The sequence below is a fragment of the Rutilus rutilus genome (genome assembly GCF_951802725.1).
Source record: "Rutilus rutilus genome assembly, chromosome: 10".
Lineage (NCBI taxonomy): Eukaryota > Metazoa > Chordata > Actinopteri > Cypriniformes > Leuciscidae > Rutilus > Rutilus rutilus.
In genome coordinates this window covers 39,390,577-39,525,255 of record NC_140215.1, presented here as the reverse complement: position 1 = coordinate 39,525,255, position 134,679 = coordinate 39,390,577, and the positions used below count along the sequence as shown (strand labels likewise).

General features: G+C 43.1%; 15 protein-coding genes and 1 long non-coding RNA gene across 59 annotated transcripts in view; 15 read left to right on the top strand and 1 right to left on the bottom strand.

Moving 5' to 3' along the window:
• actr5 (actin related protein 5) overlaps window positions 1-14,727 on the bottom strand; it is a 15,884-nt gene extending 1,157 nt beyond the window's left edge. Inside the window, exons 1-9 of the mRNA XM_084421940.1 lie at window positions 14,249-14,727; window positions 10,793-11,025; window positions 9,710-9,879; window positions 7,937-8,154; window positions 7,405-7,542; window positions 6,457-6,555; window positions 5,593-5,732; window positions 4,558-4,690; window positions 1-1,430 (exon numbers count right to left, since the gene is read on the bottom strand). The exon at window positions 1-1,430 is cut by the window's left edge and continues 1,157 nt beyond it. Of these exons, the coding sequence (XP_084278066.1) occupies window positions 1,149-1,430; window positions 4,558-4,690; window positions 5,593-5,732; window positions 6,457-6,555; window positions 7,405-7,542; window positions 7,937-8,154; window positions 9,710-9,879; window positions 10,793-11,025; window positions 14,249-14,620 (1,785 nt within the window). The 5' untranslated portion in view covers window positions 14,621-14,727 and the 3' untranslated portion in view covers window positions 1-1,148. The remainder of the gene's footprint in view (window positions 1,431-4,557; window positions 4,691-5,592; window positions 5,733-6,456; window positions 6,556-7,404; window positions 7,543-7,936; window positions 8,155-9,709; window positions 9,880-10,792; window positions 11,026-14,248) is intronic.
• LOC311298744 lies at window positions 14,414-18,980 on the top strand. Its single transcript, XR_014628989.1, has 3 exons — window positions 14,414-14,756; window positions 17,575-17,631; window positions 18,123-18,980. It is a non-coding gene; the product is annotated as an uncharacterized lncRNA (long non-coding RNA).
• Window positions 18,981-31,000: 12,020 nt separating this feature from the next.
• Window positions 31,001-33,766, top strand: LOC311298743 (uncharacterized protein). Of its 2 annotated transcripts, none has more exons than XM_084421941.1 (4): window positions 31,001-31,389; window positions 32,185-32,316; window positions 32,585-32,722; window positions 32,979-33,766. In XM_084421941.1, exons 1-4 carry the CDS (start codon window positions 31,305-31,307, stop codon window positions 33,668-33,670), a joined length of 1,047 nt encoding a protein of 348 aa, XP_084278067.1. In that variant the 5' UTR covers window positions 31,001-31,304; the 3' UTR covers window positions 33,671-33,766. The 2 variants fall into 2 exon arrangements, with proteins under 2 accessions (XP_084278067.1, XP_084278068.1); XM_084421942.1 differs by having other exon boundaries at window positions 31,090-31,389; window positions 33,045-33,766.
• Window positions 33,767-37,308: 3,542 nt separating this feature from the next.
• Window positions 37,309-40,064, top strand: LOC311298741 (uncharacterized protein). Its single transcript, XM_084421939.1, has 4 exons — window positions 37,309-37,676; window positions 38,485-38,616; window positions 38,886-39,023; window positions 39,280-40,064. Exons 1-4 carry the CDS (start codon window positions 37,592-37,594, stop codon window positions 39,966-39,968), a joined length of 1,044 nt encoding a protein of 347 aa, XP_084278065.1. The 5' UTR covers window positions 37,309-37,591; the 3' UTR covers window positions 39,969-40,064.
• Window positions 40,065-43,617: 3,553 nt separating this feature from the next.
• LOC311298740 (uncharacterized protein) lies at window positions 43,618-46,513 on the top strand. 3 transcript variants are annotated; one of them, XM_084421938.1, is made up of 5 exons: window positions 43,686-43,985; window positions 44,791-44,922; window positions 44,994-45,089; window positions 45,191-45,328; window positions 45,585-46,513. In XM_084421938.1, the coding sequence occupies exons 4-5, from the start codon at window positions 45,232-45,234 to the stop codon at window positions 46,415-46,417; spliced, it is 930 nt and encodes a 309-aa protein (XP_084278064.1). In that variant the 5' UTR covers window positions 43,686-43,985; window positions 44,791-44,922; window positions 44,994-45,089; window positions 45,191-45,231; the 3' UTR covers window positions 46,418-46,513. The 3 variants fall into 3 exon arrangements, with proteins under 3 accessions (XP_084278062.1, XP_084278063.1, XP_084278064.1); XM_084421936.1 differs by lacking the exon at window positions 44,994-45,089 and having other exon boundaries at window positions 43,618-43,985; XM_084421937.1 differs by lacking the exon at window positions 44,994-45,089 and having other exon boundaries at window positions 43,637-43,985; window positions 45,618-46,513.
• A 3,573-nt stretch (window positions 46,514-50,086) lies between these two features.
• LOC311298737 (uncharacterized protein) lies at window positions 50,087-52,866 on the top strand. 2 transcript variants are annotated; one of them, XM_084421933.1, is made up of 5 exons: window positions 50,136-50,435; window positions 51,240-51,371; window positions 51,443-51,538; window positions 51,641-51,778; window positions 52,037-52,866. In XM_084421933.1, the coding sequence occupies exons 4-5, from the start codon at window positions 51,682-51,684 to the stop codon at window positions 52,768-52,770; spliced, it is 831 nt and encodes a 276-aa protein (XP_084278059.1). In that variant the 5' UTR covers window positions 50,136-50,435; window positions 51,240-51,371; window positions 51,443-51,538; window positions 51,641-51,681; the 3' UTR covers window positions 52,771-52,866. The 2 variants fall into 2 exon arrangements, with proteins under 2 accessions (XP_084278058.1, XP_084278059.1); XM_084421932.1 differs by lacking the exon at window positions 51,443-51,538 and having other exon boundaries at window positions 50,087-50,435.
• Window positions 52,867-56,421: 3,555 nt separating this feature from the next.
• On the top strand, window positions 56,422-59,273 carry LOC311298736 (uncharacterized protein). Of its 8 annotated transcripts, XM_084421931.1 has the most exons (5): window positions 56,489-56,789; window positions 57,596-57,727; window positions 57,799-57,894; window positions 57,996-58,133; window positions 58,390-59,273. In XM_084421931.1, the coding sequence occupies exons 4-5, from the start codon at window positions 58,037-58,039 to the stop codon at window positions 59,175-59,177; spliced, it is 885 nt and encodes a 294-aa protein (XP_084278057.1). In that variant the 5' UTR covers window positions 56,489-56,789; window positions 57,596-57,727; window positions 57,799-57,894; window positions 57,996-58,036; the 3' UTR covers window positions 59,178-59,273. The 8 variants fall into 8 exon arrangements, with proteins under 8 accessions (XP_084278050.1, XP_084278055.1, XP_084278057.1 ...); XM_084421924.1 differs by lacking the exon at window positions 57,799-57,894 and having other exon boundaries at window positions 56,422-56,789; XM_084421929.1 differs by lacking the exon at window positions 57,799-57,894 and having other exon boundaries at window positions 56,488-56,789; window positions 58,555-59,273.
• A 3,554-nt stretch (window positions 59,274-62,827) lies between these two features.
• LOC311298735 (uncharacterized protein) lies at window positions 62,828-65,691 on the top strand. Of its 4 annotated transcripts, XM_084421923.1 has the most exons (5): window positions 62,882-63,195; window positions 64,002-64,133; window positions 64,205-64,300; window positions 64,402-64,539; window positions 64,796-65,691. In XM_084421923.1, exons 4-5 carry the CDS (start codon window positions 64,443-64,445, stop codon window positions 65,593-65,595), a joined length of 897 nt encoding a protein of 298 aa, XP_084278049.1. In that variant the 5' UTR covers window positions 62,882-63,195; window positions 64,002-64,133; window positions 64,205-64,300; window positions 64,402-64,442; the 3' UTR covers window positions 65,596-65,691. The 4 variants fall into 4 exon arrangements, with proteins under 4 accessions (XP_084278046.1, XP_084278049.1, XP_084278048.1 ...); XM_084421920.1 differs by lacking the exon at window positions 64,205-64,300 and having other exon boundaries at window positions 62,828-63,195; XM_084421922.1 differs by lacking the exon at window positions 64,205-64,300 and having other exon boundaries at window positions 64,994-65,691.
• Window positions 65,692-69,247: 3,556 nt separating this feature from the next.
• Window positions 69,248-72,123, top strand: LOC311298732 (uncharacterized protein). 7 transcript variants are annotated; one of them, XM_084421909.1, is made up of 5 exons: window positions 69,300-69,613; window positions 70,420-70,551; window positions 70,820-70,957; window positions 71,216-71,742; window positions 71,975-72,123. In XM_084421909.1, the coding sequence occupies exons 1-5, from the start codon at window positions 69,529-69,531 to the stop codon at window positions 72,101-72,103; spliced, it is 1,011 nt and encodes a 336-aa protein (XP_084278035.1). In that variant the 5' UTR covers window positions 69,300-69,528; the 3' UTR covers window positions 72,104-72,123. The 7 variants fall into 7 exon arrangements, with proteins under 7 accessions (XP_084278033.1, XP_084278035.1, XP_084278038.1 ...); XM_084421912.1 differs by having other exon boundaries at window positions 71,216-71,808; window positions 71,942-72,123; XM_084421911.1 differs by having other exon boundaries at window positions 71,216-71,808; window positions 71,909-72,123.
• A 3,573-nt stretch (window positions 72,124-75,696) lies between these two features.
• Window positions 75,697-78,465, top strand: LOC311298733 (uncharacterized protein). Of its 5 annotated transcripts, XM_084421918.1 has the most exons (5): window positions 75,732-76,045; window positions 76,851-76,982; window positions 77,054-77,149; window positions 77,251-77,388; window positions 77,645-78,465. In XM_084421918.1, exons 4-5 carry the CDS (start codon window positions 77,292-77,294, stop codon window positions 78,367-78,369), a joined length of 822 nt encoding a protein of 273 aa, XP_084278044.1. In that variant the 5' UTR covers window positions 75,732-76,045; window positions 76,851-76,982; window positions 77,054-77,149; window positions 77,251-77,291; the 3' UTR covers window positions 78,370-78,465. The 5 variants fall into 5 exon arrangements, with proteins under 5 accessions (XP_084278040.1, XP_084278044.1, XP_084278043.1 ...); XM_084421914.1 differs by lacking the exon at window positions 77,054-77,149 and having other exon boundaries at window positions 75,697-76,045; XM_084421917.1 differs by lacking the exon at window positions 77,054-77,149 and having other exon boundaries at window positions 75,746-76,045; window positions 77,744-78,465.
• Window positions 78,466-82,019: 3,554 nt separating this feature from the next.
• LOC311298730 (uncharacterized protein) lies at window positions 82,020-99,534 on the top strand. 7 transcript variants are annotated; one of them, XR_014628988.1, is made up of 6 exons: window positions 82,074-82,387; window positions 83,194-83,325; window positions 83,595-83,732; window positions 83,989-84,689; window positions 98,726-98,783; window positions 99,379-99,534. XR_014628988.1 is itself a non-coding variant. In XM_084421905.1 (6 exons), exons 1-5 carry the CDS (start codon window positions 82,303-82,305, stop codon window positions 98,726-98,728), a joined length of 1,026 nt encoding a protein of 341 aa, XP_084278031.1. In that variant the 5' UTR covers window positions 82,074-82,302; the 3' UTR covers window positions 98,729-98,769; window positions 99,386-99,534. The 7 variants fall into 7 exon arrangements, 6 of the variants coding, with proteins under 6 accessions (XP_084278027.1, XP_084278031.1, XP_084278030.1 ...); XM_084421905.1 differs by having other exon boundaries at window positions 84,022-84,689; window positions 98,726-98,769; window positions 99,386-99,534; XM_084421904.1 differs by having other exon boundaries at window positions 98,726-98,769; window positions 99,386-99,534.
• A 3,554-nt stretch (window positions 99,535-103,088) lies between these two features.
• On the top strand, window positions 103,089-105,949 carry LOC311298729 (uncharacterized protein). 3 transcript variants are annotated; one of them, XM_084421899.1, is made up of 5 exons: window positions 103,143-103,456; window positions 104,260-104,391; window positions 104,660-104,797; window positions 105,054-105,726; window positions 105,782-105,949. In XM_084421899.1, the coding sequence occupies exons 1-5, from the start codon at window positions 103,372-103,374 to the stop codon at window positions 105,789-105,791; spliced, it is 1,038 nt and encodes a 345-aa protein (XP_084278025.1). In that variant the 5' UTR covers window positions 103,143-103,371; the 3' UTR covers window positions 105,792-105,949. The 3 variants fall into 3 exon arrangements, with proteins under 3 accessions (XP_084278024.1, XP_084278025.1, XP_084278026.1); XM_084421900.1 differs by adding an exon at window positions 104,463-104,558 and having other exon boundaries at window positions 105,054-105,949; XM_084421898.1 differs by having other exon boundaries at window positions 103,089-103,456; window positions 105,054-105,949.
• A 3,554-nt stretch (window positions 105,950-109,503) lies between these two features.
• Window positions 109,504-112,246, top strand: LOC311298728 (uncharacterized protein). Of its 2 annotated transcripts, XM_084421897.1 has the most exons (5): window positions 109,504-109,871; window positions 110,677-110,808; window positions 110,880-110,975; window positions 111,077-111,214; window positions 111,471-112,246. In XM_084421897.1, the coding sequence occupies exons 4-5, from the start codon at window positions 111,118-111,120 to the stop codon at window positions 112,148-112,150; spliced, it is 777 nt and encodes a 258-aa protein (XP_084278023.1). In that variant the 5' UTR covers window positions 109,504-109,871; window positions 110,677-110,808; window positions 110,880-110,975; window positions 111,077-111,117; the 3' UTR covers window positions 112,151-112,246. The 2 variants fall into 2 exon arrangements, with proteins under 2 accessions (XP_084278023.1, XP_084278022.1); XM_084421896.1 differs by lacking the exon at window positions 110,880-110,975.
• Window positions 112,247-115,800: 3,554 nt separating this feature from the next.
• Window positions 115,801-118,597, top strand: LOC311298726 (uncharacterized protein). 5 transcript variants are annotated; one of them, XM_084421894.1, is made up of 5 exons: window positions 115,869-116,168; window positions 116,974-117,105; window positions 117,177-117,272; window positions 117,374-117,511; window positions 117,768-118,597. In XM_084421894.1, the coding sequence occupies exons 4-5, from the start codon at window positions 117,415-117,417 to the stop codon at window positions 118,499-118,501; spliced, it is 831 nt and encodes a 276-aa protein (XP_084278020.1). In that variant the 5' UTR covers window positions 115,869-116,168; window positions 116,974-117,105; window positions 117,177-117,272; window positions 117,374-117,414; the 3' UTR covers window positions 118,502-118,597. The 5 variants fall into 5 exon arrangements, with proteins under 5 accessions (XP_084278016.1, XP_084278020.1, XP_084278019.1 ...); XM_084421890.1 differs by lacking the exon at window positions 117,177-117,272 and having other exon boundaries at window positions 115,801-116,168; XM_084421893.1 differs by lacking the exon at window positions 117,177-117,272 and having other exon boundaries at window positions 117,954-118,597.
• Window positions 118,598-122,151: 3,554 nt separating this feature from the next.
• Window positions 122,152-124,960, top strand: LOC311298725 (uncharacterized protein). Of its 5 annotated transcripts, none has more exons than XM_084421885.1 (4): window positions 122,152-122,519; window positions 123,325-123,456; window positions 123,725-123,862; window positions 124,119-124,960. In XM_084421885.1, exons 1-4 carry the CDS (start codon window positions 122,435-122,437, stop codon window positions 124,862-124,864), a joined length of 1,101 nt encoding a protein of 366 aa, XP_084278011.1. In that variant the 5' UTR covers window positions 122,152-122,434; the 3' UTR covers window positions 124,865-124,960. The 5 variants fall into 5 exon arrangements, with proteins under 5 accessions (XP_084278011.1, XP_084278014.1, XP_084278013.1 ...); XM_084421888.1 differs by having other exon boundaries at window positions 122,217-122,519; window positions 124,284-124,960; XM_084421887.1 differs by having other exon boundaries at window positions 122,217-122,519; window positions 124,251-124,960.
• A 3,554-nt stretch (window positions 124,961-128,514) lies between these two features.
• LOC311298724 (uncharacterized protein) lies at window positions 128,515-131,354 on the top strand. 3 transcript variants are annotated; one of them, XM_084421882.1, is made up of 4 exons: window positions 128,515-128,882; window positions 129,686-129,817; window positions 130,086-130,223; window positions 130,480-131,354. In XM_084421882.1, exons 1-4 carry the CDS (start codon window positions 128,798-128,800, stop codon window positions 131,256-131,258), a joined length of 1,134 nt encoding a protein of 377 aa, XP_084278008.1. In that variant the 5' UTR covers window positions 128,515-128,797; the 3' UTR covers window positions 131,259-131,354. The 3 variants fall into 3 exon arrangements, with proteins under 3 accessions (XP_084278008.1, XP_084278010.1, XP_084278009.1); XM_084421884.1 differs by having other exon boundaries at window positions 128,569-128,882; window positions 130,645-131,354; XM_084421883.1 differs by having other exon boundaries at window positions 128,569-128,882; window positions 130,546-131,354.
• Window positions 131,355-134,679: the final 3,325 nt, after the last annotated feature.

Sequence of the window (134,679 nt, the reverse complement as noted above, 5' to 3'; positions counted from 1 at the left end):
GTGTGTGTTGTGCTGCTGAAGCCCGTCTGCTTCAATGCTGGACTTGCTGTGTGTTCAGAGACGCTCTTCTGCACCTCGGTTGTAACGAGTGCTTATTTGAGTTTCTCTTGCATTTCTATCAGCTGAACCAGTCAGACCATTCTCCCCTGACATCAACAAGACATTTACACCCTCATTGGATATTTTCTCTTTTTCAGACCTTTCTCTGTAAACCCTGGAGTTGTTTACAGTACATCAGCAGTTTCTGAAACACTCAGACCAGCCCGTCTGGCACCATCAACCATGCCACATTCAAAGTCACTAAAATCAGCTTTCTTCCCCATTCTGATGCTCAGTTTGAGCTTCAGCAGATCATCTTGATCATGCCTACATGATAAACACAGTGAGTTGCTGCCCTGTGATTGGCTGATTACACATTTGCATTAAAGAGCAGTTGAACAGCTGCACCTAATAAAGTGGCTGGTGAGTGTGTATTTGTCTGTGTGAAGAACATACACATCAACAACAGGATTTCACATTTTCTCTTAAGCCAGGTTCACACGGTATGATTTATAACAGTCCTTTACGACTGTTGCTTTTTGTACGAACATGATCATCATTGCCGTAAGCCACGTCACACTGTAATGGTGTGTTCACACCAAACGCGAAGTGTATATTCGCATCGCGTTTCTTGCTCTAGATTACTTGCGGGATGCTACTTGTTTTTCGCATCACTCGGAGTGAAAGGAGTGTCTTCACGCACATCATCAACAACAACAAAATTTCTAAGCGTCAAGCGAATTTGACGCGATTGAGGCGAATATCAAGCGTTTGCGGAGAAGCCACACTGCAGGACTGAGAGTCAAATCTTCGGACATTGGCAGAATTTAATCTGAGAAGAAATGTGATGATCATAAATCTGCTGTCGGTGAACGTCAAACTACATGATCAAAGACTGTTCTGGAATCAGAGGAATCTTTTAGGATTCCCAACATTTCTCTCAGACAGCCAAAATCATACAATGTGAGCCAGGCTTTAATGTGTACACTAATTAAAACACTCAACAAACAAACAAATTTGGTCACTAATAGTATTTTGTCAAATATACATGTCAACTGTACAAACAGGCCTCAAACTGATGTGTGGAAATGCCAGCCCTCCACGCGTCACTAGGACAGGGAGATGTCATTGTCGGGGTCATTGCTGATGGTGTCCGGGAGGCTTGTGTCCGTCGCCAGTTTCCCAATGAGTGTGTGTTTAGCGGCTGGTGTGGGTTTGTTGAGTTTCATGGGTATGAAGGTGTTTGAAGCACAGTGTTCTCTCAGATATTCCCCTCCGTTCTCCTCGTAATCCTGACGGCTGATCCAGCCCTGATCTTCAGCAGGGCTCCTGAGGGCCCATTCCCGAGCCCCGAACCAAGCGTCCAGAGCCGGCCGACTCGCCAGAGACACCTGCCACACAAATACATAAAAGTAAATTATGTTACGTAAAATATTAAAATTGTTAAACAATTAAAGTGTTAATGCTTGGGGGAAAGTGTGCCAGATGCTTTTACATTAGTCACACCGAAAGTATTTATGGAACTTTTGAAAAAACATTTTATTGCATTGAAACATTATACATATTAAACCTCAAGGTTGGTTAATGGACAGCTTTAAGAATTGTGAATAAAGGTTATTTTACACCAAACGCAATGCATAAAGAAAAAAACAGACGATGGCCCGCTCTTGATGAATGTGGATATGAGTGGAGAGTTGCATCAAGAACAGAGAGAACCCATTAAGCGATGACATTGTCCACAGTGGATCCCGACAGACGTGTCCCACCTCTGACACACTCTAAGCTCTTCTGCTACTCATGACAGAGCTCATGCTTCGGCTCAGACTTCAGGAGGACCCCAGCATTAGAACGAGGGAGTGGAATATTTATTTTATGACGTCCTGGGTCTAAAACCACAGGCACAATGTAATGCAGACTGCAAATAAACTATTTCAAACTTATTACAAAACTTTCATAATTTTTATGTTTATGCAGCAACACGCTAATCACAGATGTGGAACATTTTTATTAATCAGAATATAAATTAATCAATATTCAATATCAATATTCACATTGATTATACTCATTTTATGTCTTGATCAGAGTCGGGTTGCACCAGCCGTTCGTACGTTCTTTCTTAAATTGGAACGTGAAGTCCACACTAGAGGCTTAGTGACTACTAGCTAGTTTGTAACTAACTCTGTACTTTATTCCGCTGCACCATTTGTTCGTAAGGCAGAACGCATACATAAGCCTCGATGATCCAATAGCAGCCTTCAAATACGTGAGCAGAAGTTGTGTTGAAATGCTGTGAATTTCAATTTATCCTTCATTCTAACTACTTCTACCTCACTAAACTAACAGTAAAAATACGTTTCCATTAAATACGACACTTAATCATGAATGACAAGTGTTTTTATATGTAACTAACATTCAGAAACTGTATTTGAAACGAATTAATAAGGAAAAATAATTAAGCAATGATACAAAAAACATAAGAAATAAGATTTATTGATTATGACTGATTGTATTTGACATGCACATCACGGGCCGGTGGGCAGATGCACACGGCGGCGCTGTAGGACGGGTGTGTGTTGATGAGCCGCTAGCAAAGCAATCTATTCAAATAATGTTCTGTTCTCTCTCTTAAAATGTAAGCGAGTTTAAATGTCAGCATTATCATATGTCTGAAGAACTGAAGTCTGTCAGGTAAAAGAAGAGCTTATTGATGCAGTTCAGTCTGTCCGCTGTTTATTAACCGTTACTCCTGATCGGAGGCTGACGCAAATATTTAGTTTATACATAGAGTTACGCTTCAACTAAGTTTAATGGTGCAAAATATTTAGTAGTGCGTGAGTTGTATCTTAGTGCACATTTATGTCAAAACTAGGCTAAGTTGTAACTTCCGCACAGCTAGTGCAGCCGGCCCCTGGGCTTTACGTAGATCATGTGTACCGTAAAACTTATGTCCCAAATAGACGTCTGTCTCTTTTACACGCCTGATGTGGCTACAGGTTTGGATTAATAAAGGCCGGTCTCTAATAGAAGCCTGGTCTGTTTTTTAGTTTCGGGTTGTATTTAATCTTCTAAAACCCGTCAGATCGTCTGTTTAAGCCAGTTCTATGGAGCAGACTGCGCACGCAAGAGAGCCCTGCGCATCTGGGAGGGAGCTGTTAGCGCAAGCAAGGCAGGCAGAGTTAGCGGAGGCCGGAGAGGGAGAAGAGGAGGAGAGCGACGAGGAGGAGGAATTCGCCAATTAACTTGTAGTTGAGGATCGCGGTGATGATGATAGTGATGAATAGGGTCCCTTTGTATCACATGACTTCAGTTGTTTTACAGGGTAGCCTTCATTCTTTCTTGTTGATGTGTTTCGGACAACTAGTTCATAGGCTCGATGGATATTACCGGTAACTTGTATTGTTCAGCCCATGGCTGGCACATCGTTTCATTTTTTTATGCTGCCAATAATGTAAAGGCGGTCGCACACCGTACGAGAAGCAGCGCCGCGTCTATGACAACTCGAGGTATCGCACACCGGATGCGCACTCTGTCAGTTTATGGCCAGCAATATTGTTATGTTTAAGGATATTATGGAATTAAGATAATGTCTGTACTATGTTATGATTGTACTGTACAATTAAATAGAATCGTTGCTGCAGTCTGAACACTTTACCTCAGAGCGTCCGTTAACTGAATGAATTGAGAATATCACCTGAAAATCCGATAACATCAGCAATTTTCATTCAAGCAGCTGATTTCTGTAAATGAATGTAAAACTGAATGTATATTGCAGCACAGAGTGAAGTCAGTATATACATTAAAGACGATTTGAGACAATGTACACTCCTAGAGAATAACGTGTTCGAATTTTAAAGATGCGGCGCTTCTCGTCTGGTGTGCGACCCCCTTTAGACATTCAGAAATATAGTAGGCTAATTCTGACATTAACTGATCTGTTAAACACAAACACAGATATGATAACCTCCTACTGTCATGCTCATCTCAACACTAAATTAAAGGCCTGTCTCATATACAAGCTGGTGCATTTCAGCGATTTGGGAAAATAAAAGCCCGGCCTATTATTTGAAGTTTTACGGTATATAAGCAGATGCAAAGTCAGACTCTATAGTTGCTCTGCTCTTTGTATCTCTGATAATAAAGTCTCTTCTGTGGCATCAAAACCCAAGACTTCGAGAGTGATTTTCCACACAGCCACGACACAGGTTGTGTCTGTAGTTTAAAGCGTTCATGAACACATCTTCACTATTTACAGTGATGTTTGTTCTTCGAAGCCCTTTTCAGTGCATTAGTTTCATCAAACGCTCCGATATGTGAATCTGCATCCACTGTTTCTATTCAGTCGTTATTCATGATAAACGCTGTCCCAAAATATCCAACTTGGTGGGAAAGGGCCTTAATGTGCCACAAAATATTCCATAATGACTTAATTTACCTCATATTCCCATGACCCCATGTTATAAACACTTTTTGGGATCATGTGTGGAATGATTCAAGCAGTTGAGACTGTGATATTCAGACCTTAAAGTGTGACTGGAAGGGTCTGATGGCGAGCAGGTCTCTCTGCACTCGTTCTTTCAGTCCAGGATACTGCAGGTTTCCTCCAGTCAAAAACACATTCTTCACCAGCGCCTCCTGCTGTTCCGGAGAGTACCTACACACACACACACACACCTTTTTAATGATTCCCCCAAACAACGATGAACTTGAATTACGCAGCTCACAACTGACAACATCACTGAACTTTACATTTGTCAGTCATATCCGGTTCAAACTGAACTGGCAACCTTTACTGTGATATATTTAGGTTCGAGAGACTTGCAATGTTTACTGACCCACTGTTCATGACAATGTGTAATTAAAGACACATTCACAACCAAGATTTATTATTCTAATTCATTAATATGTAAATATGTGCTGCACACTTTCCTCTCAATAACAAAAACACTCAACAACAATAACAGCGGTGAGAAAACAGCCGTTCAGAAAGCATCTGATCACAGTGATGTGGATATGTGTGTGTGTTCATGTTTGCACTCGCGCCTGATCTCGACGGACTAACCAGAGTAAACGAACTGGAAAAGATGTCCCCTATTACATCATCGCCAAAGCCCAATGGCAGTTCGAAGGAGTTTACCAGCCGGAGACAACTTTTCCAGAAACAAACTCCGAACAAGCATTGTTTGGCCGGATTCTGCTTGAAATGACGTCACATTCTTCAGCTTCACTTGTAGTATATCGAGGTCTTAATGCTGACGAGTGCATATAGTGTGTGAATAATAGATGTGTTTTAATCAGTTTTGCTGAGACACATTTATCAGCTCAAGTCGAAATACACTGATATATCATTTCAGGGGTTTGTTAGTTACACTTTATTTGAAGCTGTCCTTGTTACAGTGTAATTATACATTTAAGTACTGAGTAATGTTAATTAACAACATGTGCTTACTGGTTAGAATTAGTTACATGTAAATATGTAGAATTTACAGTTATTACAACAGAAAGCACATGTAACATGCGTAACAGACACTGCTGGCTGTTTATGAGATCACTCACTGCTCCAGGACGAACTGCAGCGTCTCCATCAGGCCCATCTGCTCCTCTCCGATCAGCGACGGCTGGAACAAGATCTCCGGCACGCGCAGCCGCTCCGTGCCCACGAACAGCTGATGATACTCCGCCATGTTGAACATCGGCTTGAAGAACAGAATCAAGAGAGTAAAATCAACACCAGAGGATACGAGAACACAAGTGCAATGAGCAAATCTCGCTGTGATCATGAATAGTGACAGTAGACTGTAAAAGACGTCGATTACACTTTATTTTAAGGTGTCACACTACAAAAAATGCTTTTCTTTCTTAGTATTTTTGTCTTGTTTCCAGTCCAAATATCAACATTCTTAAATCAAGATGTATTTACTAAGATATTTAAGATATTATGTCTTTTTTTCTGGGGAAATTAATCCAAATTAAGTGAGTTGATGCTTTAAAAAAGCTAAATTATCTGCCAATTGGTGATCATTTAGATTTTTTTAAGCATCAACTCACTTAATTTGGATTCATTTCCCCAGAAAACAAGACAAAATATCTTATGTAATTTTACTCATCTAGTAAATACATCTTGATTTAAGAATGTTGGTTGATATTTGGACTGGAAACAAGACAAAAATACTAAGAAAAGCATTTTTTCCAGTGCATTGTTACAGTGTAATTCTATATTTAAGTACTGAGTAATATTAATTAACTACATGTACTTACTATAGGGTTAGGGTAGGATTAGGGTTTGGTTGAGGGTTAGTTGCATGTAATTATGGATCATTTACTGTTATTACTATGGTAAGTACATGTAACACATGTATGACAAGGACACTGTAAAATAAAGTGTTACCGGGACATGCATTGGTTTTACTCCGAGATCACCTGGTTGGCACTGGTGGTTTTGCTGGGCTCCTCGTTCTCCTCGTTCAGATCCGTCTCCGTCTCATTGCCTTCATCTGCGGGCGGCTCCACCTCTGCCGTCTGATTCAGTAACAGAAGACCAGTTTCATCGTTACAGGGGTCATGGCGTGCCTTTTTAATTCCTTACACATTTTATTTGATGCTACTGTATAATGTTAAATTTTTTTGCAGAAAAAACAAGCATATTTTGCAAAACATGATTATTTTCCACCCTCATTCTGCCAGAAACACTGGTTTTAGTGCTAGATTAAAAATAAAGTGATTCCTCATGTCACGACCGCTTTAACCAGCGCATGAAACAGTTTTCTGAATGATCCCAATAGTTCCTGTCGCACCGAAGTCAAAAGAAAGCAATACGAAATGTCTCTTATTATACTTATTACAGACAATTAAGGAGCATTCAAAAATAAATTAAAATACAGCATTTACACATCATGACAGTACATCTAATACTGCCTGTAATGTTTTGTTGACATCTCATTATTTTTTTCTTTATTTTTTTCTTTGCAGTCCAAAAACAAATGGCGTATTGGCAGAATGCAAATGTTTCTATGCACTAAATATATAAACCTTCAATGTGAATGTCTTAAAGCTGAAGCATGTTTAACTGTACAAAAGAGATCACTGAAATCATGTTTTATTAATTATAGTCAGGTAACACTTTATTTTAGGGTCCACTTCTCACTATTAACTAGTTGCTTATCAGCATGCATATTACTAGGATATTTGCTGATTATTAGTTCTTATAAAGCACATACCTATACACATATACACACTACCTTACTAACTATTAATAAGCAGTAATTAGGAGTTTGAGGTAAAAGTCATAGTTAATAGTGAATGTGTTCCCCATACTGAAGTGTTGCCTGTATTCACACACTCATGAAGTGTGAGATTAGATGACCTGACCTCGGGCTTCATGAGCCGGTGCTGCTCCACACTCATGCTGAGCTTCTGGATGTAGGACTGAAGCTCCTCGGCCGAGTCCATGTTGAGCTCCACCAGACTCCTGTGAAACAGCTCCAGAGAGCCGTCCTCCAGCAGCTCCTGAGGGAACAGCACAGTCAGAGTGTGTGTGTGTGTGTGTGTGTGTGGCTCCAGAGAGCTGTCCTCCAGCAGCTCCTGAGGGAACAGCACAGTCAGAGTGTGTGTGTGTGTGTGTGTGTGTGTGTGTGTGTGTGTGTGTGTGTGTGTGTGTGTGCAGCTCCAGAGAGCCGTCCTCCAGCAGCTCCTGAGGGAACAGCACAGTCAGAGTGTGTGTGTGTGTGTGTGTGTGTGTGTGTGTGCAGCTCCAGAGAGCTGTCCTCCAGCAGCTCCTGAGGGAACAGCACAGTCAGAGTGTGTGTGTGTGTGTGTGTGTGTGTGTGTGCAGCTCCAGAGAGCTGTCCTCCAGCAGCTCCTGAGGGAACAGCACAGTCAGTGTGTGTGTGTGTGTGTGTACCTGCACCGACAGCAGTGTCTCCAGCCGCTTCTGGTCCTCCTGCAGCTTCTCTTCTCTGCGACGGCTGTTGATCTCCTGCAGTCGCCGGAGCTGTTGAGCTCTCCTCTCGCTCCTCTCCTCAGCGCTCACACACACACCCGCCGCACGCCCTGAAAACGGCAGCTGCACGCGGTGGACCTCCCTCTCGTAAAACACAGGACTGCGCCAGTTCTCCAGCTCTGCCACACAGTTTATGAGAGCATGAATGCAGTTCAGACAAACTCGAGGTTGACTCAAGCCCAAAATAGTGATTCAACGAAATAGAGCTGCACGATTACTCGTTAAAAGATCTCGATTAAACACACACTCATTCCCATTACAGCAATAAGCCCCGCGAAGCCGTGATTTATAGTCAATTTAGTGTTAGGCACGACGCAGAGTTCAGTTTAATATTTATTCCTCCGCCAAACAATGTAGTTCCAAAGAGTAACACTAATGTAGCGCGGTCACAGGTGTGTGTGTTTGTTGAGTAATTTACAACAGCTTTGAACGCGGCTCAACCAGTGGTATAGTCTAGTTTTTTGTAGTGAGTATACTGTGATAATTTCTTTGAGTTATACCGAACCTTTATTTTGGTGGGCTGAAGACATTTGAGTTTCTGTGTGTTTTAATAAACTATTATCATCATTAGGCCTACCTGAAGTATACTCTACTGAGCAATAGTCATATATTTATGTTATAATTTCTCAAGTTATACCCAACTTTTATTTTGACAGGTTGTCATAGCAGCTCTGCAATGAAGTGCTCATGTAGCCTACATCATGTCTCAATACAGTGAAACGCTGAAAACACCACGAGCATCATGCGTGCTTCAGTCTGTGTGTGTGTGTGTGTACACACATTGAGCGCTCATTCCCAGAGACGCGTAGTACAATTGCAGTCTCTTTTAACTTTAATATTCAGACACTAGTCCATATCGAGATTTGATTCACTGTACATTCATCATCCTACTACTTTTGATTTATTCATTCAAAAATGGCCAAATTCCGTGACGTTCTGCTTTATACAGCAAGTTCCATTTGTGACTGGATTCCGCGATTCGATCTGTGTCGAAACAGATATTCTTATCATCAAAGAAGTACTGGGATAAAAGTTTATATTTAAACCATAGACTGTAAAAAAATCTGGACGTAGTGTCCGTGACGTCACCCATAGGTTTCTGAAGACCGTTTTAAAGTGGGCGTGGCCGACCGTCGCCATCTTGGCAGCGCATCACTCCCGAATTGATTTATTTTTACAGTCATGAGCTGAGGTAACGTGACGGCTAACAGCCAGCAGAAATCGTGCAGCTCTACAACAAAATCATTTAGTTTATTGATAATCAACTAATCAAATTCATTTAACAATCAGTGTGTATACAAACACTTAAATTGCAGTTTTTATATCAACTATGATATTATGTGTCTACTTCAATTTATTATTGAAATGTTAACATTTAAACGGTGGCTGTAACTGTTGAAAAACTGTTGAAAAAATGATCTTCTAATGAACGTCAAAATCTGTGAGCTGTGCCTCGATTCTGTCCTGTGACACAATAACGTGTGTGTGTGTGTGTGTGTGCTGTTAGTCCGGAGCGATGTAGCTGTGCTGTAACGTGTGTGTGTGTGTGTGTGTGTGTGTGTGTGTGTGTGTGTGCGCGCGCTCACCCTGCTGGTAGTCCGCAGCGATGTTGCTGTGCTGTAACGTGTGTGTATGTGTGTATGTGTGTGTGTGTGTGTGCGTGCGCGCGCTCACCCTGCTGGTAGTCCGGAGCGATGTAGCTGTGCCGGTGCAGGAGCTCCTCCATGCGGCTCAGTGTGAGCGAGGGCTGGTTCGCAGGGTATTTCAGCTGCAGGAGTCTCTGGAGATACGAGGCGGCCTGACCTCCACCAAGATTCACACGCTTGCAGTTCACAGAGTCCAGCCTGCGATTCAACACACACACACACACACACACTCCTGATATCCATCTCACATTCACGGCTCGGGTTAAAGCTAAACTCTGCCGGACAGGACTGAAGTTGCCCATCGCTATTAGTTGGTACATGACTATAATATTAAAATTACTAGTGATGCACGATATATCAGACACCATATCGGTATCAGCCGATATATATGTTCATCGTTATTGTTATCGGCCTGATAAGAAATTTTTGGCCGTTATATTAAAGCCGATAAATAATGTATTATTTCCTTCAGCTGAGACACTTCAGATGATGGTTTTGATTAGATTGGAATCACTTCAAAACAGAAAATACAGTTCAGTGCAACATGTGCAGCGCAAATCGGCTACATAAAATCATAATGAGAACATTATATATAATTGATTTAATGATGAGACCATTGTTTTTGTATTAAGGCTCTCAAAACATACATAAATTTGGATTTAGATTTATCAGCCAATATATCGGTTATCGGCTTTCAAATATAAATAAAATTATCGGTTATCGGTATCGGCCAAAATGTTCATATTGGTGCATCCCTAAAAATGACAAAAATGAAACTATTAAATTCAAGTGCTATTAACTTAAATATAACACTCAAAACATTTCAACTGCATACAAACGTTATACGAGACATGATACATTTCAGTAAACTGTACTTTCAAGTGCTTTCCAATGATTATTTCATGCTATAACTAGTCGTAAAGATGATCGGTTCACGCGCCACTCGAACTGAGGAGCTAGCGATCCGTCACGCCACATTATAGAGCGCCAAAACCACATTTATTATTAGAATTTTGATATGAAACTGACACAGTTTGAAAGCTGAGACTGTTTCTTATCAAAAGAAACAGAAGTACTTTAACTCGGGAGAGACAGTGGTGTGTTGCGATACCTGCCGTTGATGACGGGCAGCACGTGCGAGCAGTGATACCCTGAGGACACCACCAGGCCTGTAGGGGGCAGAGCTGCTCCATCACTGTTACAGTAGAAGCTGAAGAGGCTGTCCACGCCGTACGCCACCCGCGGGACGCCGTAGCCCTCGAACAGCAGCTCGGACATCATCTGTCTGCAGTGCAGCGGGTTACAGACCGGCTCCGTCACCACCACTGGGTGATCCACGTGACCCTGAGCGCACAGGGGAAGCTGGCGTTACTACTCAAACAAGCTCTCAGCAGCAGGACACTCATACAGCAATCCTTCATGTGGGTGGAGTGGAAAAACATTTATGTAAAATCAGGGTCGTTCCTCACCATTAATGCTTGGAAGACACACATACATCTCCTTTGATTAATAATAATGGCCAGTGCAGTGGCTGGGATATAGTACATAAACCTACCAACGTCCGTTGCCATTGTTTTTGGAATTATTTTACTTATCGTGAGATGAAAAAATGAAGTTTTAGTCACATAACATCGGTTAATGGAAACGCCGTCATTCCACAAAAGTTTTTTAATCGACATTTTGACGAAAAAATAAATAAAAAAACGCAAAAGTTTTGCGCAAATCTGTAATGGAAACATGACACGTTTTAACCACTCTATATATTTTGATGAGTATATGTATATTAGAGTTTTAATAGGTTTACATGCTGTCTTAGTCAGTTTAGTCCATTCTATTCCTCTCATCTATTTTAATGTGTCTATGTCTTTAATCCATACTGGGTCTGGCTGTCATGTGACTGATCACATGACAGGAAACAGCCAGCATAAAGGAAGCAGCATGGCAAACAAACATGTGCTGCGTCCCAATTCGCATACTATCCGTCCTAAATAGTATTCGAGAATAGAATTAGTACATCCCAAATCGTAGTATGTTGAAATGAGTCTTCCAAAGAGACCCGGATGGTCTCCTACTTCCGGTCAGAATCCGAAGTGCAGATCGATGCGGCTAACGGCTAATATTGCCCACAACCCATCGCGTGTTGGACGAGGATTCGATTAGAACTAAAAACACGAGTGAAAAGTGTTAAAAACTACAGACATGGAGTCCGGCGGTTATGCAGAGAGGTTTAGATAAAGGGATTTGAGTGATTAATTATCAGTGTCTAAACTGACGAAAATGTATTTATTCAATGTTGTCTACATTATATTACATCTGCAGCAGCATTGTGAACTTTTGTAAAGATACGTTTAGCCATTAACTTTTAAATGCATCATTATATTCAAATGCAAACACATGAGGAGAGTCTCCACATGAAAGACCCACGACTGCTTACTGACATGCGTTTTAACCACTCTATATATTATGATGATTATACATATATTAGACTTTTAATAGGTTTACATGTTGTCTTAGTCATTTTATTCCTCTTATCTGTTTTAATGTGTGTATGTCTTTAATCCATACTGGGTCTGCAGGAAATAGCCAGCATAAAGGAAGCAGCATGGCAAACAAACGAGGTCTCTGTCACGACGACCAAAGCTGGATCGAGGAGTTTCTTTTAAGGACTTTCCATTCCTGCAAACCCCATCACTTTTCACTGGATTATCACTACAGTTGGACTGTATAAATACTGTACACCGGTGGACACTTACACATTGGGACTTGCAGCACACGATGACTCTTAAGGACTGTTTTATGGTATGGGACCAATGGACTTCTTTTAACAGCCTAAGGCTTCTAGTTGTATTGTGTCGTTTTTAAGTTCCTTGTAGAAATTGTAAATACACTTCATTTATTAACTATATTTCTGTTGTCGTCCCATCTTTTATAACACTTCCCAACCTCACAGTTTAATATGACCCCGATTTTACTCTTGTAACTCTACCGACTAGGCCGATTGTTACACCATCTCAGCATCAAAAGAGAAAAGTCCACCCGCTATATGGACACACTCGTCCCCTGTGCTTGATCAAGTGAAAACCCACCATCCATCAGTAAGTTTAGTTCATTTTTTTAGTGATGGACCGTGCACCCAATACCGTCAGAAGGGCAACTTCTACACGTTTAGCACAGAGTTGTTCAAGATGGGCTTCAAGAAAGACACGGAAAGGGAGCGCCAGATGGGAGTGGGCAGAGTTTAGAAAGAGCAGCGGATGGACCGCTCAGTGAAGGAAAGCACATTCAAAATGCCAAGCAATTGTATGATTGTCTACTGAATGTCCAGACCTCTATACAGCTGTTCTACATGAGGACGCTGAGAGGAAAGCTGTACAGAAGATGCCAAAACGACTCCCGGTGGTTCCTTCAACGATGAGCCTCCATCAGATGATCACTCCCACACCAGGACAGATCATCTACAGAGATGTCAGCCGTCTCTGCTCTATCAAGCAGATTCTTGAGTGTGCATGTCACAACACACAAAATGTGACAAAAAAAAGGCTGTTTATTATTTCGGCCCGTAAAAAATATGCTTGGCTGGTGGATTTTTTCATCTACCAGTCCCCGTGAGCCAAAAAGTTAATTTCGGACCCTGATCCCACAACTAATCGCGGTGACGGGATGCCATGCAGAAATAAACAAAGACATATGGGCAGAAATTGCCGATAACTGATTTGCATGCCCAGCGTGTGAAGGGACAGCTATGGCATTTTACTTTCCATATCAGTAATGCATGAGACACAGTTCATTTTAAAGTTCATTAAAGATCTGTAAATCAGATGTATTTGATCGGATTAAATAGTTGTTTTGACATTTAAAATGGTTTCAAAAGTTTCAGAGTCTGGCCGTCACGTTTGCTATGGTTTTTGTTTCATGCCTTAATGTTTGAAATGTATATTTTATATTATATATTTATATGGAATTTTTACATTTGCATTGTTCTTGCATTCCATGTAAAAAGTCTGGAGAGTAAAATAAAAACTGCTAGCCAATGGCGACTCGAGCCCGTCAATGTTCATGCAGGAAAACATGGAAAAATGCATCCCCAAAAATGCAGATCACGGAGATATCATTTCTAATCTGATAGAGAGACTTTGAAAAAGTTAGGAAACCAAAAGCATCTTCCTCTTGTATTATTGTATATGCATGTATTGTTTATCACATTATATTATATTATATGTATTTTTTCCCATCTCCATTGTCTGCTTCAATGATTTGCATTGCTCTGTTTGGGACTTGCATGAAGAATCATCATCTTCAGCACAGTAATACTGGTGGAATAATGCAAGAGGAAGATGCTGGTGGTAATACTGTGCTGAACATGCTTCCTCATGCAAGTCCCAAAACCTGAGCACTGCAAATCTTTCCATAATCATATAAACATATGCATACATACATACGCATATACATATGGATATGACATACATGTGAAATAGTAAATAGTTTGCCTTGTCAAAAGCTTCTATTCTCCAAATAATGTGTGGACAGAGACTGACTGAAAACTTTTCCCACCGATAAACATCATTACCTGTGTGTTTATTCCGAGGTGCATGAAGATGTAATCGAAGATGAGCTCCTGTATGTCGAAGTTCACCACCGCGTCGCGGTCAAACGCGCTCTTGAGGCTCCAGCGCAGCGGCTCGACGCTCGCGATGTCGTTCCCCACGTGCGCGTCACTGCGCGCGGCCCCTCTGCTGCGCGCCGCCGCCGACCTGAACACGAGCCGCGGCCGATCACACTGCGCAGCCCCGCTCGCCCAGCCCGCGCGGCACTGGAACGAGCCGTTATCCACCACTATCGGCGCCGGACAGGGCTCGAGGCACTCCCTCTCCACCGCGAACACGGGGTCCGGCGTGCATTTATAATCCTCAAAAGTGTAAACATTGCGGTTATTATTCATGGTGTTGAACAGCACACACGGGCAGTTAACTCTGTCTTCTTCGTCCCCATTGATGGTTGTTTGTGTTGTGTTCGCTGCTCACTACCGCCACCTGTCGTTCGCGGACAGTTCGACTTATCTTGTGTCACTTAGAGAGGTAATTATTTAATATCACATTTTAAAACAACATTTACAGTAAGTAACACCAAAGTGAAACGCTGGGCTGGGGGAAATAATTAATTGCAGGTTTAATGTAGCCTATGTTACTAGTTTAATGTCATCTTACTGCCCGAAGAAGAACATGTAGGCTACTTGTGTTGTGATCATGGGCGTCAGTTTGGTTTGAAATGTGCTGGGGACAGAGACGCATTCTTTTTTTTTTCTCTTTCGCGCAGGTCATGTTTTGAAAGACGATGTCCTGTATCTTACTAATGTAAATAAAACTATTCTGCTTCATAAGTACCATGTTGACAATATGATATGAAGTGGTTTAAAGGCACACCGTGTAACTTTTCAACCTTCATAATATATTTCCAAGACCCTTGTGATGGTACATCGACTTACAATAGGTTGAATGACACGTCTGCCATAGCCTGACGGGGTCTGTATCGCTTTTACTGGCACTATGTAACTTCGGGGTTCGGGTAGTAACCCGAGCACAAAAAGAACTACAAAATTCTACTGCTTTACGGCATACGTCACTTCGCCCACCACTTCCTCAAATCTGGACGTGAGAGGCCAACCAGCGTTTGTTTTCGGCTTTCGTGCGTATGTTTTTGTCATGGGGGCTGTTTACACCTGGCCACTTCATGCGTTTTCTCAGATCGGATAGCTATCCGATCGTGAAAAGACCAGGTGTAAATGCCCTCCGAAACGCATTCGAGACGGATTTGAATCCGATCGCTCAAACCACTTCAGGAGGAGGTCTGTGCCGCATTCCAGACGAAACTGGACAAGAGTAAATGCATCTGGTTGTTGAAACCACATATGTAAATTGTACTCCTCCCAAAAATGCTAAAAAATAAATAATAAATAATAATAAACGTGTGAAAGCGTGTTATAGGCTATGTATTGTAATAGCCAGATATGACGACGCTACTGGAACACGCATCACCGCAGAGATGAGAAGCTGAGCATCTATTCATCAAGCCAACGTGCAAACTATCGCAAATCAAAGTGAAAGTAAGTCGCAGACGCTTAACACACAATCATCATCATCATTAAAAGTAAAGAAATGAAATAATCTTACCAGGGCTGTTACTGCTCTCTCTTATTGCAGTCTTTGGAGGGGTATTTACGACAGTGCAAGTATTCCACAGCGACTCTAGGGGTCGCTGTTTGACAAAAACACAATTTCTACACAGTGTGCCTTTAATGTATCGAAACAATGATTAACAAATTTCTCTCTCATATTGCTCCTCATAACCACTGAAAACGGTCACAAAAAAAAAAAATCAAACCAAAAGTCAAATTATTATGGACGTTATCTGACATTAAGCATTTCTGCTTCACATTTTCAGCAGGGCAGCGGAGCGGCTGTGGGTTGACTCCCCACGGTTCTCATGGGCTTTATATAAGTCCTTAAAGTGAAAAAGCTTAAGCAGGGGTCCCCAGCCCCCGGGCCGCGGACCGCACAGAAATGGTACATAACACCGTATTTTCCGGACTATAAGTCACTCCGGAGTTGCCTAGGCTATAAGTCGCATCAGTCAAAAAATGCGTCATGAAGAAGAAAAAACATATAGCCTAAGTCGCACTGGACTATAAGTCGCATTTATTTAGAAATTTATTTCACACACACACACACACAAAAAATAAATAAATTACAGACGGGACAGTTCTCCGTTACGGACGTGAGCGCTCTGAAAGCGGCACTAAAAGACTGCTTTAAAACTTTCACAGAGACCTCAAGCAGAAAGCACAAAGCCGGTCTTTAAATTTAATTTTGTTTTATATTAATTGTATCTTAATTTTAATCAATGTTTCGTCAACCATTTGCCTGGATTTAATAAATAAGAAGTAAATATATTAGAAAATAGATCATCACGACACGGAGGCGCCGGCACGTGACTGAGACATATATAGAAAGCTTGAAATGTCTACTTTTAAACAAAACAATTCAAAACGAAAGAAAACAGACTGCTCTCTGCTGATGTAATCCGTATGAAATGTGCATTTTTCTCTGGCGCGTTCACCACTGCGAAGATCGTGAGTCAGCATCGTCAACTTCATCTTTGCAGCTGACACAGAAAACACTTGTTTATTAGTAAACAATTAAAATGTCTCCTTGCTATATTTTACATATTCATAATCATTCATTTTGCCGGTTCGTTCTGACAGCTTTTAGGTGCTTTATTGGCAGCGCCACCCTTACATGTTACATGAACGCATCAGCACCGAAAACATGGAGATTTTTATGATGGTACTAGTACCACGGTATTTTTGATAGTACCATGGTACATGGTATTCTCCATTTGACAAAAGCTCTTGCAGCATAGAGATGACAGAACAAGATTAATTGCACTCCACTGATTAGAAATTGATGGTAAAGGGAGGATTTCTTTTCTAATAGTTAGTGGGGTCTGTAGTCCCCCTTTCTAAAAAATCTCTTTTAAAAATGTTATAGTCTATTGTGATTTTTTTTTTTTTCCACATCTGCTTTGCTGCTGTGTGTTTTTGACATTGTCTTGTGTTTTTCTAAATTGTTGTGGTGGTCTATGACATCAGCACTATGTAAGTCTGTGCCTATACCTTGCCCTTTTTTATGCTAACCATGTTCTTGATGACATGGTAGGGTCAAAATATTACCTGCTCAGTTAAATTAAAAATTCTGCAACTACAATTCAGTATTTGGCTACTTGCTGCATTTTTCTCCACCGAAAATGCAACGCAAGTGCTCTTTTGCACCTGGCCTTAATATAGGACTGGATATGGTCATAACTAACTTTCTGTATTTTGCAACTTCTGTATTATAGCACGAAGAACAGACTAACTCAGTTCCATCTGACGACGATACTTCAGAAGGTCCAACGGTGTGTTTTGTTTTCGTTTTACCATATAGCCTAATGTGCTTATTTTGTGTAAATATTGAAAGTAACAATTTATTTTTCCATCATGTGAAGGGCTCATTGCATGGATAAAATCTGCTCTCAAAATACAAATTCAAGTCTCCTTCAAAAACCATCCAAGGCTCCAACTGTAGGTCATATGTTGGTCGCAGTGCGTTGGTCACTTTAAATACATATTGCCATGTAAAACAAAGGCATTTTCAATGGGGGATTTCAGTATTACCTGGACCCTGTATTCCCATGCATTTGAGTTTAGGTTACTAATGGGATTTTTACCATGGTTTATCATTAAACCGGTAATCATTTCATCCCTATACACCTGAAGTATTCAAAGAGCACCTGTATGTGATCCAGCAGCAATTCTAGTCCATTGTCTTAATTATTTATTTAGTTTGGTATTGATATATTATGATTGGATTGTAATACATATCTTTTCCTTTGTAATCCTTTATTAGGAGCATGTTTTTGACCCTAACTTCAATGATGAAAAGAAAATTCACGCTGGTTCTTCAGTTACAATGGGGGCTCTCCTTCTTCTTCTCTTGGCATTCATCCTGAAGCATGGCCTGTCAAAAGCAGCGACCAAAGACCTCCTGGAGCTCCTAAACTTTGTGGTGCCTGGATGTGTGCCAAAGTCAGTTTGGTTTTTAAAGAAACACTTTCTTGATTACAATGACAAGACAGAGCTTCATTTTTACTGTCCTAGCTGTTGTAAGGAATATGACTTAGCTCAAATGATTATAGGGAATCAAAATTATGAATCGGGTTGATTCATCTATATTCTTACAATATTAATAAATTATTGAAGCTGAAATTTAGACCCATTCGTATACATCAATATTCAATTACAATGAATTATAATTTAATCATTAATATACCAAAAGGTCCATCTTTCAGATCAATTAATCAGAATAATTTTTAAGGGAAATTAATGTATTAATTAAACAGTTGTTTGTCCCGCAAACTGGTCGTAAAATTAATTCCATCAACTTCTCAACAAAATTATCTCTTTCTTATAATTCAAAGAAAGCTATTTTCTGGCCATGAAAACAACTCTCCTGTTCTTATAAAATTAGGTTACTTAAAAGTAACAAATCAGCTCTGTAGCTTAAGATCAACAAATCATTGACTTCGTAAATGAGCATTGAGACAATCAGGAATATATGGAATTTAATAATTGAACTAATGAATACATAACTACGATTCACACAGAGTAAATAGGTATGTATATACAGAACACGTAAACAAATACAAGACTAAACGAATAACGAAAATGAGAGAGAGAGAGAGAGAGAGATCGGACAATGAGAGAGATGAGAGAAAGTGAAACTAACATGTGCGATCAAAGATCGATCACAGTTAAGCAAAGTCACAGGCAGGGTAACCTTGAGAGACAACAAGGAATCAGATTACATTAAAAGTTCAATAAACTTATCTTGCAAAATGGTTCTCTTTGTTGCTGAAGAACGCCGAGTTTGTGCGTGTGCCCTAAGAGCAGCGTACGTGTTTCTTTAAGAAAGCAGGGCTTGCTTCGGTGTGCGCGGCCGCAGGATTTTCAAAAGAGTCTTTTTCTTTGAGTTGACGTTGCTTGCTGCGTTTGCTTCGCTGAGTCCGAATACGAAAATAAAGAAAAGACTTAAAGAAAATAAAAGAGAGAACGGAGAATGCTCCCTTAAAAGGGAGCCATATTGACCTCGCTGGTGAAGAGGGTTCGTAAAAGTGCTCTCTTAAGAACTCTCTGAGTTGGTCTTTTATGGAAAAAGATGGGTTCACGCCTCTGTGCATACGCCGACCAATAACCTTCAGAGATTTCAGAGCAGGAAAATTTATTTTGTCTCGTAAGCCACGCCTACTCGAATGAGTAATGAGGGATATCAAATTTGAGACGATTTGCTCAAGACATATGCAATGTATAAAACAATGTACATTACTGCATTCTGCTATTGAAATTCGACTCTGTTAGATTGAGAGAATTACAGAGATATGAAACTTGTCATAGAAAGATTGTAGGGACACCAAGTTACATAAGATATGCATAATTACAAACATTTTAAAGTTTTGATTAATACACGATAACATTGCAGATATACAAATTTGATATGGGAAAATCAAATCCTTGTTTATACATTTCTTAAGTGGTTATACATAAATGTAGGATTAACACTTTATTCCTACTCCTCTCCTGGAATCTCAGTTTGCTTGACATTCCGTTAGGGCAATAAAAACAAAGTGGGGGGGGGGAGCCAATTGCCAGAGAATGTTAGTGAACATTCTCTAATTAAAACACTATTGATTAAAGAATACATTTCGAAACCACACCTCTATTATAAAGCAAACTAATCACACATACATTTCGGAAGGTATACATTCAAGAGCCATATTTCTATATGAAGTTGCACCCAAAGGATGTTTGGTGTGTGTGTGTATGTCACATAGAATGTTTCATTATCTTGAAACATTCCAGGGGTTTGGAATGCAGAACTTTGCAAAGTTAAGGGAAGGTGTTGCCTGGTTATCCTCCAAGGTGCAATAAAGTGTCGCGAAAGACCATTTGTTGCCAACTAGCTGGAGCCAAAGCATGATTTGCACTCACGAGTTCAAAGTGCACCAGCTTTTGTATTCAAAAAGAAATGTTTTTTGCAACACAGAGTATTTGAATGTGTTAATTCAAACCAACGACGAATGATTCAATAGCCAATGTTGTTACACTGTTCAAACTACCTTGGTGTTGAACCCGGTAATAAGTGTGGAGTGTGCCAGCAGAGCTTCAACAAAAAAAGGTCTACTTGAGAAGGCATACTATTTCCTTGTCATGCCACTTAAGGTTCAGCTAAGAAATACCCTGGCCCATGTACAATCAAAGCTACGGAAACATTTCACAAGAGATGCCTGTGTTTCTGATATCAACACTGGAACAGAATACAGACGCGAGACACAGGGAGAACACACTGACAGTATTATGCTAACTTTCAACTGTGATGGCTCCCCTGTGTTCAACTCATCAAAGACTTCAATTTGGCCCATTCTGTGTACTATCAATGAACTTCCATTTGTGGATCGATGTAAAAATGTTCTATTGCATCCGTTATGGTTCGGCAAAGGAAAACCCCAGGTTCAAAGTTTCTTCACCCCATTCATCCGTGAACTTCAAAAACTAGGGGACACAGGATTCTGTTGGAAAGATGAAACTGGGTCAGAACATCACACCAAAGTAACAGCTAAAATATATTTGTGATGCAGTTGCAAGGGCAATGGTGCAGAACTTTAAACAGTTCAATGGAGAATTTGGATGTGGTTTTTGCTACCACAAAGGGGAGATGGTACAAAAAGGCAGAGGTTTTACTAGAGTTTATCCGGTACAGATAGTTGGGTGCGACCTGAGACATATGGCTGAAACAGTGACACTTGCTGAGTTTGTGATGGAAAATGGTAATGACCAATCTCAAAGGGGTGTTAAAGGTCCAAGTCCACTGTTGCCATCATTTGACATTATCAAGGGGTTTATTCCAGATTACATGCATTGTTTTTGTCTTGGTGTAATCCGTCAATTTGTCAATCTTTGGTTTGACCCTCATTATGCTAACAAGAACTTCCACTTGACTCCTCGCCAGTTGAATGACCTAGACAAAGGTTTGTGTAAAATTCAGCCACCAAATGAAATGAGAAGAAATCCTAGTGCTTAAGTGAGAGAATATATTGGAAAGCTTTTGAGTGTACCATGGTACCATGGTAATATCTGAGGTACTGCAGAATGTACCATGGTTATATCTGAGGTATCATACTATGTACCATAGTAACATCTACAGTACCATGCAATGTACCATGGTACCATGGTAATATCTGAGGTACTATATAGTATGTACCATGGTAAGGTACTACTATGGTATACCATGGTATGTACTATAGTTTATCATGGTAAACTTTTTTATGGGTCCCAACACGACGCCTCACGCTTCAGTTAACAGTCATACAGCACGAGATAAGGTGCAGGTTTTATGATAGAAGTTTTAAACGGCCGACAGAAATAATCACTTTGCAATGACTGTATCGATCAAAGCTCAGCTTTGGGAAGGAGATATTTACTTACAGGTCACAATAAAGAGACTGAGAGAAGAAGAAAGAAGTGAGATGAGAGAGGAAGAGCAGGTAGACTATTGCATACTGTGCCCAGAATGAGAATAACTTTATTACAATGGATTCATTTAACACAGATATATATTCTTTGCCAAAAACTGTGAAAACTATAAGCTCAATTTCACAACACAAGCACATTAAATATATTGCCATTATTATTGTATAAATATTTATATTTGTATACCACGAATGTGTTTAAATAGTTCACCAGTATCAGCACTGGGACTTTTCACTGTTTATTACTCCGCTTGTCTGTGTTTGTGTAACTTGCATCATTAAGCCAGTAGGTGGCGACAAGTGAGCAATTGAACCATTAACAGATTAGTCCAAACACATTGATTAATTTAGGAAAGAAAAAGTAGGCTATCTGAAACTTATCTTTGATGCTCATACTCATACTAATTGCTCGTATTGACACATCACCACAGGTACTCACAAATCAGGCAACCAACTGGACCTGGTTTACACACGCAACTGCACCACAGACAACATTTTGGTGAGACCTCTCCATGTTTCAGATCATTTCCTCATTACTTTCAGTCTACAACTCGCTAACCCGGCACCACCAACCCCACCACCAGTCACCATCAGGCAAAACCTGCGCTCACTTTCCCCCTCCCATCTTTCCTCTGCCGTGTCATCTTCTCTTCCCCCACCCTCACAATTCTCATCTCTGGATGTGAATACTGCAACGGATACCTTATGCTCCATTCTAACCTCTTCTCTAGACAATATCTGCCCTCTCTCCTCCAGGCCAGCACGCGCTACTCCTTCTAACCCCTGGTTATCTGAGGTTCTTCGTGAACACCGGACCGAACTCAGGGCAGCAGAGAGGAAATGGCGCAAATCAAAAGACCCATCTGACCTGAGTATATATAAATCTCTCCTCTTGTCCTTTTCTGCTGATGTTCATGCTGCAAAATCTTCATACTTCCACAACAAGATCAACAGCTCCCCCAACACACGATTACTCTTCAAGACATTCAACTCTCTCCTCTGTCCACCTCCACCACCACCCACCACCTCTTTAACTGCCGACGATTTTGCTAACTTCTTCACCAACAAAACAACAACCATCAGCAGTCAATTCTCAGCTCCACACACACAGGAACCCAGACTGACCCCTTCCACAGCCAATAACCCTCTGTCCTCCTTTTCTCCACTAACCGAGGAAGAAGTATCTACACTTCTCCTCTCCAGTCATCCTACCTCCTGTCCTCTAGACCCCATCCCCTCACACCTTCTACAAACCATCTCGCCCACACTTCTACCAGCACTCACACACATCATCAACTCATCCTTCCATACTGGCACCTTCCCTACAGCATTCAAGCAGGCTCGGGTTACTCCACTGCTTAAAAAACCAACACTAAACACATCATTTGTAGAGAACTACAGACCTATCTCTCTCCTACCATTCATTGCGAAAACACTTGAAAGAGCTGTTTTCAACCAAGTAACATCCTTCTTGTCTCTAAACAACCAGCTGGATGTCAACCAATCTGGCTTCAAGAAAGGGCATTCAACTGAGACCGCATTACTGTCGGTCACAGAAGCCCTACGGATTGCAAAAGCTGCTTCCAAATCTTCACTCCTCATTCTCCTGGATCTGTCTGCTGCCTTCGACACTGTAAACCATCAGATCCTTATGTCCAGCCTCTCATCACTGGGCATCACAGGAACTTCACTGGACTGGTTTGAGTCCTATCTCACAGGTAGGTCCTTCAAGGTCGCATGGAGAGGCGAGGTATCCAGAGCACATCAACTGACCACAGGGGTTCCCCAGGGTTCAGTTCTTGGTCCCCTCCTCTTCTCCATCTACACTACATCACTGGGACACATCATACAGGCACACGGTTTTTCCTACCACTGCTATGCTGATGACACACAGCTCTTCCTCTTATTTCAACCAGATGATCCCACAGTAGCTGCACGGGTCTCAAGCTGTCTGGCAGACATCTCCACATGGATGAAGGAACATCACCTGCAGCTCAACCTGGCAAAGACTGAGCTTCTCGTCCTCCCTGCCAATCCATCTCTACAGCACGACTTCACCATCCAGCTAGATTCATCATCGATCCCCCCATCAAGGTCGGTCAGAAATCTGGGAGTAACGTTTGATGACCAGCTGACCTTCACAGATCACATTTCAAAGACAGCTCGATCATGCAGGTTTGCGCTGCACATCAGGAAGATCAGGCCTTTCCTAACTGAGCACGCAACACAACTCCTCGTCCAGGCCCTGGTCATTTCTAGGCTTGACTACTGCAATGCTCTTCTGGCCGGACTTCCAACATGTGCAACCAAACCTCTACAGATGATCCAGAATGCTGCAGCTCGTCTTGTCTTCAACGAGCCCAAGAGGGCCCACGTCACTCCTCTGTTCATCTCTCTGCACTGGCTACCTATCGCTGCTCGCATCAAGTTCAAGGCATTGACGCTTGCTTACAGATCTATCACAGGCTCAGCTCCCTCCTGCTTTCACTCACTCCTACGAGCCTACATCCCTACCAGACACCTACGATCGATCAACGAGCGACGTCTCGTGGTTCCATCACAGAAAGCCACAAAATCACTTTCCAGAACATTCTCATTCACAGTTCCATGCTGGTGGAACACTCTCCCCACCCTCATCCGGAATGCAGAATCCCTGACAACATTCAAAAAACAGCTGAAAACCCATCTCTTCCGTGAGCACTTAACCTCATAAAAAAAAAAATCCCTTTAAAACCTCACTTACCGTGCTTATGCTACTCTGAATAATGCCTGAACCTTGTATTCTGAGCACTTCTTGCGTTGTTGTTGTTTTTTGCCTCTTCTTGATGACTCGCTTAATTTTAGTCCTAATTTGTAAGTCGCTTTGGATAAAAGCGTCTGCTAAATGACTAAATGTAAATGTAAATGTAAATGTATGCCTCTGGACACAGAAGGATTGCATTGACGTTTGATTGAAATGTAACATCTATGCAAAACAATCCTTGAACCATTTCTTAATTAAGGCCATTCCCGTTTCGAATATGTGATTGTGTATTGTCAACAATACGCATAAACATTCTGCATTTCCATTTTGTAGTGGATCATTCATTGTGACATTTAAACTGATTCTCATGTTTAAGAATCTGTTATCTGCCTCACAAATAATTTATGCAACTGCCCACTGACATGCTTATGCTACTGTCGTCCATTTTCGTGGCCTTCAAACACCTTAAAATGCTCAGGGGCCTGTTTCAATAAGGAGGTTCAACCAACTCTGAGTTAAAACTTGAACTCTGAGTTGACTTACCCTGAGATGGGAAACTCTGAGTTTTCGGTTTCAGAACAGCTGAAATTAGTTAGTTCAATCAACTCTGAGTTGACTGACTCTGAGTTAAGCGCGTGCACCACAACTATAAAAAAGCCATTATCAATGGAGCACAGATATTATGAGTCACCATGGCAACAGCGCCAGACAAAAAGAGGTCTGCATATTTCTTCACATTTTAATTACTGTTATACAGTGGTGGGTGTAATGAATTACCAAGTAATCTAAATACTGTAATTTAATTAAAGGGATTACTCTTAATTCTTCTGTAATTTAAAGTTAAATCTGATGTAATTGTATTAGACTATAGAACAATTCTGTATATTTAACATACATTTTTAATTGTAACCTTCTCCCTCTACACACTTTGGTCAAATTCAAGAATAATTCATGCAGATGTATATTGTTTATTTGAAAGCATTAAAAGTGCTGTTTCTTGTCTCTCCTTGTATTGTTAAAGTGTTTAAGGTTGACATGGGATTTAGTAATTAGTAATAAGTAGACCAATAATTTCTAAAGATAGTCATTATAACATTAATCTAATTACACTGTTGAAGATGTCATTTGTAGTTAGTAATACAAGTAACTTACCCAACTGTTATAATATCTGAGGTGAAACTGGAAGAACAGTATGTTTTTCAACCTAATTTTAATTTTCATGTAGGTGCAATCCTGCAGGCATTAGAAGAACATGGCAGCAGCTGAAAATTAAATATAAAAACATAATTCAGTCAAGTAAGGCTTGAGCATATCATGGGTGAAGGCTACCTGACTTTACAAACATGTGACATATTAAATAACTAAATAGCATCCAGTGTCTAGCAGTGCAGCAGCATTTTTGGCTGAGAGAATTCCTGGAGGGACTTCAGAGCCAGTCCCAAAGATCCAAGGGCCTTCATAAAATGTAAGAGGTTTACATATGTGTTATTTTTCATATAGGCTATTTTTGATATTTCCATTTATTTTACTTTGGGTTAGGATTTTTGTTGGTCCCAACAGATTCTGATGCTAATATCTGTCTTTTGGAGCCTCCTGTCCCAACTGAACCCCAGGCAGTCTTAAGTCGCCTACTCAATACACCAGAAATTATGACAAATAGTTTTATAAAGTGTACTCAACCAAATGCTCATCACAAGGGGATAAAGAGTTTCTGCTGCCACAGAGAGGCCTACAGAGGTAATGTTAACATTATGTGTCTACACATCAAACAATCTACACATTCAGATTTTTTCACATTTTTATGTCACATTATGCCTTCAGAATCTAAGTTTAAATCTAAGTATAAACGGGTATTCTTATCTCTCCCTCCCTCAGAGTGTGGAAGAACAGCTGGAGGACGGTCCATCACCTTCTGTTGCACAGATGAACAGTTCAGTGATTTCCAGTAAATGCCACAGTTTAATTAAGTAGAAATTGTTCAGAACTACATTATGTAACTCTAATCTACTACTGTATTTTCAGTTGCCAGTTAAGGAGTCATAGACTTCATCTTATATATATAAAAAAAAAAAAAAATAGCAGTAAAAATAGCAATATTTTATTTATTAATAAAAGATACATTTTATTAATAAAAAATGTACTGAAAGAATGAATGAGGTGTTTAAACACCACTTCCTCTTTAAAAAAGGGGAGGAGACCGAAATAAACTCTGGGTTTACTGAAGAAAACCTGCTCCCGACCAGGTTAGGTTCACAGAGTAAGTTACCATGGTAACTGACTCTGAGTATAAGTTACCTCTCTTTCTGAAACAGGCTTGACTTACTCTGCTTTCTCAGGTTTGACATACCTCCCATTCTGAAACAGAAAACTCAGAGTTTCCCTCATTTCAGGGTTAACATACTCAGAGTTTTCACTTAACCTCCTTTCTGAAACAGGCCCCAGGAAAATCTAAAATCTAAAAACAACAAGACCACCATACTCTGTGCCTAGTGTTGCTTTCGTCAACGAAAATTATGACTAAATATCGTTGTCAACAAACCTTTATCACGTAACGAAAACGAGACGCAACGTAAATTCTGGTCATGTAACGATAACTATAATTAAATGTATAATGCAATATTGTTGACGAATAAAAACGAGACTAAATGTGGTTTACAAAATAAAAACTATGCTAAAATGTCTCTTCATTTTCGTTGACCAAAACGAGACGAGACGAAATGTTATGACGTTATTTCGTCTCGTTTAGTCGCATTATTATTATTTTGCAGTATTTCTGTTTCCCGTGTCTCACTTCAGGGGGTGCATCAGGTCGCACTGCGCAGACACAGGCGACGTCACTTCCTCAAGCCCCACTCGCTGTATTGTTTAGATTCTGGGGTAACGTTCAGTTGCTGCTGTGTGCACTGCACGATGCATGACTTGACAAAAGAAAGAATCACTGACAACTGTCTGGTGTGCAAACGAGAAGTGAGAAGTGGCAGGAGTGGTCGTGGCCGAGAGGTTAAGGCGATGGCCTCGAAAACCATTGGGGTCTCCCCGTGCAGGTTCGAACCCTGCTGACTATGTGACTCCTTGTCACTTTGTCTGATTGTGACATCCAGGATCTTTGTATGATCTGCTTTTTTTTTTCGAACACGGACATTGGGCTCTTTTCAAGCCTGAAGTGGGCATCGTTTCAAAAGGCCCAGGGGTCTCATTTATAAAGCGTGCGTACGCACAAAACGGGGCTGGAAACGTACGTACGCCAGTTCCCACGCAAAGGTTGTGATCTATAAAAAACAAACTTGACGGGAGAATGTGCGCACCTTTAAGCAAACTTTGAGCCGTGCGTACGCACATTCTGGAGACAAAGGGAATTGGCGACATCGATGGTGAGCTGGAGTTAAGTGTCTTTTTGGTCACTTTTAGACAGAAAATCTCAAGAAAATGTAACATATACAGAAAGATAATACAAATATAATTTCACTCACCAAGCCTGCCACTTGAAGCAAATATCCATCCCTTCTTAAATGTCCGCGCCAGCGAGCGCGTTGGGCCGTTTAGTGAAACTGACGCAAATAACAGTTTAAATAAATAAAATAATGATTTAAACTAATGGAGCTAAGCACTTAAACATGAAATCATTACTGAGAAGTTACAACATTTTTATATTCAAATTCAGTCAATAGAAATATTTGTTGTTAATGCGGTGTTTTTGAACACTTTTCCTCTGGCATGCTTTGTTTTAATGTTTTAACCACAGAGATAACTGCTTATCATGATAATACCAGATTGTCTGAGAAAATAGTTTCGTGCAAATAATGCCCAAGGACTATCTGTTTCCATTAAAAGTATCAATTAAAAATACAATTCGGCCAGTGGAAAAGATTGAGAAAAAATTTCTCTGAAATGTATTTTACACTATTTGATTTATGTATTCAAAAACAAGGCAAGGATAGGCAACTACTTGATTTTTATTAATGTAATGTGTCTTGTACCATTAAACGTTATCACGTGGATGAATAATCATATGCAAATGATATGCAGATGAGGATCTGCATAGTAAAACTAGGCGTTGTAAGCTCCATATATGGTTATTTCGGGGAGGAGACGCATGTGTGCACAATCTTCCGCTGAGTGGGATTTATAAAGTGAATTCTGCGCAGGTTCTGGCGTACGAACGGTTTTATAAATCCGAATATTATTTTGCGTACGCCATTTTTGGCTTTCGGGCGCACGTACACTTTTAGTAAGGTTCCTACGCACAGTTTTATAAATGAGACCCCAGATCATATGTGATTTTGGCCATTCTATTCAGGCTGTCGGAGCAATGGCTTTGGCATCCCCCGACAACTTCACGGCCTTCATGTTGTGCAGCTCAAGAGTCGCCGCATTATATTTTATGGAGAATCTTGGATATTAGTGTTTTGAAATGTTGCATTCGTTCTCTCTTAGAAAAGTCAAACAGAAACCTACTCATTATGTCCCAGTTGCTCTTTTGTCGAAACCACCTTAGAGTTAGCAACATGCCACGAAAAAAAAACTCCACTCTTTCAATGTCAGTGTTCCTAGCTTTGGAAGGAGCAGCCTATCTCTCTCGTCCCTTTATAAATTGTGGTCTTCATCCTTTAATACCACAAACTTTAAGCTGACAAAGCATGAACACTTTAAGGGGAAAGTGCTGTTATATCCCTAGGGTGGCTGTTCCCTGGCAAAAGCCCGGCTAGCTCAAATGGTAGCGCCTTGGACTTTTAATCTGAAGGTCCAGGGTTCAAGTCCCTGTTTGGGCGAAGGTTTGTTGCAGACCTCCCCTGATCTCTTGCTGTGCTCTTCCCAGCCTTTGAGAGAGGTGGTCTTCCTCTTCAAGATTAAGATGTGGCGGGGTTATTTCCCAGCATTTGGTGTTGTTTTGCCTGCTGTAATGCTTGGTTCCTAGGGACTTTAAGCAACAGCTGCTGATGGAACGGCAAAGAGCTAAAGAGCGCAAAAATCACTAAGCAACAGTAAAGAGGATGGCGTAGGGGTAATTTAATCATCAGACAAAATACAAAAAAAGGAAGTGATTTTAAAAAGGAAAAGAAGGGTTGCTTTTGGCATTTAATGATATACAGAAACGATTACAAGGCCACATAACCTAAAACATAACATTAATATTCTTAATCTGTCACGTAGTAACGACTACGGCAAATCAGCTGTTCTCCCGTAGTAGACGGTTACAGTAGAACGTCGCGAGGTAGCAGTTAATGTCGCGCGTGCGCAATAGAACGACAGAATGCCGTTCCACCAGAGGCTGTTGCTCAAAGACCCTACTGTCTAGGCAAGCGGTGGTGGGGGACTTTGAGAGAACTGAGCTGAAGCTTGCCGTTGACTCTGTATGTGCAGGCCCGGGGCAAGTGGAAAGATTGCTTTCTCGCCATAGCATTTAGTACTCTGCGTTGTGCCCGCAGCATCCCCAGTCCAAATCCGGATCATGGCATCTTTTCGTGTAGGTGAAGACGTTGTTGAACTCCTTTTTGCCAACACAATATTTTCGCCATGCACATTGATAGTTGGCCCCAGGTGTTCTCTGAGCATGTGACTCACTGGCGGGAGTAGTCGTGGCCGAGAGGTTAAGGCGATGGACTTGAAATCCATTGGGGTCTCCCCGCGCAGGTTCGAACCCTGCCGACTACGTGGCTCCCCGTCACTTTGTCTGTTTGCGACAGGAATTGTGACATCCAGGAGCTGCTTTTTTCTCTAAAACGGAAAATTGGGCAACCCACATCTCTTTTCAAGCCTGAAGTGAGCAGGGTTTTGTGTAGGTGAAGACGTCGTTAGTTTATAAATAAGTGTTTTGGCACACCTGTCCGAGTGACGCTACAAATTCTTCTAAAATCGGATTTTATTTCGGGCATGTTAAATTAGCGTTCGACAAACGCGAACAACCTTTTATTTATATACACTCACAATAACAATTAAATGTTGTGCTTTTGTAAAATAAAGAAAACAAACAGGGTGCGCTTTCTGCCGTCTCGGTCTCCGTCACAGAAATTAACCAAAATTCTATAGGCTACTTGCCTCAGTCACGATAAGAAATATGTCTATAGAAAGCTTGAGTGAACAAATATGATCTGATTATGCAAATATGCAAATCCATATGAAACCATCCAATATTAAATTGGCTATGATATAACCATGGCTGTGTATTCCCCTATATTCACTACAGTGGCTGGAAACATTGTTTTCATTCATAATTACTTGCATGGATTCACATCGCAAATCAATCAGCAATTGAAAAATTCAGATTCAAATTCTAGACATGCCCCTTTGTCTCTTGATGTCAGTCTCCAGTAGAGATCCATTTCCTGGAGAGTTTAGGTGTAGGAGTTTAGTCATAATTACAACTTGTAACTTGTGGTAGAACTCCGACTTGTACCACGTGATCGCTGTACCACCTGACCACTGCAGATTCAATCATCTCGTAATTACGGTAATTATTACGACGTCCAACCCTAATCAAACACACCTGAACAAGCTAATCAAGGTCTTCAAGATTAGGCTATATTAGAAAGCTGCAGGCAAGTGATATTCATTAGGGTTGGAGTTACCCAGACCCCCAATTGGATCTTCAAAAAGTGTTTTAAACTCTTCTGATAGCGTTTGTTGTGGGACTCAGCTGATATTTTGATGCAGCAACAGGGGTCTTTCTTTGTAGTTTTGTGGTCCTTGCTGTCCGCCCCCCTCCTGACTCACTAACTCAGTGCATCTTCCAGCAGAGTTGATTTTGAGATTGCAGGTCGAGAGGATGACAGCTCAAGTGTATTGCTCATTTAGTGCTGTTTTATTGTGTCTGTCTGCTTGTTTAAGCACAACAGACGCTGGAGTCCTAGGTGAGAAGTTGTTTTAGCTTCATTACGCAGCCTGCAGAAGTGCATAAATAAAGTGCCTTACAAAATTTGATTTCAGACACATTTGCTTACAAAAATACAGTACAGACGTCAAGTGGAAGTTCATCTTTGTGTGTTGGTTTAGTTTTAATAATAAGCAACGTATAAATATGCAAACTGTCGTAACTTTATGCTTTTTTCATTGTACAAGTAAAACCCATATAATCACTAATAGGCATTTTTGTTTACTGTTAAACACGAACATTAGTGTTATAATATGGCTGCAAAATTGTTACCGGACTGTATCAATCCTGAGTTTAAACTTTTGCCTAAAGTTTTGTTTTTTTTGTTTTAAGAAATGCATAAGCCTACAATATAACGTGGGGAGCTAATTATAACCGATAACTCTGCGTTTTACATATATAGTGGGTTTCTATGTTTGTTTTGTTTTCTGTTGAGTAGCTTATTAAAATGCTAAAAAGGAAATGAGGGTGGTCATGGGGATGGCATCATTTTTGAAGATGTACACCAGTAAATTTGTATACAACATATTAACTGATTTCTATCAGCATTGCACTATTACTCACTCTACTACAGTGGGGTAGGTTGTAACTTCACGCTCAGTCTTTGAAACCGATTGATGCAGTTTAGTGAAAAATGGTAGACTTCTAAGCTACTTGACTTGAAGCAGATAAATGTGTGAATATTATAAAGTTTGACACTCATTGCAAAACCCCTGACTTGCAAATGCTGAAGCAAACTTTTACAGTACTCTCCCCTAATGATCCTCTTCTGTAGTGTCTGGTCAGTGTCCGGCGATGCTGACGGTCGTGCCCTCCCGACGAGTATGCACTTCTGATAGAGACTGCTCTGGAGGACACAAATGCTGTCAATTTCCCTGTGGGGCTGCGTGTGTGCCGCCTGTTTTCAGTGAGTTTTAATTATTGATGCATGCTATACATCTTCCAGAAAAAAACCCCTGAACAAATGTTTTCACTCAGGAATTGCTAGTAAGTTTCACAAATAATTGCAAAGAAACTGCAAGTAACACATTGACCTAAACGTGAAACTATGAAGTAGATGGACTGAATATTCCGGTAAATCCTCCTACGATCATCTCTTCTTCTTTTTTTCATACAGTGTATGAGACATTCAGTATTCAGTGATGTGGTTTCTCTGTCATGTGTCTCTATAACAGCAAAGGCAGGGGAGTGTCCAAGCACAAAGTCTGGAACAGGAATGTGTGCAGAGTTGTGTTACTATGACAGTGACTGTCCGAACAATGAGAAATGCTGCAGCAATGGATGTGGACATCAGTGTATGGATCCATTTGCAGGTATTTGTTATTATATTAGTGTTTGGGTCAGCTTCCTCATTTCAGTTTGTCTTGTTTTATAATTAATCGTTCTCAATGTAAAAAGTATTCAGCCAATAGCACAGGATGGCTTTACAAAATTAATTCATGTGATTAATTAATACGATCATGATTAATAATTAAAAGGTGTAAAACTTGGTATTTGGGTTTTGTGCTGTATCTGAGACTGAATGCCTCTAAACGGACTGACTGAAGTTGACTATCTGTATCCATCCAGTGAAGCCTGCAGCCGAACCGCCGAAGCCTCCAGGAAAGCCTGCAGCTGAACCTCCAAAGCCTCCAGGGAAGCCTGCAGCCGAACCTCCGAAGCCTCCAGGGAAGCCTGCAGCCGAACCTCCAAAGCCTCCAGTGAAGCCTGCAGCTGAACCGCCGAAGCCTCCAGGGAAGCCTGCAGCCGAACCGCCGAAGCCTCCAGGGAAGCCTGCAGCCGAACCTCCAAAGCCTCCAGTGAAGCCTGCAGCTGAACCTCCGAAGCCTCCAGTAAAGCTTCCAGTGGAGCCTTCTACCGAAGAGCCGGAGCCTTCTGCCGAACTGCCGGAGCCTTCTGCCGAACTGCCGGAGCCTTCTGCCGAACTGCCGGAGCCTTCTGCTGAACTGCCGGAGCCTTCTACCGAACCTCCGGAGCCATCAGACGAACTGCCAGTGATGCCTCCAGTGAAGCCTGCAGCCAAGCCTCCAATGAAGCCTGCGGCCGAACCCCCGAAGCCTCCAATGAAGCCTGCAGCTGAACCCCCGAAGCCTCCTGTGAAGCCTGCAGCCGAACCGCCCAAGCCTCCAATGAAGCCTGCAGCCGAACCCCCGAAGCCTCCTGTGAAGCCTGCAGCCGGACCGCCCAAGCCTCCAATGAAGCCTGCAGCCGAACCTCCAAAGCCAACTGACCCTTATGGCAAATGTCCTGGCCATAAGTAATGTGGCTATGCATGCAGTTAACTGTGCTGATTTAACCATTGGATGTATGGTGTTTTCCCTGTTTATCACCAAATAAATCTCACACTTGTAAGACCATTTCCTCTCTTTTTTTCTTTTCTTTTTTTAAGTGGGAAAACAAGGAATTAGATTTTTGTGTTCCAGTGTTAGTTTGGCTGTTCTCTCACATAATGGCTCATTGGAATCAATGCGTGAGATCCCACTCTCCAAAGCCGTGCCTCCTTCAAACGCTTGAAAACACACAGCAGAGTCTGTAAAGTGTCAAAGGCCGAAAGACTGCACTAAATTGCCTCATGTCTAAAATGCATAACATTATAGTGATAATGAACGTAAACAACTTGCAGTGCTCTAGTTGTACCACCTGACTGATGCAGATTCAGTTTGGCGTTGATAGTGTTGACATGGAAACTTCTGAATCCAAATGCAATGTTTGGACGAACAATTCTGTGAAGTTTCAACCAGTATTGTCTATTGACCAATAGTCTTCTGCATTCTGAAGCATTTTAGTGAAATTGTGTCTTCTAGTGGTCGTTTTATTTTAGGAAGTTGCAACTTCAAGCCTATTAACAGATGATCCCTTTAGTTACCTGCGACCAAATGAGTTCTGAATGCCTGTAACGCCGCGTTCACACTGCACAATTTTCAAAGTAGTCGAGTCACTGTTCTTTTCACACTGCACGACTATCTGGGTTAACGTTCAGTTGCTGCTGTGTGCACGATGCACCGATGACAGTTTCACACTGCATGACTATACAAAAGAAAGAATCGCTGACAACTGTCTGGTCTGCAAACTGCGTTTCACAACCAAACCCACGCAAGAAGTGGCAGGAGTAGTCGTGGCCGAGAGGTTAAGGCGATGGACTTGAAATCCATTGGGGTCTCCCCGCGCAGGTTCGAACCCTCTTCGTCTGTTTGCGACAGGAATTGTGACATCCAGGAGCTTTGTACGAGCTGCATTTTTTTTTTTTCTCTAACACAGAAAACTGGGCAACCCACATCTCTTTTCAAGCCTGAAGTGAGCAGGTTTTTGTGTAGGTGAAGACGTCATTGAACTCCTTTTTGCCAACACAATATGTTAGCTGAGTGCATCCTCTGCTGCTCACATCCACATTGATGGTTGGCCCGGGTGTCCTCTGCTGCTCACTTCCAGAAAGGAAAATAGCATGTGACTCACTACCACTATCACTGACTCACTTTCAAGAGCAGTCGTGACCGAGAGGTTAAGGCGATGGCCTCGAAAACCATTGGGGTCTCCCCACGCAGGTTCGAACCCTGCTGACTATGTGACTCCTTGTCACTTTGTCTGATTGTGACATCCAGGATCTGCTTTTTTTTTCCGAACACGGACATTGGGCTCTTTTCAAGCCTGAAGTGGGCATCGTTTCAAAAGGCCCAGATCATATGTGATTTTGGCCATTCTATTCAGGCTGTCGGAGCAATGGCTTTGGCATCCCCCGACAACTTCACGGCCTTCATGTTGTGCAGCTCAAGAGTCGCCGCATTATATTTTATGGAGAATCTTGGATATTAGTGTTTTGAAATGTTGCATTCGTTCTCTCTTAGAAAAGTCAAACAGAAACCTACTCATTATGTCCCAGTTGCTCTTTTGTCGAAACCACCTTAGAGTTAGCAACATGCCACGAAAAAAAAACTCCACTCTTTCAATGTCAGTGTTCCTAGCTTTGGAAGGAGCAGCCTATCTCTCTCGTCCCTTTATAAATTGTGGTCTTCATCCTTTAATACCACAAACTTTAAGCTGACAAAGCATGAACACTTTAGGGGGAAAGTGCTGTTATATCCCTAGGGTGGCTGTTCCCTGGCGAAAGCCCGGCTAGCTCAAATGGTAGCGCCTTGGACTTTTAATCTGAAGGTCCAGGGTTCAAGTCCCTGTTCGGGCGAAGGTTTGTTGCAGACCTCCCCTAATCTCTTGCTGTGCTCTTCCCAGCCTTTGAGAGAGGTGGTCTTCCTCTTCAAGATTAAGATGTGGCGGGGTTATTTCCCAGCATTTGGTGTTGTTTTGCCTGCTGTAATGCTTGGTTACTAGGGACTTTAAGCAACAGCTGCTGATGGAACGGCAAAGAGCTAAAGAGCGCAAAAATCACTAAGCAACAGTAAAGAGGATGGCGTAGGGGTAATTTAATCATCAGACAAAATACAAAAAAAGGAAGTGATTTTAAAAAGGAAGAGAAGGGTTGCTTTTGGCATTTAATGATATACAGAAACGATTACAATGCCACATAACCTAAAACATAACATTAATATTCTTAATCTGTCACGTAGTAACGACTACGGCAAATCAGCTGTTCTCCCGTAGTAGACGGTTACAGTAGAACGTCGCGAGGTAGCAGTTAATGTCGCGCGTGCGCAATAGAACGACAGAATGCTGTTCCACCAGAGGCTGTTGCTCAAAGACCCTACTGTCTAGGCAAGCGGTGGTGGGGGACTTTGAGAGAACTGAGCTGAAGCTTGCCGTTGACTCTGTATGTGCAGGCCCGGGGCAAGTGGAAAGATTGCTTTCTCGCCATAGCATTTAGTACTCTGCGTTGTGCCCGCAGCATCCCCAGTCCAAATCCGGATCATGGCATCTTTTCGTGTAGGTGAAGACGTTGTTGAACTCCTTTTTGCCAACACAATATTTTCGCCATCCACATTGATAGTTGGCCCCAGGTGTTCTCTGAGCATGTGACTCACTGGCGGGAGTAGTCGTGGCCGAGAGGTTAAGGCGATGGACTTGAAATCCATTGGGGTCTCCCCGCGCAGGTTCGAACCCTGCCGACTACGTGGCTCCCCGTCACTTTGTCTGTTTGCGACAGGAATTGTGACATCCAGGAGCTTTGTACGAGCTGCTTTTTTCTCTAAAACGGAAAATTGGGCAACCCACATCTCTTTTCAAGCCTGAAGTGAGCAGGGTTTTGTGTAGGTGAAGACGTCGTTAGTTTATAAATAAGTGTTTTGGCACACCTGTCCGAGTGACGCTACAAATTCTTCTAAAATCGGATTTTATTTCGGGCATGTTAAATTAGCGTTCGACAAACGCGAACAACCTTTTATTTATATACACTCACAATAACAATTAAATGTTGTGCTTTTGTAAAATAAAGAAAACAAACAGGGTGCGCTTTCTGCCGTCTCGGTCTCCGTCACAGAAATTAACCAAAATTCTATAGGCTACTTGCCTCGGTCACGATAAGAAATATGTCTATAGAAAGCTTGAGTGAACAAATATGATCTGATTATGCAAATATGCAAATCCATATGAAACCATCCAATATTAAATTGGCTATGATATAACCATGGCTGTGTATTCCCCTATATTCACTACAGTGGCTGGAAACATTGTTTTCATTCATAATTACTTGCATGGATTCACATCGCAAATCAATCAGCAATTGAAAAATTCAGATTCAAATTCTAGACATGCCCCTTTGTCTCTTGATGTCAGTCTCCAGTAGAGATCCATTTCCTGGAGAGTTTAGGTGTAGGAGTTTAGTCATAATTACAACTTGTAACTTGTGGTAGAACTCCGACTTGTACCACGTGATCGCTGTACCACCTGACCACTGCAGATTCAATCATCTCGTAATTACGGTAATTATTACGACGTCCAACCCTAATCAAACACACCTGAACAAGCTAATCAAGGTCTTCAAGATTAGGCTATATTAGAAAGCTGCAGGCAAGTGATATTCATTAGGGTTGGAGTTACCCAGACCCCCAATTGGATCTTCAAAAAGTGTTTTAAACTCTTCTGATAGCGTTTGTTGTGGGACTCAGCTGATATTTTGATGCAGCAACAGGGGTCTTTCTTTGTAGTTTTGTGGTCCTTGCTGTCCGCCCCCCTCCTGACTCACTAATTCAGTGCATCTTCCAGCAGAGTTGATTTTGAGATTGCAGGTCGAGAGGATGACAGCTCAAGTGTATTGCTCATTTAGTGCTGTTTTATTGTGTCTGTCTGCTTGTTTAAGCACAACAGACGCTGGAGTCCTAGGTGAGAAGTTGTTTTAGCTTCATTACGCAGCCTGCAGAAGTGCATAAATAAAGTGCCTTACAAAATTTGATTTCAGACACATCTGCTTACAAAAATACAGTACAGACGTCAAGTGGAAGTTCATCTTTGTGTGTTGGTTTAGTTTTAATAATAAGCAACGTATAAATATGCAAACTGTCGTAACTTTATGCATTTTTCATTGTACAAGTAAAACCCATATAATCACTAATAGGCATTTTTGTTTACTGTTAAACACGAACATTAGTGTTATAATATGGCTGCAAAATTGTGACCGGACTGTATCAATCCTGAGTTTAAACTTTTGCCTAAAGTTTTTTTTTTTTTTTTTTTTTTTTAACAAATGCATAAGCCTACAATATAACGTGGGGAGCTAATTATAACCGATAACTCTGCGTTTTACATATATAGTGGGTTTCTATGTTTGTTTTGTTTTCTGTTGAGTAGCTTATTAAAATGCTAAAAAGGAAATGAGGGTGGTCATGGGGATGGCATCATTTTTGAAGATGTACACCAGTAAATTTGTATACAACATATTAACTGATTTCTATCAGCATTGCACTATTACTCACTCTACTACAGTGGGGTAGGTTGTAACTTCACGCTCAGTCTTTGAAACCGATTGATGCAGTTTAGTGAAAAATGGTAGACTTCTAAGCTACTTGACTTGAAGCAGATAAATGTGTGAATATTATAAAGTTTGAGACTCATTGCAAAACCCCTGACTTGCAAATGCTGAAGCAAACTTTTACAGTACTTCCTGGTCTCCCCTAATGATCCTCTTCTGTAGTGTCTGGTCAGTGTCCGGCGATGCTGACGGTCGTGCCCTCCCGACGAGGATGCACTTCTGATAGAGACTGCTCTGGAGGACACAAATGCTGTCAATTTCCCTGTGGGGCTGCGTGTGTGCCGCCTGTTTTCAGTGAGTTTTAATTATTGATGCATGCTATACGTCTTCCAGAAAAAAAAACCCTGAACAAATGTTTTCACTCAGGAATTGCTAGTAAGTTTCACAAATAATTGCAAAGAAACTGCAAGTAACACATTGACCTAAACGTGAAACTATGAAGTAGATGGACTGAATATTCCGGTAAATCCTCCTACGATCATCTCTTCTTTTTTTTTTCATACAGTGTACGAGACATTCAGTATTCAGTGATGTGGTTTCTCTGTCATGTGTCTCTATAACAGCAAAGGCAGGGGAGTGTCCAAGCACAAAGTCTGGAACAGGAATGTGTGCAGAGTTGTGTTACTATGACAGTGACTGTCCGAACAATGAGAAATGCTGCAGCAATGGATGTGGACATCAGTGTATGGATCCATTTGCAGGTATTTGTTATTATATTAGTGTTTGGGTCAGCTTCCTCATTTCAGTTTGTCTTGTTTTATAATTAATCGTTCTCAATGTAAAAAGTATTCAGCCAATAGCACAGGATGGCTTTACAAAATTAATTCATGTGATTAATTAATACGATCATGATTAATAATTAAGAGGTGTAAAACTTGGTATTTGGGTTTTGTGCTGTATCTGAGACTGAATGCCTCTAAACGGACTGACTGAAGTTGACTATCTGTATCCATCCAGTGAAGCCTGCAGCCGAACCGCCGAAGCCTCCAGGAAAGCCTGCAGCTGAACCTCCAAAGCCTCCAGGGAAGCCTGCAGCCGAACCTCCGAAGCCTCCAGGGAAGCCTGCAGCCGAACCTCCAAAGCCTCCAGTGAAGCCTGCAGCTGAACCTCCGAAGCCTCCAGGGAAGCCTGCAGCCGAACCGCCGAAGCCTCCAGGGAAGCCTGCAGCCGAACCTCCAAAGCCTCCAGTGAAGCCTGCAGCTGAACCTCCGAAGCCTCCAGTAAAGCTTCCAGTGGAGCCTTCTACCGAAGAGCCGGAGCCTTCTGCCGAACTGCCGGAGCCTTCTGCCGAACTGCCGGAGCCTTCTACCGAACTGCCGGAGCCTTCTGCTGAACTGCCGGAGCCTTCTACCGAACCTCCGGAGCCATCAGACGAACTGCCAGTGATGCCTCCAGTGGAACCCCCGAAGCCTCCAATGAAGCCTGCGGCCGAACCCCCGAAGCCTCCAATGAAGCCTGCAGCTGAACCCCCGAAGCCTCCTGTGAAGCCTGCAGCCGAACCGCCCAAGCCTCCAATGAAGCCTGCAGCCGAACCCCCGAAGCCTCCTGTGAAGCCTGCAGCCGGACCGCCCAAGCCTCCAATGAAGCCTGCAGCCGAACCTCCAAAGCCAACTGACCCTTATGGCAAATGTCCTGGCCATAAGTAATGTGGCTATGCATGCAGTTAACTGTGCTGATTTAACCATTGGATGTATGGTGTTTTCCCTGTTTATCACCAAATAAATCTCACACTTGTAAGACCATTTCCTCTCTTTTTTTCTTTTCTTTTTTTAAGTGGGAAAACAAGGAATTAGATTTTTGTGTTCCAGTGTTAGTTTGGCTGTTCTCTCACATAATGGCTCATTGGAATCAATGCGTGAGATCCCACTCTCCAAAGCCGTGCCTCCTTCAAACGCTTGAAAACACACAGCAGAGTCTGTAAAGTGTCAAAGGTCGAAAGACTGCACTAAATTGCCTCATGTCTAAAATGCATAACATTATAGTGATAATGAACGTAAACAACTTGCAGTGCTCTAGTTGTACCACCTGACTGATGCAGATTCAGTTTGGCGTTGATAGTGTTGACATGGAAACTTCTGAATCCAAATGCAATGTTTGGACGAACAATTCTGTGAAGTTTCAACCAGTATTGTCTATTGACCAATAGTCTTCTGCATTCTGAAGCATTTTAGTGAAATTGTGTCTTCTAGTGGTCGTTTTATTTTAGGAAGTTGCAACTTCAAGCCTATTAACAGATGATCCCTTTAGTTACCTGCGACCAAATGAGTTCTGAATGCCTGTAACGCCGCGTTCACACTGCACAATTTTCAAAGTAGTCGAGTCACTGTTCTTTTCACACTGCACGACTATCTGGGTTAACGTTCAGTTGCTGCTGTGTGCACGATGCACCGATGACAGTTTCACACTGCATGACTATACAAAAGAAAGAATCGCTGACAACTGTCTGGTCTGCAAACTGCGTTTCACAACCAAACCCACGCAAGAAGTGGCAGGAGTAGTCGTGGCCGAGAGGTTAAGGCGATGGACTTGAAATCCATTGGGGTCTCCCCGCGCAGGTTCGAACCCTCTTCGTCTGTTTGCGACAGGAATTGTGACATCCAGGAGCTTTGTACGAGCTGCATTTTTTTTTTTTCTCTAACACAGAAAACTGGGCAACCCACATCTCTTTTCAAGCCTGAAGTGAGCAGGTTTTTGTGTAGGTGAAGACGTCGTTGAACTCCTTTTTGCCAACACAATATGTTAGCTGAGTGCATCCTCTGCTGCTCACATCCACATTGATGGTTGGCCCGGGTGTCCTCTGCTGCTCACTTCCAGAAAGGAAAATAGCATGTGACTCACTACCACTATCACTGACTCACTTTCAAGAGCAGTCGTGACCGAGAGGTTAAGGCGATGGCCTCGAAAACCATTGGGGTCTCCCCACGCAGGTTCGAACCCTGCTGACTATGTGACTCCTTGTCACTTTGTCTGATTGTGACATCCAGGATCTTTGTACGATCTGCTTTTTTTTTCCGAACACGGACATTGGGCTCTTTTCAAGCCTGAAGTGGGCATCGTTTCAAAAGGCCCAGATCATATGTGATTTTGGCCATTCTATTCAGGCTGTCGGAGCAATGGCTTTGGCATCCCCCGACAACTTCACGGCCTTCATGTTGTGCAGCTCAAGAGTCGCCGCATTATATTTTATGGAGAATCTTGGATATTAGTGTTTTGAAATGTTGCATTCGTTCTCTCTTAGAAAAGTCAAACAGAAACCTACTCATTATGTCCCAGTTGCTCTTTTGTCGAAACCACCTTAGAGTTAGCAACATGCCACGAAAAAAAAACTCCACTCTTTCAATGTCAGTGTTCCTAGCTTTGGAAGGAGCAGCCTATCTCTCTCGTCCCTTTATAAATTGTGGTCTTCATCCTTTAATACCACAAACTTTAAGCTGACAAAGCATGAACACTTTAGGGGGAAAGTGCTGTTATATCCCTAGGGTGGCTGTTCCCTGGCGAAAGCCCGGCTAGCTCAAATGGTAGCGCCTTGGACTTTTAATCTGAAGGTCCAGGGTTCAAGTCCCTGTTCGGGCGAAGGTTTGTTGCAGACCTCCCCTAATCTCTTGCTGTGCTCTTCCCAGCCTTTGAGAGAGGTGGTCTTCCTCTTCAAGATTAAGATGTGGCGGGGTTATTTCCCAGCATTTGGTGTTGTTTTGCCTGCTGTAATGCTTGGTTACTAGGGACTTTAAGCAACAGCTGCTGATGGAACGGCAAAGAGCTAAAGAGCGCAAAAATCACTAAGCAACAGTAAAGAGGATGGCGTAGGGGTAATTTAATCATCAGACAAAATACAAAAAAAGGAAGTGATTTTAAAAAGGAAGAGAAGGGTTGCTTTTGGCATTTAATGATATACAGAAACGATTACAATGCCACATAACCTAAAACATAACATTAATATTCTTAATCTGTCACGTAGTAACGACTACGGCAAATCAGCTGTTCTCCCGTAGTAGACGGTTACAGTAGAACGTTGCGAGGTAGCAGTTAATGTCGCGCGTGCGCAATAGAACGACAGAATGCCGTTCCACCAGAGGCTGTTGCTCAAAGACCCTACTGTCTAGGCAAGCGGTGGTGGGGGACTTTGAGAGAACTGAGCTGAAGCTTGCCGTTGACTCTGTATGTGCAGGCCCGGGGCAAGTGGAAAGATTGCTTTCTCGCCATAGCATTTAGTACTCTGCGTTGTGCCCGCAGCATCCCCAGTCCAAATCCGGATCATGGCATCTTTTCGTGTAGGTGAAGACGTTGTTGAACTCCTTTTTGCCAACACAATATTTTCGCCATCCACATTGATAGTTGGCCCCAGGTGTTCTCTGAGCATGTGACTCACTGGCGGGAGTAGTCGTGGCCGAGAGGTTAAGGCGATGGACTTGAAATCCATTGGGGTCTCCCCGCGCAGGTTCGAACCCTGCCGACTACGTGGCTCCCCGTCACTTTGTCTGTTTGCGACAGGAATTGTGACATCCAGGAGCTTTGTACGAGCTGCTTTTTTCTCTAAAACGGAAAATTGGGCAACCCACATCTCTTTTCAAGCCTGAAGTGAGCAGGGTTTTGTGTAGGTGAAGACGTCGTTAGTTTATAAATAAGTGTTTTGGCACACCTGTCCGAGTGACGCTACAAATTCTTCTAAAATCGGATTTTATTTCGGGCATGTTAAATTAGCGTTCGACAAACGCGAACAACCTTTTATTTATATACACTCACAATAACAATTAAATGTTGTGCTTTTGTAAAATAAAGAAAACAAACAGGGTGCGCTTTCTGCCGTCTCGGTCTCCGTCACAGAAATTAACCAAAATTCTATAGGCTACTTGCCTCGGTCACGATAAGAAATATGTCTATAGAAAGCTTGAGTGAACAAATATTATCTGATTATGCAAATATGCAAATCCATATGAAACCATCCAATATTAAATTGGCTATGATATAACCATGGCTGTGTATTCCCCTATATTCACTACAGTGGCTGGAAACATTGTTTTCATTCATAATTACTTGCATGGATTCACATCGCAAATCAATCAGCAATTGAAAAATTCAGATTCAAATTCTAGACATGCCCCTTTGTCTCTTGATGTCAGTCTCCAGTAGAGATCCATTTCCTGGAGAGTTTAGGTGTAGGAGTTTAGTCATAATTACAACTTGTAACTTGTGGTAGAACTCCGACTTGTACCACGTGATCGCTGTACCACCTGACCACTGCAGATTCAATCATCTCGTAATTACGGTAATTATTACGACGTCCAACCCTAATCAAACACACCTGAACAAGCTAATCAAGGTCTTCAAGATTAGGCTATATTAGAAAGCTGCAGGCAAGTGATATTCATTAGGGTTGGAGTTACCCAGACCCCCAATTGGATCTTCAAAAAGTGTTTTAAACTCTTCTGATAGCGTTTGTTGTGGGACTCAGCTGATATTTTGATGCAGCAACAGGGGTCTTTCTTTGTAGTTTTGTGGTCCTTGCTGTCCGCCCCCCTCCTGACTCACTAATTCAGTGCATCTTCCAGCAGAGTTGATTTTGAGATTGCAGGTCGAGAGGATGACAGCTCAAGTGTATTGCTCATTTAGTGCTATTTTATTGTGTCTGTCTGCTTGTTTAAGCACAACAGACGCTGGAGTCCTAGGTGAGAAGTTGTTTTAGCTTCATTACGCAGCCTGCAGAAGTGCATAAATAAAGTGCCTTACAAAATTTGATTTCAGACACATCTGCTTACAAAAATACAGTACAGACGTCAAGTGGAAGTTCATCTTTGTGTGTTGGTTTAGTTTTAATAATAAGCAACGTATAAATATGCAAACTGTCGTAACTTTATGCATTTTTCATTGTACAAGTAAAACCCATATAATCACTAATAGGCATTTTTGTTTACTGTTAAACACGAACATTAGTGTTATAATATGGCTGCAAAATTGTTACCGGACTGTATCAATCCTGAGTTTAAACTTTTGCCTAAAGTTTTTTTGTTTGTTTTGTTTTAACAAATGCATAAGCCTACAATATAACGTGGGGAGCTAATTATAACCGATAACTCTGCGTTTTACATATATAGTGGGTTTCTATGTTTGTTTTGTTTTCTGTTGAGTAGCTTATTAAAATGCTAAAAAGGAAATGAGGGTGGTCATGGGGATGGCATCATTTTTGAAGATGTACACCAGTAAATTTGTATACAACATATTAACTGATTTCTATCAGCATTGCACTATTACTCACTCTACTACAGTGGGGTAGGTTGTAACTTCACGCTCAGTCTTTGAAACCGATTGATGCAGTTTAGTGAAAAATGGTAGACTTCTAAGCTACTTGACTTGAAGCAGATAAATGTGTGAATATTATAAAGTTTGAGACTCATTGCAAAACCCCTGACTTGCAAATGCTGAAGCAAACTTTTACAGTACTTCCTGGTCTCCCCTAATGATCCTCTTCTGTAGTGTCTGGTCAGTGTCCGGCGATGCTGACGGTCGTGCCCTCCCGACGAGGATGCACTTCTGATAGAGACTGCTCTGGAGGACACAAATGCTGTCAATTTCCCTGTGGGGCTGCGTGTGTGCCGCCTGTTTTCAGTGAGTTTTAATTATTGATGCATGCTATACGTCTTCCAGAAAAAAACCCCTGAACAAATGTTTTCACTCAGGAATTGCTAGTAAGTTTCACAAATAATTGCAAAGAAACTGCAAGTAACACATTGACCTAAACGTGAAACTATGAAGTAGATGGACTGAATATTCCGGTAAATCCTCCTACGATCATCTCTTCTTTTTTTTTTCATACAGTGTACGAGACATTCAGTATTCAGTGATGTGGTTTCTCTGTCATGTGTCCCTATAACAGCAAAGGCAGGGGAGTGTCCAAGCACAAAGTCTGGAACAGGAATGTGTGCAGAGTTGTGTTACTATGACAGTGACTGTCCGAACAATGAGAAATGCTGCAGCAATGGATGTGGACATCAGTGTATGGATCCATTTGCAGGTATTTGTTATTATATTAGTGTTTGGGTCAGCTTCCTCATTTCAGTTTGTCTTGTTTTATAATTAATCGTTCTCAATGTAAAAAGTATTCAGCCAATAGCACAGGATGGCTTTACAAAATTAATTCATGTGATTAATTAATACGATCATGATTAATAATTAAGAGGTGTAAAACTTGGTATTTGGGTTTTGTGCTGTATCTGAGACTGAATGCCTCTAAACGGACTGACTGAAGTTGACTATCTGTATCCATCCAGTGAAGCCTGCAGCCGAACCGCCGAAGCCTCCAGGAAAGCCTGCAGCTGAACCTCCAAAGCCTCCAGGGAAGCCTGCAGCCGAACCTCCGAAGCCTCCAGGGAAGCCTGCAGCCGAACCTCCAAAGCCTCCAGTGAAGCCTGCAGCTGAACCGCCGAAGCCTCCAGGGAAGCCTGCAGCCGAACCGCCGAAGCCTCCAGGGAAGCCTGCAGCCGAACCGCCGAAGCCTCCAGGGAAGCCTGCAGCCGAACCTCCAAAGCCTCCAGTGAAGCCTGCAGCTGAACCTCCGAAGCCTCCAGTAAAGCTTCCAGTGGAGCCTTCTACCGAAGAGCCGGAGCCTTCTGCCGAACTGCCGGAGCCTTCTGCCGAACTGCCGGAGCCTTCTACCGAACTGCCGGAGCCTTCTGCCGAACTGCCGGAGCCTTCTGCTGAACTGCCGGAGCCTTCTACCGAACCTCCGGAGCCATCAGACGAACTGCCAGTGATGCCTCCAGTGGAACCCCCGAAGCCTCCAGTGAAGCCTGCAGCCAAGCCTCCAATGAAGCCTGCAGCCGAACCCCCGAAGCCTCCAATGAAGCCTGCGGCCGACCCCCCGAAGCCTCCAATGAAGCCTGCGGCCGACCCCCCGAAGCCTCCAATGAAGCCTGCAGCTGAACCCCCGAAGCCTCCTGTGAAGCCTGCAGCCGAACCGCCCAAGCCTCCAATGAAGCCTGCAGCCGAACCCCCGAAGCCTCCTGTGAAGCCTGCAGCCGGACCGCCCAAGCCTCCAATGAAGCCTGCAGCCGAACCTCCAAAGCCAACTGACCCTTATGGCAAATGTCCTGGCCATAAGTAATGTGGCTATGCATGCAGTTAACTGTGCTGATTTAACCATTGGATGTATGGTGTTTTCCCTGTTTATCACCAAATAAATCTCACACTTGTAAGACCATTTCCTCTCTTTTTTTCTTTTTTTTTTTTTAAGTGGGAAAACAAGGAATTAGATTTTTGTGTTCCAGTGTTAGTTTGGCTGTTCTCTCACATAATGGCTCATTGGAATCAATGCGTGAGATCCCACTCTCCAAAGCCGTGCCTCCTTCAAAACGCTTGAAAACACACAGCAGAGTCTGTAAAGTGTCAAAGGTCGAAAGACTGCACTAAATTGCCTCATGTCTAAAATGCATAACATTATAGTGATAATGAACGTAAACAACTTGCAGTGCTCTAGTTGTACCACCTGACTGATGCAGATTCAGTTTGGCATTGATAGTGTTGACATGGAAACTTCTGAATCCAAATGCAATGTTTGGACGAACAATTCTGTGAAGTTTCAACCAGTATTGTCTATTGACCAATAGTCTTCTGCATTCTGAAGCATTTTAGTGAAATTGTGTCTTCTAGTGGTCGTTTTATTTTAGGAAGTTGCAACTTCAAGCCTATTAACAGATGATCCCTTTAGTTACCTGCGACCAAATGAGTTCTGAATGCCTGTAACGCCGCGTTCACACTGCACAATTTTCAAAGTAGTCGAGTCACTGTTCTTTTCACACTGCACGACTATCTGGGTTAACGTTCAGTTGCTGCTGTGTGCACGATGCACCGATGACAGTTTCACACTGCATGACTATACAAAAGAAAGAATCGCTGACAACTGTCTGGTCTGCAAACTGCGTTTCACAACCAAACCCACGCAAGAAGTGGCAGGAGTAGTCGTGGCCGAGAGGTTAAGGCGATGGACTTGAAATCCATTGGGGTCTCCCCGCGCAGGTTCGAACCCTCTTCGTCTGTTTGCGACAGGAATTGTGACATCCAGGAGCTTTGTACGAGCTGCATTTTTTTTTTTCTCTAACACAGAAAACTGGGCAACCCACATCTCTTTTCAAGCCTGAAGTGAGCAGGTTTTTGTGTAGGTGAAGACGTCGTTGAACTCCTTTTTGCCAACACAATATGTTAGCTGAGTGCATCCTCTGCTGCTCACATCCACATTGATGGTTGGCCCGGGTGTCCTCTGCTGCTCACTTCCAGAAAGGAAAATAGCATGTGACTCACTACCACTATCACTGACTCACTTTCAAGAGCAGTCGTGACCGAGAGGTTAAGGCGATGGCCTCGAAAACCATTGGGGTCTCCCCACGCAGGTTCGAACCCTGCTGACTATGTGACTCCTTGTCACTTTGTCTGATTGTGACATCCAGGATCTTTGTACGATCTGCTTTTTTTTTCCGAACACGGACATTGGGCTCTTTTCAAGCCTGAAGTGGGCATCGTTTCAAAAGGCCCAGATCATATGTGATTTTGGCCATTCTATTCAGGCTGTCGGAGCAATGGCTTTGGCATCCCCCGACAACTTCACGGCCTTCATGTTGTGCAGCTCAAGAGTCGCCGCATTATATTTTATGGAGAATCTTGGATATTAGTGTTTTGAAATGTTGCATTCGTTCTCTCTTAGAAAAGTCAAACAGAAACCTACTCATTATGTCCCAGTTGCTCTTTTGTCGAAACCACCTTAGAGTTAGCAACATGCCACGAAAAAAAAACTCCACTCTTTCAATGTCAGTGTTCCTAGCTTTGGAAGGAGCAGCCTATCTCTCTCGTCCCTTTATAAATTGTGGTCTTCATCCTTTAATACCACAAACTTTAAGCTGACAAAGCATGAACACTTTAGGGGGAAAGTGCTGTTATATCCCTAGGGTGGCTGTTCCCTGGCGAAAGCCCGGCTAGCTCAAATGGTAGCGCCTTGGACTTTTAATCTGAAGGTCCAGGGTTCAAGTCCCTGTTCGGGCGAAGGTTTGTTGCAGACCTCCCCTAATCTCTTGCTGTGCTCTTCCCAGCCTTTGAGAGAGGTGGTCTTCCTCTTCAAGATTAAGATGTGGCGGGGTTATTTCCCAGCATTTGGTGTTGTTTTGCCTGCTGTAATGCTTGGTTACTAGGGACTTTAAGCAACAGCTGCTGATGGAACGGCAAAGAGCTAAAGAGCGCAAAAATCACTAAGCAACAGTAAAGAGGATGGCGTAGGGGTAATTTAATCATCAGACAAAATACAAAAAAAGGAAGTGATTTTAAAAAGGAAGAGAAGGGTTGCTGTTGGCATTTAATGATATACAGAAACGATTACAATGCCACATAACCTAAAACATAACATTAATATTCTTAATCTGTCACGTAGTAACGACTACGGCAAATCAGCTGTTCTCCCGTAGTAGACGGTTACAGTAGAACGTCGCGAGGTAGCAGTTAATGTCGCGCGTGCGCAATAGAACGACAGAATGCCGTTCCACCAGAGGCTGTTGCTCAAAGACCCTACTGTCTAGGCAAGCGGTGGTGGGGGACTTTGAGAGAACTGAGCTGAAGCTTGCCGTTGACTCTGTATGTGCAGGCCCGGGGCAAGTGGAAAGATTGCTTTCTCGCCATAGCATTTAGTACTCTGCGTTGTGCCCGCAGCATCCCCAGTCCAAATCCGGATCATGGCATCTTTTCGTGTAGGTGAAGACGTTGTTGAACTCCTTTTTGCCAACACAATATTTTCGCCATCCACATTGATAGTTGGCCCCAGGTGTTCTCTGAGCATGTGACTCACTGGCGGGAGTAGTCGTGGCCAAGAGGTTAAGGCGATGGACTTGAAATCCATTGGGGTCTCCCCGCGCAGGTTCGAACCCTGCCGACTACGTGGCTCCCCGTCACTTTGTCTGTTTGCGACAGGAATTGTGACATCCAGGAGCTTTGTACGAGCTGCTTTTTTCTCTAAAACGGAAAATTGGGCAACCCACATCTCTTTTCAAGCCTGAAGTGAGCAGGGTTTTGTGTAGGTGAAGACGTCGTTAGTTTATAAATAAGTGTTTTGGCACACCTGTCCGAGTGACGCTACAAATTCTTCTAAAATCGGATTTTATTTCGGGCATGTTAAATTAGCGTTCGACAAACGCGAACAACCTTTTATTTATATACACTCACAATAACAATTAAATGTTGTGCTTTTGTAAAATAAAGAAAACAAACAGGGTGCGCTTTCTGCCGTCTCGGTCTCCGTCACAGAAATTAACCAAAATTCTATAGGCTACTTGCCTCGGTCACGATAAGAAATATGTCTATAGAAAGCTTGAGTGAACAAATATTATCTGATTATGCAAATATGCAAATCCATATGAAACCATCCAATATTAAATTGGCTATGATATAACCATGGCTGTGTATTCCCCTATATTCACTACAGTGGCTGGAAACATTGTTTTCATTCATAATTACTTGCATGGATTCACATCGCAAATCAATCAGCAATTGAAAAATTCAGATTCAAATTCTAGACATGCCCCTTTGTCTCTTGATGTCAGTCTCCAGTAGAGATCCATTTCCTGGAGAGTTTAGGTGTAGGAGTTTAGTCATAATTACAACTTGTAACTTGTGGTAGAGCTCCGACTTGTACCACGTGATCGCTGTACCACCTGACCACTGCAGATTCAATCATCTCGTAATTACGGTAATTATTACGACGTCCAACCCTAATCAAACACACCTGAACAAGCTAATCAAGGTCTTCAAGATTAGGCTATATTAGAAAGCTGCAGGCAAGTGATATTCATTAGGGTTGGAGTTACCCAGACCCCCAATTGGATCTTCAAAAAGTGTTTTAAACTCTTCTGATAGCGTTTGTTGTGGGACTCAGCTGATATTTTGATGCAGCAACAGGGGTCTTTCTTTGTAGTTTTGTGGTCCTTGCTGTCCGCCCCCCTCCTGACTCACTAATTCAGTGCATCTTCCAGCAGAGTTGATTTTGAGATTGCAGGTCGAGAGGATGACAGCTCAAGTGTATTGCTCATTTAGTGCTGTTTTATTGTGTCTGTCTGCTTGTTTAAGCACAACAGACGCTGGAGTCCTAGGTGAGAAGTTGTTTTAGCTTCATTACGCAGCCTGCAGAAGTGCATAAATAAAGTGCCTTACAAAATTTGATTTCAGACACATCTGCTTACAAAAATACAGTACAGACGTCAAGCGGAAGTTCATCTTTGTGTGTTGGTTTAGTTTTAATAATAAGCAACGTATAAATATGCAAACTGTCGTAACTTTATGCATTTTTCATTGTACAAGTAAAACCCATATAATCACTAATAGGCATTTTTGTTTACTGTTAAACACGAACATTAGTGTTATAATATGGCTGCAAAATTGTGACCGGACTGTATCAATCCTGAGTTTAAACTTTTGCCTAAAGTTTTTTTTTTGTTTTGTTTTAACAAATGCATAAGCCTACAATATAACGTGGGGAGCTAATTATAACCGATAACTCTGCGTTTTACATATATAGTGGGTTTCTATGTTTGTTTTGTTTTCTGTTGAGTAGCTTATTAAAATGCTAAAAAGGAAATGAGGGTGGTCATGGGGATGGCATCATTTTTGAAGATGTACACCAGTAAATTTGTATACAACATATTAACTGATTTCTATCAGCATTGCACTATTACTCACTCTACTACAGTGGGGTATGTTGTAACTTCACGCTCAGTCTTTGAAACCGATTGATGCAGTTTAGTGAAAAATGGTAGACTTCTAAGCTACTTGACTTGAAGCAGATAAATGTGTGAATATTATAAAGTTTGAGACTCATTGCAAAACCCCTGACTTGCAAATGCTGAAGCAAACTTTTACAGTACTTCCTGGTCTCCCCTAATGATCCTCTTCTGTAGTGTCTGGTCAGTGTCCGGCGATGCTGACGGTCGTGCCCTCCCGACGAGGATGCACTTCTGATAGAGACTGCTCTGGAGGACACAAATGCTGTCAATTTCCCTGTGGGGCTGCGTGTGTGCCGCCTGTTTTCAGTGAGTTTTAATTATTGATGCATGCTATACGTCTTCCAGAAAAAAACCCCTGAACAAATGTTTTCACTCAGGAATTGCTAGTAAGTTTCACAAATAATTGCAAAGAAACTGCAAGTAACACATTGACCTAAACGTGAAACTATGAAGTAGATGGACTGAATATTCCGGTAAATCCTCCTACGATCATCTCTTCTTTTTTTTTTTCATACAGTGTACGAGACATTCAGTATTCAGTGATGTGGTTTCTCTGTCATGTGTCTCTATAACAGCAAAGGCAGGGGAGTGTCCAAGCACAAAGTCTGGAACAGGAATGTGTGCAGAGTTGTGTTACTATGACAGTGACTGTCCGAACAATGAGAAATGCTGCAGCAATGGATGTGGACATCAGTGTATGGATCCATTTGCAGGTATTTATGTTATTATATTAGTGTTTGGGTCAGCTTCCTCATTTCAGTTTGTCTTGTTTTATAATTAATCGTTCTCAATGTAAAAAGTATTCAGCCAATAGCACAGGATGGCTTTACAAAATTAATTCATGTGATTAATTAATACGATCATGATTAATAATTAAGAGGTGTAAAACTTGGTATTTGGGTTTTGTGCTGTATCTGAGACTGAATGCCTCTAAACGGACTGACTGAAGTTGACTATCTGTATCCATCCAGTGAAGCCTGCAGCCGAACCGCCGAAGCCTCCAGGAAAGCCTGCAGCTGAACCTCCAAAGCCTCCAGGGAAGCCTGCAGCCGAACCTCCGAAGCCTCCAGGGAAGCCTGCAGCCGAACCTCCAAAGCCTCCAGTGAAGCCTGCAGCTGAACCTCCGAAGCCTCCAGGGAAGCCTGCAGCCGAACCGCCGAAGCCTGCAGCCGAACCTCCAAAGCCTCCAGTGAAGCCTGCAGCTGAACCTCCGAAGCCTCCAGTAAAGCTTCCAGTGGAGCCTTCTACCGAAGAGCCGGAGCCTTCTGCCGAACTGCCGGAGCCTTCTACCGAACTGCCGGAGCCTTCTGCCGAACTGCCGGAGCCTTCTGCTGAACTGCCGGAGCCTTCTACCGAACCTCCGGAGCCATCAGACGAACTGCCAGTGATGCCTCCAGTGGAACCCCCGAAGCCTCCAGTGAAGCCTGCAGCCAAGCCTCCAATGAAGCCTGCAGCCGAACACCCGAAGCCTCCAATGAAGCCTGCGGCCGAACCCCCGAAGCCTCCAATGAAGCCTGCAGCTGAACCCCCGAAGCCTCCTGTGAAGCCTGCAGCCGAACCGCCCAAGCCTCCAATGAAGCCTGCAGCCGAACCCCCGAAGCCTCCTGTGAAGCCTGCAGCCGGACCGCCCAAGCCTCCAATGAAGCCTGCAGCCGAACCTCCAAAGCCAACTGACCCTTATGGCAAATGTCCTGGCCATAAGTAATGTGGCTATGCATGCAGTTAACTGTGCTGATTTAACCATTGGATGTATGGTGTTTTCCCTGTTTATCACCAAATAAATCTCACACTTGTAAGACCATTTCCTCTCTTTTTTTCTTTTTTTTTTTTTAAGTGGGAAAACAAGGAATTAGATTTTTGTGTTCCAGTGTTAGTTTGGCTGTTCTCTCACATAATGGCTCATTGGAATCAATGCGTGAGATCCCACTCTCCAAAGCCGTGCCTCCTTCAAAACGCTTGAAAACACACAGCAGAGTCTGTAAAGTGTCAAAGGTCGAAAGACTGCACTAAATTGCCTCATGTCTAAAATGCATAACATTATAGTGATAATGAACGTAAACAACTTGCAGTGCTCTAGTTGTACCACCTGACTGATGCAGATTCAGTTTGGCGTTGATAGTGTTGACATGGAAACTTCTGAATCCAAATGCAATGTTTGGACGAACAATTCTGTGAAGTTTCAACCAGTATTGTCTATTGACCAATAGTCTTCTGCATTCTGAAGCATTTTAGTGAAATTGTGTCTTCTAGTGGTCGTTTTATTTTAGGAAGTTGCAACTTCAAGCCTATTAACAGATGATCCCTTTAGTTACCTGCGACCAAATGAGTTCTGAATGCCTGTAACGCCGCGTTCACACTGCACAATTTTCAAAGTAGTCGAGTCACTGTTCTTTTCACACTGCACGACTATCTGGGTTAACGTTCAGTTGCTGCTGTGTGCACGATGCACCGATGACAGTTTCACACTGCATGACTATACAAAAGAAAGAATCGCTGACAACTGTCTGGTCTGCAAACTGTGTTTCACAACCAAACCCACGCAAGAAGTGGCAGGAGTAGTCGTGGCCGAGAGGTTAAGGCGATGGACTTGAAATCCATTGGGGTCTCCCCGCGCAGGTTCGAACCCTCTTCGTCTGTTTGCGACAGGAATTGTGACATCCAGGAGCTTTGTACGAGCTGCATTTTTTTTTTTTCTCTAACACAGAAAACTGGGCAACCCACATCTCTTTTCAAGCCTGAAGTGAGCAGGTTTTTGTGTAGGTGAAGACGTCGTTGAACTCCTTTTTGCCAACACAATATGTTAGCTGAGTGCATCCTCTGCTGCTCACATCCACATTGATGGTTGGCCCGGGTGTCCTCTGCTGCTCACTTCCAGAAAGGAAAATAGCATGTGACTCACTACCACTATCACTGACTCACTTTCAAGAGCAGTCGTGACCGAGAGGTTAAGGCGATGGCCTCGAAAACCATTGGGGTCTCCCCACGCAGGTTCGAACCCTGCTGACTATGTGACTCCTTGTCACTTTGTTTGATTGTGACATCCAGGATCTTTGTACGATCTGCTTTTTTTTTCCGAACACGGACATTGGGCTCTTTTCAAGCCTGAAGTGGGCATCGTTTCAAAAGGCCCAGATCATATGTGATTTTGGCCATTCTATTCAGGCTGTCGGAGCAATGGCTTTGGCATCCCCCGACAACTTCACGGCCTTCATGTTGTGCAGCTCAAGAGTCGCCGCATTATATTTTATGGAGAATCTTGGATATTAGTGTTTTGAAATGTTGCATTCGTTCTCTCTTAGAAAAGTCAAACAGAAACCTACTCATTATGTCCCAGTTGCTCTTTTGTCGAAACCACCTTAGAGTTAGCAACATGCCACGAAAAAAAAACTCCACTCTTTCAATGTCAGTGTTCCTAGCTTTGGAAGGAGCAGCCTATCTCTCTCGTCCCTTTATAAATTGTGGTCTTCATCCTTTAATACCACAAACTTTAAGCTGACAAAGCATGAACACTTTAGGGGGAAAGTGCTGTTATATCCCTAGGGTGGCTGTTCCCTGGCGAAAGCCCGGCTAGCTCAAATGGTAGCGCCTTGGACTTTTAATCTGAAGGTCCAGGGTTCAAGTCCCTGTTCGGGCGAAGGTTTGTTGCAGACCTCCCCTAATCTCTTGCTGTGCTCTTCCCAGCCTTTGAGAGAGGTGGTCTTCCTCTTCAAGATTAAGATGTGGCGGGGTTATTTCCCAGCATTTGGTGTTGTTTTGCCTGCTGTAATGCTTGGTTACTAGGGACTTTAAGCAACAGCTGCTGATGGAACGGCAAAGAGCTAAAGAGCGCAAAAATCACTAAGCAACAGTAAAGAGGATGGCGTAGGGGTAATTTAATCATCAGACAAAATACAAAAAAAGGAAGTGATTTTAAAAAGGAAGAGAAGGGTTGCTTTTGGCATTTAATGATATACAGAAACGATTACAATGCCACATAACCTAAAACATAACATTAATATTCTTAATCTGTCACGTAGTAACGACTACGGCAAATCAGCTGTTCTCCCGTAGTAGACGGTTACAGTAGAACGTCGCGAGGTAGCAGTTAATGTCGCGCGTGCGCAATAGAACGACAGAATGCCGTTCCACCAGAGGCTGTTGCTCAAAGACCCTACTGTCTAGGCAAGCGGTGGTGGGGGACTTTGAGAGAACTGAGCTGAAGCTTGCCGTTGACTCTGTATGTGCAGGCCCGGGGCAAGTGGAAAGATTGCTTTCTCGCCATAGCATTTAGTACTCTGCGTTGTGCCCGCAGCATCCCCAGTCCAAATCCGGATCATGGCATCTTTTCGTGTAGGTGAAGACGTTGTTGAACTCCTTTTTGCCAACACAATATTTTCGCCATCCACATTGATAGTTGGCCCCAGGTGTTCTCTGAGCATGTGACTCACTGGCGGGAGTAGTCGTGGCCAAGAGGTTAAGGCGATGGACTTGAAATCCATTGGGGTCTCCCCGCGCAGGTTCGAACCCTGCCGACTACGTGGCTCCCCGTCACTTTGTCTGTTTGCGACAGGAATTGTGACATCCAGGAGCTTTGTACGAGCTGCTTTTTTCTCTAAAACGGAAAATTGGGCAACCCACATCTCTTTTCAAGCCTGAAGTGAGCAGGGTTTTGTGTAGGTGAAGACGTCGTTAGTTTATAAATAAGTGTTTTGGCACACCTGTCCGAGTGACGCTACAAATTCTTCTAAAATCGGATTTTATTTCGGGCATGTTAAATTAGCGTTCGACAAACGCGAACAACCTTTTATTTATATACACTCACAATAACAATTAAATGTTGTGCTTTTGTAAAATAAAGAAAACAAACAGGGTGCGCTTTCTGCCGTCTCGGTCTCCGTCACAGAAATTAACCAAAATTCTATAGGCTACTTGCCTCGGTCACGATAAGAAATATGTCCATAGAAAGCTTGAGTGAACAAATATTATCTGATTATGCAAATATGCAAATCCATATGAAACCATCCAATATTAAATTGGCTATGATATAACCATGGCTGTGTATTCCCCTATATTCACTACAGTGGCTGGAAACATTGTTTTCATTCATAATTACTTGCATGGATTCACATCGCAAATCAATCAGCAATTGAAAAATTCAGATTCAAATTCTAGACATGCCCCTTTGTCTCTTGATGTCAGTCTCCAGTAGAGATCCATTTCCTGGAGAGTTTAGGTGTAGGAGTTTAGTCATAATTACAACTTGTAACTTGTGGTAGAACTCCGACTTGTACCACGTGATCGCTGTACCACCTGACCACTGCAGATTCAATCATCTCGTAATTACGGTAATTATTACGACGTCCAACCCTAATCAAACACACCTGAACAAGCTAATCAAGGTCTTCAAGATTAGGCTATATTAGAAAGCTGCAGGCAAGTGATATTCATTAGGGTTGGAGTTACCCAGACCCCCAATTGGATCTTCAAAAAGTGTTTTAAACTCTTCTGATAGCGTTTGTTGTGGGACTCAGCTGATATTTTGATGCAGCAACAGGGGTCTTTCTTTGTAGTTTTGTGGTCCTTGCTGTCCGCCCCCCTCCTGACTCACTAATTCAGTGCATCTTCCAGCAGAGTTGATTTTGAGATTGCAGGTCGAGAGGATGACAGCTCAAGTGTATTGCTCATTTAGTGCTGTTTTATTGTGTCTGTCTGCTTGTTTAAGCACAACAGACGCTGGAGTCCTAGGTGAGAAGTTGTTTTAGCTTCATTACGCAGCCTGCAGAAGTGCATAAATAAAGTGCCTTACAAAATTTGATTTCAGACACATCTGCTTACAAAAATACAGTACAGACGTCAAGTGGAAGTTCATCTTTGTGTGTTGGTTTAGTTTTAATAATAAGCAACGTATAAATATGCAAACTGTCGTAACTTTATGCATTTTTCATTGTACAAGTAAAACCCATATAATCACTAATAGGCATTTTTGTTTACTGTTAAACACGAACATTAGTGTTATAATATGGCTGCAAAATTGTTACCGGACTGTATCAATCCTGAGTTTAAACTTTTGCCTAAAGTTTTTTTTGTTTGTTTTGTTTTAACAAATGCATAAGCCTACAATATAACGTGGGGAGCTAATTATAACCGATAACTCTGCGTTTTACATATATAGTGGGTTTCTATGTTTGTTTTGTTTTCTGTTGAGTAGCTTATTAAAATGCTAAAAAGGAAATGAGGGTGGTCATGGGGATGGCATCATTTTTGAAGATGTACACCAGTAAATTTGTATACAACATATTAACTGATTTCTATCAGCATTGCACTATTACTCACTCTACTACAGTGGGGTAGGTTGTAACTTCACGCTCAGTCTTTGAAACCGATTGATGCAGTTTAGTGAAAAATGGTAGACTTCTAAGCTACTTGACTTGAAGCAGATAAATGTGTGAATATTATAAAGTTTGAGACTCATTGCAAAACCCCTGACTTGCAAATGCTGAAGCAAACTTTTACAGTACTTCCTGGTCTCCCCTAATGATCCTCTTCTGTAGTGTCTGGTCAGTGTCCGGCGATGCTGACGGTCGTGCCCTCCCGACGAGGATGCACTTCTGATAGAGACTGCTCTGGAGGACACAAATGCTGTCAATTTCCCTGTGGGGCTGCGTGTGTGCCGCCTGTTTTCAGTGAGTTTTAATTATTGATGCATGCTATACGTCTTCCAGAAAAAAACCCCTGAACAAATGTTTTCACTCAGGAATTGCTAGTAAGTTTCACAAATAATTGCAAAGAAACTGCAAGTAACACATTGACCTAAACGTGAAACTATGAAGTAGATGGACTGAATATTCCGGTAAATCCTCCTACGATCATCTCTTCTTTTTTTTTTCATACAGTGTACGAGACATTCAGTATTCAGTGATGTGGTTTCTCTGTCATGTGTCCCTATAACAGCAAAGGCAGGGGAGTGTCCAAGCACAAAGTCTGGAACAGGAATGTGTGCAGAGTTGTGTTACTATGACAGTGACTGTCCGAACAATGAGAAATGCTGCAGCAATGGATGTGGACATCAGTGTATGGATCCATTTGCAGGTATTTGTTATTATATTAGTGTTTGGGTCAGCTTCCTCATTTCAGTTTGTCTTGTTTTATAATTAATCGTTCTCAATGTAAAAAGTATTCAGCCAATAGCACAGGATGGCTTTACAAAATTAATTCATGTGATTAATTAATACGATCATGATTAATAATTAAGAGGTGTAAAACTTGGTATTTGGGTTTTGTGCTGTATCTGAGACTGAATGCCTCTAAACGGACTGACTGAAGTTGACTATCTGTATCCATCCAGTGAAGCCTGCAGCCGAACCGCCGAAGCCTCCAGGAAAGCCTGCAGCTGAACCTCCAAAGCCTCCAGGGAAGCCTGCAGCCGAACCTCCGAAGCCTCCAGGGAAGCCTGCAGCCGAACCTCCAAAGCCTCCAGTGAAGCCTGCAGCTGAACCGCCGAAGCCTCCAGGGAAGCCTGCAGCCGAACCGCCGAAGCCTCCAGGGAAGCCTGCAGCCGAACCGCCGAAGCCTCCAGGGAAGCCTGCAGCCGAACCTCCAAAGCCTCCAGTGAAGCCTGCAGCTGAACCTCCGAAGCCTCCAGTAAAGCTTCCAGTGGAGCCTTCTACCGAAGAGCCGGAGCCTTCTGCCGAACTGCCGGAGCCTTCTGCCGAACTGCCGGAGCCTTCTACCGAACTGCCGGAGCCTTCTGCCGAACTGCCGGAGCCTTCTGCTGAACTGCCGGAGCCTTCTACCGAACCTCCGGAGCCATCAGACGAACTGCCAGTGATGCCTCCAGTGGAACCCCCGAAGCCTGCAGCCAAGCCTCCAATGAAGCCTGCAGCCGAACCCCCGAAGCCTCCAATGAAGCCTGCGGCCGAACCCCCGAAGCCTCCAATGAAGCCTGCAGCTGAACCCCCGAAGCCTCCTGTGAAGCCTGCAGCCGAACCGCCCAAGCCTCCAATGAAGCCTGCAGCCGAACCCCCGAAGCCTCCTGTGAAGCCTGCAGCCGGACCGCCCAAGCCTCCAATGAAGCCTGCAGCCGAACCTCCAAAGCCAACTGACCCTTATGGCAAATGTCCTGGCCATAAGTAATGTGGCTATGCATGCAGTTAACTGTGCTGATTTAACCATTGGATGTATGGTGTTTTCCCTGTTTATCACCAAATAAATCTCACACTTGTAAGACCATTTCCTCTCTTTTTTTCTTTTCTTTTTTTAAGTGGGAAAACAAGGAATTAGATTTTTGTGTTCCAGTGTTAGTTTGGCTGTTCTCTCACATAATGGCTCATTGGAATCAATGCGTGAGATCCCACTCTCCAAAGCCGTGCCTCCTTCAAAACGCTTGAAAACACACAGCAGAGTCTGTAAAGTGTCAAAGGTCGAAAGACTGCACTAAATTGCCTCATGTCTAAAATGCATAACATTATAGTGATAATGAACGTAAACAACTTGCAGTGCTCTAGTTGTACCACCTGACTGATGCAGATTCAGTTTGGCGTTGATAGTGTTGACATGGAAACTTCTGAATCCAAATGCAATGTTTGGACGAACAATTCTGTGAAGTTTCAACCAGTATTGTCTATTGACCAATAGTCTTCTGCATTCTGAAGCATTTTAGTGAAATTGTGTCTTCTAGTGGTCGTTTTATTTTAGGAAGTTGCAACTTCAAGCCTATTAACAGATGATCCCTTTAGTTACCTGCGACCAAATGAGTTCTGAATGCCTGTAACGCCGCGTTCACACTGCACAATTTTCAAAGTAGTCGAGTCACTGTTCTTTTCACACTGCACGACTATCTGGGTTAACGTTCAGTTGCTGCTGTGTGCACGATGCACCGATGACAGTTTCACACTGCATGACTATACAAAAGAAAGAATCGCTGACAACTGTCTGGTCTGCAAACTGCGTTTCACAACCAAACCCACGCAAGAAGTGGCAGGAGAAGTCGTGGCCGAGAGGTTAAGGCGATGGACTTGAAATCCATTGGGGTCTCCCCGCGCAGGTTCGAACCCTCTTCGTCTGTTTGCGACAGGAATTGTGACATCCAGGAGCTTTGTACGAGCTGCATTTTTTTTTTTTCTCTAACACAGAAAACTGGGCAACCCACATCTCTTTTCAAGCCTGAAGTGAGCAGGTTTTTGTGTAGGTGAAGACGTCGTTGAACTCCTTTTTGCCAACACAATATGTTAGCTGAGTGCATCCTCTGCTGCTCACATCCACATTGATGGTTGGCCCGGGTGTCCTCTGCTGCTCACTTCCAGAAAGGAAAATAGCATGTGACTCACTACCACTATCACTGACTCACTTTCAAGAGCAGTCGTGACCGAGAGGTTAAGGCGATGGCCTCGAAAACCATTGGGGTCTCCCCACGCAGGTTCGAACCCTGCTGACTATGTGACTCCTTGTCACTTTGTCTGATTGTGACATCCAGGATCTTTGTACGATCTGCTTTTTTTTTCCGAACACGGACATTGGGCTCTTTTCAAGCCTGAAGTGGGCATCGTTTCAAAAGGCCCAGATCATATGTGATTTTGGCCATTCTATTCAGGCTGTCGGAGCAATGGCTTTGGCATCCCCCGACAACTTCACGGCCTTCATGTTGTGCAGCTCAAGAGTCGCCGCATTATATTTTATGGAGAATCTTGGATATTAGTGTTTTGAAATGTTGCATTCGTTCTCTCTTAGAAAAGTCAAACAGAAACCTACTCATTATGTCCCAGTTGCTCTTTTGTCGAAACCACCTTAGAGTTAGCAACATGCCACGAAAAAAAAACTCCACTCTTTCAATGTCAGTGTTCCTAGCTTTGGAAGGAGCAGCCTATCTCTCTCGTCCCTTTATAAATTGTGGTCTTCATCCTTTAATACCACAAACTTTAAGCTGACAAAGCATGAACACTTTAGGGGGAAAGTGCTGTTATATCCCTAGGGTGGCTGTTCCCTGGCGAAAGCCCGGCTAGCTCAAATGGTAGCGCCTTGGACTTTTAATCTGAAGGTCCAGGGTTCAAGTCCCTGTTCGGGCGAAGGTTTGTTGCAGACCTCCCCTAATCTCTTGCTGTGCTCTTCCCAGCCTTTGAGAGAGGTGGTCTTCCTCTTCAAGATTAAGATGTGGCGGGGTTATTTCCCAGCATTTGGTGTTGTTTTGCCTGCTGTAATGCTTGGTTACTAGGGACTTTAAGCAACAGCTGCTGATGGAACGGCAAAGAGCTAAAGAGCGCAAAAATCACTAAGCAACAGTAAAGAGGATGGCGTAGGGGTAATTTAATCATCAGACAAAATACAAAAAAAGGAAGTGATTTTAAAAAGGAAGAGAAGGGTTGCTTTTGGCATTTAATGATATACAGAAGCGATTACAATGCCACATAACCTAAAACATAACATTAATATTCTTAATCTGTCACGTAGTAACGACTACGGCAAATCAGCTGTTCTCCCGTAGTAGACGGTTACAGTAGAACGTCGCGAGGTAGCAGTTAATGTCGCGCGTGCGCAATAGAACGACAGAATGCCGTTCCACCAGAGGCTGTTGCTCAAAGACCCTACTGTCTAGGCAAGCGGTGGTGGGGGACTTTGAGAGAACTGAGCTGAAGCTTGCCGTTGACTCTGTATGTGCAGGCCCGGGGCAAGTGGAAAGATTGCTTTCTCGCCATAGCATTTAGTACTCTGCGTTGTGCCCGCAGCATCCCCAGTCCAAATCCGGATCATGGCATCTTTTCGTGTAGGTGAAGACGTTGTTGAACTCCTTTTTGCCAACACAATATTTTCGCCATCCACATTGATAGTTGGCCCCAGGTGTTCTCTGAGCATGTGACTCACTGGCAGGAGTAGTCGTGGCCGAGAGGTTAAGGCGATGGACTTGAAATCCATTGGGGTCTCCCCGCGCAGGTTCGAACCCTGCCGACTACGTGGCTCCCCGTCACTTTGTCTGTTTGCGACAGGAATTGTGACATCCAGGAGCTTTGTACGAGCTGCTTTTTTCTCTAAAACGGAAAATTGGGCAACCCACATCTCTTTTCAAGCCTGAAGTGAGCAGGGTTTTGTGTAGGTGAAGACGTCGTTAGTTTATAAATAAGTGTTTTGGCACACCTGTCCGAGTGACGCTACAAATTCTTCTAAAATCGGATTTTATTTCGGGCATGTTAAATTAGCGTTCGACAAACGCGAACAACCTTTTATTTATATACACTCACAATAACAATTAAATGTTGTGCTTTTGTAAAATAAAGAAAACAAACAGGGTGCGCTTTCTGCCGTCTCGGTCTCCGTCACAGAAATTAACCAAAATTCTATAGGCTACTTGCCTCGGTCACGATAAGAAATATGTCTATAGAAAGCTTGAGTGAACAAATATTATCTGATTATGCAAATATGCAAATCCATATGAAACCATCCAATATTAAATTGGCTATGATATAACCATGGCTGTGTATTCCCCTATATTCACTACAGTGGCTGGAAACATTGTTTTCATTCATAATTACTTGCATGGATTCACATCGCAAATCAATCAGCAATTGAAAAATTCAGATTCAAATTCTAGACATGCCCCTTTGTCTCTTGATGTCAGTCTCCAGTAGAGATCCATTTCCTGGAGAGTTTAGGTGTAGGAGTTTAGTCATAATTACAACTTGTAACTTGTGGTAGAACTCCGACTTGTACCACGTGATCGCTGTACCACCTGACCACTGCAGATTCAATCATCTCGTAATTACGGTAATTATTACGACGTCCAACCCTAATCAAACACACCTGAACAAGCTAATCAAGGTCTTCAAGATTAGGCTATATTAGAAAGCTGCAGGCAAGTGATATTCATTAGGGTTGGAGTTACCCAGACCCCCAATTGGATCTTCAAAAAGTGTTTTAAACTCTTCTGATAGCGTTTGTTGTGGGACTCAGCTGATATTTTGATGCAGCAACAGGGGTCTTTCTTTGTAGTTTTGTGGTCCTTGCTGTCCGCCCCCCTCCTGACTCACTAATTCAGTGCATCTTCCAGCAGAGTTGATTTTGAGATTGCAGGTCGAGAGGATGACAGCTCAAGTGTATTGCTCATTTAGTGCTGTTTTATTGTGTCTGTCTGCTTGTTTAAGCACAACAGACGCTGGAGTCCTAGGTGAGAAGTTGTTTTAGCTTCATTACGCAGCCTGCAGAAGTGCATAAATAAAGTGCCTTACAAAATTTGATTTCAGACACATCTGCTTACAAAAATACAGTACAGACGTCAAGTGGAAGTTCATCTTTGTGTGTTGGTTTAGTTTTAATAATAAGCAACGTATAAATATGCAAACTGTCGTAACTTTATGCATTTTTCATTGTACAAGTAAAACCCATATAATCACTAATAGGCATTTTTGTTTACTGTTAAACACGAACATTAGTGTTATAATATGGCTGCAAAATTGTTACCGGACTGTATCAATCCTGAGTTTAAACTTTTGCCTAAAGTTTTTTTTGTTTGTTTTGTTTTAACAAATGCATAAGCCTACAATATAACGTGGGGAGCTAATTATAACCGATAACTCTGCGTTTTACATATATAGTGGGTTTCTATGTTTGTTTTGTTTTCTGTTGAGTAGCTTATTAAAATGCTAAAAAGGAAATGAGGGTGGTCATGGGGATGGCATCATTTTTGAAGATGTACACCAGTAAATTTGTATACAACATATTAACTGATTTCTATCAGCATTGCACTATTACTCACTCTACTACAGTGGGGTAGGTTGTAACTTCACGCTCAGTCTTTGAAACCGATTGATGCAGTTTAGTGAAAAATGGTAGACTTCTAAGCTACTTGACTTGAAGCAGATAAATGTGTGAATATTATAAAGTTTGAGACTCATTGCAAAACCCCTGACTTGCAAATGCTGAAGCAAACTTTTACAGTACTTCCTGGTCTCCCCTAATGATCCTCTTCTGTAGTGTCTGGTCAGTGTCCGGCGATGCTGACGGTCGTGCCCTCCCGACGAGGATGCACTTCTGATAGAGACTGCTCTGGAGGACACAAATGCTGTCAATTTCCCTGTGGGGCTGCGTGTGTGCCGCCTGTTTTCAGTGAGTTTTAATTATTGATGCATGCTATACGTCTTCCAGAAAAAAACCCCTGAACAAATGTTTTCACTCAGGAATTGCTAGTAAGTTTCACAAATAATTGCAAAGAAACTGCAAGTAACACATTGACCTAAACGTGAAACTATGAAGTAGATGGACTGAATATTCCGGTAAATCCTCCTACGATCATCTCTTCTTTTTTTTTTCATACAGTGTACGAGACATTCAGTATTCAGTGATGTGGTTTCTCTGTCATGTGTCCCTATAACAGCAAAGGCAGGGGAGTGTCCAAGCACAAAGTCTGGAACAGGAATGTGTGCAGAGTTGTGTTACTATGACAGTGACTGTCCGAACAATGAGAAATGCTGCAGCAATGGATGTGGACATCAGTGTATGGATCCATTTGCAGGTATTTGTTATTATATTAGTGTTTGGGTCAGCTTCCTCATTTCAGTTTGTCTTGTTTTATAATTAATCGTTCTCAATGTAAAAAGTATTCAGCCAATAGCACAGGATGGCTTTACAAAATTAATTCATGTGATTAATTAATACGATCATGATTAATAATTAAGAGGTGTAAAACTTGGTATTTGGGTTTTGTGCTGTATCTGAGACTGAATGCCTCTAAACGGACTGACTGAAGTTGACTATCTGTATCCATCCAGTGAAGCCTGCAGCCGAACCGCCGAAGCCTCCAGGAAAGCCTGCAGCTGAACCTCCAAAGCCTCCAGGGAAGCCTGCAGCCGAACCTCCGAAGCCTCCAGGGAAGCCTGCAGCCGAACCTCCAAAGCCTCCAGTGAAGCCTGCAGCTGAACCTCCGAAGCCTCCAGGGAAGCCTGCAGCCGAACCGCCGAAGCCTCCAGGGAAGCCTGCAGCCGAACCGCCGAAGCCTCCAGGGAAGCCTGCAGCCGAACCTCCAAAGCCTCCAGTGAAGCCTGCAGCTGAACCTCCGAAGCCTCCAGTAAAGCTTCCAGTGGAGCCTTCTACCGAAGAGCCGGAGCCTTCTGCCGAACTGCCGGAGCCTTCTGCCGAACTGCCGGAGCCTTCTACCGAACTGCCGGAGCCTTCTGCCGAACTGCCGGAGCCTTCTGCTGAACTGCCGGAGCCTTCTACCGAACCTCCGGAGCCATCAGACGAACTGCCAGTGATGCCTCCAGTGGAACCCCCGAAGCCTCCAGTGAAGCCTGCAGCCAAGCCTCCAATGAAGCCTGCAGCCGAACCCCCGAAGCCTCCAATGAAGCCTGCGGCCGAACCCCCGAAGCCTCCAATGAAGCCTGCAGCTGAACCCCCGAAGCCTCCTGTGAAGCCTGCAGCCGAACCGCCCAAGCCTCCAATGAAGCCTGCAGCCGAACCCCCGAAGCCTCCTGTGAAGCCTGCAGCCGGACCGCCCAAGCCTCCAATGAAGCCTGCAGCCGAACCTCCAAAGCCAACTGACCCTTATGGCAAATGTCCTGGCCATAAGTAATGTGGCTATGCATGCAGTTAACTGTGCTGATTTAACCATTGGATGTATGGTGTTTTCCCTGTTTATCACCAAATAAATCTCACACTTGTAAGACCATTTCCTCTCTTTTTTTCTTTTCTTTTTTTAAGTGGGAAAACAAGGAATTAGATTTTTGTGTTCCAGTGTTAGTTTGGCTGTTCTCTCACATAATGGCTCATTGGAATCAATGCGTGAGATCCCACTCTCCAAAGCCGTGCCTCCTTCAAAACGCTTGAAAACACACAGCAGAGTCTGTAAAGTGTCAAAGGTCGAAAGACTGCACTAAATTGCCTCATGTCTAAAATGCATAACATTATAGTGATAATGAACGTAAACAACTTGCAGTGCTCTAGTTGTACCACCTGACTGATGCAGATTCAGTTTGGCGTTGATAGTGTTGACATGGAAACTTCTGAATCCAAATGCAATGTTTGGACGAACAATTCTGTGAAGTTTCAACCAGTATTGTCTATTGACCAATAGTCTTCTGCATTCTGAAGCATTTTAGTGAAATTGTGTCTTCTAGTGGTCGTTTTATTTTAGGAAGTTGCAACTTCAAGCCTATTAACAGATGATCCCTTTAGTTACCTGCGACCAAATGAGTTCTGAATGCCTGTAACGCCGCGTTCACACTGCACAATTTTCAAAGTAGTCGAGTCACTGTTCTTTTCACACTGCACGACTATCTGGGTTAACGTTCAGTTGCTGCTGTGTGCACGATGCACCGATGACAGTTTCACACTGCATGACTATACAAAAGAAAGAATCGCTGACAACTGTCTGGTCTGCAAACTGCGTTTCACAACCAAACCCACGCAAGAAGTGGCAGGAGTAGTCGTGGCCGAGAGGTTAAGGCGATGGACTTGAAATCCATTGGGGTCTCCCCGCGCAGGTTCGAACCCTCTTCGTCTGTTTGCGACAGGAATTGTGACATCCAGGAGCTTTGTACGAGCTGCATTTTTTTTTTTTCTCTAACACAGAAAACTGGGCAACCCACATCTCTTTTCAAGCCTGAAGTGAGCTGGTTTTTGTGTAGGTGAAGACGTCGTTGAACTCCTTTTTGCCAACACAATATGTTAGCTGAGTGCATCCTCTGCTGCTCACATCCACATTGATGGTTGGCCCGGGTGTCCTCTGCTGCTCACTTCCAGAAAGGAAAATAGCATGTGACTCACTACCACTATCACTGACTCACTTTCAAGAGCAGTCGTGACCGAGAGGTTAAGGCGATGGCCTCGAAAACCATTGGGGTCTCCCCACGCAGGTTCGAACCCTGCTGACTATGTGACTCCTTGTCACTTTGTCTGATTGTGACATCCAGGATCTTTGTACGATCTGCTTTTTTTTTCCGAACACGGACATTGGGCTCTTTTCAAGCCTGAAGTGGGCATCGTTTCAAAAGGCCCAGATCATATGTGATTTTGGCCATTCTATTCAGGCTGTCGGAGCAATGGCTTTGGCATCCCCCGACAACTTCACGGCCTTCATGTTGTGCAGCTCAAGAGTCGCCGCATTATATTTTATGGAGAATCTTGGATATTAGTGTTTTGAAATGTTGCATTCGTTCTCTCTTAGAAAAGTCAAACAGAAACCTACTCATTATGTCCCAGTTGCTCTTTTGTCGAAACCACCTTAGAGTTAGCAACATGCCACGAAAAAAAAACTCCACTCTTTCAATGTCAGTGTTCCTAGCTTTGGAAGGAGCAGCCTATCTCTCTCGTCCCTTTATAAATTGTGGTCTTCATCCTTTAATACCACAAACTTTAAGCTGACAAAGCATGAACACTTTAGGGGGAAAGTGCTGTTATATCCCTAGGGTGGCTGTTCTCTGGCGAAAGCCCGGCTAGCTCAAATGGTAGCGCCTTGGACTTTTAATCTGAAGGTCCAGGGTTCAAGTCCCTGTTCGGGCGAAGGTTTGTTGCAGACCTCCCCTAATCTCTTGCTGTGCTCTTCCCAGCCTTTGAGAGAGGTGGTCTTCCTCTTCAAGATTAAGATGTGGCGGGGTTATTTCCCAGCATTTGGTGTTGTTTTGCCTGCTGTAATGCTTGGTTACTAGGGACTTTAAGCAACAGCTGCTGATGGAACGGCAAAGAGCTAAAGAGCGCAAAAATCACTAAGCAACATTAAAGAGGATGGCGTAGGGGTAATTTAATCATCAGACAAAATACAAAAAAAGGAAGTGATTTTAAAAAGGAAGAGAAGGGTTGCTTTTGGCATTTAATGATATACAGAAACGATTACAATGCCACATAACCTAAAACATAACATTAATATTCTTAATCTGTCACGTAGTAACGACTACGGCAAATCAGCTGTTCTCCCGTAGTAGACGGTTACAGTAGAACGTCGCGAGGTAGCAGTTAATGTCGCGCGTGCGCAATAGAACGACAGAATGCCGTTCCACCAGAGGCTGTTGCTCAAAGACCCTACTGTCTAGGCAAGCGGTGGTGGGGGACTTTGAGAGAACTGAGCTGAAGCTTGCCGTTGACTCTGTATGTGCAGGCCCGGGGCAAGTGGAAAGATTGCTTTCTCGCCATAGCATTTAGTACTCTGCGTTGTGCCCGCAGCATCCCCAGTCCAAATCCGGATCATGGCATCTTTTCGTGTAGGTGAAGACGTTGTTGAACTCCTTTTTGCCAACACAATATTTTCGCCATCCACATTGATAGTTGGCCCCAGGTGTTCTCTGAGCATGTGACTCACTGGCGGGAGTAGTCGTGGCCGAGAGGTTAAGGCGATGGACTTGAAATCCATTGGGGTCTCCCCGCGCAGGTTCGAACCCTGCCGACTACGTGGCTCCCCGTCACTTTGTCTGTTTGCGACAGGAATTGTGACATCCAGGAGCTTTGTACGAGCTGCTTTTTTCTCTAAAACGGAAAATTGGGCAACCCACATCTCTTTTCAAGCCTGAAGTGAGCAGGGTTTTGTGTAGGTGAAGACGTCGTTAGTTTATAAATAAGTGTTTTGGCACACCTGTCCGAGTGACGCTACAAATTCTTCTAAAATCGGATTTTATTTCGGGCATGTTAAATTAGCGTTCGACAAACGCGAACAACCTTTTATTTATATACACTCACAATAACAATTAAATGTTGTGCTTTTGTAAAATAAAGAAAACAAACAGGGTGCGCTTTCTGCCGTCTCGGTCTCCGTCACAGAAATTAACCAAAATTCTATAGGCTACTTGCCTCGGTCACGATAAGAAATATGTCTATAGAAAGCTTGAGTGAACAAATATTATCTGATTATGCAAATATGCAAATCCATATGAAACCATCCAATATTAAATTGGCTATGATATAACCATGGCTGTGTATTCCCCTATATTCACTACAGTGGCTGGAAACATTGTTTTCATTCATAATTACTTGCATGGATTCACATCGCAAATCAATCAGCAATTGAAAAATTCAGATTCAAATTCTAGACATGCCCCTTTGTCTCTTGATGTCAGTCTCCAGTAGAGATCCATTTCCTGGAGAGTTTAGGTGTAGGAGTTTAGTCATAATTACAACTTGTAACTTGTGGTAGAACTCCGACTTGTACCACGTGATCGCTGTACCACCTGACCACTGCAGATTCAATCATCTCGTAATTACGGTAATTATTACGACGTCCAACCCTAATCAAACACACCTGAACAAGCTAATCAAGGTCTTCAAGATTAGGCTATATTAGAAAGCTGCAGGCAAGTGATATTCATTAGGGTTGGAGTTACCCAGACCCCCAATTGGATCTTCAAAAAGTGTTTTAAACTCTTCTGATAGCGTTTGTTGTGGGACTCAGCTGATATTTTGATGCAGCAACAGGGGTCTTTCTTTGTAGTTTTGTGGTCCTTGCTGTCCGCCCCCCTCCTGACTCACTAATTCAGTGCATCTTCCAGCAGAGTTGATTTTGAGATTGCAGGTCGAGAGGATGACAGCTCAAGTGTATTGCTCATTTAGTGCTGTTTTATTGTGTCTGTCTGCTTGTTTAAGCACAACAGACGCTGGAGTCCTAGGTGAGAAGTTGTTTTAGCTTCATTACGCAGCCTGCAGAAGTGCATAAATAAAGTGCCTTACAAAATTTGATTTCAGACACATCTGCTTACAAAAATACAGTACAGACGTCAAGTGGAAGTTCATCTTTGTGTGTTGGTTTAGTTTTAATAATAAGCAACGTATAAATATGCAAACTGTCGTAACTTTATGCATTTTTCATTGTACAAGTAAAACCCATATAATCACTAATAGGCATTTTTGTTTACTGTTAAACACGAACATTAGTGTTATAATATGGCTGCAAAATTGTTACCGGACTGTATCAATCCTGAGTTTAAACTTTTGCCTAAAGTTTTTTTTGTTTGTTTTGTTTTAACAAATGCATAAGCCTACAATATAACGTGGGGAGCTAATTATAACCGATAACTCTGCGTTTTACATATATAGTGGGTTTCTATGTTTGTTTTGTTTTCTGTTGAGTAGCTTATTAAAATGCTAAAAAGGAAATGAGGGTGGTCATGGGGATGGCATCATTTTTGAAGATGTACACCAGTAAATTTGTATACAACATATTAACTGATTTCTATCAGCATTGCACTATTACTCACTCTACTACAGTGGGGTAGGTTGTAACTTCACGCTCAGTCTTTGAAACCGATTGATGCAGTTTAGTGAAAAATGGTAGACTTCTAAGCTACTTGACTTGAAGCAGATAAATGTGTGAATATTATAAAGTTTGAGACTCATTGCAAAACCCCTGACTTGCAAATGCTGAAGCAAACTTTTACAGTACTTCCTGGTCTCCCCTAATGATCCTCTTCTGTAGTGTCTGGTCAGTGTCCGGCGATGCTGACGGTCGTGCCCTCCCGACGAGGATGCACTTCTGATAGAGACTGCTCTGGAGGACACAAATGCTGTCAATTTCCCTGTGGGGCTGCGTGTGTGCCGCCTGTTTTCAGTGAGTTTTAATTATTGATGCATGCTATACGTCTTCCAGAAAAAAACCCCTGAACAAATGTTTTCACTCAGGAATTGCTAGTAAGTTTCACAAATAATTGCAAAGAAACTGCAAGTAACACATTGACCTAAACGTGAAACTATGAAGTAGATGGACTGAATATTCCGGTAAATCCTCCTACGATCATCTCTTCTTTTTTTTTTCATACAGTGTACGAGACATTCAGTATTCAGTGATGTGGTTTCTCTGTCATGTGTCCCTATAACAGCAAAGGCAGGGGAGTGTCCAAGCACAAAGTCTGGAACAGGAATGTGTGCAGAGTTGTGTTACTATGACAGTGACTGTCCGAACAATGAGAAATGCTGCAGCAATGGATGTGGACATCAGTGTATGGATCCATTTGCAGGTATTTATGTTATTATATTAGTGTTTGGGTCAGCTTCCTCATTTCAGTTTGTCTTGTTTTATAATTAATCGTTCTCAATGTAAAAAGTATTCAGCCAATAGCACAGGATGGCTTTACAAAATTAATTCATGTGATTAATTAATACGATCATGATTAATAATTAAGAGGTGTAAAACTTGGTATTTGGGTTTTGTGCTGTATCTGAGACTGAATGCCTCTAAACGGACTGACTGAAGTTGACTATCTGTATCCATCCAGTGAAGCCTGCAGCCGAACCGCCGAAGCCTCCAGGAAAGCCTGCAGCTGAACCTCCAAAGCCTCCAGGGAAGCCTGCAGCCGAACCTCCGAAGCCTCCAGGGAAGCCTGCAGCCGAACCTCCAAAGCCTCCAGTGAAGCCTGCAGCTGAACCTCCGAAGCCTCCAGGGAAGCCTGCAGCCGAACCGCCGAAGCCTCCAGGGAAGCCTGCAGCCGAACCGCCGAAGCCTCCAGGGAAGCCTGCAGCCGAACCTCCAAAGCCTCCAGTGAAGCCTGCAGCTGAACCTCCGAAGCCTCCAGTAAAGCTTCCAGTGGAGCCTTCTACCGAAGAGCCGGAGCCTTCTGCCGAACTGCCGGAGCCTTCTACCGAACTGCCGGAGCCTTCTGCCGAACTGCCGGAGCCTTCTGCTGAACTGCCGGAGCCTTCTACCGAACCTCCGGAGCCATCAGACGAACTGCCAGTGATGCCTCCAGTGGAACCCCCGAAGCCTCCAGTGAAGCCTGCAGCCAAGCCTCCAATGAAGCCTGCAGCCGAACCCCCGAAGCCTCCAATGAAGCCTGCGGCCGAACCCCCGAAGCCTCCAATGAAGCCTGCGGCCGAACCCCCGAAGCCTCCAATGAAGCCTGCAGCTGAACCCCCGAAGCCTCCTGTGAAGCCTGCAGCCGAACCGCCCAAGCCTCCAATGAAGCCTGCAGCCGAACCCCCGAAGCCTCCTGTGAAGCCTGCAGCCGGACCGCCCAAGCCTCCAATGAAGCCTGCAGCCGAACCTCCAAAGCCAACTGACCCTTATGGCAAATGTCCTGGCCATAAGTAATGTGGCTATGCATGCAGTTAACTGTGCTGATTTAACCATTGGATGTATGGTGTTTTCCCTGTTTATCACCAAATAAATCTCACACTTGTAAGACCATTTCCTCTCTTTTTTTCTTTTCTTTTTTTAAGTGGGAAAACAAGGAATTAGATTTTTGTGTTCCAGTGTTAGTTTGGCTGTTCTCTCACATAATGGCTCATTGGAATCAATGCGTGAGATCCCACTCTCCAAAGCCGTGCCTCCTTCAAAACGCTTGAAAACACACAGCAGAGTCTGTAAAGTGTCAAAGGTCGAAAGACTGCACTAAATTGCCTCATGTCTAAAATGCATAACATTATAGTGATAATGAACGTAAACAACTTGCAGTGCTCTAGTTGTACCACCTGACTGATGCAGATTCAGTTTGGCGTTGATAGTGTTGACATGGAAACTTCTGAATCCAAATGCAATGTTTGGACGAACAATTCTGTGAAGTTTCAACCAGTATTGTCTATTGACCAATAGTCTTCTGCATTCTGAAGCATTTTAGTGAAATTGTGTCTTCTAGTGGTCGTTTTATTTTAGGAAGTTGCAACTTCAAGCCTATTAACAGATGATCCCTTTAGTTACCTGCGACCAAATGAGTTCTGAATGCCTGTAACGCCGCGTTCACACTGCACAATTTTCAAAGTAGTCGAGTCACTGTTCTTTTCACACTGCACGACTATCTGGGTTAACGTTCAGTTGCTGCTGTGTGCACGATGCACCGATGACAGTTTCACACTGCATGACTATACAAAAGAAAGAATCGCTGACAACTGTCTGGTCTGCAAACTGCGTTTCACAACCAAACCCACGCAAGAAGTGGCAGGAGTAGTCGTGGCCGAGAGGTTAAGGCGATGGACTTGAAATCCATTGGGGTCTCCCCGCGCAGGTTCGAACCCTCTTCGTCTGTTTGCGACAGGAATTGTGACATCCAGGAGCTTTGTACGAGCTGCATTTTTTTTTTTTCTCTAACACAGAAAACTGGGCAACCCACATCTCTTTTCAAGCCTGAAGTGAGCAGGTTTTTGTGTAGGTGAAGACGTCGTTGAACTCCTTTTTGCCAACACAATATGTTAGCTGAGTGCATCCTCTGCTGCTCACATCCACATTGATGGTTGGCCCGGGTGTCCTCTGCTGCTCACTTCCAGAAAGGAAAATAGCATGTGACTCACTACCACTATCACTGACTCACTTTCAAGAGCAGTCGTGACCGAGAGGTTAAGGCGATGGCCTCGAAAACCATTGGGGTCTCCCCACGCAGGTTCAAACCCTGCTGACTATGTGACTCCTTGTCACTTTGTCTGATTGTGACATCCAGGATCTTTGTACGATCTGCTTTTTTTTTCCGAACACGGACATTGGGCTCTTTTCAAGCCTGAAGTGGGCATCGTTTCAAAAGGCCCAGATCATATGTGATTTTGGCCATTCTATTCAGGCTGTCGGAGCAATGGCTTTGGCATCCCCCGACAACTTCACGGCCTTCATGTTGTGCAGCTCAAGAGTCGCCGCATTATATTTTATGGAGAATCTTGGATATTAGTGTTTTGAAATGTTGCATTCGTTCTCTCTTAGAAAAGTCAAACAGAAACCTACTCATTATGTCCCAGTTGCTCTTTTGTCGAAACCACCTTAGAGTTAGCAACATGCCACGAAAAAAAAACTCCACTCTTTCAATGTCAGTGTTCCTAGCTTTGGAAGGAGCAGCCTATCTCTCTCGTCCCTTTATAAATTGTGGTCTTCATCCTTTAATACCACAAACTTTAAGCTGACAAAGCATGAACACTTTAGGGGGAAAGTGCTGTTATATCCCTAGGGTGGCTGTTCCCTGGCGAAAGCCCGGCTAGCTCAAATGGTAGCGCCTTGGACTTTTAATCTGAAGGTCCAGGGTTCAAGTCCCTGTTCGGGCGAAGGTTTGTTGCAGACCTCCCCTAATCTCTTGCTGTGCTCTTCCCAGCCTTTGAGAGAGGTGGTCTTCCTCTTCAAGATTAAGATGTGGCGGGGTTATTTCCCAGCATTTGGTGTTGTTTTGCCTGCTGTAATGCTTGGTTACTAGGGACTTTAAGCAACAGCTGCTGATGGAACGGCAAAGAGCTAAAGAGCGCAAAAATCACTAAGCAACAGTAAAGAGGATGGCGTAGGGGTAATTTAATCATCAGACAAAATACAAAAAAAGGAAGTGATTTTAAAAAGGAAGAGAAGGGTTGCTTTTGGCATTTAATGATATACAGAAACGATTACAATGCCACATAACCTAAAACATAACATTAATATTCTTAATCTGTCACGTGGTAACGACTACGGCAAATCAGCTGTTCTCCCGTAGTAGACGGTTACAGTAGAACGTCGCGAGGTAGCAGTTAATGTCGCGCGTGCGCAATAGAACGACAGAATGCCGTTCCACCAGAGGCTGTTGCTCAAAGACCCTACTGTCTAGGCAAGCGGTGGTGGGGGACTTTGAGAGAACTGAGCTGAAGCTTGCCGTTGACTCTGTATGTGCAGGCCCGGGGCAAGTGGAAAGATTGCTTTCTCGCCATAGCATTTAGTACTCTGCGTTGTGCCCGCAGCATCCCCAGTCCAAATCCGGATCATGGCATCTTTTCGTGTAGGTGAAGACGTTGTTGAACTCCTTTTTGCCAACACAATATTTTCGCCATCCACATTGATAGTTGGCCCCAGGTGTTCTCTGAGCATGTGACTCACTGGCGGGAGTAGTCGTGGCCGAGAGGTTAAGGCGATGGACTTGAAATCCATTGGGGTCTCCCCGCGCAGGTTCGAACCCTGCCGACTACGTGGCTCCCCGTCACTTTGTCTGTTTGCGACAGGAATTGTGACATCCAGGAGCTTTGTACGAGCTGCTTTTTTCTCTAAAACGGAAAATTGGGCAACCCACATCTCTTTTCAAGCCTGAAGTGAGCAGGGTTTTGTGTAGGTGAAGACGTCGTTAGTTTATAAATAAGTGTTTTGGCACACCTGTCCGAGTGACGCTACAAATTCTTCTAAAATCGGATTTTATTTCGGGCATGTTAAATTAGCGTTCGACAAACGCGAACAACCTTTTATTTATATACACTCACAATAACAATTAAATGTTGTGCTTTTGTAAAATAAAGAAAACAAACAGGGTGCGCTTTCTGCCGTCTCGGTCTCCGTCACAGAAATTAACCAAAATTCTATAGGCTACTTGCCTCGGTCACGATAAGAAATATGTCTATAGAAAGCTTGAGTGAACAAATATTATCTGATTATGCAAATATGCAAATCCATATGAAACCATCCAATATTAAATTGGCTATGATATAACCATGGCTGTGTATTCCCCTATATTCACTACAGTGGCTGGAAACATTGTTTTCATTCATAATTACTTGCATGGATTCACATCGCAAATCAATCAGCAATTGAAAAATTCAGATTCAAATTCTAGACATGCCCCTTTGTCTCTTGATGTCAGTCTCCAGTAGAGATCCATTTCCTGGAGAGTTTAGGTGTAGGAGTTTAGTCATAATTACAACTTGTAACTTGTGGTAGAACTCCGACTTGTACCACGTGATCGCTGTACCACCTGACCACTGCAGATTCAATCATCTCGTAATTACGGTAATTATTACGACGTCCAACCCTAATCAAACACACCTGAACAAGCTAATCAAGGTCTTCAAGATTAGGCTATATTAGAAAGCTGCAGGCAAGTGATATTCATTAGGGTTGGAGTTACCCAGACCCCCAATTGGATCTTCAAAAAGTGTTTTAAACTCTTCTGATAGCGTTTGTTGTGGGACTCAGCTGATATTTTGATGCAGCAACAGGGGTCTTTCTTTGTAGTTTTGTGGTCCTTGCTGTCCGCCCCCCTCCTGACTCACTAATTCAGTGCATCTTCCAGCAGAGTTGCTTTTGAGATTGCAGGTCGAGAGGATGACAGCTCAAGTGTATTGCTCATTTAGTGCTGTTTTATTGTGTCTGTCTGCTTGTTTAAGCACAACAGACGCTGGAGTCCTAGGTGAGAAGTTGTTTTAGCTTCATTACGCAGCCTGCAGAAGTGCATAAATAAAGTGCCTTACAAAATTTGATTTCAGACACATCTGCTTACAAAAATACAGTACAGACGTCCAGTGGAAGTTCATCTTTGTGTGTTGGTTTAGTTTTAATAATAAGCAACGTATAAATATGCAAACTGTCGTAACTTTATGCATTTTTCATTGTACAAGTAAAACCCATATAATCACTAATAGGCATTTTTGTTTACTGTTAAACACGAACATTAGTGTTATAATATGGCTGCAAAATTGTTACCGGACTGTATCAATCCTGAGTTTAAACTTTTGCCTAAAGTTTTTTTGTTTGTTTTGTTTTAACAAATGCATAAGCCTACAATATAACGTGGGGAGCTAATTATAACCGATAACTCTGCGTTTTACATATATAGTGGGTTTCTATGTTTGTTTTGTTTTCTGTTGAGTAGCTTATTAAAATGCTAAAAAGGAAATGAGGGTGGTCATGGGGATGGCATCATTTTTGAAGATGTACACCAGTAAATTTGTATACAACATATTAACTGATTTCTATCAGCATTGCACTATTACTCACTCTACTACAGTGGGGTAGGTTGTAACTTCACGCTCAGTCTTTGAAACCGATTGATGCAGTTTAGTGAAAAATGGTAGACTTCTAAGCTACTTGACTTGAAGCAGATAAATGTGTGAATATTATAAAGTTTGAGACTCATTGCAAAACCCCTGACTTGCAAATGCTGAAGCAAACTTTTACAGTACTTCCTGGTCTCCCCTAATGATCCTCTTCTGTAGTGTCTGGTCAGTGTCCGGCGATGCTGACGGTCGTGCCCTCCCGACGAGGATGCACTTCTGATAGAGACTGCTCTGGAGGACACAAATGCTGTCAATTTCCCTGTGGGGCTGCGTGTGTGCCGCCTGTTTTCAGTGAGTTTTAATTATTGATGCATGCTATACGTCTTCCAGAAAAAAACCCCTGAACAAATGTTTTCACTCAGGAATTGCTAGTAAGTTTCACAAATAATTGCAAAGAAACTGCAAGTAACACATTGACCTAAACGTGAAACTATGAAGTAGATGGACTGAATATTCCGGTAAATCCTCCTACGATCATCTCTTCTTTTTTTTTTCATACAGTGTACGAGACATTCAGTATTCAGTGATGTGGTTTCTCTGTCATGTGTCCCTATAACAGCAAAGGCAGGGGAGTGTCCAAGCACAAAGTCTGGAACAGGAATGTGTGCAGAGTTGTGTTACTATGACAGTGACTGTCCGAACAATGAGAAATGCTGCAGCAATGGATGTGGACATCAGTGTATGGATCCATTTGCAGGTATTTGTTATTATATTAGTGTTTGGGTCAGCTTCCTCATTTCAGTTTGTCTTGTTTTATAATTAATCGTTCTCAATGTAAAAAGTATTCAGCCAATAGCACAGGATGGCTTTACAAAATTAATTCATGTGATTAATTAATACGATCATGATTAATAATTAAGAGGTGTAAAACTTGGTATTTGGGTTTTGTGCTGTATCTGAGACTGAATGCCTCTAAACGGACTGACTGAAGTTGACTATCTGTATCCATCCAGTGAAGCCTGCAGCCGAACCGCCGAAGCCTCCAGGAAAGCCTGCAGCTGAACCTCCAAAGCCTCCAGGGAAGCCTGCAGCCGAACCTCCGAAGCCTCCAGTGAAGCCTGCAGCTGAACCTCCGAAGCCTCCAGGGAAGCCTGCAGCCGAACCGCCGAAGCCTCCAGGGAAGCCTGCAGCCGAACCGCCGAAGCCTCCAGGGAAGCCTGCAGCCGAACCTCCAAAGCCTCCAGTGAAGCCTGCAGCTGAACCTCCGAAGCCTCCAGTAAAGCTTCCAGTGGAGCCTTCTACCGAAGAGCCGGAGCCTTCTGCCGAACTGCCGGAGCCTTCTGCCGAACTGCCGGAGCCTTCTGCTGAACTGCCGGAGCCTTCTACCGAACCTCCGGAGCCATCAGACGAACTGCCAGTGATGCCTCCAGTGGAACCCCCGAAGCCTCCAGTGAAGCCTGCAGCCAAGCCTCCAATGAAGCCTGCAGCCGAACCCCCGAAGCCTCCAATGAAGCCTGCGGCCGAACCCCCGAAGCCTCCAATGAAGCCTGCAGCTGAACCCCCGAAGCCTCCTGTGAAGCCTGCAGCCGAACCGCCCAAGCCTCCAATGAAGCCTGCAGCCGAACCCCCGAAGCCTCCTGTGAAGCCTGCAGCCGGACCGCCCAAGCCTCCAATGAAGCCTGCAGCCGAACCTCCAAAGCCAACTGACCCTTATGGCAAATGTCCTGGCCATAAGTAATGTGGCTATGCATGCAGTTAACTGTGCTGATTTAACCATTGGATGTATGGTGTTTTCCCTGTTTATCACCAAATAAATCTCACACTTGTAAGACCATTTCCTCTCTTTTTTTCTTTTTTTTTTTTAAGTGGGAAAACAAGGAATTAGATTTTTGTGTTCCAGTGTTAGTTTGGCTGTTCTCTCACATAATGGCTCATTGGAATCAATGCGTGAGATCCCACTCTCCAAAGCCGTGCCTCCTTCAAAACGCTTGAAAACACACAGCAGAGTCTGTAAAGTGTCAAAGGTCGAAAGACTGCACTAAATTGCCTCATGTCTAAAATGCATAACATTATAGTGATAATGAACGTAAACAACTTGCAGTGCTCTAGTTGTACCACCTGACTGATGCAGATTCAGTTTGGCGTTGATAGTGTTGACATGGAAACTTCTGAATCCAAATGCAATGTTTGGACGAACAATTCTGTGAAGTTTCAACCAGTATTGTCTATTGACCAATAGTCTTCTGCATTCTGAAGCATTTTAGTGAAATTGTGTCTTCTAGTGGTCGTTTTATTTTAGGAAGTTGCAACTTCAAGCCTATTAACAGATGATCCCTTTAGTTACCTGCGACCAAATGAGTTCTGAATGCCTGTAACGCCGCGTTCACACTGCACAATTTTCAAAGTAGTCGAGTCACTGTTCTTTTCACACTGCACGACTATCTGGGTTAACGTTCAGTTGCTGCTGTGTGCACGATGCACCGATGACAGTTTCACACTGCATGACTATACAAAAGAAAGAATCGCTGACAACTGTCTGGTCTGCAAACTGCGTTTCACAACCAAACCCACGCAAGAAGTGGCAGGAGTAGTCGTGGCCGAGAGGTTAAGGCGATGGACTTGAAATCCATTGGGGTCTCCCCGCGCAGGTTCGAACCCTCTTCGTCTGTTTGCGACAGGAATTGTGACATCCAGGAGCTTTGTACGAGCTGCATTTTTTTTTTTTCTCTAACACAGAAAACTGGGCAACCCACATCTCTTTTCAAGCCTGAAGTGAGCTGGTTTTTGTGTAGGTGAAGACGTCGTTGAACTCCTTTTTGCCAACACAATATGTTAGCTGAGTGCATCCTCTGCTGCTCACATCCACATTGATGGTTGGCCCGGGTGTCCTCTGCTGCTCACTTCCAGAAAGGAAAATAGCATGTGACTCACTACCACTATCACTGACTCACTTTCAAGAGCAGTCGTGACCGAGAGGTTAAGGCGATGGCCTCGAAAACCATTGGGGTCTCCCCACGCAGGTTCGAACCCTGCTGACTATGTGACTCCTTGTCACTTTGTCTGATTGTGACATCCAGGATCTTTGTACGATCTGCTTTTTTTTTCCGAACACGGACATTGGGCTCTTTTCAAGCCTGAAGTGGGCATCGTTTCAAAAGGCCCAGATCATATGTGATTTTGGCCATTCTATTCAGGCTGTCGGAGCAATGGCTTTGGCATCCCCCGACAACTTCACGGCCTTCATGTTGTGCAGCTCAAGAGTCGCCGCATTATATTTTATGGAGAATCTTGGATATTAGTGTTTTGAAATGTTGCATTCGTTCTCTCTTAGAAAAGTCAAACAGAAACCTACTCATTATGTCCCAGTTGCTCTTTTGTCGAAACCACCTTAGAGTTAGCAACATGCCACGAAAAAAAAACTCCACTCTTTCAATGTCAGTGTTCCTAGCTTTGGAAGGAGCAGCCTATCTCTCTCGTCCCTTTATAAATTGTGGTCTTCATCCTTTAATACCACAAACTTTAAGCTGACAAAGCATGAACACTTTAGGGGGAAAGTGCTGTTATATCCCTAGGGTGGCTGTTCTCTGGCGAAAGCCCGGCTAGCTCAAATGGTAGCGCCTTGGACTTTTAATCTGAAGGTCCAGGGTTCAAGTCCCTGTTCGGGCGAAGGTTTGTTGCAGACCTCCCCTAATCTCTTGCTGTGCTCTTCCCAGCCTTTGAGAGAGGTGGTCTTCCTCTTCAAGATTAAGATGTGGCGGGGTTATTTCCCAGCATTTGGTGTTGTTTTGCCTGCTGTAATGCTTGGTTACTAGGGACTTTAAGCAACAGCTGCTGATGGAACGGCAAAGAGCTAAAGAGCGCAAAAATCACTAAGCAACATTAAAGAGGATGGCGTAGGGGTAATTTAATCATCAGACAAAATACAAAAAAAGGAAGTGATTTTAAAAAGGAAGAGAAGGGTTGCTTTTGGCATTTAATGATATACAGAAACGATTACAATGCCACATAACCTAAAACATAACATTAATATTCTTAATCTGTCACGTAGTAACGACTACGGCAAATCAGCTGTTCTCCCGTAGTAGACGGTTACAGTAGAACGTCGCGAGGTAGCAGTTAATGTCGCGCGTGCGCAATAGAACGACAGAATGCCGTTCCACCAGAGGCTGTTGCTCAAAGACCCTACTGTCTAGGCAAGCGGTGGTGGGGGACTTTGAGAGAACTGAGCTGAAGCTTGCCGTTGACTCTGTATGTGCAGGCCCGGGGCAAGTGGAAAGATTGCTTTCTCGCCATAGCATTTAGTACTCTGCGTTGTGCCCGCAGCATCCCCAGTCCAAATCCGGATCATGGCATCTTTTCGTGTAGGTGAAGACGTTGTTGAACTCCTTTTTGCCAACACAATATTTTCGCCATCCACATTGATAGTTGGCCCCAGGTGTTCTCTGAGCATGTGACTCACTGGCGGGAGTAGTCGTGGCCGAGAGGTTAAGGCGATGGACTTGAAATCCATTGGGGTCTCCCCGCGCAGGTTCGAACCCTGCCGACTACGTGGCTCCCCGTCACTTTGTCTGTTTGCGACAGGAATTGTGACATCCAGGAGCTTTGTACGAGCTGCTTTTTTCTCTAAAACGGAAAATTGGGCAACCCACATCTCTTTTCAAGCCTGAAGTGAGCAGGGTTTTGTGTAGGTGAAGACGTCGTTAGTTTATAAATAAGTGTTTTGGCACACCTGTCCGAGTGACGCTACAAATTCTTCTAAAATCGGATTTTATTTCGGGCATGTTAAATTAGCGTTCGACAAACGCGAACAACCTTTTATTTATATACACTCACAATAACAATTAAATGTTGTGCTTTTGTAAAATAAAGAAAACAAACAGGGTGCGCTTTCTGCCGTCTCGGTCTCCGTCACAGAAATTAACCAAAATTCTATAGGCTACTTGCCTCGGTCACGATAAGAAATATGTCTATAGAAAGCTTGAGTGAACAAATATTATCTGATTATGCAAATATGCAAATCCATATGAAACCATCCAATATTAAATTGGCTATGATATAACCATGGCTGTGTATTCCCCTATATTCACTACAGTGGCTGGAAACATTGTTTTCATTCATAATTACTTGCATGGATTCACATCGCAAATCAATCAGCAATTGAAAAATTCAGATTCAAATTCTAGACATGCCCCTTTGTCTCTTGATGTCAGTCTCCAGTAGAGATCCATTTCCTGGAGAGTTTAGGTGTAGGAGTTTAGTCATAATTACAACTTGTAACTTGTGGTAGAACTCCGACTTGTACCACGTGATCGCTGTACCACCTGACCACTGCAGATTCAATCATCTCGTAATTACGGTAATTATTACGACGTCCAACCCTAATCAAACACACCTGAACAAGCTAATCAAGGTCTTCAAGATTAGGCTATATTAGAAAGCTGCAGGCAAGTGATATTCATTAGGGTTGGAGTTACCCAGACCCCCAATTGGATCTTCAAAAAGTGTTTTAAACTCTTCTGATAGCGTTTGTTGTGGGACTCAGCTGATATTTTGATGCAGCAACAGGGGTCTTTCTTTGTAGTTTTGTGGTCCTTGCTGTCCGCCCCCCTCCTGACTCACTAATTCAGTGCATCTTCCAGCAGAGTTGATTTTGAGATTGCAGGTCGAGAGGATGACAGCTCAAGTGTATTGCTCATTTAGTGCTGTTTTATTGTGTCTGTCTGCTTGTTTAAGCACAACAGACGCTGGAGTCCTAGGTGAGAAGTTGTTTTAGCTTCATTACGCAGCCTGCAGAAGTGCATAAATAAAGTGCCTTACAAAATTTGATTTCAGACACATCTGCTTACAAAAATACAGTACAGACGTCAAGTGGAAGTTCATCTTTGTGTGTTGGTTTAGTTTTAATAATAAGCAACGTATAAATATGCAAACTGTCGTAACTTTATGCATTTTTCATTGTACAAGTAAAACCCATATAATCACTAATAGGCATTTTTGTTTACTGTTAAACACGAACATTAGTGTTATAATATGGCTGCAAAATTGTTACCGGACTGTATCAATCCTGAGTTTAAACTTTTGCCTAAAGTTTTTTTTGTTTGTTTTGTTTTAACAAATGCATAAGCCTACAATATAACGTGGGGAGCTAATTATAACCGATAACTCTGCGTTTTACATATATAGTGGGTTTCTATGTTTGTTTTGTTTTCTGTTGAGTAGCTTATTAAAATGCTAAAAAGGAAATGAGGGTGGTCATGGGGATGGCATCATTTTTGAAGATGTACACCAGTAAATTTGTATACAACATATTAACTGATTTCTATCAGCATTGCACTATTACTCACTCTACTACAGTGGGGTAGGTTGTAACTTCACGCTCAGTCTTTGAAACCGATTGATGCAGTTTAGTGAAAAATGGTAGACTTCTAAGCTACTTGACTTGAAGCAGATAAATGTGTGAATATTATAAAGTTTGAGACTCATTGCAAAACCCCTGACTTGCAAATGCTGAAGCAAACTTTTACAGTACTTCCTGGTCTCCCCTAATGATCCTCTTCTGTAGTGTCTGGTCAGTGTCCGGCGATGCTGACGGTCGTGCCCTCCCGACGAGGATGCACTTCTGATAGAGACTGCTCTGGAGGACACAAATGCTGTCAATTTCCCTGTGGGGCTGCGTGTGTGCCGCCTGTTTTCAGTGAGTTTTAATTATTGATGCATGCTATACGTCTTCCAGAAAAAAAACCCCTGAACAAATGTTTTCACTCAGGAATTGCTAGTAAGTTTCACAAATAATTGCAAAGAAACTGCAAGTAACACATTGACCTAAACGTGAAACTATGAAGTAGATGGACTGAATATTCCGGTAAATCCTCCTACGATCATCTCTTCTTTTTTTTTTCATACAGTGTACGAGACATTCAGTATTCAGTGATGTGGTTTCTCTGTCATGTGTCCCTATAACAGCAAAGGCAGGGGAGTGTCCAAGCACAAAGTCTGGAACAGGAATGTGTGCAGAGTTGTGTTACTATGACAGTGACTGTCCGAACAATGAGAAATGCTGCAGCAATGGATGTGGACATCAGTGTATGGATCCATTTGCAGGTATTTGTTATTATATTAGTGTTTGGGTCAGCTTCCTCATTTCAGTTTGTCTTGTTTTATAATTAATCGTTCTCAATGTAAAAAGTATTCAGCCAATAGCACAGGATGGCTTTACAAAATTAATTCATGTGATTAATTAATACGATCATGATTAATAATTAAGAGGTGTAAAACTTGGTATTTGGGTTTTGTGCTGTATCTGAGACTGAATGCCTCTAAACGGACTGACTGAAGTTGACTATCTGTATCCATCCAGTGAAGCCTGCAGCCGAACCGCCGAAGCCTCCAGGAAAGCCTGCAGCTGAACCTCCAAAGCCTCCAGGGAAGCCTGCAGCCGAACCTCCGAAGCCTCCAGGGAAGCCTGCAGCCGAACCTCCAAAGCCTCCAGTGAAGCCTGCAGCTGAACCTCCGAAGCCTCCAGGGAAGCCTGCAGCCGAACCGCCGAAGCCTCCAGGGAAGCCTGCAGCCGAACCGCCGAAGCCTCCAGGGAAGCCTGCAGCCGAACCTCCAAAGCCTCCAGTGAAGCCTGCAGCTGAACCTCCGAAGCCTCCAGTAAAGCTTCCAGTGGAGCCTTCTACCGAAGAGCCGGAGCCTTCTGCCGAACTGCCGGAGCCTTCTGCCGAACTGCCGGAGCCTTCTACCGAACTGCCGGAGCCTTCTGCCGAACTGCCGGAGCCTTCTGCTGAACTGCCGGAGCCTTCTACCGAACCTCCGGAGCCATCAGACGAACTGCCAGTGATGCCTCCAGTGGAACCCCCGAAGCCTCCAGTGAAGCCTGCAGCCAAGCCTCCAATGAAGCCTGCAGCCGAACCCCCGAAGCCTCCAATGAAGCCTGCGGCCGAACCCCCGAAGCCTCCAATGAAGCCTGCAGCTGAACCCCCGAAGCCTCCTGTGAAGCCTGCAGCCGAACCGCCCAAGCCTCCAATGAAGCCTGCAGCCGAACCCCCGAAGCCTCCTGTGAAGCCTGCAGCCGGACCGCCCAAGCCTCCAATGAAGCCTGCAGCCGAACCTCCAAAGCCAACTGACCCTTATGGCAAATGTCCTGGCCATAAGTAATGTGGCTATGCATGCAGTTAACTGTGCTGATTTAACCATTGGATGTATGGTGTTTTCCCTGTTTATCACCAAATAAATCTCACACTTGTAAGACCATTTCCTCTCTTTTTTTCTTTTCTTTTTTTAAGTGGGAAAACAAGGAATTAGATTTTTGTGTTCCAGTGTTAGTTTGGCTGTTCTCTCACATAATGGCTCATTGGAATCAATGCGTGAGATCCCACTCTCCAAAGCCGTGCCTCCTTCAAAACGCTTGAAAACACACAGCAGAGTCTGTAAAGTGTCAAAGGTCGAAAGACTGCACTAAATTGCCTCATGTCTAAAATGCATAACATTATAGTGATAATGAACGTAAACAACTTGCAGTGCTCTAGTTGTACCACCTGACTGATGCAGATTCAGTTTGGCGTTGATAGTGTTGACATGGAAACTTCTGAATCCAAATGCAATGTTTGGACGAACAATTCTGTGAAGTTTCAACCAGTATTGTCTATTGACCAATAGTCTTCTGCATTCTGAAGCATTTTAGTGAAATTGTGTCTTCTAGTGGTCGTTTTATTTTAGGAAGTTGCAACTTCAAGCCTATTAACAGATGATCCCTTTAGTTACCTGCGACCAAATGAGTTCTGAATGCCTGTAACGCCGCGTTCACACTGCACAATTTTCAAAGTAGTCGAGTCACTGTTCTTTTCACACTGCACGACTATCTGGGTTAACGTTCAGTTGCTGCTGTGTGCACGATGCACCGATGACAGTTTCACACTGCATGACTATACAAAAGAAAGAATCGCTGACAACTGTCTGGTCTGCAAACTGCGTTTCACAACCAAACCCACGCAAGAAGTGGCAGGAGTAGTCGTGGCCGAGAGGTTAAGGCGATGGACTTGAAATCCATTGGGGTCTCCCCGCGCAGGTTCGAACCCTCTTCGTCTGTTTGCGACAGGAATTGTGACATCCAGGAGCTTTGTACGAGCTGCATTTTTTTTTTTCTCTAACACAGAAAACTGGGCAACCCACATCTCTTTTCAAGCCTGAAGTGAGCAGGTTTTTGTGTAGGTGAAGACGTCGTTGAACTCCTTTTTGCCAACACAATATGTTAGCTGAGTGCATCCTCTGCTGCTCACATCCACATTGATGGTTGGCCCGGGTGTCCTCTGCTGCTCACTTCCAGAAAGGAAAATAGCATGTGACTCACTACCACTATCACTGACTCACTTTCAAGAGCAGTCGTGACCGAGAGGTTAAGGCGATGGCCTCGAAAACCATTGGGGTCTCCCCACGCAGGTTCGAACCCTGCTGACTATGTGACTCCTTGTCACTTTGTCTGATTGTGACATCCAGGATCTTTGTACGATCTGCTTTTTTTTTCCGAACACGGACATTGGGCTCTTTTCAAGCCTGAAGTGGGCATCGTTTCAAAAGGCCCAGATCATATGTGATTTTGGCCATTCTATTCAGGCTGTCGGAGCAATGGCTTTGGCATCCCCCGACAACTTCACGGCCTTCATGTTGTGCAGCTCAAGAGTCGCCGCATTATATTTTATGGAGAATCTTGGATATTAGTGTTTTGAAATGTTGCATTCGTTCTCTCTTAGAAAAGTCAAACAGAAACCTACTCATTATGTCCCAGTTGCTCTTTTGTCGAAACCACCTTAGAGTTAGCAACATGCCACGAAAAAAAAACTCCACTCTTTCAATGTCAGTGTTCCTAGCTTTGGAAGGAGCAGCCTATCTCTCTCGTCCCTTTATAAATTGTGGTCTTCATCCTTTAATACCACAAACTTTAAGCTGACAAAGCATGAACACTTTAGGGGGAAAGTGCTGTTATATCCCTAGGGTGGCTGTTCCCTGGCGAAAGCCCGGCTAGCTCAAATGGTAGCGCCTTGGACTTTTAATCTGAAGGTCCAGGGTTCAAGTCCCTGTTCGGGCGAAGGTTTGTTGCAGACCTCCCCTAATCTCTTGCTGTGCTCTTCCCAGCCTTTGAGAGAGGTGGTCTTCCTCTTCAAGATTAAGATGTGGCGGGGTTATTTCCCAGCATTTGGTGTTGTTTTGCCTGCTGTAATGCTTGGTTACTAGGGACTTTAAGCAACAGCTGCTGATGGAACGGCAAAGAGCTAAAGAGCGCAAAAATCACTAAGCAACAGTAAAGAGGATGGCGTAGGGGTAATTTAATCATCAGACAAAATACAAAAAAAGGAAGTGATTTTAAAAAGGAAGAGAAGGGTTGCTTTTGGCATTTAATGATATACAGAAACGATTACAATGCCACATAACCTAAAACATAACATTAATATTCTTAATCTGTCACGTGGTAACGACTACGGCAAATCAGCTGTTCTCCCGTAGTAGACGGTTACAGTAGAACGTCGCGAGGTAGCAGTTAATGTCGCGCGTGCGCAATAGAACGACAGAATGCCGTTCCACCAGAGGCTGTTGCTCAAAGACCCTACTGTCTAGGCAAGCGGTGGTGGGGGACTTTGAGAGAACTGAGCTGAAGCTTGCCGTTGACTCTGTATGTGCAGGCCCGGGGCAAGTGGAAAGATTGCTTTCTCGCCATAGCATTTAGTACTCTGCGTTGTGCCCGCAGCATCCCCAGTCCAAATCCGGATCATGGCATCTTTTCGTGTAGGTGAAGACGTTGTTGAACTCCTTTTTGCCAACACAATATTTTCGCCATCCACATTGATAGTTGGCCCCAGGTGTTCTCTGAGCATGTGACTCACTGGCGGGAGTAGTCGTGGCCGAGAGGTTAAGGCGATGGACTTGAAATCCATTGGGGTCTCCCCGCGCAGGTTCGAACCCTGCCGACTACGTGGCTCCCCGTCACTTTGTCTGTTTGCGACAGGAATTGTGACATCCAGGAGCTTTGTACGAGCTGCTTTTTTCTCTAAAACGGAAAATTGGGCAACCCACATCTCTTTTCAAGCCTGAAGTGAGCAGGGTTTTGTGTAGGTGAAGACGTCGTTAGTTGTGCACACCTGTCCGAGTGACGCTACAAATTCTTCTAAAATCGGATTTTATTTCGGGCATGTTAAATTAGCGTTCGACAAACGCGAACAACCTTTTATTTATATACACTCACAATAACAATTAAATGTTGTGCTTTTGTAAAATAAAGAAAACAAACAGGGTGCGCTTTCTGCCGTCTCGGTCTCCGTCACAGAAATTAACCAAAATTCTATAGGCTACTTGCCTCGGTCACGATAAGAAATATGTCTATAGAAAGCTTGAGTGAACAAATATTATCTGATTATGCAAATATGCAAATCCATATGAAACCATCCAATATTAAATTGGCTATGATATAACCATGGCTGTGTATTCCCCTATATTCACTACAGTGGCTGGAAACATTGTTTTCATTCATAATTACTTGCATGGATTCACATCGCAAATCAATCAGCAATTGAAAAATTCAGATTCAAATTCTAGACATGCCCCTTTGTCTCTTGATGTCAGTCTCCAGTAGAGATCCATTTCCTGGAGAGTTTAGGTGTAGGAGTTTAGTCATAATTACAACTTGTAACTTGTGGTAGAACTCCGACTTGTACCACGTGATCGCTGTACCACCTGACCACTGCAGATTCAATCATCTCGTAATTACGGTAATTATTACGACGTCCAACCCTAATCAAACACACCTGAACAAGCTAATCAAGGTCTTCAAGATTAGGCTATATTAGAAAGCTGCAGGCAAGTGATATTCATTAGGGTTGGAGTTACCCAGACCCCCAATTGGATCTTCAAAAAGTGTTTTAAACTCTTCTGATAGCGTTTGTTGTGGGACTCAGCTGATATTTTGATGCAGCAACAGGGGTCTTTCTTTGTAGTTTTGTGGTCCTTGCTGTCCGCCCCCCTCCTGACTCACTAATTCAGTGCATCTTCCAGCAGAGTTGCTTTTGAGATTGCAGGTCGAGAGGATGACAGCTCAAGTGTATTGCTCATTTAGTGCTGTTTTATTGTGTCTGTCTGCTTGTTTAAGCACAACAGACGCTGGAGTCCTAGGTGAGAAGTTGTTTTAGCTTCATTACGCAGCCTGCAGAAGTGCATAAATAAAGTGCCTTACAAAATTTGATTTCAGACACATCTGCTTACAAAAATACAGTACAGACGTCCAGTGGAAGTTCATCTTTGTGTGTTGGTTTAGTTTTAATAATAAGCAACGTATAAATATGCAAACTGTCGTAACTTTATGCATTTTTCATTGTACAAGTAAAACCCATATAATCACTAATAGGCATTTTTGTTTACTGTTAAACACGAACATTAGTGTTATAATATGGCTGCAAAATTGTTACCGGACTGTATCAATCCTGAGTTTAAACTTTTGCCTAAAGTTTTTTTGTTTGTTTTGTTTTAACAAATGCATAAGCCTACAATATAACGTGGGGAGCTAATTATAACCGATAACTCTGCGTTTTACATATATAGTGGGTTTCTATGTTTGTTTTGTTTTCTGTTGAGTAGCTTATTAAAATGCTAAAAAGGAAATGAGGGTGGTCATGGGGATGGCATCATTTTTGAAGATGTACACCAGTAAATTTGTATACAACATATTAACTGATTTCTATCAGCATTGCACTATTACTCACTCTACTACAGTGGGGTAGGTTGTAACTTCACGCTCAGTCTTTGAAACCGATTGATGCAGTTTAGTGAAAAATGGTAGACTTCTAAGCTACTTGACTTGAAGCAGATAAATGTGTGAATATTATAAAGTTTGAGACTCATTGCAAAACCCCTGACTTGCAAATGCTGAAGCAAACTTTTACAGTACTTCCTGGTCTCCCCTAATGATCCTCTTCTGTAGTGTCTGGTCAGTGTCCGGCGATGCTGACGGTCGTGCCCTCCCGACGAGGATGCACTTCTGATAGAGACTGCTCTGGAGGACACAAATGCTGTTGTAATAGCAATTTTTTATCTCACTGGGAAAAACAGCATCACAGGGTTAAGGAACACTCAAAAGGCAAAATTGTAATATTGAAGAAAAGGCTTTTATTCTTTGAGGAATCTTTTCGCAACCGCAGCCACCCAGATGTGAAACAGAAAGCCTACTGACATAATAAAACTGAGACATTTTATACAGGTTTCTGACATTCTTGACTCCTCCTTTCCCTAGTCTCTGTAAATTTCCTTAAAGACATCTAGTATGGACTGGTTCTACCCCCCCCCCTGGGCAGGTTATGCTGTTCTTTGTCCCTGAGAAGCCAAAAGGCCTTCATTTACAATCTAAATGACCTCCTGCTTTCCTCAGGAGGGGGCCTGGGACCCTACTATATGACATCCTGTATTCTTCGACTAAGATTCTTTCTCGTGCCTAGGTGTTTGTTATCTCCCCGGGCTATCTGGTTTATTACATCTGCTCTTTCCTACCCCCAATTCAGCTGTTAGAAATGCTTTTACACACACTCAAATGAAATCAACAAGTTTTAAATGAATGGACACAAGAACAATGAATTTTTCATTAACATCTCCCCCCTGTTTATCATTCTCTGATAACCAATAAAATAATAAAAATTCATTTCTATTTTCTAAAATCAATCAAACCCATTTTACTATTAAATCTTTAAGAATAGAATTAATTCAAGTCTTAATTCAAGAACAGTTATACCCTTCATGTATATCAATACTAAGCCCTAATTTGATTCAATCAAATAAAATCGCAAAACTTTTCTTCAACCATTAATTGGTCAACATTTTCTCCAGATATGTTGATCATCTCGTTGCCTCATGGACGTTCCATCTTCACCAATATGACACTTTGTGTGCTGTTGAAATGGTCTTTTTCCAACGTTGGCAGGAGAGGTATGTTCTAGCGCATATCCTTGATCTTCCACTTTATTCTTTGCGCTGGCGTGTGAGGTTGTTGATGTTGGTTGGTATAGGTCAGATGCTCGGACCCAGGTCTAACATCCTTCAATCATTTTCAAATCCTTACAAGATTTTCCCTTAGATCACGATCGCACCCCCACTGGAATGAGTCATTTACTGTCTACTGTCACCTGCGAATGGAGGCCTTAAGTGATTTTGTTAGTGAGCGCGTGTCTTGTCGTCCCTTTGGTGTGACCTGTGAAATTTTCAACCTGAAACATATCACCGGATAATTTCTTGCTCATTGAATAGCACTCAGGGTCCTTGTCCCCTGAAAAAAACATTCAACCCACGTTGCTCATGTTAACAAAACAATACAGAATCAGTTCTGTTTGGTTCAATCCATCCTGACATCCTGCAAAATGAAAATTTTAAGTTAGGCATTACACAGGGTTAGGCACTGTTTCTTCACTTTGCTCATGCCATGCGCAAAAGTCTGCATCTTCTGTAAAGAAAAACAAATGTTGAGGTTATTGTCACATAGTTTTCTTTTGTCTGCTGTGCTGCCACATCTGCTCCGGCGTTTCCTGTCAAAACAATTCTTGTTATTAGCACACTTAAAATACAAACAATACACACAATTAAACCCAATGTCCTCCCAACATTTATCTTCCCACCTGTGCGATGGCTTTCAGCAAATGTGAACCCCTTAGTAAACCAGATCTAGCTGGTTAATACAAATAAAGTTCTTCAAATAAACCCCTCCTGGACTTTTACTGTCCTCATATACCGATGAGGTCAAAGCTAGATAACCTCTCAGCCTGCTGTGAAGACAATGGGTTTAGTCCTCCCCCCCTGGATTTACTGTTTTCCCCGCCTGTGAGGCCGAAATGTCTTTGTTTGTGGCCTGAATACAAATTATCCATACTAAAAAGTTCAAAGACTCATCTGACCACTTGTTTTACTGTGCGTTCTCTTGTTCCCGCCATGAGCATATTCATCCTCCTCTTGATGCACAACACCCATCTCGTGCATAAATGTAACATAATAAAATTCTCTTACTTTTATCAGACGCTTTTATCCAAAGCGACTTACATTTCAAGGTACACATTTACATTCTTATCAATTCTTGCTTTCCCTCGGAAATTGAACCCATGACTTTGGCGTTACAAGCGCTAACGCTCTACTGTTTGAGCTATAGAAAACTGCAATATTTGTTCATATTTATTTGGTAACATTTGTTTGGATAAAGTTTGCTAACCCAAACGTTGTCCTTCAGCCAAATTTCCCATCTTTCTCTGCCTCTGAAATAAAAAATATTACTTAAAGCCACAATTTCATCTTCTTATCAAATTGTTTTAAGGCAATGGCCCCTAAACCCTATTGTTTGGTCTCTTAATCAGCTGTCATCTACGAACATTCTCCAGGTCATCAATTGGTCAGGTCAGGTCGTGTACACTTTGTCAACGTCACTACACTTCGTCAACGTCAGTCGAATAACAATCTTCCCCTTTTTACAATACATAACTGTTAAGGGCTCTCTGGATAATCTGATATTTACTTAGCCTACTGTACGTGTTTGTTGCTGTCAAATTTATAACTTTTTCTCAACACATGACTGACGGCTATCTACGACTTCACAATTCTAATTTATCAATACTTAAACCTGTCCAGAAAGTAATTCAAATCTACTGCACATCATGAATGACCAAAATAATAATTAATAGACAGAGCTCGATGATCAATCAACTTAAAGCTCATCCTGTTCTGTGTTGCCTTCTCATCAGATTGACTCACAATCCTCAGCTTACTTTTCAAATTTGTCATTCGCCTTAACCCATCTATAATGCTAAAACACTCTTTCCAGAGGTTAATGACAAATTTATACACACTATTCAGACAGAATAGTTGTCCTAAACTAACACATACTGTACAAAACATGAATTCACACTCACACTCTTCCCTGACTATGAACCGCTCATATTTCTTATTAATATCTTTTATCTAAAAGGATTCAAATTTTAAATGACATTTTAACCTTACATTTTCCTGTATCTTTTATCTAATGTTTTTATGGCCTCTTAACCAGTTTCAAAGCATGTCTGTTCATTATCCATCTGATTTTAGAAAAGTCAGCTGGATTGTTTTGGTTCATTATCTTATTTTGCTCCAGCTTTCTTTGGCTGACTGATAACAGAAGAACAGACAGAGTACCATCCTCTTCCTCCACTCAAGCAGTCTCTTTCTCTCTCATTATAAGCAAATAATCTTTTCAACAGCCTCCTAGGACTGTAACTAAAATAATCATAGTCATATTCAATCGTTCTATGATCTTTTCTAAGGTTATCTTTAGTTTAAATACTCAATTTACCTAACCTTTGTTTTCCAGAAAATTCTCTTGAGTCATCTTTAGCCACCACCATGTCTTATAGTGGTCCTTTGTCATGTCTAAATGATCTACAGGAGTCAGAACTGACACATTAGTTTAGCATCGACACAAATCTCTGTGTTTTCCTTGCTCATCAGGCAACTAACATTACAACTTTTTTTTTTTTTTTTTTTTTTTTTTTTTTTTTTTTTAAGCTGTCTCCACAACAGATAACCACTAGTTCAATGGTCTCTGCTGGCTCCTGAATGCCCATTCAGATCAGCTCTTAACCTATAATTGTCTTTTCTTCAGGGTGTTGTCCCCTGGCATAGTTGCAGACACTTGTCAGAAAAACAAGCCATTCAATCAACGCGGTTTCTGGTGAGTGGTATATAGAGGAACTCACATTTTCTGGGTCAGACGGCCGTAACTTCTTACAGCTCATCTCGCCTCTCAATGGTTTGCTGATGCTGCTGGCCTCACAGTCACCGCTCAACTCTAATACCTTTCTCACATAAAAAAAAACACCTCCATCAGGAAATGCCCAGTGTTTTTGCGTGACCCTTCTGTCTTAGGTTGTCTTTTTGGCCTAAAAGATCGTACCCGTCGTTGAAGTAATCACTCGTACACACTGGTAACCGCTTTTTCCCATCACAGAATCTGTGACCGTTTTCTTCAACATAATCTGTTGTTTTCTGGAGCTTAGGAAAAGGCGCATTCAAGAGTCATCAGAGCCATTCTGACCTAATAGTGTTCACAGGGAGACAGGTTAATAACAACAGTATTTAATCACTTAAATTCATTAATCATCTTAAAGGTAGCAACCTGATTATAGTCAGTGAATTTAGATCACAATCGTACATTCAGTGTACTGTTACTTCTGTAGCCGGAGCCATCGACCCTGTTTTATGGTGGAAGCTAAAATGAGAGCTAAAAGTCTCTGGTCCTAAAATAAGCAAGTCCTAAACAGTGTTATTGTAAAGACTTCTAAAGTCATTCAGGTTTACTTCTAAAACATTTACAAATTGTCCTCTAAATTTGTCAAATCTGAACTGCCTTAGCTTTTCCGCATCTATGAATCTGTTCAACTGAAACACTGTGCTTTACACAGCCTCAGAAAACAGCTCTCAGCTGACATTGAATGAGAGAGAGACTCTTGAGGCATCAGGACTGGTACACTGCATTCTCATAAACCTTTAACTTCAGACTTTATCTGCCATCTTTTCTTTAACTGTAGCCCATCTTAAGGCATCTTTTCCATAAATTACATGTATTGTAATTTAGACATTACAAATATCCACTCCGAATGAGTCTCTGTTGCACTGAAACTGTGGCAGTTTCAGTTACAGCACATGCCAGATTTAGATAAGCAAACCTGTTTTGGCCAAATCACATTCTTATCTTTTAAAATCAACATTAACAAGCCTTTGTTTAATCAAATGCCTTTTACACATTTTACATTTAGCAACTGTTAATCCTGTAACACTGCTTCTGTTTATTTTATCTTAAAGAAATAATAATTATTCTAGTTCTTAATAACGTTTCAAATTTCATTTCAATTTTATTTTCAATTACCATAATTTAATACCCGACTTCAATGTTTTCTCTAGGAGTTTATCAATCTGCTTCTATGGTTCATACTAACTTTTGAGGCTGCGCTCTCTGCTTGTCATACATTTTATGATTATCACTATGAATCATTCGTTAGATTTGTCTCTCTATATCATCTAAAACCTTATCAAAGCGTTTCATTCAAAACACAATCATCCTTTTAGTGATCGGTACTTTTAAAATATTTTGCAACTCATTTAGCTCATCTGTAATTTTACGTCAACCGGTACTTTTTATAGTTCTTTTCCTTTCAAAAGGAATTCCTTACACTTAATATCTTTCAATCTTCTTAACAACTTTCAAAAGTTCCATCTATCAACTTTCTTTTCTCCTTCATTTACCTTTACAGTCATACAGTGGGCATTTACAGTCACTGAATGACCCAGCTGACTGCAATAAAACACTCTCTGTTATTCTGCCTTTTATCTTTCTAACATCTCCACCCTACTTTACGCCCCTGAAGCAGAGCGTTCCTATTCAGGAAATGCAAACCGAGCCACTGATAAGTTCTCTGCATTTTCCCCCACTGTCCCAGCTGCAAATTCAATTACAACAGCTGAATCACAATCTTCATCATATTAACACTGATCTACTTTCTAACTCATATTAACACAGACTTTTCTTTAAATTTGTGTTATTTTGGCACTTTCTTTGTTTGGAGCCAATTAAGTTATTGTTTATCTTTCCAATCACAATCAAACTTTTACAAAACATCATCTGCAAATCTCTTCAGAGCATGAGCAGAACTGCTTATAGCATTTGCTCTCTTTTATCTCACTATTTATCAGGACTGTTCAGTTACTCTTCATACAGTATTAAAACTTTAACGTGTCATTAATTTCATCAACACTGGTTTTAAAAGCTTATTCTTCTATCAAATGGTTAGTTTGCAGATTCAACATAAATCACAAGATTGTATTATAATTATTCAGTCCTACTTATCTCTACTGTTTCACAGAAAACACAAGATTCTCTAAATCTTCTCAGTCTCTAAATTACACAGACAGCTATCTTAGCCGCTTGCACCTTCAACTCTTGTTACAAAAATATGGCAATCTATTCTTCAATACCCTTGTTTTCATAACATTAATACAATAAAGCATTCACATCGTCATTATTGGCAGAACATTAATTTTCATAAGCGACACGGAAAATCTAAATATTCTAAACGGGTTTCACAAAGTTTCTGATTAACTTTAGTCACACGTTTCTGGGGAAATTATCTCCAACCCATAATTTCCTTTATAAAACAATATATTTCCTTAAATGGCTTAATATCAACAAAATATCCAATCTCTGGACATTTTCTAATTTGATATTATCATCAACAACACATACAAAACAAGTATACATTTAACATTCAGAAGCTGGTTTGAACAAGCAAGCGCTGTTGCTGTACTCCCAGCATAGCTGGACCCTTTAGGTTCAAAAGACAATCGTTTTACTTAATGAAACATTCCTTATCCTTATATCATGCCAATCCCTGTTAATCATACTCAACGCCCCATTTCCATCTAAAACTCACCTTTCGTACCATTTCAACTTAATTTGACTTAATAGTTCCATGAACTCTATCGTTCCCTACATGTCAGTTCCTTCTGCATCTGCTCAATTCAACAATTCACTGTTTCCATCAGGAAAAACATCCTATCTTCCCCTACATGTCAGTTCCTTCTGCATCGACTCTGTTCTCTTTTATCTGCTTCTTTCCCATCCAACAATTCACTGTCCGTTCACAGTTTTACACTCATGAACAAACTTCAACAACCCTTTCTGACTAGTAACGGATAGCATTTCAGAAAACCCTGTAGGCTACCTTTGTACAATCTCATATGCTCATCATTCACAACACTGCTCAAATCATCAGTCATAGCTTTGCTCAAAGTTTCATCAGCCACACATAAAGATCCTTTACACACGTTTAACACACACACAACAACCATTCTGTTTTCCCTCGTTCTTTTCTATTGATTCTTTTACAACATTGAGTCTTATCTTACTCAAGGTTCCCGCCTCGGGGAAATACATTTACATTTACCACCATCATTATTTCTCTTTTAACAGAAAATTGGTGTATAAAAATGATCTACTTTACTGTTAGATGACCCCATTTTGGCTGAATCTCCCTTCTGGATTTCACAATTTCGACACGTGTCTTACAGTATCTGTCAAACGTCTTCAACAGACCCGATCTTTCCCTTACCCCAAGATCGGTCGGGTGGTTTGTAATTACGTTTCACTCAAAAACTTCCTATAAGCACTTTCCAGCGCTCGATTAATTCTGATTTGACGTGGCTCTTCCGTCCACCTAAATCGATTATTTTGATGTGGCTCTTCCGTCCACTTGTACGAGATTTCCTCAGGTTACAGAGTTTTTGAGTAAAACTAATTAATCAGCAATTGTGATTATCTGAATCACCTGTGGCACTTCCGTCCACCAACGAGCTTAAGTGTGGTAGATACCGATCCGAATCTGTCAGATCAATTTCTTCCCCAAAAAATGTGTGATTATCTGAATCACCTTTTCGCTCGTACCAAAAGCAAAACTCAGCCAATATGGTTCACGTTCACTCACAATTATCAAATTACACTCAACTTCAATAAAACAATTTTCCCGTTTCTTACCCAGAGATGCTTTTCTGTTTTTCCCGCAATCGTCGCGGATTTTTTTTAATCCTGGTGGGAGTTTTTCTTTCACTGGTCCTGAGTGTGGGGTATTTGCCTCTCTCTCTCGTAATCTGTTGAGTTTCTATCTCAAACCGTCGAGGTATAAGACGGCTGCCTAGTGCTGCCGAGGTTGTGCACTTTCCCGTCAAATCCGTTCTCAGGACCAGGAGAAGAAGCGTCCGCACAGGATCCCACTTCTGACACCAGCTGTAATAGCAATTTTTTATCTCACTGGGAAAAACAGCATCACAGGGTTAAGGAACACTCAAAAGGCAAAATTGTAATATTGAAGAAAAGGCTTTTATTCTTTGAGGAATCTTTTCGCAACCGCAGCCACCCAGATGTGAAACAGAAAGCCTACTGACATAATAAAACTGAGACATTTTATACAGGTTTCTGACATTCTTGACTCCTCCTTTCCCTAGTCTCTGTAAATTTCCTTAAAGACATCTAGTATGGACTGGTTCTACCCCCCCCCCCTGGGCAGGTTATGCTGTTCTTTGTCCCTGAGAAGCCAAAAGGCCTTCATTTACAATCTAAATGACCTCCTGCTTTCCTCAGGAGGGGGCCTGGGACCCTACTATATGACATCCTGTATTCTTCGACTAAGATTCTTTCTCGTGCCTAGGTGTTTGTTATCTCCCCGGGCTATCTGGTTTATTACATCTGCTCTTTCCTACCCCCAATTCAGCTGTTAGAAATGCTTTTACACACACTCAAATGAAATCAACAAGTTTTAAATGAATGGACACAAGAACAATGAATTTTTCATTAACACTGTCAATTTCCCTGTGGGGCTGCGTGTGTGCCGCCTGTTTTCAGTGAGTTTTAATTATTGATGCATGCTATACGTCTTCCAGAAAAAAACCCCTGAACAAATGTTTTCACTCAGGAATTGCTAGTAAGTTTCACAAATAATTGCAAAGAAACTGCAAGTAACACATTGACCTAAACGTGAAACTATGAAGTAGATGGACTGAATATTCCGGTAAATCCTCCTACGATCATCTCTTCTTTTTTTTTTCATACAGTGTACGAGACATTCAGTATTCAGTGATGTGGTTTCTCTGTCATGTGTCCCTATAACAGCAAAGGCAGGGGAGTGTCCAAGCACAAAGTCTGGAACAGGAATGTGTGCAGAGTTGTGTTACTATGACAGTGACTGTCCGAACAATGAGAAATGCTGCAGCAATGGATGTGGACATCAGTGTATGGATCCATTTGCAGGTATTTGTTATTATATTAGTGTTTGGGTCAGCTTCCTCATTTCAGTTTGTCTTGTTTTATAATTAATCGTTCTCAATGTAAAAAGTATTCAGCCAATAGCACAGGATGGCTTTACAAAATTAATTCATGTGATTAATTAATACGATCATGATTAATAATTAAGAGGTGTAAAACTTGGTATTTGGGTTTTGTGCTGTATCTGAGACTGAATGCCTCTAAACGGACTGACTGAAGTTGACTATCTGTATCCATCCAGTGAAGCCTGCAGCCGAACCGCCGAAGCCTCCAGGAAAGCCTGCAGCTGAACCTCCAAAGCCTCCAGGGAAGCCTGCAGCCGAACCTCCGAAGCCTCCAGTGAAGCCTGCAGCTGAACCTCCGAAGCCTCCAGGGAAGCCTGCAGCCGAACCGCCGAAGCCTCCAGGGAAGCCTGCAGCCGAACCTCCAAAGCCTCCAGTGAAGCCTGCAGCTGAACCTCCGAAGCCTCCAGTAAAGCTTCCAGTGGAGCCTTCTACCGAAGAGCCGGAGCCTTCTGCCGAACTGCCGGAGCCTTCTACCGAACTGCCGGAGCCTTCTGCCGAACTGCCGGAGCCTTCTGCTGAACTGCCGGAGCCTTCTACCGAACCTCCGGAGCCATCAGACGAACTGCCAGTGATGCCTCCAGTGGAACCCCCGAAGCCTCCAGTGAAGCCTGCAGCCAAGCCTCCAATGAAGCCTGCAGCCGAACCCCCGAAGCCTCCAATGAAGCCTGCGGCCGAACCCCCGAAGCCTCCAATGAAGCCTGCAGCTGAACCCCCGAAGCCTCCTGTGAAGCCTGCAGCCGAACCGCCCAAGCCTCCAATGAAGCCTGCAGCCGAACCCCCGAAGCCTCCTGTGAAGCCTGCAGCCGGACCGCCCAAGCCTCCAATGAAGCCTGCAGCCGAACCTCCAAAGCCAACTGACCCTTATGGCAAATGTCCTGGCCATAAGTAATGTGGCTATGCATGCAGTTAACTGTGCTGATTTAACCATTGGATGTATGGTGTTTTCCCTGTTTATCACCAAATAAATCTCACACTTGTAAGACCATTTCCTCTCTTTTTTTCTTTTCTTTTTTTATGTGGGAAAACAAGGAATTAGATTTTTGTGTTCCAGTGTTAGTTTGGCTGTTCTCTCACATAATGGCTCATTGGAATCAATGCGTGAGATCCCACTCTCCAAAGCCGTGCCTCCTTCAAAACGCTTGAAAACACACAGCAGAGTCTGTAAAGTGTCAAAGGTCGAAAGACTGCACTAAATTGCCTCATGTCTAAAATGCATAACATTATAGTGATAATGAACGTAAACAACTTGCAGTGCTCTAGTTGTACCACCTGACTGATGCAGATTCAGTTTGGCGTTGATAGTGTTGACATGGAAACTTCTGAATCCAAATGCAATGTTTGGACGAACAATTCTGTGAAGTTTCAACCAGTATTGTCTATTGACCAATAGTCTTCTGCATTCTGAAGCATTTTAGTGAAATTGTGTCTTCTAGTGGTCGTTTTATTTTAGGAAGTTGCAACTTCAAGCCTATTAACAGATGATCCCTTTAGTTACCTGCGACCAAATGAGTTCTGAATGCCTGTAACGCCGCGTTCACACTGCACAATTTTCAAAGTAGTCGAGTCACTGTTCTTTTCACACTGCACGACTATCTGGGTTAACGTTCAGTTGCTGCTGTGTGCACGATGCACCGATGACAGTTTCACACTGCATGACTATACAAAAGAAAGAATCGCTGACAACTGTCTGGTCTGCAAACTGCGTTTCACAACCAAACCCACGCAAGAAGTGGCAGGAGTAGTCGTGGCCGAGAGGTTAAGGCGATGGACTTGAAATCCATTGGGGTCTCCCCGCGCAGGTTCGAACCCTCTTCGTCTGTTTGCGACAGGAATTGTGACATCCAGGAGCTTTGTACGAGCTGCATTTTTTTTTTTTCTCTAACACAGAAAACTGGGCAACCCACATCTCTTTTCAAGCCTGAAGTGAGCAGGTTTTTGTGTAGGTGAAGACGTCGTTGAACTCCTTTTTGCCAACACAATATGTTAGCTGAGTGCATCCTCTGCTGCTCACATCCACATTGATGGTTGGCCCGGGTGTCCTCTGCTGCTCACTTCCAGAAAGGAAAATAGCATGTGACTCACTACCACTATCACTGACTCACTTTCAAGAGCAGTCGTGACCGAGAGGTTAAGGCGATGGCCTCGAAAACCATTGGGGTCTCCCCACGCAGGTTCGAACCCTGCTGACTATGTGACTCCTTGTCACTTTGTCTGATTGTGACATCCAGGATCTTTGTACGATCTGCTTTTTTTTTCCGAACACGGACATTGGGCTCTTTTCAAGCCTGAAGTGGGCATCGTTTCAAAAGGCCCAGATCATATGTGATTTTGGCCATTCTATTCAGGCTGTCGGAGCAATGGCTTTGGCATCCCCCGACAACTTCACGGCCTTCATGTTGTGCAGCTCAAGAGTCGCCGCATTATATTTTATGGAGAATCTTGGATATTAGTGTTTTGAAATGTTGCATTCGTTCTCTCTTAGAAAAGTCAAACAGAAACCTACTCATTATGTCCCAGTTGCTCTTTTGTCGAAACCACCTTAGAGTTAGCAACATGCCACGAAAAAAAAACTCCACTCTTTCAATGTCAGTGTTCCTAGCTTTGGAAGGAGCAGCCTATCTCTCTCGTCCCTTTATAAATTGTGGTCTTCATCCTTTAATACCACAAACTTTAAGCTGACAAAGCATGAACACTTTAGGGGGAAAGTGCTGTTATATCCCTAGGGTGGCTGTTCCCTGGCGAAAGCCCGGCTAGCTCAAATGGTAGCGCCTTGGACTTTTAATCTGAAGGTCCAGGGTTCAAGTCCCTGTTCGGGCGAAGGTTTGTTGCAGACCTCCCCTAATCTCTTGCTGTGCTCTTCCCAGCCTTTGAGAGAGGTGGTCTTCCTCTTCAAGATTAAGATGTGGCGGGGTTATTTCCCAGCATTTGGTGTTGTTTTGCCTGCTGTAATGCTTGGTTACTAGGGACTTTAAGCAACAGCTGCTGATGGAACGGCAAAGAGCTAAAGAGCGCAAAAATCACTAAGCAACATTAAAGAGGATGGCGTAGGGGTAATTTAATCATCAGACAAAATACAAAAAAAGGAAGTGATTTTAAAAAGGAAGAGAAGGGTTGCTTTTGGCATTTAATGATATACAGAAACGATTACAATGCCACATAACCTAAAACATAACATTAATATTCTTAATCTGTCACGTAGTAACGACTACGGCAAATCAGCTGTTCTCCCGTAGTAGACGGTTACAGTAGAACGTCGCGAGGTAGCAGTTAATGTCGCGCGTGCGCAATAGAACGACAGAATGCCGTTCCACCAGAGGCTGTTGCTCAAAGACCCTACTGTCTAGGCAAGCGGTGGTGGGGGACTTTGAGAGAACTGAGCTGAAGCTTGCCGTTGACTCTGTATGTGCAGGCCCGGGGCAAGTGGAAAGATTGCTTTCTCGCCATAGCATTTAGTACTCTGCGTTGTGCCCGCAGCATCCCCAGTCCAAATCCGGATCATGGCATCTTTTCGTGTAGGTGAAGACGTTGTTGAACTCCTTTTTGCCAACACAATATTTTCGCCATCCACATTGATAGTTGGCCCCAGGTGTTCTCTGAGCATGTGACTCACTGGCGGGAGTAGTCGTGGCCGAGAGGTTAAGGCGATGGACTTGAAATCCATTGGGGTCTCCCCGCGCAGGTTCGAACCCTGCCGACTACGTGGCTCCCCGTCACTTTGTCTGTTTGCGACAGGAATTGTGACATCCAGGAGCTTTGTACGAGCTGCTTTTTTCTCTAAAACGGAAAATTGGGCAACCCACATCTCTTTTCAAGCCTGAAGTGAGCAGGGTTTTGTGTAGGTGAAGACGTCGTTAGTTTATAAATAAGTGTTTTGGCACACCTGTCCGAGTGACGCTACAAATTCTTCTAAAATCGGATTTTATTTCGGGCATGTTAAATTAGCGTTCGACAAACGCGAACAACCTTTTATTTATATACACTCACAATAACAATTAAATGTTGTGCTTTTGTAAAATAAAGAAAACAAACAGGGTGCGCTTTCTGCCGTCTCGGTCTCCGTCACAGAAATTAACCAAAATTCTATAGGCTACTTGCCTCGGTCACGATAAGAAATATGTCTATAGAAAGCTTGAGTGAACAAATATTATCTGATTATGCAAATATGCAAATCCATATGAAACCATCCAATATTAAATTGGCTATGATATAACCATAGCTGTGTATTCCCCTATATTCACTACAGTGGCTGGAAACATTGTTTTCATTCATAATTACTTGCATGGATTCACATCGCAAATCAATCAGCAATTGAAAAATTCAGATTCAAATTCTAGACATGCCCCTTTGTCTCTTGATGTCAGTCTCCAGTAGAGATCCATTTCCTGGAGAGTTTAGGTGTAGGAGTTTAGTCATAATTACAACTTGTAACTTGTGGTAGAACTCCGACTTGTACCACGTGATCGCTGTACCACCTGACCACTGCAGATTCAATCATCTCGTAATTACGGTAATTATTACGACGTCCAACCCTAATCAAACACACCTGAACAAGCTAATCAAGGTCTTCAAGATTAGGCTATATTAGAAAGCTGCAGGCAAGTGATATTCATTAGGGTTGGAGTTACCCAGACCCCCAATTGGATCTTCAAAAAGTGTTTTAAACTCTTCTGATAGCGTTTGTTGTGGGACTCAGCTGATATTTTGATGCAGCAACAGGGGTCTTTCTTTGTAGTTTTGTGGTCCTTGCTGTCCGCCCCCCTCCTGACTCACTAATTCAGTGCATCTTCCAGCAGAGTTGATTTTGAGATTGCAGGTCGAGAGGATGACAGCTCAAGTGTATTGCTCATTTAGTGCTGTTTTATTGTGTCTGTCTGCTTGTTTAAGCACAACAGACGCTGGAGTCCTAGGTGAGAAGTTGTTTTAGCTTCATTACGCAGCCTGCAGAAGTGCATAAATAAAGTGCCTTACAAAATTTGATTTCAGACACATCTGCTTACAAAAATACAGTACAGACGTCCAGTGGAAGTTCATCTTTGTGTGTTGGTTTAGTTTTAATAATAAGCAACGTATAAATATGCAAACTGTCGTAACTTTATGCATTTTTCATTGTACAAGTAAAACCCATATAATCACTAATAGGCATTTTTGTTTACTGTTAAACACGAACATTAGTGTTATAATATGGCTGCAAAATTGTTACCGGACTGTATCAATCCTGAGTTTAAACTTTTGCCTAAAGTTTTTGTTTGTTTTGTTTTAACAAATGCATAAGCCTACAATATAACGTGGGGAGCTAATTATAACCGATAACTCTGCGTTTTACATATATAGTGGGTTTCTATGTTCGTTTTGTTTTCTGTTGAGTAGCTTATTAAAATGCTAAAAAGGAAATGAGGGTGGTCATGGGGATGGCATCATTTTTGAAGATGTACACCAGTAAATTTGTATACAACATATTAACTGATTTCTATCAGCATTGCACTATTACTCACTCTACTACAGTGGGGTAGGTTGTAACTTCACGCTCAGTCTTTGAAACCGATTGATGCAGTTTAGTGAAAAATGGTAGACTTCTAAGCTACTTGACTTGAAGCAGATAAATGTGTGAATATTATAAAGTTTGAGACTCATTGCAAAACCCCTGACTTGCAAATGCTGAAGCAAACTTTTACAGTACTTCCTGGTCTCCCCTAATGATCCTCTTCTGTAGTGTCTGGTCAGTGTCCGGCGATGCTGACGGTCGTGCCCTCCCGACGAGGATGCACTTCTGATAGAGACTGCTCTGGAGGACACAAATGCTGTCAATTTCCCTGTGGGGCTGCGTGTGTGCCGCCTGTTTTCAGTGAGTTTTAATTATTGATGCATGCTATACGTCTTCCAGAAAAAAACCCCTGAACAAATGTTTTCACTCAGGAATTGCTAGTAAGTTTCACAAATAATTGCAAAGAAACTGCAAGTAACACATTGACCTAAACGTGAAACTATGAAGTAGATGGACTGAATATTCCGGTAAATCCTCCTACGATCATCTCTTCTTTTTTTTTTCATACAGTGTACGAGACATTCAGTATTCAGTGATGTGGTTTCTCTGTCATGTGTCCCTATAACAGCAAAGGCAGGGGAGTGTCCAAGCACAAAGTCTGGAACAGGAATGTGTGCAGAGTTGTGTTACTATGACAGTGACTGTCCGAACAATGAGAAATGCTGCAGCAATGGATGTGGACATCAGTGTATGGATCCATTTGCAGGTATTTGTTATTATATTAGTGTTTGGGTCAGCTTCCTCATTTCAGTTTGTCTTGTTTTATAATTAATCGTTCTCAATGTAAAAAGTATTCAGCCAATAGCACAGGATGGCTTTACAAAATTAATTCATGTGATTAATTAATACGATCATGATTAATAATTAAGAGGTGTAAAACTTGGTATTTGGGTTTTGTGCTGTATCTGAGACTGAATGCCTCTAAACGGACTGACTGAAGTTGACTATCTGTATCCATCCAGTGAAGCCTGCAGCCGAACCGCCGAAGCCTCCAGGAAAGCCTGCAGCTGAACCTCCAAAGCCTCCAGGGAAGCCTGCAGCCGAACCTCCGAAGCCTCCAGGGAAGCCTGCAGCCGAACCTCCAAAGCCTCCAGTGAAGCCTGCAGCTGAACCTCCGAAGCCTCCAGGGAAGCCTGCAGCCGAACCGCCGAAGCCTCCAGGGAAGCCTGCAGCCGAACCGCCGAAGCCTCCAGGGAAGCCTGCAGCCGAACCTCCAAAGCCTCCAGTGAAGCCTGCAGCTGAACCTCCGAAGCCTCCAGTAAAGCTTCCAGTGGAGCCTTCTACCGAAGAGCCGGAGCCTTCTGCCGAACTGCCGGAGCCTTCTGCCGAACTGCCGGAGCCTTCTACCGAACTGCCGGAGCCTTCTGCCGAACTGCCGGAGCCTTCTGCTGAACTGCCGGAGCATTCTACCGAACCTCCGGAGCCATCAGACGAACTGCCAGTGATGCCTCCAGTGGAACCCCCGAAGCCTCCAGTGAAGCCTGCAGCCAAGCCTCCAATGAAGCCTGCAGCCGAACCCCCGAAGCCTCCAATGAAGCCTGCGGCCGAACCCCCGAAGCCTCCAATGAAGCCTGCAGCTGAACCCCCGAAGCCTCCTGTGAAGCCTGCAGCCGAACCGCCCAAGCCTCCAATGAAGCCTGCAGCCGAACCCCCGAAGCCTCCTGTGAAGCCTGCAGCCGGACCGCCCAAGCCTCCAATGAAGCCTGCAGCCGAACCTCCAAAGCCAACTGACCCTTATGGCAAATGTCCTGGCCATAAGTAATGTGGCTATGCATGCAGTTAACTGTGCTGATTTAACCATTGGATGTATGGTGTTTTCCCTGTTTATCACCAAATAAATCTCACACTTGTAAGACCATTTCCTCTCTTTTTTTCTTTTCTTTTTTTAAGTGGGAAAACAAGGAATTAGATTTTTGTGTTCCAGTGTTAGTTTGGCTGTTCTCTCACATAATGGCTCATTGGAATCAATGCGTGAGATCCCACTCTCCAAAGCCGTGCCTCCTTCAAAACGCTTGAAAACACACAGCAGAGTCTGTAAAGTGTCAAAGGTCGAAAGACTGCACTAAATTGCCTCATGTCTAAAATGCATAACATTATAGTGATAATGAACGTAAACCACTTGCAGTGCTCTAGTTGTACCACCTGACTGATGCAGATTCAGTTTGGCGTTGATAGTGTTGACATGGAAACTTCTGAATCCAAATGCAATGTTTGGACGAACAATTCTGTGAAGTTTCAACCAGTATTGTCTATTGACCAATAGTCTTCTGCATTCTGAAGCATTTTAGTGAAATTGTGTCTTCTAGTGGTCGTTTTATTTTAGGAAGTTGCAACTTCAAGCCTATTAACAGATGATCCCTTTAGTTACCTGCGACCAAATGAGTTCTGAATGCCTGTAACGCCGCGTTCACACTGCACAATTTTCAAAGTAGTCGAGTCACTGTTCTTTTCACACTGCACGACTATCTGGGTTAACGTTCAGTTGCTGCTGTGTGCACGATGCACCGATGACAGTTTCACACTGCATGACTATACAAAAGAAAGAATCGCTGACAACTGTCTGGTCTGCAAACTGCGTTTCACAACCAAACCCACGCAAGAAGTGGCAGGAGTAGTCGTGGCCGAGAGGTTAAGGCGATGGACTTGAAATCCATTGGGGTCTCCCCGCGCAGGTTCGAACCCTCTTCGTCTGTTTGCGACAGGAATTGTGACATCCAGGAGCTTTGTACGAGCTGCATTTTTTTTTTTTCTCTAACACAGAAAACTGGGCAACCCACATCTCTTTTCAAGCCTGAAGTGAGCAGGTTTTTGTGTAGGTGAAGACGTCGTTGAACTCCTTTTTGCCAACACAATATGTTAGCTGAGTGCATCCTCTGCTGCTCACATCCACATTGATGGTTGGCCCGGGTGTCCTCTGCTGCTCACTTCCAGAAAGGAAAATAGCATGTGACTCACTACCACTATCACTGACTCACTTTCAAGAGCAGTCGTGACCGAGAGGTTAAGGCGATGGCCTCGAAAACCATTGGGGTCTCCCCACGCAGGTTCGAACCCTGCTGACTATGTGACTCCTTGTCACTTTGTCTGATTGTGACATCCAGGATCTTTGTACGATCTGCTTTTTTTTTCCGAACACGGACATTGGGCTCTTTTCAAGCCTGAAGTGGGCATCGTTTCAAAAGGCCCAGATCATATGTGATTTTGGCCATTCTATTCAGGCTGTCGGAGCAATGGCTTTGGCATCCCCCGACAACTTCACGGCCTTCATGTTGTGCAGCTCAAGAGTCGCCGCATTATATTTTATGGAGAATCTTGGATATTAGTGTTTTGAAATGTTGCATTCGTTCTCTCTTAGAAAAGTCAAACAGAAACCTACTCATTATGTCCCAGTTGCTCTTTTGTCGAAACCACCTTAGAGTTAGCAACATGCCACGAAAAAAAAACTCCACTCTTTCAATGTCAGTGTTCCTAGCTTTGGAAGGAGCAGCCTATCTCTCTCGTCCCTTTATAAATTGTGGTCTTCATCCTTTAATACCACAAACTTTAAGCTGACAAAGCATGAACACTTTAGGGGGAAAGTGCTGTTATATCCCTAGGGTGGCTGTTCCCTGGCGAAAGCCCGGCTAGCTCAAATGGTAGCGCCTTGGACTTTTAATCTGAAGGTCCAGGGTTCAAGTCCCTGTTCGGGCGAAGGTTTGTTGCAGACCTCCCCTAATCTCTTGCTGTGCTCTTCCCAGCCTTTGAGAGAGGTGGTCTTCCTCTTCAAGATTAAGATGTGGCGGGGTTATTTCCCAGCATTTGGTGTTGTTTTGCCTGCTGTAATGCTTGGTTACTAGGGACTTTAAGCAACAGCTGCTGATGGAACGGCAAAGAGCTAAAGAGCGCAAAAATCACTAAGCAACAGTAAAGAGGATGGCGTAGGGGTAATTTAATCATCAGACAAAATACAAAAAAAGGAAGTGATTTTAAAAAGGAAGAGAAGGGTTGCTTTTGGCATTTAATGATATACAGAAACGATTACAATGCCACATAACCTAAAACATAACATTAATATTCTTAATCTGTCACGTGGTAACGACTACGGCAAATCAGCTGTTCTCCCGTAGTAGACGGTTACAGTAGAACGTCGCGAGGTAGCAGTTAATGTCGCGCGTGCGCAATAGAACGACAGAATGCCGTTCCACCAGAGGCTGTTGCTCAAAGACCCTACTGTCTAGGCAAGCGGTGGTGGGGGACTTTGAGAGAACTGAGCTGAAGCTTGCCGTTGACTCTGTATGTGCAGGCCCGGGGCAAGTGGAAAGATTGCTTTCTCGCCATAGCATTTAGTACTCTGCGTTGTGCCCGCAGCATCCCCAGTCCAAATCCGGATCATGGCATCTTTTCGTGTAGGTGAAGACGTTGTTGAACTCCTTTTTGCCAACACAATATTTTCGCCATCCACATTGATAGTTGGCCCCAGGTGTTCTCTGAGCATGTGACTCACTGGCGGGAGTAGTCGTGGCCGAGAGGTTAAGGCGATGGACTTGAAATCCATTGGGGTCTCCCCGCGCAGGTTCGAACCCTGCCGACTACGTGGCTCCCCGTCACTTTGTCTGTTTGCGACAGGAATTGTGACATCCAGGAGCTTTGTACGAGCTGCTTTTTTCTCTAAAACGGAAAATTGGGCAACCCACATCTCTTTTCAAGCCTGAAGTGAGCAGGGTTTTGTGTAGGTGAAGACGTCGTTAGTTTATAAATAAGTGTTTTGGCACACCTGTCCGAGTGACGCTACAAATTCTTCTAAAATCGGATTTTATTTCGGGCATGTTAAATTAGCGTTCGACAAACGCGAACAACCTTTTATTTATATACACTCACAATAACAATTAAATGTTGTGCTTTTGTAAAATAAAGAAAACAAACAGGGTGCGCTTTCTGCCGTCTCGGTCTCCGTCACAGAAATTAACCAAAATTCTATAGGCTACTTGCCTCGGTCACGATAAGAAATATGTCTATAGAAAGCTTGAGTGAACAAATATTATCTGATTATGCAAATATGCAAATCCATATGAAACCATCCAATATTAAATTGGCTATGATATAACCATGGCTGTGTATTCCCCTATATTCACTACAGTGGCTGGAAACATTGTTTTCATTCATAATTACTTGCATGGATTCACATCGCAAATCAATCAGCAATTGAAAAATTCAGATTCAAATTCTAGACATGCCCCTTTGTCTCTTGATGTCAGTCTCCAGTAGAGATCCATTTCCTGGAGAGTTTAGGTGTAGGAGTTTAGTCATAATTACAACTTGTAACTTGTGGTAGAACTCCGACTTGTACCACGTGATCGCTGTACCACCTGACCACTGCAGATTCAATCATCTCGTAATTACGGTAATTATTACGACGTCCAACCCTAATCAAACACACCTGAACAAGCTAATCAAGGTCTTCAAGATTAGGCTATATTAGAAAGCTGCAGGCAAGTGATATTCATTAGGGTTGGAGTTACCCAGACCCCCAATTGGATCTTCAAAAAGTGTTTTAAACTCTTCTGATAGCGTTTGTTGTGGGACTCAGCTGATATTTTGATGCAGCAACAGGGGTCTTTCTTTGTAGTTTTGTGGTCCTTGCTGTCCGCCCCCCTCCTGACTCACTAATTCAGTGCATCTTCCAGCAGAGTTGCTTTTGAGATTGCAGGTCGAGAGGATGACAGCTCAAGTGTATTGCTCATTTAGTGCTGTTTTATTGTGTCTGTCTGCTTGTTTAAGCACAACAGACGCTGGAGTCCTAGGTGAGAAGTTGTTTTAGCTTCATTACGCAGCCTGCAGAAGTGCATAAATAAAGTGCCTTACAAAATTTGATTTCAGACACATCTGCTTACAAAAATACAGTACAGACGTCCAGTGGAAGTTCATCTTTGTGTGTTGGTTTAGTTTTAATAATAAGCAACGTATAAATATGCAAACTGTCGTAACTTTATGCATTTTTCATTGTACAAGTAAAACCCATATAATCACTAATAGGCATTTTTGTTTACTGTTAAACACGAACATTAGTGTTATAATATGGCTGCAAAATTGTTACCGGACTGTATCAATCCTGAGTTTAAACTTTTGCCTAAAGTTTTTTTGTTTGTTTTGTTTTAACAAATGCATAAGCCTACAATATAACGTGGGGAGCTAATTATAACCGATAACTCTGCGTTTTACATATATAGTGGGTTTCTATGTTTGTTTTGTTTTCTGTTGAGTAGCTTATTAAAATGCTAAAAAGGAAATGAGGGTGGTCATGGGGATGGCATCATTTTTGAAGATGTACACCAGTAAATTTGTATACAACATATTAACTGATTTCTATCAGCATTGCACTATTACTCACTCTACTACAGTGGGGTAGGTTGTAACTTCACGCTCAGTCTTTGAAACCGATTGATGCAGTTTAGTGAAAAATGGTAGACTTCTAAGCTACTTGACTTGAAGCAGATAAATGTGTGAATATTATAAAGTTTGAGACTCATTGCAAAACCCCTGACTTGCAAATGCTGAAGCAAACTTTTACAGTACTTCCTGGTCTCCCCTAATGATCCTCTTCTGTAGTGTCTGGTCAGTGTCCGGCGATGCTGACGGTCGTGCCCTCCCGACGAGGATGCACTTCTGATAGAGACTGCTCTGGAGGACACAAATGCTGTCAATTTCCCTGTGGGGCTGCGTGTGTGCCGCCTGTTTTCAGTGAGTTTTAATTATTGATGCATGCTATACGTCTTCCAGAAAAAAACCCCTGAACAAATGTTTTCACTCAGGAATTGCTAGTAAGTTTCACAAATAATTGCAAAGAAACTGCAAGTAACACATTGACCTAAACGTGAAACTATGAAGTAGATGGACTGAATATTCCGGTAAATCCTCCTACGATCATCTCTTCTTTTTTTTTTCATACAGTGTACGAGACATTCAGTATTCAGTGATGTGGTTTCTCTGTCATGTGTCCCTATAACAGCAAAGGCAGGGGAGTGTCCAAGCACAAAGTCTGGAACAGGAATGTGTGCAGAGTTGTGTTACTATGACAGTGACTGTCCGAACAATGAGAAATGCTGCAGCAATGGATGTGGACATCAGTGTATGGATCCATTTGCAGGTATTTGTTATTATATTAGTGTTTGGGTCAGCTTCCTCATTTCAGTTTGTCTTGTTTTATAATTAATCGTTCTCAATGTAAAAAGTATTCAGCCAATAGCACAGGATGGCTTTACAAAATTAATTCATGTGATTAATTAATACGATCATGATTAATAATTAAGAGGTGTAAAACTTGGTATTTGGGTTTTGTGCTGTATCTGAGACTGAATGCCTCTAAACGGACTGACTGAAGTTGACTATCTGTATCCATCCAGTGAAGCCTGCAGCCGAACCGCCGAAGCCTCCAGGAAAGCCTGCAGCTGAACCTCCAAAGCCTCCAGGGAAGCCTGCAGCCGAACCTCCGAAGCCTCCAGTGAAGCCTGCAGCTGAACCTCCGAAGCCTCCAGGGAAGCCTGCAGCCGAACCGCCGAAGCCTCCAGGGAAGCCTGCAGCCGAACCGCCGAAGCCTCCAGGGAAGCCTGCAGCCGAACCTCCAAAGCCTCCAGTGAAGCCTGCAGCTGAACCTCCGAAGCCTCCAGTAAAGCTTCCAGTGGAGCCTTCTACCGAAGAGCCGGAGCCTTCTGCCGAACTGCCGGAGCCTTCTACCGAACTGCCGGAGCCTTCTGCCGAACTGCCGGAGCCTTCTGCTGAACTGCCGGAGCCTTCTACCGAACCTCCGGAGCCATCAGACGAACTGCCAGTGATGCCTCCAGTGGAACCCCCGAAGCCTCCAGTGAAGCCTGCAGCCAAGCCTCCAATGAAGCCTGCAGCCGAACCCCCGAAGCCTCCAATGAAGCCTGCGGCCGAACCCCCGAAGCCTCCAATGAAGCCTGCAGCTGAACCCCCGAAGCCTCCTGTGAAGCCTGCAGCCGGACCGCCCAAGCCTCCAATGAAGCCTGCAGCCGAACCTCCAAAGCCAACTGACCCTTATGGCAAATGTCCTGGCCATAAGTAATGTGGCTATGCATGCAGTTAACTGTGCTGATTTAACCATTGGATGTATGGTGTTTTCCCTGTTTATCACCAAATAAATCTCACACTTGTAAGACCATTTCCTCTCTTTTTTTCTTTTCTTTTTTTAAGTGGGAAAACAAGGAATTAGATTTTTGTGTTCCAGTGTTAGTTTGGCTGTTCTCTCACATAATGGCTCATTGGAATCAATGCGTGAGATCCCACTCTCCAAAGCCGTGCCTCCTTCAAAACGCTTGAAAACACACAGCAGAGTCTGTAAAGTGTCAAAGGTCGAAAGACTGCACTAAATTGCCTCATGTCTAAAATGCATAACATTATAGTGATAATGAACGTAAACAACTTGCAGTGCTCTAGTTGTACCACCTGACTGATGCAGATTCAGTTTGGCGTTGATAGTGTTGACATGGAAACTTCTGAATCCAAATGCAATGTTTGGACGAACAATTCTGTGAAGTTTCAACCAGTATTGTCTATTGACCAATAGTCTTCTGCATTCTGAAGCATTTTAGTGAAATTGTGTCTTCTAGTGGTCGTTTTATTTTAGGAAGTTGCAACTTCAAGCCTATTAACAGATGATCCCTTTAGTTACCTGCGACCAAATGAGTTCTGAATGCCTGTAACGCCGCGTTCACACTGCACAATTTTCAAAGTAGTCGAGTCACTGTTCTTTTCACACTGCACGACTATCTGGGTTAACGTTCAGTTGCTGCTGTGTGCACGATGCACCGATGACAGTTTCACACTGCATGACTATACAAAAGAAAGAATCGCTGACAACTGTCTGGTCTGCAAACTGCGTTTCACAACCAAACCCACGCAAGAAGTGGCAGGAGTAGTCGTGGCCGAGAGGTTAAGGCGATGGACTTGAAATCCATTGGGGTCTCCCCGCGCAGGTTCGAACCCTCTTCGTCTGTTTGCGACAGGAATTGTGACATCCAGGAGCTTTGTACGAGCTGCATTTTTTTTTTTTCTCTAACACAGAAAACTGGGCAACCCACATCTCTTTTCAAGCCTGAAGTGAGCAGGTTTTTGTGTAGGTGAAGACGTCGTTGAACTCCTTTTTGCCAACACAATATGTTAGCTGAGTGCATCCTCTGCTGCTCACATCCACATTGATGGTTGGCCCGGGTGTCCTCTGCTGCTCACTTCCAGAAAGGAAAATAGCATGTGACTCACTACCACTATCACTGACTCACTTTCAAGAGCAGTCGTGACCGAGAGGTTAAGGCGATGGCCTCGAAAACCATTGGGGTCTCCCCACGCAGGTTCGAACCCTGCTGACTATGTGACTCCTTGTCACTTTGTCTGATTGTGACATCCAGGATCTTTGTACGATCTGCTTTTTTTTTCCGAACACGGACATTGGGCTCTTTTCAAGCCTGAAGTGGGCATCGTTTCAAAAGGCCCAGATCATATGTGATTTTGGCCATTCTATTCAGGCTGTCGGAGCAATGGCTTTGGCATCCCCCGACAACTTCACGGCCTTCATGTTGTGCAGCTCAAGAGTCGCCGCATTATATTTTATGGAGAATCTTGGATATTAGTGTTTTGAAATGTTGCATTCGTTCTCTCTTAGAAAAGTCAAACAGAAACCTACTCATTATGTCCCAGTTGCTCTTTTGTCGAAACCACCTTAGAGTTAGCAACATGCCACGAAAAAAAAACTCCACTCTTTCAATGTCAGTGTTCCTAGCTTTGGAAGGAGCAGCCTATCTCTCTCGTCCCTTTATAAATTGTGGTCTTCATCCTTTAATACCACAAACTTTAAGCTGACAAAGCATGAACACTTTAGGGGGAAAGTGCTGTTATATCCCTAGGGTGGCTGTTCCCTGGCGAAAGCCCGGCTAGCTCAAATGGTAGCGCCTTGGACTTTTAATCTGAAGGTCCAGGGTTCAAGTCCCTGTTCGGGCGAAGGTTTGTTGCAGACCTCCCCTAATCTCTTGCTGTGCTCTTCCCAGCCTTTGAGAGAGGTGGTCTTCCTCTTCAAGATTAAGATGTGGCGGGGTTATTTCCCAGCATTTGGTGTTGTTTTGCCTGCTGTAATGCTTGGTTACTAGGGACTTTAAGCAACAGCTGCTGATGGAACGGCAAAGAGCTAAAGAGCGCAAAAATCACTAAGCAACAGTAAAGAGGATGGCGTAGGGGTAATTTAATCATCAGACAAAATACAAAAAAAGGAAGTGATTTTAAAAAGGAAGAGAAGGGTTGCTTTTGGCATTTAATGATATACAGAAACGATTACAATGCCACATAACCTAAAACATAACATTAATATTCTTAATCTGTCACGTGGTAACGACTACGGCAAATCAGCTGTTCTCCCGTAGTAGACGGTTACAGTAGAACGTCGCGAGGTAGCAGTTAATGTCGCGCGTGCGCAATAGAACGACAGAATGCCGTTCCACCAGAGGCTGTTGCTCAAAGACCCTACTGTCTAGGCAAGCGGTGGTGGGGGACTTTGAGAGAACTGAGCTGAAGCTTGCCGTTGACTCTGTATGTGCAGGCCCGGGGCAAGTGGAAAGATTGCTTTCTCGCCATAGCATTTAGTACTCTGCGTTGTGCCCGCAGCATCCCCAGTCCAAATCCGGATCATGGCATCTTTTCGTGTAGGTGAAGACGTTGTTGAACTCCTTTTTGCCAACACAATATTTTCGCCATCCACATTGATAGTTGGCCCCAGGTGTTCTCTGAGCATGTGACTCACTGGCGGGAGTAGTCGTGGCCGAGAGGTTAAGGCGATGGACTTGAAATCCATTGGGGTCTCCCCGCGCAGGTTCGAACCCTGCCGACTACGTGGCTCCCCGTCACTTTGTCTGTTTGCGACAGGAATTGTGACATCCAGGAGCTTTGTACGAGCTGCTTTTTTCTCTAAAACGGAAAATTGGGCAACCCACATCTCTTTTCAAGCCTGAAGTGAGCAGGGTTTTGTGTAGGTGAAGACGTCGTTAGTTTATAAATAAGTGTTTTGGCACACCTGTCCAAGTGACGCTACAAATTCTTCTAAAATCGGATTTTATTTCGGGCATGTTAAATTAGCGTTCGACAAACGCGAACAACCTTTTATTTATATACACTCACAATAACAATTAAATGTTGTGCTTTTGTAAAATAAAGAAAACAAACAGGGTGCGCTTTCTGCCGTCTCGGTCTCCGTCACAGAAATTAACCAAAATTCTATAGGCTACTTGCCTCGGTCACGATAAGAAATATGTCTATAGAAAGCTTGAGTGAACAAATATTATCTGATTATGCAAATATGCAAATCCATATGAAACCATCCAATATTAAATTGGCTATGATATAACCATGGCTGTGTATTCCCCTATATTCACTACAGTGGCTGGAAACATTGTTTTCATTCATAATTACTTGCATGGATTCACATCGCAAATCAATCAGCAATTGAAAAATTCAGATTCAAATTCTAGACATGCCCCTTTGTCTCTTGATGTCAGTCTCCAGTAGAGATCCATTTCCTGGAGAGTTTAGGTGTAGGAGTTTAGTCATAATTACAACTTGTAACTTGTGGTAGAACTCCGACTTGTACCACGTGATCGCTGTACCACCTGACCACTGCAGATTCAATCATCTCGTAATTACGGTAATTATTACGACGTCCAACCCTAATCAAACACACCTGAACAAGCTAATCAAGGTCTTCAAGATTAGGCTATATTAGAAAGCTGCAGGCAAGTGATATTCATTAGGGTTGGAGTTACCCAGACCCCCAATTGGATCTTCAAAAAGTGTTTTAAACTCTTCTGATAGCGTTTGTTGTGGGACTCAGCTGATATTTTGATGCAGCAACAGGGGTCTTTCTTTGTAGTTTTGTGGTCCTTGCTGTCCGCCCCCCTCCTGACTCACTAATTCAGTGCATCTTCCAGCAGAGTTGCTTTTGAGATTGCAGGTCGAGAGGATGACAGCTCAAGTGTATTGCTCATTTAGTGCTGTTTTATTGTGTCTGTCTGCTTGTTTAAGCACAACAGACGCTGGAGTCCTAGGTGAGAAGTTGTTTTAGCTTCATTACGCAGCCTGCAGAAGTGCATAAATAAAGTGCCTTACAAAATTTGATTTCAGACACATCTGCTTACAAAAATACAGTACAGACGTCCAGTGGAAGTTCATCTTTGTGTGTTGGTTTAGTTTTAATAATAAGCAACGTATAAATATGCAAACTGTCGTAACTTTATGCATTTTTCATTGTACAAGTAAAACCCATATAATCACTAATAGGCATTTTTGTTTACTGTTAAACACGAACATTAGTGTTATAATATGGCTGCAAAATTGTTACCGGACTGTATCAATCCTGAGTTTAAACTTTTGCCTAAAGTTTTTTTGTTTGTTTTGTTTTAACAAATGCATAAGCCTACAATATAACGTGGGGAGCTAATTATAACCGATAACTCTGCGTTTTACATATATAGTGGGTTTCTATGTTTGTTTTGTTTTCTGTTGAGTAGCTTATTAAAATGCTAAAAAGGAAATGAGGGTGGTCATGGGGATGGCATCATTTTTGAAGATGTACACCAGTAAATTTGTATACAACATATTAACTGATTTCTATCAGCATTGCACTATTACTCACTCTACTACAGTGGGGTAGGTTGTAACTTCACGCTCAGTCTTTGAAACCGATTGATGCAGTTTAGTGAAAAATGGTAGACTTCTAAGCTACTTGACTTGAAGCAGATAAATGTGTGAATATTATAAAGTTTGAGACTCATTGCAAAACCCCTGACTTGCAAATGCTGAAGCAAACTTTTACAGTACTTCCTGGTCTCCCCTAATGATCCTCTTCTGTAGTGTCTGGTCAGTGTCCGGCGATGCTGACGGTCGTGCCCTCCCGACGAGGATGCACTTCTGATAGAGACTGCTCTGGAGGACACAAATGCTGTCAATTTCCCTGTGGGGCTGCGTGTGTGCCGCCTGTTTTCAGTGAGTTTTAATTATTGATGCATGCTATACGTCTTCCAGAAAAAAACCCCTGAACAAATGTTTTCACTCAGGAATTGCTAGTAAGTTTCACAAATAATTGCAAAGAAACTGCAAGTAACACATTGACCTAAACGTGAAACTATGAAGTAGATGGACTGAATATTCCGGTAAATCCTCCTACGATCATCTCTTCTTTTTTTTTTCATACAGTGTACGAGACATTCAGTATTCAGTGATGTGGTTTCTCTGTCATGTGTCCCTATAACAGCAAAGGCAGGGGAGTGTCCAAGCACAAAGTCTGGAACAGGAATGTGTGCAGAGTTGTGTTACTATGACAGTGACTGTCCGAACAATGAGAAATGCTGCAGCAATGGATGTGGACATCAGTGTATGGATCCATTTGCAGGTATTTGTTATTATATTAGTGTTTGGGTCAGCTTCCTCATTTCAGTTTGTCTTGTTTTATAATTAATCGTTCTCAATGTAAAAAGTATTCAGCCAATAGCACAGGATGGCTTTACAAAATTAATTCATGTGATTAATTAATACGATCATGATTAATAATTAAGAGGTGTAAAACTTGGTATTTGGGTTTTGTGCTGTATCTGAGACCGAATGCCTCTAAACGGACTGACTGAAGTTGACTATCTGTATCCATCCAGTGAAGCCTGCAGCCGAACCGCCGAAGCCTCCAGGAAAGCCTGCAGCTGAACCTCCAAAGCCTCCAGGGAAGCCTGCAGCCGAACCTCCGAAGCCTCCAGTGAAGCCTGCAGCTGAACCGCCGAAGCCTGCAGCCGAACCGCCGAAGCCTCCAGGGAAGCCTGCAGCCGAACCGCCGAAGCCTCCAGGGAAGCCTGCAGCCGAACCTCCAAAGCCTCCAGTGAAGCCTGCAGCTGAACCTCCGAAGCCTCCAGTAAAGCTTCCAGTGGAGCCTTCTACCGAAGAGCCGGAGCCTTCTGCCGAACTGCCGGAGCCTTCTACCGAACTGCCGGAGCCTTCTGCCGAACTGCCGGAGCCTTCTGCTGAACTGCCGGAGCCTTCTACCGAACCTCCGGAGCCATCAGACGAACTGCCAGTGATGCCTCCAGTGGAACCCCCGAAGCCTCCAGTGAAGCCTGCAGCCAAGCCTCCAATGAAGCCTGCAGCCGAACCCCCGAAGCCTCCAATGAAGCCTGCGGCCGAACCCCCGAAGCCTCCAATGAAGCCTGCAGCTGAACCCCCGAAGCCTCCTGTGAAGCCTGCAGCCGAACCGCCCAAGCCTCCAATGAAGCCTGCAGCCGAACCCCCGAAGCCTCCTGTGAAGCCTGCAGCCGGACCGCCCAAGCCTCCAATGAAGCCTGCAGCCGAACCTCCAAAGCCAACTGACCCTTATGGCAAATGTCCTGGCCATAAGTAATGTGGCTATGCATGCAGTTAACTGTGCTGATTTAACCATTGGATGTATGGTGTTTTCCCTGTTTATCACCAAATAAATCTCACACTTGTAAGACCATTTCCTCTCTTTTTTTCTTTTCTTTTTTTAAGTGGGAAAACAAGGAATTAGATTTTTGTGTTCCAGTGTTAGTTTGGCTGTTCTCTCACATAATGGCTCATTGGAATCAATGCGTGAGATCCCACTCTCCAAAGCCGTGCCTCCTTCAAAACGCTTGAAAACACACAGCAGAGTCTGTAAAGTGTCAAAGGTCGAAAGACTGCACTAAATTGCCTCATGTCTAAAATGCATAACATTATAGTGATAATGAACGTAAACAACTTGCAGTGCTCTAGTTGTACCACCTGACTGATGCAGATTCAGTTTGGCGTTGATAGTGTTGACATGGAAACTTCTGAATCCAAATGCAATGTTTGGACGAACAATTCTGTGAAGTTTCAACCAGTATTGTCTATTGACCAATAGTCTTCTGCATTCTGAAGCATTTTAGTGAAATTGTGTCTTCTAGTGGTCGTTTTATTTTAGGAAGTTGCAACTTCAAGCCTATTAACAGATGATCCCTTTAGTTACCTGCGACCAAATGAGTTCTGAATGCCTGTAACGCCGCGTTCACACTGCACAATTTTCAAAGTAGTCGAGTCACTGTTCTTTTCACACTGCACGACTATCTGGGTTAACGTTCAGTTGCTGCTGTGTGCACGATGCACCGATGACAGTTTCACACTGCATGACTATACAAAAGAAAGAATCGCTGACAACTGTCTGGTCTGCAAACTGCGTTTCACAACCAAACCCACGCAAGAAGTGGCAGGAGTAGTCGTGGCCGAGAGGTTAAGGCGATGGACTTGAAATCCATTGGGGTCTCCCCGCGCAGGTTCGAACCCTCTTCGTCTGTTTGCGACAGGAATTGTGACATCCAGGAGCTTTGTACGAGCTGCATTTTTTTTTTTTCTCTAACACAGAAAACTGGGCAACCCACATCTCTTTTCAAGCCTGAAGTGAGCAGGTTTTTGTGTAGGTGAAGACGTCGTTGAACTCCTTTTTGCCAACACAATATGTTAGCTGAGTGCATCCTCTGCTGCTCACATCCACATTGATGGTTGGCCCGGGTGTCCTCTGCTGCTCACTTCCAGAAAGGAAAATAGCATGTGACTCACTACCACTATCACTGACTCACTTTCAAGAGCAGTCGTGACCGAGAGGTTAAGGCGATGGCCTCGAAAACCATTGGGGTCTCCCCACGCAGGTTCGAACCCTGCTGACTATGTGACTCCTTGTCACTTTGTCTGATTGTGACATCCAGGATCTTTGTACGATCTGCTTTTTTTTTCCGAACACGGACATTGGGCTCTTTTCAAGCCTGAAGTGGGCATCGTTTCAAAAGGCCCAGATCATATGTGATTTTGGCCATTCTATTCAGGCTGTCGGAGCAATGGCTTTGGCATCCCCCGACAACTTCACGGCCTTCATGTTGTGCAGCTCAAGAGTCGCCGCATTATATTTTATGGAGAATCTTGGATATTAGTGTTTTGAAATGTTGCATTCGTTCTCTCTTAGAAAAGTCAAACAGAAACCTACTCATTATGTCCCAGTTGCTCTTTTGTCGAAACCACCGTAGAGTTAGCAACATGCCACGAAAAAAAAACTCCACTCTTTCAATGTCAGTGTTCCTAGCTTTGGAAGGAGCAGCCTATCTCTCTCGTCCCTTTATAAATTGTGGTCTTCATCCTTTAATACCACAAACTTTAAGCTGACAAAGCATGAACACTTTAGGGGGAAAGTGCTGTTATATCCCTAGGGTGGCTGTTCCCTGGCGAAAGCCCGGCTAGCTCAAATGGTAGCGCCTTGGACTTTTAATCTGAAGGTCCAGGGTTCAAGTCCCTGTTCGGGCGAAGGTTTGTTGCAGACCTCCCCTAATCTCTTGCTGTGCTCTTCCCAGCCTTTGAGAGAGGTGGTCTTCCTCTTCAAGATTAAGATGTGGCGGGGTTATTTCCCAGCATTTGGTGTTGTTTTGCCTGCTGTAATGCTTGGTTACTAGGGACTTTAAGCAACAGCTGCTGATGGAACGGCAAAGAGCTAAAGAGCGCAAAAATCACTAAGCAACATTAAAGAGGATGGCGTAGGGGTAATTTAATCATCAGACAAAATACAAAAAAAGGAAGTGATTTTAAAAAGGAAGAGAAGGGTTGCTTTTGGCATTTAATGATATACAGAAACGATTACAATGCCACATAACCTAAAACATAACATTAATATTCTTAATCTGTCACGTAGTAACGACTACGGCAAATCAGCTGTTCTCCCGTAGTAGACGGTTACAGTAGAACGTCGCGAGGTAGCAGTTAATGTCGCGCGTGCGCAATAGAACGACAGAATGCCGTTCCACCAGAGGCTGTTGCTCAAAGACCCTACTGTCTAGGCAAGCGGTGGTGGGGGACTTTGAGAGAACTGAGCTGAAGCTTGCCGTTGACTCTGTATGTGCAGGCCCGGGGCAAGTGGAAAGATTGCTTTCTCGCCATAGCATTTAGTACTCTGCGTTGTGCCCGCAGCATCCCCAGTCCAAATCCGGATCATGGCATCTTTTCGTGTAGGTGAAGACGTTGTTGAACTCCTTTTTGCCAACACAATATTTTCGCCATCCACATTGATAGTTGGCCCCAGGTGTTCTCTGAGCATGTGACTCACTGGCGGGAGTAGTCGTGGCCGAGAGGTTAAGGCGATGGACTTGAAATCCATTGGGGTCTCCCCGCGCAGGTTCGAACCCTGCCGACTACGTGGCTCCCCGTCACTTTGTCTGTTTGCGACAGGAATTGTGACATCCAGGAGCTTTGTACGAGCTGCTTTTTTCTCTAAAACGGAAAATTGGGCAACCCACATCTCTTTTCAAGCCTGAAGTGAGCAGGGTTTTGTGTAGGTGAAGACGTCGTTAGTTTATAAATAAGTGTTTTGGCACACCTGTCCGAGTGACGCTACAAATTCTTCTAAAATCGGATTTTATTTCGGGCATGTTAAATTAGCGTTCGACAAACGCGAACAACCTTTTATTTATATACACTCACAATAACAATTAAATGTTGTGCTTTTGTAAAATAAAGAAAACAAACAGGGTGCGCTTTCTGCCGTCTCGGTCTCCGTCACAGAAATTAACCAAAATTCTATAGGCTACTTGCCTCGGTCACGATAAGAAATATGTCTATAGAAAGCTTGAGTGAACAAATATTATCTGATTATGCAAATATGCAAATCCATATGAAACCATCCAATATTAAATTGGCTATGATATAACCATGGCTGTGTATTCCCCTATATTCACTACAGTGGCTGGAAACATTGTTTTCATTCATAATTACTTGCATGGATTCACATCGCAAATCAATCAGCAATTGAAAAATTCAGATTCAAATTCTAGACATGCCCCTTTGTCTCTTGATGTCAGTCTCCAGTAGAGATCCATTTCCTGGAGAGTTTAGGTGTAGGAGTTTAGTCATAATTACAACTTGTAACTTGTGGTAGAACTCCGACTTGTACCACGTGATCGCTGTACCACCTGACCACTGCAGATTCAATCATCTCGTAATTACGGTAATTATTACGACGTCCAACCCTAATCAAACACACCTGAACAAGCTAATCAAGGTCTTCAAGATTAGGCTATATTAGAAAGCTGCAGGCAAGTGATATTCATTAGGGTTGGAGTTACCCAGACCCCCAATTGGATCTTCAAAAAGTGTTTTAAACTCTTCTGATAGCGTTTGTTGTGGGACTCAGCTGATATTTTGATGCAGCAACAGGGGTCTTTCTTTGTAGTTTTGTGGTCCTTGCTGTCCGCCCCCCTCCTGACTCACTAATTCAGTGCATCTTCCAGCAGAGTTGCTTTTGAGATTGCAGGTCGAGAGGATGACAGCTCAAGTGTATTGCTCATTTAGTGCTGTTTTATTGTGTCTGTCTGCTTGTTTAAGCACAACAGACGCTGGAGTCCTAGGTGAGAAGTTGTTTTAGCTTCATTACGCAGCCTGCAGAAGTGCATAAATAAAGTGCCTTACAAAATTTGATTTCAGACACATCTGCTTACAAAAATACAGTACAGACGTCCAGTGGAAGTTCATCTTTGTGTGTTGGTTTAGTTTTAATAATAAGCAACGTATAAATATGCAAACTGTCGTAACTTTATGCATTTTTCATTGTACAAGTAAAACCCATATAATCACTAATAGGCATTTTTGTTTACTGTTAAACACGAACATTAGTGTTATAATATGGCTGCAAAATTGTTACCGGACTGTATCAATCCTGAGTTTAAACTTTTGCCTAAAGTTTTTTTGTTTGTTTTGTTTTAACAAATGCATAAGCCTACAATATAACGTGGGGAGCTAATTATAACCGATAACTCTGCGTTTTACATATATAGTGGGTTTCTATGTTTGTTTTGTTTTCTGTTGAGTAGCTTATTAAAATGCTAAAAAGGAAATGAGGGTGGTCATGGGGATGGCATCATTTTTGAAGATGTACACCAGTAAATTTGTATACAACATATTAACTGATTTCTATCAGCATTGCACTATTACTCACTCTACTACAGTGGGGTAGGTTGTAACTTCACGCTCAGTCTTTGAAACCGATTGATGCAGTTTAGTGAAAAATGGTAGACTTCTAAGCTACTTGACTTGAAGCAGATAAATGTGTGAATATTATAAAGTTTGAGACTCATTGCAAAACCCCTGACTTGCAAATGCTGAAGCAAACTTTTACAGTACTTCCTGGTCTCCCCTAATGATCCTCTTCTGTAGTGTCTGGTCAGTGTCCGGCGATGCTGACGGTCGTGCCCTCCCGACGAGGATGCACTTCTGATAGAGACTGCTCTGGAGGACACAAATGCTGTCAATTTCCCTGTGGGGCTGCGTGTGTGCCGCCTGTTTTCAGTGAGTTTTAATTATTGATGCATGCTATACGTCTTCCAGAAAAAAACCCCTGAACAAATGTTTTCACTCAGGAATTGCAAGTAAGTTTCACAAATAATTGCAAAGAAACTGCAAGTAACACATTGACCTAAACGTGAAACTATGAAGTAGATGGACTGAATATTCCGGTAAATCCTCCTACGATCATCTCTTCTTTTTTTTTTCATACAGTGTACGAGACATTCAGTATTCAGTGATGTGGTTTCTCTGTCATGTGTCCCTATAACAGCAAAGGCAGGGGAGTGTCCAAGCACAAAGTCTGGAACAGGAATGTGTGCAGAGTTGTGTTACTATGACAGTGACTGTCCGAACAATGAGAAATGCTGCAGCAATGGATGTGGACATCAGTGTATGGATCCATTTGCAGGTATTTGTTATTATATTAGTGTTTGGGTCAGCTTCCTCATTTCAGTTTGTCTTGTTTTATAATTAATCGTTCTCAATGTAAAAAGTATTCAGCCAATAGCACAGGATGGCTTTACAAAATTAATTCATGTGATTAATTAATACGATCATGATTAATAATTAAGAGGTGTAAAACTTGGTATTTGGGTTTTGTGCTGTATCTGAGACTGAATGCCTCTAAACGGACTGACTGAAGTTGACTATCTGTATCCATCCAGTGAAGCCTGCAGCCGAACCGCCGAAGCCTCCAGGAAAGCCTGCAGCTGAACCTCCAAAGCCTCCAGGGAAGCCTGCAGCCGAACCTCCGAAGCCTCCAGTGAAGCCTGCAGCTGAACCTCCGAAGCCTCCAGGGAAGCCTGCAGCCGAACCGCCGAAGCCTCCAGGGAAGCCTGCAGCCGAACCGCCGAAGCCTCCAGGGAAGCCTGCAGCCGAACCTCCAAAGCCTCCAGTGAAGCCTGCAGCTGAACCTCCGAAGCCTCCAGTAAAGCTTCCAGTGGAGCCTTCTACCGAAGAGCCGGAGCCTTCTGCCGAACTGCCGGAGCCTTCTACCGAACTGCCGGAGCCTTCTGCCGAACTGCCGGAGCCTTCTGCTGAACTGCCGGAGCCTTCTACCGAACCTCCGGAGCCATCAGACGAACTGCCAGTGATGCCTCCAGTGGAACCCCCGAAGCCTCCAGTGAAGCCTGCAGCCAAGCCTCCAATGAAGCCTGCAGCCGAACCCCCGAAGCCTCCAATGAAGCCTGCGGCCGAACCCCCGAAGCCTCCAATGAAGCCTGCAGCTGAACCCCCGAAGCCTCCTGTGAAGCCTGCAGCCGAACCGCCCAAGCCTCCAATGAAGCCTGCAGCCGAACCCCCGAAGCCTCCTGTGAAGCCTGCAGCCGGACCGCCCAAGCCTCCAATGAAGCCTGCAGCCGAACCTCCAAAGCCAACTGACCCTTATGGCAAATGTCCTGGCCATAAGTAATGTGGCTATGCATGCAGTTAACTGTGCTGATTTAACCATTGGATGTATGGTGTTTTCCCTGTTTATCACCAAATAAATCTCACACTTGTAAGACCATTTCCTCTCTTTTTTTCTTTTCTTTTTTTAAGTGGGAAAACAAGGAATTAGATTTTTGTGTTCCAGTGTTAGTTTGGCTGTTCTCTCACATAATGGCTCATTGGAATCAATGCGTGAGATCCCACTCTCCAAAGCCGTGCCTCCTTCAAAACGCTTGAAAACACACAGCAGAGTCTGTAAAGTGTCAAAGGTCGAAAGACTGCACTAAATTGCCTCATGTCTAAAATGCATAACATTATAGTGATAATGAACGTAAACAACTTGCAGTGCTCTAGTTGTACCACCTGACTGATGCAGATTCAGTTTGGCGTTGATAGTGTTGACATGGAAACTTCTGAATCCAAATGCAATGTTTGGACGAACAATTCTGTGAAGTTTCAACCAGTATTGTCTATTGACCAATAGTCTTCTGCATTCTGAAGCATTTTAGTGAAATTGTGTCTTCTAGTGGTCGTTTTATTTTAGGAAGTTGCAACTTCAAGCCTATTAACAGATGATCCCTTTAGTTACCTGCGACCAAATGAGTTCTGAATGCCTGTAACGCCGCGTTCACACTGCACAATTTTCAAAGTAGTCGAGTCACTGTTCTTTTCACACTGCACGACTATCTGGGTTAACGTTCAGTTGCTGCTGTGTGCACGATGCACCGATGACAGTTTCACACTGCATGACTATACAAAAGAAAGAATCGCTGACAACTGTCTGGTCTGCAAACTGCGTTTCACAACCAAACCCACGCAAGAAGTGGCAGGAGTAGTCGTGGCCGAGAGGTTAAGGCGATGGACTTGAAATCCATTGGGGTCTCCCCGCGCAGGTTCGAACCCTCTTCGTCTGTTTGCGACAGGAATTGTGACATCCAGGAGCTTTGTACGAGCTGCATTTTTTTTTTTTCTCTAACACAGAAAACTGGGCAACCCACATCTCTTTTCAAGCCTGAAGTGAGCAGGTTTTTGTGTAGGTGAAGACGTCGTTGAACTCCTTTTTGCCAACACAATATGTTAGCTGAGTGCATCCTCTGCTGCTCACATCCACATTGATGGTTGGCCCGGGTGTCCTCTGCTGCTCACTTCCAGAAAGGAAAATAGCATGTGACTCACTACCACTATCACTGACTCACTTTCAAGAGCAGTCGTGACCGAGAGGTTAAGGCGATGGCCTCGAAAACCATTGGGGTCTCCCCACGCAGGTTCGAACCCTGCTGACTATGTGACTCCTTGTCACTTTGTCTGATTGTGACATCCAGGATCTTTGTACGATCTGCTTTTTTTTTCCGAACACGGACATTGGGCTCTTTTCAAGCCTGAAGTGGGCATCGTTTCAAAAGGCCCAGATCATATGTGATTTTGGCCATTCTATTCAGGCTGTCGGAGCAATGGCTTTGGCATCCCCCGACAACTTCACGGCCTTCATGTTGTGCAGCTCAAGAGTCGCCGCATTATATTTTATGGAGAATCTTGGATATTAGTGTTTTGAAATGTTGCATTCGTTCTCTCTTAGAAAAGTCAAACAGAAACCTACTCATTATGTCCCAGTTGCTCTTTTGTCGAAACCACCGTAGAGTTAGCAACATGCCACGAAAAAAAAACTCCACTCTTTCAATGTCAGTGTTCCTAGCTTTGGAAGGAGCAGCCTATCTCTCTCGTCCCTTTATAAATTGTGGTCTTCATCCTTTAATACCACAAACTTTAAGCTGACAAAGCATGAACACTTTAGGGGGAAAGTGCTGTTATATCCCTAGGGTGGCTGTTCCCTGGCGAAAGCCCGGCTAGCTCAAATGGTAGCGCCTTGGACTTTTAATCTGAAGGTCCAGGGTTCAAGTCCCTGTTCGGGCGAAGGTTTGTTGCAGACCTCCCCTAATCTCTTGCTGTGCTCTTCCCAGCCTTTGAGAGAGGTGGTCTTCCTCTTCAAGATTAAGATGTGGCGGGGTTATTTCCCAGCATTTGGTGTTGTTTTGCCTGCTGTAATGCTTGGTTACTAGGGACTTTAAGCAACAGCTGCTGATGGAACGGCAAAGAGCTAAAGAGCGCAAAAATCACTAAGCAACATTAAAGAGGATGGCGTAGGGGTAATTTAATCATCAGACAAAATACAAAAAAAGGAAGTGATTTTAAAAAGGAAGAGAAGGGTTGCTTTTGGCATTTAATGATATACAGAAACGATTACAATGCCACATAACCTAAAACATAACATTAATATTCTTAATCTGTCACGTAGTAACGACTACGGCAAATCAGCTGTTCTCCCGTAGTAGACGGTTACAGTAGAACGTCGCGAGGTAGCAGTTAATGTCGCGCGTGCGCAATAGAACGACAGAATGCCGTTCCACCAGAGGCTGTTGCTCAAAGACCCTACTGTCTAGGCAAGCGGTGGTGGGGGACTTTGAGAGAACTGAGCTGAAGCTTGCCGTTGACTCTGTATGTGCAGGCCCGGGGCAAGTGGAAAGATTGCTTTCTCGCCATAGCATTTAGTACTCTGCGTTGTGCCCGCAGCATCCCCAGTCCAAATCCGGATCATGGCATCTTTTCGTGTAGGTGAAGACGTTGTTGAACTCCTTTTTGCCAACACAATATTTTCGCCATCCACATTGATAGTTGGCCCCAGGTGTTCTCTGAGCATGTGACTCACTGGCGGGAGTAGTCGTGGCCGAGAGGTTAAGGCGATGGACTTGAAATCCATTGGGGTCTCCCCGCGCAGGTTCGAACCCTGCCGACTACGTGGCTCCCCGTCACTTTGTCTGTTTGCGACAGGAATTGTGACATCCAGGAGCTTTGTACGAGCTGCTTTTTTCTCTAAAACGGAAAATTGGGCAACCCACATCTCTTTTCAAGCCTGAAGTGAGCAGGGTTTTGTGTAGGTGAAGACGTCGTTAGTTTATAAATAAGTGTTTTGGCACACCTGTCCGAGTGACGCTACAAATTCTTCTAAAATCGGATTTTATTTCGGGCATGTTAAATTAGCGTTCGACAAACGCGAACAACCTTTTATTTATATACACTCACAATAACAATTAAATGTTGTGCTTTTGTAAAATAAAGAAAACAAACAGGGTGCGCTTTCTGCCGTCTCGGTCTCCGTCACAGAAATTAACCAAAATTCTATAGGCTACTTGCCTCGGTCACGATAAGAAATATGTCTATAGAAAGCTTGAGTGAACAAATATTATCTGATTATGCAAATATGCAAATCCATATGAAACCATCCAATATTAAATTGGCTATGATATAACCATGGCTGTGTATTCCCCTATATTCACTACAGTGGCTGGAAACATTGTTTTCATTCATAATTACTTGCATGGATTCACATCGCAAATCAATCAGCAATTGAAAAATTCAGATTCAAATTCTAGACATGCCCCTTTGTCTCTTGATGTCAGTCTCCAGTAGAGATCCATTTCCTGGAGAGTTTAGGTGTAGGAGTTTAGTCATAATTACAACTTGTAACTTGTGGTAGAACTCCGACTTGTACCACGTGATCGCTGTACCACCTGACCACTGCAGATTCAATCATCTCGTAATTACGGTAATTATTACGACGTCCAACCCTAATCAAACACACCTGAACAAGCTAATCAAGGTCTTCAAGATTAGGCTATATTAGAAAGCTGCAGGCAAGTGATATTCATTAGGGTTGGAGTTACCCAGACCCCCAATTGGATCTTCAAAAAGTGTTTTAAACTCTTCTGATAGCGTTTGTTGTGGGACTCAGCTGATATTTTGATGCAGCAACAGGGGTCTTTCTTTGTAGTTTTGTGGTCCTTGCTGTCCGCCCCCCTCCTGACTCACTAATTCAGTGCATCTTCCAGCAGAGTTGCTTTTGAGATTGCAGGTCGAGAGGATGACAGCTCAAGTGTATTGCTCATTTAGTGCTGTTTTATTGTGTCTGTCTGCTTGTTTAAGCACAACAGACGCTGGAGTCCTAGGTGAGAAGTTGTTTTAGCTTCATTACGCAGCCTGCAGAAGTGCATAAATAAAGTGCCTTACAAAATTTGATTTCAGACACATCTGCTTACAAAAATACAGTACAGACGTCCAGTGGAAGTTCATCTTTGTGTGTTGGTTTAGTTTTAATAATAAGCAACGTATAAATATGCAAACTGTCGTAACTTTATGCATTTTTCATTGTACAAGTAAAACCCATATAATCACTAATAGGCATTTTTGTTTACTGTTAAACACGAACATTAGTGTTATAATATGGCTGCAAAATTGTTACCGGACTGTATCAATCCTGAGTTTAAACTTTTGCCTAAAGTTTTTGTTTGTTTTGTTTTAACAAATGCATAAGCCTACAATATAACGTGGGGAGCTAATTATAACCGATAACTCTGCGTTTTACATATATAGTGGGTTTCTATGTTTGTTTTGTTTTCTGTTGAGTAGCTTATTAAAATGCTAAAAAGGAAATGAGGGTGGTCATGGGGATGGCATCATTTTTGAAGATGTACACCAGTAAATTTGTATACAACATATTAACTGATTTCTATCAGCATTGCACTATTACTCACTCTACTACAGTGGGGTAGGTTGTAACTTCACGCTCAGTCTTTGAAACCGATTGATGCAGTTTAGTGAAAAATGGTAGACTTCTAAGCTACTTGACTTGAAGCAGATAAATGTGTGAATATTATAAAGTTTGAGACTCATTGCAAAACCCCTGACTTGCAAATGCTGAAGCAAACTTTTACAGTACTTCCTGGTCTCCCCTAATGATCCTCTTCTGTAGTGTCTGGTCAGTGTCCGGCGATGCTGACGGTCGTGCCCTCCCGACGAGGATGCACTTCTGATAGAGACTGCTCTGGAGGACACAAATGCTGTCAATTTCCCTGTGGGGCTGCGTGTGTGCCGCCTGTTTTCAGTGAGTTTTAATTATTGATGCATGCTATACGTCTTCCAGAAAAAAACCCCTGAACAAATGTTTTCACTCAGGAATTGCTAGTAAGTTTCACAAATAATTGCAAAGAAACTGCAAGTAACACATTGACCTAAACGTGAAACTATGAAGTAGATGGACTGAATATTCCGGTAAATCCTCCTACGATCATCTCTTCTTTTTTTTTTCATACAGTGTACGAGACATTCAGTATTCAGTGATGTGGTTTCTCTGTCATGTGTCCCTATAACAGCAAAGGCAGGGGAGTGTCCAAGCACAAAGTCTGGAACAGGAATGTGTGCAGAGTTGTGTTACTATGACAGTGACTGTCCGAACAATGAGAAATGCTGCAGCAATGGATGTGGACATCAGTGTATGGATCCATTTGCAGGTATTTGTTATTATATTAGTGTTTGGGTCAGCTTCCTCATTTCAGTTTGTCTTGTTTTATAATTAATCGTTCTCAATGTAAAAAGTATTCAGCCAATAGCACAGGATGGCTTTACAAAATTAATTCATGTGATTAATTAATACGATCATGATTAATAATTAAGAGGTGTAAAACTTGGTATTTGGGTTTTGTGCTGTATCTGAGACTGAATGCCTCTAAACGGACTGACTGAAGTTGACTATCTGTATCCATCCAGTGAAGCCTGCAGCCGAACCGCCGAAGCCTCCAGGAAAGCCTGCAGCTGAACCTCCAAAGCCTCCAGGGAAGCCTGCAGCCGAACCTCCGAAGCCTCCAGGGAAGCCTGCAGCCGAACCTCCAAAGCCTCCAGTGAAGCCTGCAGCTGAACCTCCGAAGCCTCCAGGGAAGCCTGCAGCCGAACCGCCGAAGCCTCCAGGGAAGCCTGCAGCCGAACCGCCGAAGCCTCCAGGGAAGCCTGCAGCCGAACCTCCAAAGCCTCCAGTGAAGCCTGCAGCTGAACCTCCGAAGCCTCCAGTAAAGCTTCCAGTGGAGCCTTCTACCGAAGAGCCGGAGCCTTCTGCCGAACTGCCGGAGCCTTCTGCCGAACTGCCGGAGCCTTCTACCGAACTGCCGGAGCCTTCTGCCGAACTGCCGGAGCCTTCTACCGAACCTCCGGAGCCATCAGACGAACTGCCAGTGATGCCTCCAGTGGAACCCCCGAAGCCTCCAGTGAAGCCTGCAGCCAAGCCTCCAATGAAGCCTGCAGCCGAACCCCCGAAGCCTCCAATGAAGCCTGCGGCCGAACCCCCGAAGCCTCCAATGAAGCCTGCAGCTGAACCCCCGAAGCCTCCTGTGAAGCCTGCAGCCGAACCGCCCAAGCCTCCAATGAAGCCTGCAGCCGAACCCCCGAAGCCTCCTGTGAAGCCTGCAGCCGGACCGCCCAAGCCTCCAATGAAGCCTGCAGCCGAACCTCCAAAGCCAACTGACCCTTATGGCAAATGTCCTGGCCATAAGTAATGTGGCTATGCATGCAGTTAACTGTGCTGATTTAACCATTGGATGTATGGTGTTTTCCCTGTTTATCACCAAATAAATCTCACACTTGTAAGACCATTTCCTCTCTTTTTTTCTTTTCTTTTTTTAAGTGGGAAAACAAGGAATTAGATTTTTGTGTTCCAGTGTTAGTTTGGCTGTTCTCTCACATAATGGCTCATTGGAATCAATGCGTGAGATCCCACTCTCCAAAGCCGTGCCTCCTTCAAAACGCTTGAAAACACACAGCAGAGTCTGTAAAGTGTCAAAGGTCGAAAGACTGCACTAAATTGCCTCATGTCTAAAATGCATAACATTATAGTGATAATGAACGTAAACAACTTGCAGTGCTCTAGTTGTACCACCTGACTGATGCAGATTCAGTTTGGCGTTGATAGTGTTGACATGGAAACTTCTGAATCCAAATGCAATGTTTGGACGAACAATTCTGTGAAGTTTCAACCAGTATTGTCTATTGACCAATAGTCTTCTGCATTCTGAAGCATTTTAGTGAAATTGTGTCTTCTAGTGGTCGTTTTATTTTAGGAAGTTGCAACTTCAAGCCTATTAACAGATGATCCCTTTAGTTACCTGCGACCAAATGAGTTCTGAATGCCTGTAACGCCGCGTTCACACTGCACAATTTTCAAAGTAGTCGAGTCACTGTTCTTTTCACACTGCACGACTATCTGGGTTAACGTTCAGTTGCTGCTGTGTGCACGATGCACCGATGACAGTTTCACACTGCATGACTATACAAAAGAAAGAATCGCTGACAACTGTCTGGTCTGCAAACTGCGTTTCACAACCAAACCCACGCAAGAAGTGGCAGGAGTAGTCGTGGCCGAGAGGTTAAGGCGATGGACTTGAAATCCATTGGGGTCTCCCCGCGCAGGTTCGAACCCTCTTCGTCTGTTTGCGACAGGAATTGTGACATCCAGGAGCTTTGTACGAGCTGCATTTTTTTTTTTTCTCTAACACAGAAAACTGGGCAACCCACATCTCTTTTCAAGCCTGAAGTGAGCAGGTTTTTGTGTAGGTGAAGACGTCGTTGAACTCCTTTTTGCCAACACAATATGTTAGCTGAGTGCATCCTCTGCTGCTCACATCCACATTGATGGTTGGCCCGGGTGTCCTCTGCTGCTCACTTCCAGAAAGGAAAATAGCATGTGACTCACTACCACTATCACTGACTCACTTTCAAGAGCAGTCGTGACCGAGAGGTTAAGGCGATGGCCTCGAAAACCATTGGGGTCTCCCCACGCAGGTTCGAACCCTGCTGACTATGTGACTCCTTGTCACTTTGTCTGATTGTGACATCCAGGATCTTTGTACGATCTGCTTTTTTTTTCCGAACACGGACATTGGGCTCTTTTCAAGCCTGAAGTGGGCATCGTTTCAAAAGGCCCAGATCATATGTGATTTTGGCCATTCTATTCAGGCTGTCGGAGCAATGGCTTTGGCATCCCCCGACAACTTCACGGCCTTCATGTTGTGCAGCTCAAGAGTCGCCGCATTATATTTTATGGAGAATCTTGGATATTAGTGTTTTGAAATGTTGCATTCGTTCTCTCTTAGAAAAGTCAAACAGAAACCTACTCATTATGTCCCAGTTGCTCTTTTGTCGAAACCACCTTAGAGTTAGCAACATGCCACGAAAAAAAAACTCCACTCTTTCAATGTCAGTGTTCCTAGCTTTGGAAGGAGCAGCCTATCTCTCTCGTCCCTTTATAAATTGTGGTCTTCATCCTTTAATACCACAAACTTTAAGCTGACAAAGCATGAACACTTTAGGGGGAAAGTGCTGTTATATCCCTAGGGTGGCTGTTCCCTGGCGAAAGCCCGGCTAGCTCAAATGGTAGCGCCTTGGACTTTTAATCTGAAGGTCCAGGGTTCAAGTCCCTGTTCGGGCGAAGGTTTGTTGCAGACCTCCCCTAATCTCTTGCTGTGCTCTTCCCAGCCTTTGAGAGAGGTGGTCTTCCTCTTCAAGATTAAGATGTGGCGGGGTTATTTCCCAGCATTTGGTGTTGTTTTGCCTGCTGTAATGCTTGGTTACTAGGGACTTTAAGCAACAGCTGCTGATGGAACGGCAAAGAGCTAAAGAGCGCAAAAATCACTAAGCAACAGTAAAGAGGATGGCGTAGGGGTAATTTAATCATCAGACAAAATACAAAAAAAGGAAGTGATTTTAAAAAGGAAGAGAAGGGTTGCTTTTGGCATTTAATGATATACAGAAACGATTACAATGCCACATAACCTAAAACATAACATTAATATTCTTAATCTGTCACGTGGTAACGACTACGGCAAATCAGCTGTTCTCCCGTAGTAGACGGTTACAGTAGAACGTCGCGAGGTAGCAGTTAATGTCGCGCGTGCGCAATAGAACGACAGAATGCCGTTCCACCAGAGGCTGTTGCTCAAAGACCCTACTGTCTAGGCAAGCGGTGGTGGGGGACTTTGAGAGAACTGAGCTGAAGCTTGCCGTTGACTCTGTATGTGCAGGCCCGGGGCAAGTGGAAAGATTGCTTTCTCGCCATAGCATTTAGTACTCTGCGTTGTGCCCGCAGCATCCCCAGTCCAAATCCGGATCATGGCATCTTTTCGTGTAGGTGAAGACGTTGTTGAACTCCTTTTTGCCAACACAATATTTTCGCCATCCACATTGATAGTTGGCCCCAGGTGTTCTCTGAGCATGTGACTCACTGGCGGGAGTAGTCGTGGCCGAGAGGTTAAGGCGATGGACTTGAAATCCATTGGGGTCTCCCCGCGCAGGTTCGAACCCTGCCGACTACGTGGCTCCCCGTCACTTTGTCTGTTTGCGACAGGAATTGTGACATCCAGGAGCTTTGTACGAGCTGCTTTTTTCTCTAAAACGGAAAATTGGGCAACCCACATCTCTTTTCAAGCCTGAAGTGAGCAGGGTTTTGTGTAGGTGAAGACGTCGTTAGTTTATAAATAAGTGTTTTGGCACACCTGTCCGAGTGACGCTACAAATTCTTCTAAAATCGGATTTTATTTCGGGCATGTTAAATTAGCGTTCGACAAACGCGAACAACCTTTTATTTATATACACTCACAATAACAATTAAATGTTGTGCTTTTGTAAAATAAAGAAAACAAACAGGGTGCGCTTTCTGCCGTCTCGGTCTCCGTCACAGAAATTAACCAAAATTCTATAGGCTACTTGCCTCGGTCACGATAAGAAATATGTCTATAGAAAGCTTGAGTGAACAAATATTATCTGATTATGCAAATATGCAAATCCATATGAAACCATCCAATATTAAATTGGCTATGATATAACCATGGCTGTGTATTCCCCTATATTCACTACAGTGGCTGGAAACATTGTTTTCATTCATAATTACTTGCATGGATTCACATCGCAAATCAATCAGCAATT

What these genes read in the sequence shown, in the direction of transcription:
- LOC311298737 (XM_084421932.1), top strand. Translation starts at nt 50,351, where the DNA reads ATGACAGCTCAAGTGTATTGCTCATTTAGTGCTGTTTTATTGTGTCTG. An exon ending in GTGTGTGCCGCCTGTTTTCA is followed by an intron (nt 51,372 to 51,640) that starts GTGAGTTTTAAT and finishes TCTCTATAACAG; the next exon opens with CAAAGGCAGGGGAGTGTCCA. An exon ending in GTGTATGGATCCATTTGCAG is followed by an intron (nt 51,779 to 52,036) that starts GTATTTATGTTA and finishes GTATCCATCCAG; the next exon opens with TGAAGCCTGCAGCCGAACCG.
- LOC311298724 (XM_084421882.1), top strand. Translation starts at nt 128,798, where the DNA reads ATGACAGCTCAAGTGTATTGCTCATTTAGTGCTGTTTTATTGTGTCTG. An exon ending in AACAGACGCTGGAGTCCTAG is followed by an intron (nt 128,883 to 129,685) that starts GTGAGAAGTTGT and finishes CCTCTTCTGTAG; the next exon opens with TGTCTGGTCAGTGTCCGGCG. An exon ending in GTGTGTGCCGCCTGTTTTCA is followed by an intron (nt 129,818 to 130,085) that starts GTGAGTTTTAAT and finishes TCCCTATAACAG; the next exon opens with CAAAGGCAGGGGAGTGTCCA.
- LOC311298730 (XM_084421901.1), top strand. Translation starts at nt 82,303, where the DNA reads ATGACAGCTCAAGTGTATTGCTCATTTAGTGCTGTTTTATTGTGTCTG. An exon ending in AACAGACGCTGGAGTCCTAG is followed by an intron (nt 82,388 to 83,193) that starts GTGAGAAGTTGT and finishes CCTCTTCTGTAG; the next exon opens with TGTCTGGTCAGTGTCCGGCG. An exon ending in GTGTGTGCCGCCTGTTTTCA is followed by an intron (nt 83,326 to 83,594) that starts GTGAGTTTTAAT and finishes TCCCTATAACAG; the next exon opens with CAAAGGCAGGGGAGTGTCCA.
- LOC311298740 (XM_084421936.1), top strand. Translation starts at nt 43,901, where the DNA reads ATGACAGCTCAAGTGTATTGCTCATTTAGTGCTATTTTATTGTGTCTG. An exon ending in AACAGACGCTGGAGTCCTAG is followed by an intron (nt 43,986 to 44,790) that starts GTGAGAAGTTGT and finishes CCTCTTCTGTAG; the next exon opens with TGTCTGGTCAGTGTCCGGCG. An exon ending in GTGTATGGATCCATTTGCAG is followed by an intron (nt 45,329 to 45,584) that starts GTATTTGTTATT and finishes GTATCCATCCAG; the next exon opens with TGAAGCCTGCAGCCGAACCG.
- LOC311298732 (XM_084421907.1), top strand. Translation starts at nt 69,529, where the DNA reads ATGACAGCTCAAGTGTATTGCTCATTTAGTGCTGTTTTATTGTGTCTG. An exon ending in GTGTGTGCCGCCTGTTTTCA is followed by an intron (nt 70,552 to 70,819) that starts GTGAGTTTTAAT and finishes TCCCTATAACAG; the next exon opens with CAAAGGCAGGGGAGTGTCCA. An exon ending in GTGTATGGATCCATTTGCAG is followed by an intron (nt 70,958 to 71,215) that starts GTATTTATGTTA and finishes GTATCCATCCAG; the next exon opens with TGAAGCCTGCAGCCGAACCG.
- LOC311298735 (XM_084421920.1), top strand. Translation starts at nt 63,111, where the DNA reads ATGACAGCTCAAGTGTATTGCTCATTTAGTGCTGTTTTATTGTGTCTG. An exon ending in GTGTGTGCCGCCTGTTTTCA is followed by an intron (nt 64,134 to 64,401) that starts GTGAGTTTTAAT and finishes TCCCTATAACAG; the next exon opens with CAAAGGCAGGGGAGTGTCCA. An exon ending in GTGTATGGATCCATTTGCAG is followed by an intron (nt 64,540 to 64,795) that starts GTATTTGTTATT and finishes GTATCCATCCAG; the next exon opens with TGAAGCCTGCAGCCGAACCG.
- LOC311298728 (XM_084421896.1), top strand. Translation starts at nt 109,787, where the DNA reads ATGACAGCTCAAGTGTATTGCTCATTTAGTGCTGTTTTATTGTGTCTG. An exon ending in AACAGACGCTGGAGTCCTAG is followed by an intron (nt 109,872 to 110,676) that starts GTGAGAAGTTGT and finishes CCTCTTCTGTAG; the next exon opens with TGTCTGGTCAGTGTCCGGCG. An exon ending in GTGTGTGCCGCCTGTTTTCA is followed by an intron (nt 110,809 to 111,076) that starts GTGAGTTTTAAT and finishes TCCCTATAACAG; the next exon opens with CAAAGGCAGGGGAGTGTCCA.
- LOC311298726 (XM_084421890.1), top strand. Translation starts at nt 116,084, where the DNA reads ATGACAGCTCAAGTGTATTGCTCATTTAGTGCTGTTTTATTGTGTCTG. An exon ending in GTGTGTGCCGCCTGTTTTCA is followed by an intron (nt 117,106 to 117,373) that starts GTGAGTTTTAAT and finishes TCCCTATAACAG; the next exon opens with CAAAGGCAGGGGAGTGTCCA. An exon ending in GTGTATGGATCCATTTGCAG is followed by an intron (nt 117,512 to 117,767) that starts GTATTTGTTATT and finishes GTATCCATCCAG; the next exon opens with TGAAGCCTGCAGCCGAACCG.
- LOC311298743 (XM_084421941.1), top strand. Translation starts at nt 31,305, where the DNA reads ATGACAGCTCAAGTGTATTGCTCATTTAGTGCTGTTTTATTGTGTCTG. An exon ending in AACAGACGCTGGAGTCCTAG is followed by an intron (nt 31,390 to 32,184) that starts GTGAGAAGTTGT and finishes CCTCTTCTGTAG; the next exon opens with TGTCTGGTCAGTGTCCGGCG. An exon ending in GTGTATGGATCCATTTGCAG is followed by an intron (nt 32,723 to 32,978) that starts GTATTTGTTATT and finishes GTATCCATCCAG; the next exon opens with TGAAGCCTGCAGCCGAACCG.
- LOC311298733 (XM_084421914.1), top strand. Translation starts at nt 75,961, where the DNA reads ATGACAGCTCAAGTGTATTGCTCATTTAGTGCTGTTTTATTGTGTCTG. An exon ending in GTGTGTGCCGCCTGTTTTCA is followed by an intron (nt 76,983 to 77,250) that starts GTGAGTTTTAAT and finishes TCCCTATAACAG; the next exon opens with CAAAGGCAGGGGAGTGTCCA. An exon ending in GTGTATGGATCCATTTGCAG is followed by an intron (nt 77,389 to 77,644) that starts GTATTTGTTATT and finishes GTATCCATCCAG; the next exon opens with TGAAGCCTGCAGCCGAACCG.
- LOC311298729 (XM_084421898.1), top strand. Translation starts at nt 103,372, where the DNA reads ATGACAGCTCAAGTGTATTGCTCATTTAGTGCTGTTTTATTGTGTCTG. An exon ending in AACAGACGCTGGAGTCCTAG is followed by an intron (nt 103,457 to 104,259) that starts GTGAGAAGTTGT and finishes CCTCTTCTGTAG; the next exon opens with TGTCTGGTCAGTGTCCGGCG. An exon ending in GTGTGTGCCGCCTGTTTTCA is followed by an intron (nt 104,392 to 104,659) that starts GTGAGTTTTAAT and finishes TCCCTATAACAG; the next exon opens with CAAAGGCAGGGGAGTGTCCA.
- LOC311298736 (XM_084421924.1), top strand. Translation starts at nt 56,705, where the DNA reads ATGACAGCTCAAGTGTATTGCTCATTTAGTGCTGTTTTATTGTGTCTG. An exon ending in AACAGACGCTGGAGTCCTAG is followed by an intron (nt 56,790 to 57,595) that starts GTGAGAAGTTGT and finishes CCTCTTCTGTAG; the next exon opens with TGTCTGGTCAGTGTCCGGCG. An exon ending in GTGTGTGCCGCCTGTTTTCA is followed by an intron (nt 57,728 to 57,995) that starts GTGAGTTTTAAT and finishes TCCCTATAACAG; the next exon opens with CAAAGGCAGGGGAGTGTCCA.
- LOC311298725 (XM_084421885.1), top strand. Translation starts at nt 122,435, where the DNA reads ATGACAGCTCAAGTGTATTGCTCATTTAGTGCTGTTTTATTGTGTCTG. An exon ending in GTGTGTGCCGCCTGTTTTCA is followed by an intron (nt 123,457 to 123,724) that starts GTGAGTTTTAAT and finishes TCCCTATAACAG; the next exon opens with CAAAGGCAGGGGAGTGTCCA. An exon ending in GTGTATGGATCCATTTGCAG is followed by an intron (nt 123,863 to 124,118) that starts GTATTTGTTATT and finishes GTATCCATCCAG; the next exon opens with TGAAGCCTGCAGCCGAACCG.
- LOC311298741 (XM_084421939.1), top strand. Translation starts at nt 37,592, where the DNA reads ATGACAGCTCAAGTGTATTGCTCATTTAGTGCTGTTTTATTGTGTCTG. An exon ending in AACAGACGCTGGAGTCCTAG is followed by an intron (nt 37,677 to 38,484) that starts GTGAGAAGTTGT and finishes CCTCTTCTGTAG; the next exon opens with TGTCTGGTCAGTGTCCGGCG. An exon ending in GTGTATGGATCCATTTGCAG is followed by an intron (nt 39,024 to 39,279) that starts GTATTTGTTATT and finishes GTATCCATCCAG; the next exon opens with TGAAGCCTGCAGCCGAACCG.